The sequence below is a fragment of the Capricornis sumatraensis genome, chromosome 20 (assembly GCF_032405125.1).
Source record: "Capricornis sumatraensis isolate serow.1 chromosome 20, serow.2, whole genome shotgun sequence".
NCBI classification, from domain to species: domain Eukaryota; kingdom Metazoa; phylum Chordata; class Mammalia; order Artiodactyla; family Bovidae; genus Capricornis; species Capricornis sumatraensis.
The window spans coordinates 58,447,563-58,549,894 of NC_091088.1; the positions used below are offsets into that span (position 1 = coordinate 58,447,563).

Below are 102,332 nucleotides of genomic sequence, written 5' to 3' on the forward strand. Positions count from 1 at the left end.
ATGGGGCACCTACTGTGGGCAAAATGCTCTGCTCCTGTCCATCAACCTGGCAGACTCACTGAAGTTCTTCCCCCTGGAACTTCCGGGTGGGGGGCGTAGCGGGGGTGGGGAAACAGCAAACAAGGGAACCCATAACAAGGTCATCTCAGACACTGACAAGGGTCTTAAAAAAAAAAAAAGGAGATGGGGGATGTGATGAAGAAAACGTCTAGGGGAGCTATGTTGTTTTTTACATTGCTATCTATGGGCAATAAGTTCACTTGGCTTGAAATTCACAGGGCACAAAATGGTATACAATGACAAGTCCCCATCCATAGTCACTCCATTTTCCACCGGGGGATGGTTGCTTTAGACAGGGGGCTCCGTGAACACCTCTGAGGAGGGGACAGCTGAGTAGAAACCTAACAGAGAACTAGTCAGCCACGCAAAAACCCCTTGGGGCAGAAGGAACAGCTAGTATGGAAGCCTAGAGGAAAGATTGAACTTGACATTTTCTTTTTTTCTTTCTTTTTTTAAATTTTGCCGTCTTCATTGCTGCCCGTGGGCTTCCTCTAGTTGGCAGCAGTGACCCAGGGGGTTCTGTTGTTTCCAGAGCTTGGGATCTAGGGCAAGTGGGCTTCAGTAGTTGAGGCATATGGACTCAGCAGTTGAGCTCAGAGGCTCTAGAGCACTGGGCTCAGTAGTTGTGGTGCATGGGCTTAGTTGCCCTGAGGGCATGTGGAAATCTTCCCCAACCAAGTTTCCAGCATTGGCAGGTGGATTCTTAACCACTGTACCAGCAGGGAAGTCCCAAACTTGGCATTTTTGAGATGAGGCTTGAGATTATGATCATCAAATTCTCCATGATGCCATTCACTGTCCTATCGGTAATCCCTGCAATGAGTTTGGAGTGGATTTTTTGAGACCTTTTATTGCACAAGTACACACATGTGTGCTGCTGCTGCTGCTAAGCTGCTTCAGTCGTGTCAACTCTGTGCAACCCCATAGACAGCAGCCCACCAGGCTTTCCTGTCCCTGGGGTTCTCCAGGCAAGAAACTGGAGTGGGTTGCCATTTCCTTCTCCAATGTATGAAAGTTTTTGAAAAGTCGCTCAGTCGTGTCCAACTCTTAGCGACCCCATGGACTGCAGCGTACCAGGCTCCTCTGTCCATGGGATTTTCCAGGCAAGAGTCCTGGAGTGGGGTGCCATTGCCTTCTCCAACACACACGTATATGGTACCTTAAAGTGTTTCCTTGATTTTTACTCAGACCCTATGTATCATTTGGTAATTTGTTTCCTTTTACTCAATAATCTGTTAGAGCCTTCTTTCATGCCACTTGCACACACCTCATTCTTTTTAGCTCCCTCTCAGCACTTCCGACAAGAGATATGGAATGGTTTCAACACCCATCATCCTCTTGACGGCTATTTAGTTTGTTTCCAGTTTCTTACCCTTGCATTGCTGCTGCCATAAAGATTCTTGATCAGACTCCTGTGTACACAAGCAAGAGTTTCTCTAGTGCAGGGGTCTTGCCACCTGTTTTGTACTGCACTTGAGCTAAGAATGATTTTTACATTTTTAAAGGGTTGTAAAAAAATACATAAAAGAGGCCCTATGTCTAATATACCTAAAATATTTACTATTTGGACCTTATTTATTTGGCTGCTCTGGGTCTTACTTGCAGCATGTGTGATCTAGTTCCCTGACCAGGGATGGAACCCGGGACCCCTACTTGTGGTCTTAGCCACTGGACCACCAGGGAAGTCCCTATTTGGATCTTTACCAAAAAATGTGCTGATTATAGTGCAAGTGGCACACAGAAACACCACTTTCCCATTTCACCGATGGGAAAGCTGAGACCCAGAGAGGAGAAAGGACTTGCCCATGTTCACAAAGAACTGGGGTTTTCAAGTCTGTCCCCAAACGACTCACAGCCTGAGACACACAGAGAGATAATTATAACCTACAGTGGATCAGGGTTTGAGGCCTTCCACTGTAGGGTAGGGGAGAAGGAAATGGCAACCCACTCCAGTATTCTTGCCTAGAGAATCCTATGGACGGAGGAGCCTTGGTGGGCTGCCATCTATGGGGTCGCACAGAGTCGGACACGACTGAAGCGACTTAGCAGCAGCAGTGTGGGGTAGAGAAGGGGAGAGGATTACTCAGTTCTTCAGAGAAGAATTAATATCAGAGACTGGCCTAGAAGAATGAGATAGAGATCAGGGTATCGCCCAGGCAGCAGGCTCCTTTAGGAAAAAGGTAGGAAGCTTGATTCCCTCACCAAGTCAGCTAGGCCCTGAGAATTGTTTTACGCTCATTAACCACTGGAGTCCTGGTGGCTCAGGCAAGAGGGCTCTAGCCCAGATTTATTCCCTGCCTCTAGGCCTCAGTTTATCCATTTCTAAACTTCCAACTGATTTCCCAGACTCCTGCCCCCCAGGCCAGGTGGCGCTCTACAGGAGGGGCGTGGTCATATTGCTGGCGTCACGTGGGGGTGGAGTCTGCGGGTCCCGGTGCGGAAGCCGGGGAGGGTGTAGGGACTCAGCCTGAACCTGGCGCGTGGGGGAGGGGTCTCGCAGGAGTCGGCAGAGGGAGGGTCCCCCAACTCCGTGCCCTCGGATTGCTGCATGATCCCACCATCCTCCGCACGCGAAACTGAGTCACGGCGGGGCGTGCGTGGGTAGGGGGCCAGGAGCCTTATTCAGACAGGGATCGGGAGTCCCATTCCCCCCCAGGTCCACTGCTGCACCACCCCCCCACCTCGCCCCACACACACACACACCCTGCGGTTGTGAGTCAGCGGCCGGCCGCGCCCACTTCCTCCTCACCTTCCCTGCGCGGGCGGGGGTGGGGGGCAACGAGAGAGGTGGGCCCCCTCCCCACCCATCCCCCTCCTCGGCGAGGGAGGTGGATCACCCCTTAGTGACCCCTCATAAATTGGGGAAGGAGGGAGACCTTGGGGTGGGGGGGCGTCCCGAAGGTAGGATTTAAGGGAGAAAATCGGAGAAAATCTATTCTTGACCCAAGGGCCCTCCTGGCCCCCCAAACTGAGTAGAATGTAAAGACATGAAAAAAAGTCGATGAGGAGGTTGAGAAGAAATTGTACCCCACTGATATTCCCCTAAGAATTTCCATCGTGGGAGAGAACTCAGGATTAAGGAAGGATCCCTTCCTCTCTATCAAGCTTCCCCTCTAATTTGGGGGTGACCCCCAGAGTGCATCGCTGTGCAAAAACGTTGGGGAAGAGGGACATAGCGGAAGTCGAAGGTTCCGCGTTGCCCTTTTAAGCGCCCTCCACCAACTCCTCCCCAACCCCACCGCCTTAAGGTGTCCGCGGCCCCTTTAAGGCGCAGGGCATTGTGGGTGCGGGGAGTGGAATTTTGGAACGAAATGTAGCAAAGAGAAGTACAGTAGTAAGAGTAACATTGTAGCTGCCGCCGGCCGAGGGGGCGCGCCGGGGAGGGGACGCCGCACCCTCTTTCTGCCGCACGGACCCCTCGAGCAGAACCCCAGAGGGAAAAGGCGCCCGAGGACCCGCCCCGGCCCTGTCCACGTTCCCCCCCAGGAAGCCGGACTCTATGGGGCGGGACCCTGGGGGAGACTGAGCAGAACCTAGAGCCAGCGCTGAATCTCTGAACCCCGAGCCAGGGGCGCCCCGGGAGCACCTAGCCCGTGGGCGCTCCGCCCGCCCGCCGAGCAGCCATGAGGTGAGCCTCCAACTGCCTCCAGACCGTTCCCTGGCCGGCGCGGGTTCCTGCCGCCCTGCCTTTGTCCCCTCCTCCCCCCAGCTTGGTCCCGGTTGGAATTTGGGGTCTGGGCACTGGGAGCCTCGGATTTGAGGCCGAGCCCCCTTGGACAAGCTCCAAACACTGACCACTTCCCCTTGACTCTCAAGGCTTGGGTGATGCCGTGAGATTCTCCTGGGACCCCTTAGGTTTGGGGGCGCTCCGAGGACTCCCGAAATTTTTAAGACTTTTCAGAGAACCTCCAAGTTGGCAAATAATCTCCGCAGAGAAGCTAGAGGTTAGGCAGGACTCAGACTGCCCCCAAATCTCAACCTGGCCCTGAGAGGGATTATGGGGGGGGGGCCTGTTTCGGAGTCCCCTGGGACCTGGAAGAGAGATTGAGACGTAGAGCTTGGTTTTCGGGGTCCCTCTATACATGGCGCTGGAAATTCTTCCCACGAGGGACTTTGCTCATTAACTTCGGGGGTACTTAACCCCTAAATTTGGGCGGTTCATCCCCCTGTGAAGGAGGTTGATGTGGACGGATCCAGGGACCCAGACGCAGCCTGGAGGGTCTGGTTGGGACTCCCGTTCCTCGCCGCTCCCCATCCACAATGTGCCTAAAACAGGCTGTGCCTAGGAGGGAGCGAGCGCTCTGTGCCGAGGGCGCCTCCCCGGCCCCGGACCGAAGGGCGGCCCCTCTCCCCCACCTGCGCGGCCCTGGAGAGGGAGGGGGCGCGGCAGCTGGGGGAAGGGGGGCCTTTGTCTAACTGACTCACCTGTCGAGACAGCTGGTGTGTGGGGGGGGTCGGGGGGGGCGCGCTGAGAGCGCCGTGGGCCGGCTGCTTTCCCCACCACGGCACCTCCCCCCCTCTCAACACCGCCCCCCCTTACCCAGCCGTCCGGAGTTGTGCGGTTGGAGGAGGGGGCGTTGGAAAACCTCAAGGTCATAGCCCTCTCCCCCTGGGACTCAGGCTTCCCAGAGAGTTCCAGCTATCTTCCCAGGAATTTAATCCTGGGTGGGGGGCCCAAGGGATCCAGGGATTTTGTTTTTCCCGGAGCCTCCCTCAAAACTCCTGGGCTCACCTGAGGGCGGAGCCGGTGCGGACTGGGGGACCCGACTGGCCCTCCCCCTTATTCTCCCATCCTCCCCGGCCCCCCATAATCTCTCCCTTGAGGCCTGAGCCTGACAATACTATCTCCCTTCCTCTACTCTCTCAGAGACTTCCTGCTCCAAAGCCCCCAGCTTGAGGGGGAGGCCCCTGGGGGGCCGCTGGGGATTAAGCCCCTGGGGCCCACATCCTCTCTCATCCGCCACATTCCCTGCCCTTTGACATCTGGGTGGCATTCCTTTTTGTGGTCGTTAGAGAATCCCCCCCTCCCACATTTGTTCCTTCTGCTGAAAAGGGATTGTTGGAAAATTTGGAGCGATGGGGGCACCCACAGACACCCACAAGACTTCCTGCCTACCCTTTCCCCCATTATAGCAACATCTCTAAAAGGTCTGCCCGGGAGAGAGGGCAGTTTTGGGGAGTCAGCCCTCTTCCTTCACCTTCTTCCCGGGGGATTCTCCTCTCCCACTGCCCCCCAGCCCCGCCCCTTGCGCGCCCCCCCCCCCCCGTTTCCGGTCCCAGGCACGGTGGAAGGCGGATGGCGGATGTCCGAGTTACTGCTGCCTCACTCACCGAGACCGTAAAAGGGCAGGAGCAATGTCTGGGCCAGCCTCCTGCCCCCGCCTCCCCCAGTCCCAGAGGCCCTGGCCCTCCCACAAGGCCCCCTGCTACTTCGAGCCATGACCAAACCTCCTGTATCTCCTGGGGGGTGGGCAGAAGTTAGCTGATGCCTGTCCCACCAGAGGGTTACTCCCATCTCCTGAAGGGTCTTCCCTGCTGATGGCCACACTGGCCTTCTTGGGCTGTGCCCCTTCTCCCAGGACAGCTAGGATTCAGAATGACCCACGGCCCTGTCTAGTGCCTGCTGGGGAAACTGAGGGAGGCTCAAAGAGAGAAAGGCCTGGCCCAAGATACCTCAGAAATTTCTAAGCAGTGTTGAGGGATGGGAGGGCACTGGGATTCTCTGATTTCTGGCTGGTTAGGCTGGAGACAGTCTTGGGGACAGTTGGAAGAGAGGCTGTTAAGATGGAAAATTACAGTTGTTTTTTTTTCTCGGTTTGACAAATATTTGTTGAGTGTCTGCTGTGTCCAGGACTCTGAGCTGGAATTCTGGGAAGTGGGGCAGAGGTCTGAGACTCTTAGTGCAGAGGAGACTCTAGAAGAATTTGGTTCATTTATTATTGTTTTCAGTAATGAGAGACCATTTGATTAAGCAACTCATTTGTGCCAGGCACTGTACCAGGTACCTGATTCAAATTAATCCTCATGGCAATTCTAAGAGATTGATACTATTATGATCGTCCCCCTTTCCCAGATGGGAAAATTGAGGCACTGGGGAATTAAGCAGATTACCTATTAAAGTCAGTTTGGAACTAGGCAAGTCTGAATAGGAACCCAGGCCTATTATACTCTTAAAGAAAAGCAAAATCAAGCCTTTAGTGGCCTTAGAAAAAAAACAAGTAACCTGTTTTTACTGTACAAACACTGAAGATAATGCTGATAAGCAAGAAGGAACCCAGTTACCTTCCTGTTCACTTATGGGGAATTGAGGCCTGTTAGGGAGGAGGGACTAGAGTGAAACCATACAAGCCCCACAGACCCTAAACCTGTTTTTCTATCCAGGATTGCTTCAAAGATTTGTAGTTTGGAAAGGCTGTGTATCCCTGGGTCTTTGTGGGGTGGATTACAGTTTAAGGGGCTATCAGATGAAGGGGTAGAAGGAAGGGCAAACATCTCAACGGGAAAGTTTCGGTAAACCAGAGTGACTGTGCTTGATTGCCTCCCGTGATGAGAAGCTCTCTCCTTCCTGTATTGCTTCTTGGCTCCCTTATATGTTGTGTGTGTGCTTAGTCACTTGAGTCTGACTCTTTGTGACCCTTTGGACTGTAGCCTGCCAGGCTCCTCTGTCCATGGGATTCTCCAGGCAAGAATACTGGAGTGGGTTGCCATTTCCTTCTCCAGGGGATCTTCCCAACCCAGGGATCAAACCCACATCTTCTGTGACTCCTGCATTGCAGGCAGATTCTTTACTCTGAGCCATCGGGGAAGCTCTCCCTTTTGGTCCTGTGCCAAATTCCACGTCCTGCGCTTAAGGCTTTTCTTATCTTTTTCAATCCTTACCAAACCCCAGGGAGTTATGGTTTCCAGGGCTGGAAAGTAAGGCTCAGAGAGGTGAAGCCGTGCAGCAAGGGGGTGACTTCAGTTCTCCTTTACCGGCCACATATTGGAGATTTCCAGAATGGGAGGGTTTGTGGGAGAGTTCTGGGCTGACGGGATTCAGACTGTCTCATGTCAAACTGAGGCTGTGAGACCCCAGTGTCGAGTAGAAAGTGTTAGTTGCTCAGTGGTGTCTGACTCTTTGTGACCCCATGGAGCCCGCCAGGCTCCTCTGTCATGGGATTTCCCAGGCAGGAATACTGGAGTGGGTAGCTATGCCCTTCTCCAAGGGATCTTCCCAACCCAGGGATCAAACCTGTGTCTCCTGCATTGCAGGCAGATTCTTTACCATCTGAGCCACCAGGGAAGCCCCCAGAGACCACTGGAATTAAGCAGACCTTATTTGCATCTCACTCCCAGCTTCCTGGCTGTGAGATTTTTCCGATCTAGCTTTTTGTCTGGTTTATAGGTGTTTTTTGTTGTTGTTGTTGTTTTTCTTAAGTAATGAATTAATTTTTTATAGGTAATACCAGCCCATGGTAAAACAAAGCAAAAAGATAAGACATAATCAAGCAACTCAAGTAGGTAAACAGTGCGAACTGTCCACTTCCTGCCTCCCTCGTCAGACCCCCGGTGTCCCAGTGCCTGAGAGGCAAGCAGGGGAGGCTAGTCCCCTGAGAAGCAACCTCTGCTTTTCACCACTCTGGGTGCAGAGGTATTTATATCCTCCCCAGCTTTTTTTTTTTTTTAAAAAAAAACCTCTCACACCACTTTATACCTTGCCTTAAAAAAAAAAAATCAGCTTAGCTATTTCCTCATCTTTAAATGAGGTTAAGAACATTGGGGGTGGGGAAGATCAGGACTTGGGTTCAAATATGAGCCCCTCTGCTTGTTTGCTCTGTGACCTGGGATGACTGTCTTCACCCCTCTGTGGCCACAGTTCCTTGTCTGGAAAAAGGGTGTTCACTGTAAGGTTCGCTGTGGCAGCTGGAGCTCAGTACCTGGAACGGTGTCTGGGACACAGACTAACCAATAGATGTCAGCGGCTGTTAAAAAAAAAAACTTTTTTTGTAGACGGCTAATTTAACAACTCCTGGATACCTGCTAGGTTCTAGGCACGAGTCTAGGTTCTGAGAACATAGTAGTGAACAGAAAAGACAAAAATCCCTGCCCTTGTGGTCCTGACAGTTTGATGGGGGAGACAGATAAGGCCCTGTCAGGCAGGGATTGGGTGTTATGAAACACCCAACGGTGTTTGCAGTGAGAGCTCTCCCAGGTAGGGTAGTCAGGGAGGGCTTCTCGGAAGAGGTGAAGGCTAAGCAGAGGCCCGAAGGAGGTGAAAATCCAGGTTGAGGGGGAACGAGAGCACAGCCCTGAGGTGGGAATGTGTCTGGCATGTTGAAGTGGTGGCTAGAATGGCCGGTGGGGCCGGTTGAGGGGAGATCAGAGATCATACAGATTATGAAGGCCCCAGAGAGAACTTGGCCAGAATAAAAATTCTGCTGGGAGCTTCCAAGAAGAGGAGAGACACGATCTGACTTGTGTTTTAACAGGACCCTTTTGCTGGAATGGGGATACCGTGGCTTGGAGAGGGACAAGACCAGTCCGGGGTTACTCAGCAAACACCCAGAGCTCAGGCTAGTCCAGAGACTGAGCAGGGCAGGGGCTCTTGGAAAGAGCAAAGTGCAGCTAGGGTGGGGTAGCAACGAAGGCCCTGGGCAGCCAGCCAGAGTCTGCCCTGGGTGTGGGTGGCAGGTGTGGGCGAGGCCTTAACCCTGCCCTGCCGGGGGCAGTGGAAGCCAGAAACAGCCCCTGAGGCTACGCTTGTCTAGAACCAGCACCTGGTGTTTGGGTAGGGCCCACACAGTCCCCGGTGGTGAAGACAGTGGACTTAGGGGCCAGGTGGCCTGGGTTCAGATCCTCACTCTGCTACCTACTAGCTGTGTGACCATGGGTAAGTCACACAACCTCTCTGTGCCACTGTTTGCAGTCCTTGCAGAATGAGGATGAAACAGCCCACCTGGAAGAGCTGCAGTGAGAATAAAATGTGAGACTCCAGAGAAAGGGCAGAGGGAGGCCCCCTAATTATGCAAACCTGGGGGCTTAGCTCCCTGGCCTAAGAACTCGGATCTGGGTCAGCTCAGGGGGCTTTCCCCGCCTTGTCTTTTATAGTGTCACTGTCACGCTCCAGCCCCCAGCCCTGGTAGAGACAGAGCCATTGCGGGGTGTAATTTCTCTCCCCAGAAACCTCTGACCACCAACTTCCTCTTTTCAGGAAAAAGTCCGGTGGGGGTGGGGCCGGGCAGGGACTAGTGCTTCCCCCTGGTTTGTGGGTGACCTTGGCCAAGTCACTTCCCGTCTGGGAGCCTGAGTTTCCCCACTGAGAGAGGAGGGCATTGAACCTTCCCAGAAGGACTGGTGAAGGGTGGAGGAGGGTTCCTTGGTGCCTGTTCAGAGTGCTTGGGGAAGGGATGCTGACAGTTACTCAGCACTCATGCCAGGCACCACGCCAAGCACTCTGCATGCCCAGACTCATTTACTTCTCCCACTGCCCTGGGAGGTGGGGTCTGTCGTTTCCCCAGTTTGCGGGCAAAGAAGATGCCTTCTGTGGGAAGGTTGCTCGCCTGAGTCACATGGAGTAGGTGGCCCAGCGGGGATTTGAACCTACGTCTGTGGATATCAGATCCTGAACCCTGAGCTGTGTTACTCAGCCCCCTCCCCACAGGGCTAAGTCAGATGTCACCTCCTCCAGGAAATCTTCTCTGATCCAAAGGCTGGGGCAGGCCCTCCTTCTGGGCAGCCCCAGGCCTGGTCTTGGATTATCACCATGTGCGGACAGGACAGTCCCTTGCGATGCTCTCCTGCCCTGCAGGGTGGGGCTGGGGCTGTCTGGGTCACTGCCGGACACAGAGCAGGGAGTGTCTGCTGATGGCCTTTGGTGCCAGGGGGCGGGGGAGGGTGGGTGTTGCCGGATGGATGGGGTGGGCAGCAGGAAGGGGAAGAGCCTGGGATCTTGCATCGGTCCCCAACTTGCTGCAAGCCTCACCCTTCACCTCCCTGAGCCTCAGCTTCCTCCCTCCACAGTGGGGAGTCGGGGCAGGAAGGTCCAAGCCTCCTGGCAGAGACAGGGAAACTGAGGCTCCAAGGGTGTCGGGCAGGGGCTTGTTCCCAGTGCTGCCCAGGACACCTGCTCTGTCCCTTGCATCCGCTTCTCCCGGGCCCCCTCCATCAGCTCTCACGCCACATCTCTGTCTCTCGGTCCATCTCAGTCCGCCTCCCCTGTAACAATCTGACCCCCTTTCTTACCTCTCTCTCCCCGTCATCAGTCTGTATGTTTGCCTCTTCCAGCCGGTCTGACTCGTCCTCTTCCTGTCTCTTGCTCCCCGTTTGACTGTCTGTCTCTTTGCTTGTCTGTCTCACATCCCCCGGTTTGTCTATTTGTCTGTCTCTCCCAGTCTGTCTTTTGTCGTCCCACCCGTCTTTTTCTCCTCCAGTCTCCCTGTCTGGGTCTCTCTGAGGGCCTGTCCTCAGCCCTCTCTCTCGGTCTGTCTTCCTCTTCCTCTCCTTGGGTCCCTCTTCCTGGCACACTGACTTTGTGTCTGTGAATCTCCCAGAGGAATGAGAAGGTGACCGGCCCCTGGGGGGAGGATGCCAGGCTCCCCACAGCTAACTGGCCTCTTCCCCTTGCCCCCGCCCGCCTCTTTGCAGTGAGACGGTTGTGTGCACCAGCCGGGCCACGGTGATGCTCTATGATGACAGCAACAAGCGCTGGCTGCCCGCCGGCACAGGCCCACAGGCCTTCAGCCGCGTCCAGATCTATCACAACCCCACCGCCAACTCCTTCCGGGTGGTCGGCCGCAAGATGCAGCCAGACCAGCAGGTGAGGCTCCCCTCCTCCTCGCCCCCTCTGCCTGCAGGGCCTCACCACCCCCATCCACTTCTCCCCTCCCTGCCTCCCACCAGGTGGTCATCAACTGTGCCATCGTCCGAGGTGTCAAGTATAACCAAGCCACCCCCAACTTCCACCAGTGGCGTGATGCCCGGCAAGTCTGGGGCCTCAACTTTGGCAGCAAGGAGGATGCCACGCAGTTTGCCAACGGCATGGCCAGCGCCCTAGAGGCCTTGGAAGGTTAGAGACAGTGGGCGGAGGGGACCATTGAGCCCTGCCGTGGGGCCTGGGGCTGCCCCTTTACCACTCGGCCTCAGTATAGTCATCTGAAAACAGGGTTCATTCACTGCTGCTACGGAGAGTTTCTGGGCTGGCCGGAAAGCTCATTCAAGTTTTTCCAATGTTACGGAGAAATCCAAATGGATTTTTTTCGCCAACCCAATCTTGTGGGCTCCTCTTTGCCCTGAGTGCACCCACGTGTCAAACGCATGGTTCCTAAGAGCCCATTTTGCTCCGTGAATTTTTACACTTGCACACTCCTTTGTGACCACCTCCCAGATCAAGATAGAAATATTTCAGGCCTCCGGGAGGTTTCCTTTGCCCTTTCTCCAGGTAACCATTAGACTGACTGATGTCATTGTCAGTCAGTTTTCAAGCCACAATGTTAAGAAAATACTTCCAGTTGGTATTTCTTAAACTGGAATGTGCCTGCGAGTCATCTAGGAACAAATGCAGATTCTGAATCAGGTAGGTGGGCCAAGACCGGAGCCTCTGTGCTTCCCGACAAGCTCCCTGATGATGCCAAAGCTGACCTGTCCATAAGGAGCACTTTGAGGAGCAACAGTTTTAGGTGACGGCTGTGCGTCTAGGTTCGCCAGTCGTCAAACGGTGGAGGCATTTGCTTCCAAGAGCAACTTCAGTGGCAGTCTGAAGTACAAGAAATAACAGGAGCCGGAGGCCTGAGGCTGGGTGAGGAGGGGGCTGTCAGCCTCTTCTGAGCTCTCAGGTAGGGAGTCTGAGCAGCTGTGACTGTGCGTTAAGAGCCTGGATTCTGGAATCTGCTTGAATTCAAGTCTTGTCCCTGCCAATTCCCATCTGCAGGCCTTGGGGTGGGTGACCCCCTTCTCTGGGCCTTCGCTGTCCTGCCTGTGATCTGGGTATCCTTCCAGTGCCCACCGCCTGTCAGCTCAGTCAGGGGAAGCGGGAGCCAACCCTCCTCACAGGGTACCCAGAGGCCCCATCGGGAGCGTGCCAAGGGGTGGGGCTGGCTTCTGTGTGACTCACTAGCCTTTACTCTCACTTCCAGGAGGTGGGCCCCCGCCCCCACCACCACCTACAGCGCCTCCCACTTGGTCTGCCCAGAATGGCCCCTCGCCAGAGGAGATGGAGCAGCAGAAAAGGTGGGGCTGGTCCCTGGGTGGGAAACCTTCCCCCAGCCAGCGTTCTAGGTGGTTCCAAAACCCTTGACGCCTAGAGTTGAGACCTCTCCAACTTTGAATTTTCAGAATGTTCCAACTCCCAGGGGACTAGAAATCCACATCTTTAAGAACCACCCTCCCCACCTTGGAGTTTGGAAAACTCCTGATGCCCAGAGTTACAGAACCCTTCAAATCCCAGTGCCCTGGACTTGCAGAGTCCAGAACGGGGTTGTTTAAAGGATCTTGGGCGTTTTGTGATTCCTGATGGTCTGATGACTGGATCGCTCCCATTCCGGTCTTGCCCTGTCCCTGCCCTCACCACCCCACCCCCCAGCCCTTTCCTGGGTCCCTCGGGGATAGAGGACGTGAGTGGGGCTTAGGAACCAGCCCTGCCGGACACCTCTGAGGGGCAATCCGGGAGGTTGCTGGCCACCTGGGGGCCCTGGATGATAGCCACTCGCCCTCCCTCCCCAGGCAGCAGCAGTCAGAGCTCATGGAGCGGGAGCGCAGAGCCTCCAACGCAGGTGATTGCTCAAATGGCCTCGGGGGGTCAGGGGACCGCCCCAGAGGAGGGGTGGGCCAGCCAGACAACAAAGAATGAAGCTTCTCTCTCAGCACCCCTCCTGTTTTGTGTTTCTTACAGGAGGCCCGCCTGCTCCCCCAGCTGGGGCACCACCACCGCCCCCGGGACCTCCCCCTCCTCCGGGTCCACCCCCACCCCCTGGTCTCTCCTCCTCAGGGGTCTCGGCCACCACACAGGGAGCAGGGGGAGGCCCACCCCCGGCACCCCCTCTCCCCACAGCACAAGGCCCCAGTGGTGGAGGGACCGGGGCCCCCAGCCTGGCCTCAGCCATTGCCGGTGCCAAACTCAGGAAAGTTAGCAAGGTGAGGGGCAGGTGCAGCGGATGTGGGGTGACAGGTCTGATATAATAATGGAATGAGGCTAGAGTTGCCTGGGAGCCTCACAGGACGGCTGGGAGGCCCTCCCGTAAAGCCCTCTCTTCTTTGTAATTTCTCCAGCAGGAGGAGGCTTCAGCGGGGCCCGTGGCCCCCAAAGCTGAGAGCAGTCGAAGCACGGGCGGAGGCCTCATGGAGGAGATGAACGCCATGCTGGCCCGGAGGTGAGCCTGAGCCCAGAGCTCTCAATGGTCTTGGAAAGCTCTCAAAACAAACCCCTCAACCCAGCAGTTATCACCTGGAGATTCCGGTTCAGTAGGACCAGGTGTGGGGAGGGCTCAGATTCCTGGTTAGTTTGTTTCGTTGGGTGAAAGTTCATCCTTTGATAGCCAGGTTTGAGATATAATGATGGGGACTGCATTCTCCTGAGATGACTGAGGTTTGCAACCCCCTAGGTAGCCTCTGGAATGTTCTGGAACTCAGAATTGTAGGACCTTAGATGACCCCACCTCAGAAGCTGGGGACTCTGCCCTGAGAATTTTGTGATTCCCAAATGTAGGAATCCTAAACGTCACCCCCACTCCCTCATTCAAGAACAGCACTTTCTTTGACTTCTAAAATTAAAATGTGCTTAGCCTTGATGAATTCCAGAAGTCTGCACCCTAGGACCCACTTTTCCAGAACTCTGGGGAAGGGAACTATTGAGTGGCTGAGAGGGGACAGAAGCCATCTGTTTCTGCCTTTCTCTCTCACAGAAGGAAAGCCACGCAAGTTGGAGAGAAACCCGCCAAGGATGAATCTGCCAATGTGAGTTAGGGACCCTTCCTGCCTTATACACCTTAGGATGTACCATTAGAGTAGGAATATTGGGGCGGGGGCTGTGATAGGGATTGCTGTGTTTGAAGGTGGAGGAAGAAAAGGAGCAGAATGGCCATGTCTGGCTCGTGACAGTTTTATTTCCCACCAGCAGGAGGAGTCAGACGCCAGAGTCCCAGCCCACAGTGGTGAGTGAGTGAGAGCCCAGTCTAGTCACAGGAACTACAAGTCCCAGGATGCCCTGTTCTCATGTATAACACACCTTCATGGGAGAGTCTGTACAGATAATCCTGGGGATTGTAGTCTCCTGAGATGGTTCTTTGAATGGGGGTTGATGAGGCTCGGGAAGAAAGGCTGAGGCAGGGCATTCCTTGTTCCTGATCTTTTTGACTTATTGTCTGTCCCCCAGAATCTGTGCGGAGACCCTGGGAGAAGAACAGCACAACCTTGCCAAGGTGGGCCATCAGTACTGGGGCCCCACCCCTAGAAAGAGTCGGACTTGCCAAGTTTGTAGGGAGGAACACAGTGTGACCCCTGGAATGGGAGGCAGGGGAGGCAGACCCTCTCTCTAACCTCGTTTCTGCCCCACACCACGCCACCTCTCCCAGGATGAAGTCGTCTTCTTCAGTGGCCACTTCCGAGGCCCACCCACCTACGCCTAGCTCCAGTGACGAGTCAGACCTGGAGAGGGTGAAACAGGTAGGGGAGGGGACTGGGGGTGAGGCTTGGGGGGTAGAAAGGAGATCTGGGTCTAGACTCTGCCACTGACCTGCTATGTGATTCTAGAAAAGGCCTTGGAACCCTCAGCTTCCCAGTCTGAGTACTGGAGAAATTGGATCGCGCCAGGGATGACAGACCCCATAACCGCCTTGTACAATGCCCATGACAGACCTTACTAATATCACTACACTCATTCCTGATGAATATCCAGAATCCTTTTCCGCACACTGGCCGCAGACATTTATCACCAACCGGAGTTGGCAGGAGACTGGAATGTCTTATTTGCCAGCCCTGGTACTGGATGTTCTCCAGTGCTTTTCTCTCTGGTTCAGAGGATCCAGAATTCTCCTCTAGAAATCTCAGTCACTTTGTGGCCTGGCCAGTGATGTCATGGTGTGTGTGCGATTCGGGTCTTGACCCTCCTTCCTCTGGCCCCTCAGTCATTAAGAAACGGGGGATTCACTTCTGCAAGTCCAGGTACTCTTCCTCATTGGTTGTACCCCCATTATTTTCAGGAGCTTCTGGAAGAGGTGAGGAAGGAATTGCAGAGAGTGAAAGAGGAAATAATTGAAGGTGAGGTGTTTTCCTTTTTAAGCATTTATTTATTTTGGAGGCATGGTGTCGCTTGGAACCTTGTTTTGGAAGGGAGAAGGGGAAGAGGCTCTGCCCCTGACCGCTGCCCACTGTTTCCTTCCAGCCTTTGTCCAGGAGCTGAGGAAGCGGGGTGCCCCCTGACCACAGGGCCCCAGAAAATCCAGTTTCTCCTTTCTGCATACCCCCTCCACCTGTCACCCTGCTTTCCCTGCCTCGACTTGGAATTGGCTGAAGTCTACACAGGAATGCATCTTCCCCACTCCCTATGTCACTTGGAAAATTCCAAGGGGTGTGGCTTCCCCAGCACCACGCCCACACCCATATTGGCTGCTGATTGGCTGGGGAAGCCCCCACCCTTTGTTCCCTTTGGTCCTTCCCCTCTGCCATCCCCTTGGGGCTGGTTCCTCTGCTGGGGATGTACCAAGTAACCCCACAGTAAGGGGGAAGGAAGGAGGGAATTTCACATTCCCTTGTTGTAGATTCACTTTAACGCTTAATGCCTTTGAAGTTTTGTTTTTTTTAAGAAAAAAAAGTATATATATATATATATTTAGGTTTGTTGTGGGGGGAGGAAATTTTTTTTTTCTCTTTGGTTTTGATAAAATGGGGTGTGGGAGTTTTTAAATGCTGTGCCCCTGGCTTGTCCCATTTGGGACAGCTGTGTAAGGAGGGTTGTCCCACCAGGCTGGGGGTGCCTCCCCCTACCCCAGGGACCGACCTCCCTTCCCTCTGGCTCCTTCCCCTTTTCTATGAGGAATTAAGATGCTGTAACTTTTTGGAACCTCAGTTTTTTGGTTTTTTATTTGGATAGGTTTTGGGGTCTAGGCCATTTTTACCCCCTGGGGATAAACAAGATAAGGGGGAAAGGAATAGGGGAGGAAACCTCTCCTCTTACCTTCACCTTTAGCTTCTTGGAAATGGGCCCCTGCGGAATAAATCTGCCAGTTTTTATAAAAGCTAAGATTTCTGGTGTCATTTGAATGGCTGCTCTCATGAGGATGGGCATGTCCCTCCCTCCCTCAGTAATCCACCTTCCCTCACTTTCCTACTTCCCACCGGAACCTGCTCCTCTGCCCTCTCTTGGCTCTCCGGTGCCCCTCAGTGGGCAGCTTCCTTACTCCTTTCCACCCAGCCCTAGAGAAAGCCAAGGGCATCCCTCATTGACCATTTGCCCTTGGGCCAGACCCTTTGGTTCTCCTGGACCTCAGTGTCTTTGTCTGGGAAAGGACTCGAAGGATGACTCAGGCCTTCTCCCACCAGGAACCCTTCGAGCTTCTAATTTTAGTGAGCCTTGTACCCAGTTGGCAGATGTACATCATGGTTCTCAAAAGACACTTTCTTAAGATGACTTTTTTCCCTCCAGAGCTCCTTTAATTATTACAATATTTACAATCTTAAAAAGTAGAATTCAGGAATCAGAGGTCATACACACCCCCCTCTTCGGTGGTTCATTGGGTGGGCAGGGGCTAGGTGAGGTAGCCAGGCGGAATTATTCCATTCTGTTGGAGGTAGGGAACTTCAGGGCTGAGGGGCAGACTTCACTGGCAGAAGACTTGGCATGAAGGTGGGGGGGATGGTAACTGAGTGTCCAGTTCAAAGGCAGGAAGTAAGGGGGAATCCCTGAGTACTCTGAAGAGCAGATTTGGATGGAGGAAAGGGTGGAAGGGGAGACCCACTTAAAGGGGAGGACCCCGGTCAGGACACCAATGGTGGACTAAATACAGGAGACACAGAGTGACTCAGAAGAGCTGATGCATGCCGAGATCCATCCTATTCCTAACCCCCTAAAAGAGTGAGGTAGATGGAAGGTCATGGGGTCAGGAAGTCCATCAGAGGCTTCTGTATTTCCACTACAATGTTCTGTACCAGTGAAGAAGCCGGAAAAGGTAGATGGGGGGTCCCAGGAAGAGAACCACTGCTCAGGTAGGTTAAAGATGTGAGTGATAAAATGAGAGAGGTACTCGGGGGTGGGGGGGTCCAGTGGAAGACACTGCTTCTCCATTCCAAAGTGCTAAACCAGTGGAGTAGGGGGTGGAGGGTTGGGCTGGAACGTTTCACCAGTGGATGGGGGAGTCCCAGTAGAAGGTACCCCCTCACCGGGCAGGTTAGTAAGAAGGTGACCAAAGGCCTGGTTGGATCAAGCCCTGTCCAGGATCCCAGCTGGCCCTAAAGGGGCCTGGTGTTATTAGCTGGGCCGGTTCAGGGAGGGATAGTGCAGACAGACATGGCAGCCGGGACATCAGTCTTGTCCGAGACCTGGGTCTGGCAGTCCCTCATCCTCCGGTGTGGGCTCTGCCTGGGGCGCCGGCGGCAGGTCCTGGACGCAGAGCTGGGCGCGCACCTCTCGCATCTGCGCCTGCAGCTCCTCCAGGGCGCCTGGCGGTGGCGCCGCCTGCACCTGCGCCTGCAGGGCCTCCAGCACCAGTGCCAGGTGGTCCACCTCGTCCCGCATCGCGTCCCAGGTGGCGAGCTGCTCCCCCTCCTTGCGACGCTGTTGCGTCTTTTGTCGCGAGTACTCCAGCACCAGGCAGCCGCAGGCCACCATGAAGATGGTGGCCTCACCCAGCAGCTCGGCACCCAGCTCCGCAGCTGCCTCCTCGTTCAGCGGCTTGATGGTTTCCGCATTGAAGCCCATGAGGCGCATCTTTGCCCGCATCTCGACCCAGTGGTACACTGCAGAGGAAGAGAGGGGTCGGGGATCTTGGCTGGGACCGCAAGCCCTGCCCCTTGATGCTCGGTGTCCCTGTCGGAGCAATGGGGACGCAGCAGCCGGAATCGCGAGCGCTAGTGGGAAATGGGCACCTTTAACCAAGACTGGCGCCGGGCCTCGCAGTTACCTGGCCAGAAGTGGCCTTGAGGGCATTATTTTGAAAACGTCCAGAAGGTTCTGGTGAATTACTGCAGATGAGAATTGCTGCCCTGGAGGGGAGGTCCAGGGTGTGGGGCAGCATCTCTAAGGGGGGGTGAGTGGCCACAAGTCCAGCGTAGGTGTAAACCTTGCTCCTGCCCCACCCCCCAGCCCACCAGCCAGGCTCCTTCCCTCTCCCCAAAGGTGGAGCTGATGGTGATGCACTCCGTCCTGAAGTGAGTTCACTGTGGGGTTTGGGGCTCTGTACAGAGCTCAGGGCTGGGGCTCCTGCTCTAATGCCAACTTCTTCCTTATCTGATCACTTGTGTGAACAAGGGTTATCACCGTTGTTCTTGTTTGTCAATGCAAGAGTAGCCTAGAGTTGATATTTAACCCAGAATCCCTGCAGTAATAATTAATATTTATCCATTGATACAAGAACTGATGGGAAAAATAAGGTTCCTTGGGCTCACTAAGGGATGACTTTCTGAAAACATTTATACTTGACCCTTGCCAACCATCCTCCACAGTGATCAGGCTGACCTAATAGGTTTTTTTGTTGTTGTTGTTTTTTCCTTTAAGTTAGAAGAATAACATGCACATGGTGGGTGGGGGATCATTTCGATTACACAGAAGTGAGTAAATTGCAAGACAAAAGTCCATCTTTCCACCTCCAGTTTTGGTCCTCCTAGTCCTCAAAGGTTAACCACCTTTTTTTTTTTTGGTCACACTCTGTGATTTGCGGGATCTCAGTTTCCTGACCAGGTATTGAACCCAGGCCACATCAACGAAAGCATGGAATCCTAATCATCTGACCACAAGGGAACTCCAAAGGTTGACTGCTTTTGATCTTTTTCTGTTAACATTTGTTAAGGAAAACATGATAAGGACTAGCCATAAGGAAAAAGTTTGACACACTGGAATGCTCTGAAATTACAAACGTTCATCCCTGTTTGATGCCCCAGAGGGCAATTCCCTGGCAATCTAGTAGTTAAGACTCCATGCATCCAGTGCCTCAGGTCCTGGTCTGATCCCTGGTGGGGGAACTAAGTTTCCACATGCTGACCCAGTGTGACAAAAAAGAAAGAAAAAGGTGGCAGGGGGTGGGGAGAGGGGGGAGACACAAGCAAGAGAAAGAAAAGGCAAGTTCCAGACTGGGAGAAGCCATTTGCACCACACCGGACAAATAACTGACAAATAACTCAGGTCCAGGACATGCAAATACCTCCTGGGGATCAATAAGATGATGTCAGACTGGTCAATAGAAAAAGACTTGAATCACCTAAGAGGAGAACTAAATGGCCACTCGTGTGTGTGTGTGTGTGTGTGTGTGTGTGTGTGTGTGTGTGTGAGTCTCTCAGCCATATTTGACTCTGAGACCCCATGGACTGTACTCTGCCAGGCTCCTCTGTCCCTGGGATTTCCCCGGCAGAATACTAGTGTGGGTTGTCATTCCCTTCTCCAGGGAATCTTTCTGACCCAGGGATTGAACCCGGGTCTCTTGCATTGCAGGCAGATTTTTTTACCATGTGAGCCACTACAGAAGCCCACTGGACAACGTTAAAAAAAAAAAAAAATGCTAATCTCTATTACACATCAGGAAAATAGTAATTAAAATCACAAAGAGAAAGCACTATACACCCACCAGAATAGCTGAAATGAAAACACCACACATCCTGAAGTGAAGTGAAAGTTACTCAGTCGTGTCCAACTCTTTGGGACCCCATGGACTATATTGTCCATGAAATTCTCCAGGCCAGAATACTGGAGTGGGTAACCTTTCCCTCCTCCAGGGGATCTTCCCAACCCAGGGATCAAACCCAGGTCTCCTACATTGCAGGCGGATTCTTTACCAGCTGAGACACCAGGGAAGCCCAAAAACAGTGGAGTAGGTAGCCCATCCCTTCTCAAGTGGATCTTCCTGACCCAGGAATCAAACTGGGGTCTCCTGCATTGCAGGCGTATTCTTTACCAGCTGAGCTATGAGGGAAGCCTGTTACTACACATCCTAAGTGCTGCCAAAGACAAACTGCAGTCAGACTCCAAGGAGGTCATTGAGGACATCTACCCACTCCGGCAGCTGGTTGGCAGTGATTACTAAATTTAGCATCCGATCCTGATAAACCAGCAATTCCGCTCCTGGGTGGCCACCCACCAAAACCTGTCACATGTTTTCCGAAAGACATGTCCCTGCATGTTCATCTCAGTGCTATGAATAAAGGACCTGAGACAACTTGAATGCCCACCCATAACAGCAGGATTGTTTTTTTTTTTTTTTAAGGTACACAGTGAAACATTCAACAGCAGTGAGAACAAGTGAACCGTGACAACATACAGCAAACTGAAGTGTCGAGTAGAGGAAGCCACACAAGCGCACACTGCTGTGTGACTTCGTTTATGTAACATCCCCCAAGAGGCAACCTCAACCCACAGAGTCACAGGTCAGGGTAGTGGTTACCCTTGGCGGGCTTAGTGACTGGAAGGGGGACATGGTAGGCTTTCTAGGGGGCTGGTTATGCTCTGTTTCCTGTTCTTTCTGTGAGTTTAATCAAACTGGACACTTGGGATTTGTACGCTTTGCTTTAGGTACATTATAATCCTGTTAAAATTTTTCATAACCCAAATGAAGCGGTGTTGTCCAGCCACCCTCCTGGTCTCACTTGCAGCACCTGGAGAGGCCCAGAGAAATGCCACTGGCCAGTGCCCTGCCCTTCATCACTCTATTCCTCCCTGTCGCCTGTGGGCGATCAGACTTGGCCTTGGCCACCTGTCAGAGGAGCCTGCGACATCGAAGTTCAAGGTTCCCTGACTGCCTATTTAATCCTCTTCCACTTGGGAAATTGTCCGGGCCCCTCCCAAGAGGAATCCCAGTCTTACGATGTCCTCCAGGCTTCTGCTTGCAGGCAGGGAGCAGGGAGAAGGGTTGTGATGGAACCATGATTCTCTACTCTCCCCGAGGTCTGTTAGAAGGCAAAATGGATTCAGAACCCAGGCCTGAGAAATTCCAGTCCCCCACTCAAAATGGGAGGGGAAGGGGCATGAGCATGGCTTGTGTTAAAGGGACCCAAATATACATTCCTTTCTCTCTCCCTCTCTCTTTTTTAACATTTGTCATTGTATTGTTTTTTTTAACTTTAAACTTTTTATTTTGTATTGGGGCATAGCTGATTAACGATGGTGTGACAGTTTCAGGTGAACAGAGAAGGGACTCAGCCATACATGGCTGCACATGTGTCCGTTCTCCTCCACACCCCCCTCTATCCAAGCTGGCACAAAACACTGAGTAGAGTTCCCTGTGCTATACAGTAGGTCCGCGTCGGTTATCCATTCTGAATACAGCAGAAGACATATTCCTTTCTTGTTTAAAAAACAAAATTTGTTGAGCAGTTAAGACAGTTTTGTTTTTTTTTTTTTTGGCCAAGCAGCATGTGGGATCTTAGTTCCTCGACCAGGGATCTAAAATGCGTCCCCTGCATTGGAAACACAGAGTCTTAACCACCAGGTCACCTGGGAAGTCCCCAAGAGAGTCTTTACAATATACTTTTATTATATGATTTGAACCACAAGTTTAAAAAATTTTCAAATTCCACATGTCAATTACCTCCACAAATCTAGACAGTTCCTTAAAGGTAAAGGCTCTAAAGGGAATCTCAGCCTGAACTTGAAGAGGATTTTATGTCACCATCTATAAATGCAGCTATGGTATCAAGCACAGTAGTTAAAACAAAACAAAACAAAATGGTGAAATCACTCACGTTTGCTTCCCTAGCAATGTCTTATATTCCCAAGCATATTTTTGCCAACTTAGCAACACTTCAGAGTTATTTCACTACCAATAAATAAATCTCATGATTTGCAAAGGAGCTTTATGTATTTCAACACGCAAGAATCTCCCAAACATAACACGGAGAGAAGAAACGCAAGTTCCAATAGGTACATTGTGATAAAAACAAGAATGTACACTGACTGTGGACGCACATATGTTTAGGAAAAGGAAAATCTCACATGGAGTAACACTCAGCAACTTCAGGACAGATGAGGGAGGAAGTAGGGAGAAAAGAGACTTTTTAATTTTATTTCCTAAAAAAGGCAGAAAAACCCAAAGCAAGTAGGGCAAAATGTTCATCTCTATTAATTTCAAGTGGTAGGTACATGGGTGTTTGTTACATTATTTTCTCTATGTCTGCAACATGTAATGATTAAAAGTAAAAGATTACAGACTTCCCTGGTGGTCCAGTGGCTAAGACTCCAGTGCAAGGCTAGGGTTCAATCCCTGGTCAAGGAACTAGATCCTGCATGCTGTGGCCAAATAAATAAATAAAAATATATTAAAAGTAAAAGATTATTTCAAAAACCCCAATTTTATATATATATATATATTGCCATTTGGGGGCAGGGGAAGAGATTTTGATGAGTGCACAGTGATAGAAATCATGTCACTGGTTCCCTGAGGGCAGGGGTGGCCAGAGGGATGGACCAGAAAAAAACACAAGGAAATCTGGAGGATGATGGAAATATTTTTAACGGTAGTGATGTCATGGCAAATACCCATGATAAAACCCATCACAGTGAACACTTAGAATAAGCACAGTTTATTGCATGTAAGTTATACCTCAAAAATGTTGTTAAATAAAAAAGGAATTTTACATTTTATACGATTATGAAAGTGAGAAGGCAAGCCGTAGACTGGGAGAAAATATTTGCAAATCATATATTTGATGAAGGACTTGTTCCAGAACACATAATGAGCTCTTAAAACTCAACAACAGGAAGATAAATAATCCAGTTAAAATGGGGGAAGGATTTGAACAGACCCTTCACCAAACATGATATGCAAACTGTTAATAAGCAAGTGAAAAGATGCTCAATACATTAGTCAGCAGAGAAATGCCAATCAAACCCACATGAGATTCCATTTCACACACAATTTGTTGCTGTGGTCCAGTCACTTAGTCATGTCTGACTCTGCAACTCTATGGACTGCAGCACGCCGGGCTTCCCTGTCCTTCACCATCTCCAGGACTTTGCTCAAACTTATGTCTATTGAGTCAGTGATGTCATCCAACCATCTCATTCTCTGTCACCCCTTTCTCTTCCTGCCTTCAATCTTTCCCAGCATCAGGATCTTTTCCAATGAGTTGGGTCTTCCCATCAGGTGGCCAAAGTATTGGAGTTCCAGCTTCAGCATCAGTCCTTCCAATGAATATTCAGGACTGACTTCCTTTAGGATTGGTTGGATGTCCTTGCTGTCCACGGGACTCTCAGGAGTCTTCTCTAGCACCACAGTTTGAAAGCATCAATTCTTCAGCGTTCAGCTTTCTCTATGGTCCAACTCTCACATCTATACATGACTACTGGAAAAATCATAGCTTTGACTACACGGACCTTTGTTGGCAAAGTGACATCTCTGCTTTTTAATATACTGTCTAGGTTCGTCATAGCTTTTCTTCCAAGAAGCAAGCATCTTTTAATTTTGTGGCTGCAGTCACTGTCCGAAGTGATTTTGGAGGGTTAGAAAATAAAGTCTGTCATTGTTTCCATTGTTTTCCCATCTACTTGCCATGAAGTGATGGTACTGGATGCCATGATCTCAGTTTTCTGAATATTGAGTTTTAAGCCAGCTTTTTCACTCTCCTCTTTCACCTTCATCAAGAGGCTCTTTAGTTCCTCTTCACTTTCTGTCATAAGGGTGGTGTCATCTGCATATCTGAGGTTACTGATGTTTCCCCCAGCAATCGTGATTCCAGCTGTGCTTCGTCCAGCCTGGCATTCTGCATGATGCACTCTGCATATAAGTTAAATAAGGAGGGTGATAATATACACAGCCACGATGTACTCCTTTCCCAATTTTCAACCAGTCTGCCATTCTATGTCGGTTCTAACTGTTGCTTCTTGACCGGCCTGTAGGTTTCTCAGGAGGCAGACAGGGTGGTCTGGTATTCCCATCTCTTTCAGAATTTTCCACAGTTTATTGTGATCCACAGTCAAAGGCTTTAGCATAGTCAATGAAACAGAAGGAGATGTTTTTCTGGAATTCCATGGCTTTCTCTATGATGCCAATTTGGATGTGGGTAATTTGATCTCTGGTGCTGAAACTAAAACCTGACTCAGCCAAAAAAAAAAAGACTGTACAATGGTCTCATATGGAACTGGAGGGGAGGGGGATGCTCTGGAGCCAGGGCAGGCCAGCCCCAGCCCTGTTCTGTGACTGTCCTAGCCAGCAGGACACCCGTAGCTACTGCCTCTGCCCCTCCCACTCCCTGAGCTACCCTCACGGCAAGAAGAATCCACCTGCCAAAGCAGGGCACTTCAGTTCAGCACATGGGTTCAAAGAGCCCACACGCTTCGGGACAACTAACTCCGCTCACCACAACTACTGCGCCCACTTGCTGCAACTACTGAAGTCTGGCGCCTAAGCAGGCGCTTTGCAATGAGAGAAGCCATCACACTGAGAAGCTCACGCACCGCCAAGAGTAGCCCCTGCTCTCAGCAACTAGAGAAAGGCCACGGCAATGAAGAACCTGTTCAGCCAAAAATAAATACATCTTTAAAAAACTCATCAAATTTATACACACTATAAGCAGAGATATTTATATATATAGAGAAAAAATACTCAGTCAATTATACTTCAATACAATTTTAAAAATTTAAACCATCAAATTTTATACTTTATATACACGCATTGCATTGTGTGTCACTTATACCTCAATAAAGCTGCTTTGAGAAAAATATCCAAGGGAAGGCAGGATAAGGACTTAGAAACAGAGAAAAAGGACTGAAAGCGTTTGTGGCAGGAGAAGGGGTACAGAGTGGGTGGTGTGTGGCTGAGAATTGCTGCTTTTTATGAGGAGCTTTAGAGAATGCTTATTTTTTTTTTTTTAAGATTTAATTGATTATTTGTTTTGGCTGCCCTGGGTTTTTCGTTCCTGTGCACGGGCTTTCTCCAGCGGCGGCAAGCAGGGACTGCTCTCCAGCTGCGGTGTGCAGGCTTCTCACTGAGGGGGCTGCTCTTGCTGCAGTGCGGGCTCTAGAAGTGCCGGGTTCAGCAGCAGCAGCACCCACTTGGTTGCTCCTGGGCATGTGGGATCTTCCCGGAGCAGGGATCAAACTATGTCCCCTGCATCGGCAGACAGATTCTTAACCAGGGAAGCCCCAGGAATGTTTATTCTTAAAACTGAGAATTAAAAAATAAACGTTTGATGTAATTACACTACTGAGCAACTGAACTGTGTAATTACACACACACGTTGGCACAGACACAATATTCATGGGACCTGAGCACTGCAGCTCCTATCCTCACCCACCTGCTCTGATTGGTCACCAGGTCTGATGTATCGCAGCCTCTGCTCCTTGGCACCCCCCTGCAGCTCCCCACCAAGAAGTGATCATCCCAGAAAATAAAAATATAACGTTAAGCCACAGCCCTCTTCTGCAGAAAACCCTACTACAGTGGTCTCTACTTGCTCACAGAAAATGTCCTGACTCCTTAAAATGGCCACAAGGCCCAATGGGATTTTTTTAATTTATTTTTTATTTTTAATTATTTTAAAAATTCTGGCAGCACCAAGAAGCTTGTGAGATCTTAGTTCTCCAACTAGGGATCAAACCCTGCTCTGGGAGCACAGAGTCTTAACCACGGGATTGTCGGGGAAGTTCTTTCTCTTTTTTTCACCCAGGTGTTATTCTTAAGAAGAATCTTCTTCGTGTTTAATCACTACGTCCTGTCGGACTCTGCAACACCATGGACTGTAGACTGCCAGGCTCCTCTGTTTGTGGGATTTCCCGGGCAAGAATACTGGAGTGGGTTGCCATTTCCTTCTCCAGGGGATCCTCTCTACTCAGGGATCGAACCCTCATCTTCTGTATTAGCAGGTGGGTTCATTGGCATGCACAAAGATTGAGTCCAAGGTCCCTGTGGACACCTTTCTGCCCAGCGTGGCTTTTTGGGAAGTTCTTTTCCTTCTAGTCACCAAGGTGTCCTGATGCTGCCTTTCAGATCAAGCAGAAGCAGAGCCGCTCTTTGGTGTGTGACATGTCCATCTTCCAAGCTTAAAACTCAAAGCTCATGGGAAACTTAAAAGAACAGAATGGCAAACTCTGGGGTACCTTATACACTGTCTCTTGGAGGGGTCCCTGCAAGGCTGAGCCCCAGGTACCTGAGTAACCTGCTCACTAACATATCCTATAAAGACTTCCTTCCTTTTCGGTCTCACCTCCCTCTCCAGGCACCCCTTGTACCTACCCTTCTAAGAGTCAAAGAATAGTAGTCATTTATTATTCCCATAGTTACTTTCTGAAGAGGTAAAGATGCATTTCTCTTGCATCTCCTGCATTGACAGGTGGATTCGTTATTGCTGAGCCACCAAGGGAAAATCGTGTATATCTTGCCACAATTTAAAAAGAAAAGGTAACCTGGTAATGAGAAATTGGTTTAGGTGCTACTCTATTTCACACCCAACTGGTCAGCACCAACTGGGTGTATTGCAATATGACCTGGATTATGATCACCCAGAGTTAGTGCAGACCCCACACTGTATGGGCTCAGTCCCAGGAGACTGCCCCGATTCCAGACCTCACAAGTGGGGTTCCCAAGCCATGTGCACTTCTGACTGGTTACAAATTCGGGGTGCCCACAATTCTCTCAGGTTCAAAACTATCTAGAATAACTCATAGATGCCCTAAAACCATTATAAACATACTTGCAATTACAGTTTCATTATACAAGATGCACAGAGGGTGAGACTTAGGAGAGCTTCCTGGCTCTCTCCCTGAGAATCAGAACAGGAATCACGTTGCCACCCAGGAAGCCCTGTTCCATCAGGAGTGATGAAATCTTCTGCCAAGTGCTTGAACTTGGCGGTCTCAATATGGCTAGTTTAAAGTCACAACCCTCTGGGGGTCTGAGGTGGGGAGAGATAAATTAGGAGTTTGGGATTCACACAAACACACTGCTATATATAAAATAGGTAAATAAGAAGGGCCTACTTTACAGCACAGAGAACTCTACTCGGTATTTATAATGGAAAAGAACCTGAAAAAAATACATATGTATAGTTGAATACATATGTATAATGTAACACAAAATGGTAAATTAACTACATCAGTTCAGTCGCTCAGTCATGTCCGACTCTTTGGGACCCCATGAATTGCAGCACACCAGGCCTCACTGTCCATCACCAACTCCCGGAGTTCACTCAGACTCACGTCCATCGAATCAGTGATGCCATCCAGCCATCTCATCCTCGGTCGTCCCCTTCTCCTCCTGCCCCCAATCCCTCCCAGCATTAGAGTCTTTTCCAATGAGTCAACTCTTCACATGAGGTGGCCAAAGTACTGGAGTTTCAGCTTTACCATCAGTCCTTCCAATGATTACTCAGGACTGATTTCCTTTATGATTGATTGGTTGGATCTCCTTGAAGTCCAAGGGACTCTCAAGAGTCTTCTCCAATACCACAGTTCAAAAGCATCAATTCTTCAGCGCTCAGCCTTCTTCACAGTCCAAATCTCACATCCATACACGACTACTGGAAAAACCATAGCCTTGACTAGACAGATCTTAGTCGGCAAAGTAATGTCTCTGCTTTTGAATATGCTATCTAGGTTGGTCATAACTTTTCTTCCAAGGAGTAAGCATCTTTTAATTTCATAGCTGCAGTCACCATCTGCAGTGATTTTGGAGCCCCAAAAAATAAAGTCTGACACTGTTTCCACTGTTTCCCCATCTATTTCCCATGAAGTGATGGGACCAGATGCCATGATCTTCGTTTTCTGAATGTTGAGCTTTAAGCCAACTTTGTCACTTTCCACTTTCACTTTCATCAAGAGGCTTTTTATTTCCTCTTCACTTTCTGCCATTAGGGTGGTGTCATCTGCATATCTGAGATTATTGATATTTCTCCCGGCAATCTTGATTCCAGCTTGTGTTTCTTCCAGTCCAGCGTTTCTCATGATGTACTCTGCATAGAAGTTAAATAAGCAGGGTGACAATATACAGTCTTGATGTACTCCTTTTCCTATTTGGAACCAGTCTGTTGTTCCATGTCCAGTTCTAACTGTTGCTTCCTGACCTGCATACAGATTTCTCAAGAGGCAGGTCAGGTAGTCTGGTATTCCCATCTCTCTCAGAATTTTCCACAGTTTATTGTGATCCACACAGTCAAAGGCTTTGGCATAGTCAATAAAGCAGAAATAGATGTTTTTCTGGAACTCTCTTGCTTTTTCCATGATCCAGCAGATGTTGGCAATTTGATCTCTGGTTCCTCTGCCTTTTCTAAAACCAGCTTGAACATCAGAAAGTTCACGGTTCACGTATTGCTGAAGCCTGGCTTGGAGAATTTTGAGCTTAACTTTACTAGCATGTGAGATGACTGCAATTGTGTGGTAGTTTGAGCATTCTTTGGCATTGCCTTTCTTTGGGATTGGAATGAAAACTGACCTTTTCCAGTCCTGTGGCCACTGCTGAGTTTTCCAAATTTGATGGCATATTGAGTGCAGCACTTTCACAGCATCATCTTTCAGGATTTGAAATAGCTCAGCTGGAATGCCATCACCCCCACTAGCTTTGTTCGTAGTGATGCTTTCTAAGGCCCACTTGACTTCGCATTCCAGGATGTCTGGCTCTAGATGAGTGATCACACCATCATGATTATCTGGGTCATGAAGATCTTTTTTTGTACAGTTCTTCTGTGTATTCTTGCCACCTCTTCTTAATATCTTCTGCTTCTATTAGGTCCATACAATTTCTGTCCTTTATCAAGCCCATCTTTGCATGAAATGTTCCCTTGGTATCTCTAATTCTCTTGAAGAGATAGATCTCTAGTCTTTCCCATTCTGTTGTTTTCCTCTATTTCTTTGCATTGATCGCTGAAGAAGGCTTTCTTATCTCTTCTTGCTATTCTTTGGAACTCTGCATTCAGATGCTTATATCTTTCCTTTTCTCCTTTGCTTTTCGCTTCTCTTCTTTTCACAGCTATTTGTAAGGCCTCCCCAGACAGCCATTTTGCTTTTTTGCATTTCTTTTCCTTGGGGATGGTCTTGATCCCTGTCTCCTGTACAATGTCACGAATCTCATTCCATAGTTCATCAGGTACTCTATCAGATCTAGGCCCTTAAATCTATTTCTCACTTCCACTGTATAATCATAAGGGATTTGATTTAGGTCATACCTGAATGGTCTAGCGGTTTTCCCTACTTTCTTCAATTCGAGTCTGAATTTGGTAATAAGGAGTTCATGATCTGAGCCATAGTCAGCTCCTGGTCTCATTTTTGTTGACTGTATAGAGCTTCTCCATCTTTGGCTGCAAAGAATATAATCAATCTAATTTCAGTGTTGAGCATCTGGTGATGTCCATGTGTAGAGTCTTCTCTTGTGTTGTTGGAAGAGGGTGTTTGCTATGACCAGTGCATTTTCTTGGCAAAACTCTACTAGTCTTTGCCCTGCTTCATTCCGCATTCCAAGGCCAAATTTGCCTGTTACTCCAGGTGTTTCTTGACTTTCTACTTTTGCATTCCAATTCCCTATAATGAAAAGGACATCTTTTTTAGGTGTTAGTTCTAAAAGGTCTTGTAGGTCTTCATAGAACCGTTCAACTTGAGCTTCTTCAGTGTTACTGGTTGGGGCATAGACTTGGATTACCATGATATTGAATGGTTTGCCTTTGAAATGAACAGAGATCATTCTGTCGTTTTTCAGATTGCAACCAAGTACTGCATTTTGGACTCTTTTGTTGACCATGATGGCTACTCCATTTCTTCTGAGGGATTCTTGCCTTGCCTGCAGTAGTAGATATAATGGTCATCTGAGTTAAATTCACCCATTCCAGTCCGTTTTAGTTTGCTGATTCCTAGAATGTCGACGTTCACTCTTGCCATCTCTTGTTTGACCATTTCCAATTTGCCTTGATTCATGGACCTGACATTCCAGGTTCCTATGCAATATTGCTCTTTACAGCATTGGATCTTGCTTCTATCACCAGTCACATCCACAGCTGGGTATTGTTTTTGCTTTGGTTCTATCCCTTTATTCTTTCTGGAGTTATTTCTCCACTGATCTCCAGTAGCATATTGGGCACCTACTGACCTGGGGAGGTCCTCTTTCAGTATCCTATCATTTTACCTTTTCATACTGTTCACGGGGTTCTCAAGGCAAGAATACAGAAGTGGTTTGCCATTCCCTTCTCCAGTGGACCACATTGTGTCAGACCTCTCCACCATGCTGCGGGCATGGCTTAGTTTCATTGAGTTAGACAAGGCTGTGGTCCTAGTGTGATTAGATTGACTAGTTTTCTGTGAGCATAGTTTCAGTGTGTCTGCCCGCTGATGTCCTCTTGCAACACCTACCATCTTACTTGGGTAAATCTTCTATCTATAGCTTATTCATAGGTCTTTCTGGTGACCAGCCTAGCCTGGTTTGAGTCATCTCATGAGCATAACAAACACACACCCACCCTTTAGGAATTTATGGATGATTCTGAAATGCTGTCAGGAGTTTCGAAAACTGCAGATATATGCATATATCTGCATATATTCTTTATTATTAACACTAAAGGAATTTACTTGATACATTGTCATCACTGGTGACTGACTCTTCCCCGGGTCCTGCTGGCCTCCGTGACATGCGGCAGCCACCAGGAGTCAGAGGCAGGCCGGGGCCCAGGGCCAGAGTTGGCAGAGGGTCCCGACTGCTCATCTTCTCAGGTACAGGCCTCTCCCCACCCTCCTCCTCCGGCCCAGCTCCCCGGCTGACCCCGGCCCTCACATCTCTCTCTCCTGCAGCTCTCTTCCTCCTGCTGTTCCCATGCCTGCAAGGCTGGCCCCACGCCTCCAAAGGTGAGCAGGGGTGCTGTGGGGGCAGGGAAGCCCAGCTCCTCTGGGGTGGCCGGGCAGTGGGGAGGGGCCCAGCTTCCACCTCGGTGCTCCTGCTCAGCTGAAATGCCAGCCTGAGCGCGAAATTATGACCCACTTTCCACCCTCGGGTTCTGGGGTTGCCTCTGGGAGGATCCCCTCTGCCAGCCCCCTGTGCTTGGGGGCAGGGGGTCTTCCCAGGAGGGAGGAGAAATGGGGCTTGGAGGGAGATAGGGAGGGGTCAGCTGAGTCAAGTAATTATAACCGTGCTGTGCTCAGTCGTGTCCTACTCTTTGCAACCCCCTGGACTGTAGCCCGCCAGGCTCCTCTGTCCATGGGATTCTCCAGGCAAGAATACTGGAGCGGGTTGCCATGCCCTCCTCCAGGGCATCTTCCCAACCCAGGGATGGAACTCTTCTCTCTTTCATCTCCTACACTGGCGGGCAGGTTCTTTACCAATGTCCTACCTGGGAAGCCCAGATGAGTCATGGTCAAAAGTCCCTTTCTACAAGGAACTCAGCTGAGGAAGCTTCTCTATCATCACTGCCCGACAGCCACTTTCACTCTGGTGACACCCCCACGAAGCAGACAATCCCATTTTAGGGATGGGGAAAGTGTGGCTCAGAGGGGTGAAGTTAATTGCTTGAGGTGAGAGGAAAAATCAGGGCTTAAACCTTGACCCGGCAAGTCCTCTTTCCTCTACTTATAAAAAAAAAAACCTTGGTTTTTCATTTGCGCTGGGTCTTAGTCACTGCACATGGGATCTAGCTCCCTGACCAGGGATCAAACCCACCCAGGCCCCCTGCACTGTGAGCATGGAGTCTTAAGTCACTGGACTGCCAGGGAAGTCCTCCTCACTGTCCCATTCTCTTTCTGGAAACTGAGAGAGGCTGATCAGTACTTTTTTTTTAATGACCACTGGCTGTATGCACTTCTTTTGCTGTGACGGGGCACCCAAGGTGAGTGGCTGTAACTCTGCCCGCTGAAGGCCAGAGAACTCAGCACGGAAGCCACACCCCTGGGCCAGGAGGAAGGCAGATGAGGAGTTAGCGAGTGGAAAGGGGGCACGTGTGCTCTGGGGACAGAGGTGACCTGGACATTGGACCTCAGTGCTGGGTAAGGGATAAATGGATGCAGGGAAACACATATCAAAACCACAAGGAGATACCACTTCCCACCCACAAAGGAATGGCTATAATCAGAGACTCAGACATCATGGACCGGCAAGGATGTGGGGAAAGCAGCACTCATATACTGCTGGTGGAAATGAAAAATGGGGCAGTGTCCAGAATAGACAGCAAGTAGACTGGTGGTGGTTGCCCGAGGCTGGGGCGTGTGGGGAAGTGGGCGGAAGAGAGGAGCGGCTGCTGATGGACACGGGGTTTCCTTTAGGGTGACTGAACATCTTCTAAAATCAATTGTGGTAGTGACTGCACAACTCTGAAAATATTCTAAAAACCATGTATGCTTGAAATGGATGAATTGTACAATATGTGAATTCTACCTTTAAAAAATTTTTTATTTATTTATCTATTTGGCTCTGCTGGTTCTTAGTTGCTGTAAGTGGGATATTCATTGTCAAACGTTGTGCATGGGGAATCTTTTAGTTCGAGTATGTGGGATCTTTTTTAGTTACAGCCACTTAAACTCAGTTGCAGCCTGTGGGATTTAGTTCCCTGATCAGGGATCGAACCCCGGCTCCCTGCACTTGGAGCTTGGAGTCTCAGCCACTGAACCACCAGAGAAGTCCCTGAATTCTATCTCTTTGTTGTTGCTGTTGTCAGTGTCTCTCTTTTTTAGTACTTACTAATGTACGATTCATGGGGTCGCAAAGAGTAGGACACGACTGAGCGACTGAACTGAACTGGCTGAACTGAATGTATTTGGCTGTGCCGGGTCCTGGCTGTGGCACATGGGATCTGCTGCTGCAGCGTGCAGAATGGGTTAGCTGTGCCATGTGGGATCTAGCTCCCTGTTGTTGTTTAGTCGCTCAGTTGTGTCTGACTCTTTGTGACCCCATGGACTGTAGTCTGCCAGGCTCCTCTGTCCATGGGATTTTCCGGGCCAGGTTGTTGCAGAGGGTTGCCATTTCCTTCTCCAGGGGATCCTCCAGATCCAGGGATCAAACCTGCATCTCCACGTCTCCTGCATTGCAGGCAGGTTCTTTTACTGCTGAGCCACCGGAGAAGCCCCAATAGTCCCCTGACCAGAGATCAAACCTGGGTCCCCTACACCGGGACCTCGGAGTCCTAGCAACTGGACCACCAGTGAAGTCCGCTGGATTCTATCTTAATAAAGGTATTCAAGAAAAAAATGCAACACAGGAAGAGGGAACTCCTTGGTGGTCCAGTAGTTAGGACTCCGTGCTTTCACTGGCAACATCTCGAGAGCAAGCCAAAAAACCACACAAAAGACAAAAACCATCCCCCACCTCCAGAAATGAATGGATGTGAGGGCAGGGCCCCTGCGCCCAGGCCCTCCCACTGAGCCGAGTCTGGCCCGCAGGCGAGGTGCTGGTCCTGAGAAAGGAGCGCTGGCGGCTCTGCGGCAGCCTGGCGCTGGACCCCAAGGACCAGAAGTGGAGCTGCTGCAGAGGCTTCTACCCTTTCCACCACCCCACGCAGAGGTGCTGCCAAACCTGGGGGAAGTTCCTGGTCATCCCCATGGACCAGGAAAAGTCAGAGGCGGAAGACTGCAGGATGTACACCCAGAAAGCTCTAGGTAGGTCCTGACCCCGCTGGTAGCCTCTCTGTCTGCTCTGGGAGTCAGAGACCCTTTTCTCTCTCCTTCCTTCCTGGGAGCTCTGCCCTCCTCCAAGGGGTTGTCTGCTACCAGACAAGGGGTCTGTGCCAAGAAGTTAGTTGTGTTCCAGCTCCCTGCTGTGTGACCTCAGACAAGTGTTCTGCCCTCTCTGGGCCCAGTCTATTTGTCATCAGGGTAAGGGCATGAACTTCTCTTCCAAACAGAGTCGGGGGCGGCGCCTTTCAAAGTCGTTGGAAGTGACATCAGGGGCAGTCCCTCGTGTTCTGCCCTCCTCTGAGCCCCTCTCCGTCCCAGGTCCCAGATCCCCTTGTGTGTGTGTGTGTGTGTGTGTGTGTGTGTGTGTGTGTGCATGTGTGATGGGAAGTCCCCTGGGTGTCTCACAAGCATGGCCAACTCCAAACATAGGCAGGGGTGCGGGCTCCTGGTTTTTGGAGGTCGCCACCAGGTGGAAATCACCCAAGGGCCACTACACTGCAGTGGGGCCTGCTGCCTCAAGGGTCCCACAGACACTTCCAAGGTCACAGGCGGCCCTGTCTCTGAACTGGGCTGGTGGTGACCTGGGTGTTTACACAGTAAAACAAAGACTGATGATTAGATCTGTGTGCATTCTCAAGCAAACATGTCCTTGACAGAACAAGCCTGATACTGATGGGCACACATTCTGATCTGGCTTTAATGAAAAGCAAATTGCTGTGCTAACTGGCTAGAAATGCAGGACGTTCTTCTCCTCCTTCTGGCTGATTACATTTCATGAACAGGTGTTACAGAACAGGCACAACAAGAGCGATCTCCCTTCTTGGGATTGGAACCGCTATGGATCCAAGTGAACTTCTCCCAGGGACATGAGCCCCACCGGCCCTGTGAGAGGAGGTCCCCCGGGAATTGGGCACTAACCCGCAGTCACGGGTAGTATTCTGTGTTGCAGGGCAGCCTGTCCACCTGCCTTCTGAGTCACACTTGGGGAGGAAGGCAAGAACCTTGGAACCAACTCCATGCTTTGAGTGTGACTCACCACACCCAGGACCTTAAGTCTCACTGTGCAAGATCACACCAGGTAACTGATGGCACAGAGGCTGGGCTTAAATATACAGCAAAAACGTGATGGGTGAGGGTCCGCCCCTGAGTGTGGACAGCTCAGATGAGCTGTTGGTATCAGTGGTCTTGGTCTCTGCTCACCTGGAAAGTTGGGGAATGATGGGGCCACCATACTTCCCTTCGCCCCCAGACACCCTCTCCCCACTTTTGGCTTCCCTTCTCTGCTCCTGCAAGCTCAGTGCCTCTCCTCTGCTTCTGGTGGACACTGACTTTGGGCAGAGCCCTCAAGAGAGGAGGGGATAGGGACCTCCCTGGTGGGCCAGTGGCTGACTTTGCCTTCCAGTGCGGGGGGGCGGGTGGGTTGAATCCCTGGCCAGGGAACTAAGATGGACTCACGTGCCTTGGGCCGAAAAATCAAAACATAAAATAGAAGCAATATTGTAACAAAACTTAAAAATGGTCCACATCAAAAAAGCTTTAAAATAAAAAATTTTAAAAAGGCAGGGACAGGAGAAGGTGGAGGTGGGGCCTGTCTCCCCAGTCCCCTCTGTGGCTGGGCTGCAAGCTCTTAAGTCTGCCCATCTGGGTCCTGCTTCTGTTGCTCCCCCCCATCTTTTTTTTTTAAAGACATTTACAAATATTTCTTTATTTATTTTGGAGAAGGAAATGGCAACCTAGTCCAGTATTCTTGCCTGGAGAATCCCATGGGCAGCCTGGAGGGCTACAGCCCATGGGACTGCAGAGTCGGACATGATTGAAGAGACTTAGCATGCGTGCACTGGTTTCTTTCTTAGGGCTGGGTCTTCACTGCTGCAGCAGTCTTTCTCCAGCTGCCGTGCGCAAGCCTCTCACTGCGGTGGCTTCTCTTGTTTCAGGACGTGGGCTCTAGGCACGTGGGCTCAGTAGTTGTGGTGCAAGTACATAGTTGCTCCGAAGCATGTGAGATCTTAGTGCCCGGACTAGGCATCAAACCCGTGTCCCCTGCACTGGCAAGTGGGTTCTTAACCACTGGAGCGCCGGGGAAGTCTTCCTGGTGCCCGTCTGACATCTCCGGACAGTGTCCGGTCCCCGGGGATCTCAGCCCCCTGCCGGATCCCTCACCATACCAGCCCACACTTCGGTCCTGCACGGGCTTGAATAAACAAAACCAACGAACAAACGTGCAGGAAACACTCGCAGTTCCCAGGAGCTCTCCGGGGCCCCTGAGGTCCTGCACAAATCTGCCAGCCCAAGCTCATCTTGCCCCCACCCTGCTCCAGCCACTCCCACCACTCCCTGCAGCCACCAGATACTTGCGCAAGCTGTGCTCTTTACTAGATCATCCTTCCCTCCCACACTGCTGCTAGTGCCTAACAGAGGCTCACAGATCCATCCACCCTCACCTGGCCAAGGGGACCTGACGCCTTCTCCTCCAAGACTCCTTGGTCACTTAACATACAGATACAGAGCATTTTATAGAATGATTCCCACTTTATATTAATACATATGTGCATATCTACCAATATACATGGGGCTTCCCAGGTGGCGCGAGTGGTAAAGAACCTGCCTGCCAATGCAGCAGACCTGAGAGACAGGGGTTCGATCCCTGGGTGGGGAAGATCCCCTGGAGGAAGGCATGGCAACCCACTCCAGGATTCTTGCCTGGAGAATCCAGGGACAGAGGAGCCTGGTGGGCTACAGTCCATAGGGTCACACAGAGTCGGACACGACTGAAGAGACTTAGCACGCACCAATATATACACAATGCATAACTTTTTTCTGTACACACACATGCACGTGTGTGCATTTAGGATCATGAAATACAGCTAGAAGTTAACAATGATCATCTCTGGGTAGTGGGATTTTACAGATAATTTTTTTCATTTCATTGTTTTTCAGTTTTCACTGCTGTTTCTATAATGAACTCTGTTGTCTCCTAAATATGATTGGGAAATAACGTGATTGGAGTGAAATTCCTTTCTGTACTGACACCTTCAACTCCAGACTACCCAGTGCCCTCAGCTCGCAAGTCACGAAAAGCCATACCCTCCTTTCCGTGGCCCCAAGCCTTGTGTGATCTGGTTTCCCGCCTCTCGCCCTGCCCGCTAAGCTCCATGACTAAGCCATGGAGTCATCCCTTCTCACTCTCATCTTTGGGCCTTTGCACAAGCTGTTCTCTTTGCACCTGGACTTCACCCCATTTATGTTTTCCCTTTGTTGATAAGAATCTGTATCCTTTCACTGTAAGGCTGGGTCGGCTGTTCGGAGTCCTTAGCAGATAAATCATCAGGTCTGAGGGTGGTTTGGAGGACCCATGACACGGAGATTCAGGGATTCAACATGACTCTTGTAAAATCCTTCTCGCGGTGCCTGGAACCTAAGAAATGTGAACTGGAAGAGATTATGCTCTTCTGTGTCTTAGTCTCCTTCTCTGTAAAATGAAGGTTATTACCATTCTACACCCTTGGGGTGGGGATGCTTTCTAACCTGGGGCAAAGACGCTCTTCCCAGACAAGGAAGGAAAAGTAAGAGCCATAAAGGAAAAGATGGGAAAACCTGTTTATTAAAGTTGAAAAACTTTTGTAAAAGGACAGAAGACCTCACAAACAAGCACCAAGGATGAGCAAAGCAAACATTCTTTTGGGGGTGGGGAGCGGGGAGCTGTGCCCATGTGGCTTATGGGATCTTGACCAGGGATTGAACTGAGGCCCTCGGCAGTGAGAGTACGGGGTTCTAAGTACTGGACCGCCAGGCAATTTTCCAATGCAGGCATTTCTCACAGAATTGAAAGGTCCGATAAACAGCTGAAAATAAATATGCTGAGCCCCCTAGTGATCATCTGGGAAGCACAGACCACAGCCTCATGTCAGCCTTCTCACTCCAAGGCTCTAACAAGAGGTTTGCCAAAAAGTACCCCCATCTTGGGCTTCCCTGGTGGCTCAGTGGTAAAGAATCCGCCTGCCAGTGCAGGAGACATGGGTTCGATCCCTGGTTCAGAAGATCCCACACATCTGGGAGTAACTAACCCTGTGCACAACCACTGCGCCTGTGCTCTAGAACCCCGAAGCCCACACACCTAAAGCCTGAGCTCCGCAACAAGAGAAGCCACCGCAGTGAGAAGCCACACGTTGCAGTTAGGGAGCCCGGCTCCACGCAACTAGAGAAAAGGTCCTGGTGGCAACGAAGGCCCAGCACAGCCGTAAACACACACATGAATTATTTTGTTTAATGTCCCCATCTCAAATGAAGGGGCAGTATGCAAATTCTGTGTAGAGCACTTAGAGATCATAACAGAACAGCCTAAAAAGGGGGGATGTGGTATATTAAATAGTGGGTCCCGATCCCCGGATCTCGTGAATCTTATTTTATGTGGCAAAAAGGACTTTGCAGATGTGATGGAGTTAAGGATTTGAGATGGGGAATGAACCAAGATTATCCAAGTGGGCCCTAAATGCAACCCAAAGGGTCCCTGTGTGAGGGAGGCAGGGGGAGATTTGGTCACTGGAGTAGGAGGAAGGGATGAACACACCCAAGTCCCTAGAACATGTGACTGTTGCCTTATTTGGCAAAAGGATCTTTGCAGATGTGATTAAGGTTAAGAATTTTGAGGTGGTGTCATCTTAGCTTACCCAGGTGAGCCCTAAATCCAGTGACAAGTGTCCTTATATGAGAGGGAAGAGGAAAAGAAAACACAGACATACAGGGGAGGGGGCTATGTGAAGAAGGAGGGAGACAGTGGATTGATGCTGCTATGAGGCAAGGAAAGCCTAGAGCCACCAGAAGCTGGAAGAGGCGAGGAATGGGAACCTGCTCTCCCCTCAAGCCTTTGGAGGGAGCATAGTCCTGCCAACATTCCAGCCCAGTGATATTGATCTGTTTTCTGGCCTCGGGAATTGTTAAGAGAATAAATGTGTACTTCTGTTTTGAACTTTTTGTATTAGGGTATAGCCGATGAACAATGTTGTGGTAGTTTCAGGTGGACAGAAAACGGAGTCAGCCATACACATACATGTATCCATTCTCCCCCAAGCCCCTTGCCCATCCAGGCTGGCACACAACTTTGAGCAGAATTCCGTGTGCCATACAACAGGTCCTTGTTGGTTATCCATTTTGAATATAGCTGTGTGTAGATGACCACCCCAAAGTCCCTAACTGTCCCTGAACAACCATAAGTGTGTTTTTTAAGTCTGAGTCTCTTTCTGTTTTGTTAGGTCTAAACGTGTATTCTTTCAAGCCACCAAGTTTGCGGTAATTTGTTACAACCACCACAGGAAACTAATATGACTGGCTGATGACTTGAACAGATCTAATTATTATTGAATAATGGTATTAACAGATGCAATTATTATCTTTGCCAAAGAAGATGATGAGCATGGCCAATAAACACATATAAACATGCTCAACATCATATACCGTCAGAGAAAGACAAATTAAAACCACAATAATAACACAAGGAGCTCAGCCTGGTACCCTGTGATGACCTAGAGGGATGGGATGGTGGGTGGGATGGGAGGGAGGCTCAAGAGGGAGCGGATATATGTATACTTACAGCTGATTCATCATGCTGTATAGCAGAAACTAACACAACATTGTAAAGCAATTATCCTCCAATTAAAAAACATTAACTTTAAAAAGAAAAAAAAAACACAATCAGAGGAACTTCCCTGGTGGTCTAGTGGTTGAGAATCTGCCTTGCAATGCAGGGGACACGGGATCGATCCCTGGTTGCGGAAGATTCCACAGGCTGTGGAGTCACTAAGCCCTTGGGGTACGACTAGAGAAAGCTCACATTTCACAGTGAAAACTTAGCGTAGCCAGAAAAAAAAAAGAAAGAAAAGGGAAACATGTAATGGGAAAAAAATGGCCCAAGGTTAGAAACAGAGTTTTGAAAATCTGGAAAAAATTAACTGCTCAATAAAATGTGACATGACTACTCTTTCACCATAGACTACTAAACATGCTATGAAAATACCCGTGTCCAGTTGAGGAATTACCTTCTCTCCAGCAACACAGAGGAAAGCCACGAGAAGTCTCTGGAAAATCCAGGCCCTCCACACCCCCAGCAAAATGAAGTAGGCTTGTCCTGTCTTTAACTGAGAGGCCAGGGTTACTTGGGATGAGCCATCAGACAGACTGTGGGAGTGGATTAACTTCCTGCGGCTCCCGTAACACATTAGTATGAACAGGATGGCTTAGAACAACAGAAGAAAACGAAGCAAGGCAACCACCACCCAGAGACTTACTCTCTCACAGTTCTGAGGGACAGAAGTGCAGAGTCGGCATCACCGGCCCCAAAACCAAGCTGTGAGTGGGCTCCACTCACTCTCAGAGCCTGAGGGGAGAATCCGTCCTCTTTTTGTTTGTGTTCATCATGCCCTGAGGCCCGCTTGTTCAACGTCCTGGTCATCTATCACCTGTTCTTCAAGTCTGCATCTCCATTAAAATAAATGAGGAAACTGGGGTTCTGAGAATAACCTTCTCTGGGCCACACAGGGAAAGGGCTAGGGTCAGAATGTGTCTCTCTTGCCTCACAGCACAATGTTCACACCACTACCGCCACACCATGCTCTGAGATCAGCTCTCCAGATGTTAACTATAAAATAGCCCAGTGTTAATAAACAGTAAAATCCCGACTGTCTTCTTTTAAAGTTCATGTTAAATATATCAACTTAAATATTTTCAGCTCAAAGACCATGACAATTGTTCATGGAAGACCCAATCAGAAACCTTCTTTGGTATGACCCTTGATAAATACGGAAGGGCTTTTATGTGCCTTGTCAACCCTAATGAAAATTATAGTAATCATTTTTTAATTGGTTCAATAAGAACCTTTTTATTTATTTATTTATTTATTTATTGGCCCTGCCAGACAGCTTCCGAAATCTTAGTTCCCTGACCGGAGATTGAACCCATGCACCCTGCAGTGGAAATGTAGAGTCCTAACCACTGGACAGCCAGGGAATTCCCCGCAGTCGAATTTTTATTCTGTGTTAGAGAGATGCTGAATTTAAGGAGAAAGAGCTTATATGATAAATATTTTGTGACATGTACATGAGAAGATTCAGCTAGGTGAAGGAGCGTTTTCAGATGTCTTTCAGATTTAATGTTGTTCAGTCATTTAGTCGCTAGGTCATGTCCGACTCTTTTGAGACCCCATGGACTGTAGCCTGCCAGGCTCCTCCATCCATGGGATTTCCCAGGCAAGAATAGTGAGGTGGGTTGCCACTTTCTTCTCCAGGGGATCTTCTCAACCCAGGGATCAAACCCGCACTGGCAAGCAGGTTCTTTACCAGAGTCACCTGGAAAGCCCAGAACACTGCTGTGCGGCTAGCCAAAGGGGAGAATCTACTCCCTGCCTCTTCCGGCTTCTGCTGACCGCTTCATTCCTTGGCTGGTGCCTGTATCCCTCAGTCTCTGCCTCCATCTTCACATCACCTTCTTCTCTGGGTGTGCAACCTCCCTCTGACTGTCTCTTATGAGCACACTGTAAAATCTCTTTCTCACAGTACCTTTAATTTGATCATGTCTGCAAACATTTTTATGGGATGAGATCACATTCGTGGAATGCAGGGACTGGGTCCGAGGCTCTTTGGGGGCCACCACTTGTCCACTGTAGGGTGGGAGGGCCTGGAGGCTACAGGTTGGCTGGGGTTAGCCCAGGTACGTTGTGAAACTCATGGATTCACTGACTCAGCAAATGCAGGAGTGTTGGTGGGTGACAGAGGTCTCATATCACACAAGACTGTGGAGACAGTAAAAAGATCAGTGCTGCAGGGGGTCAGGGTAGGAGAGGGACCAATGGATAAGTGGAGCACAGGGGGGAATTTTAGGGCAGTGAAACCATTCTGCATTTTATAACAGTGGATGTCATTATAAACTTGTCCAAACTCATAGAATATACAATACCAAGAGTGAACCCTAATGTAAACCATGGACTTTGGTAATATATCAATATTGATCTCTCAATTGTAACAAATATACTAAAACAAGATGTTAATGGGGCAATTATACGTGTGTATGGGGGAGAGGATACGTGGGAATTCTCCATATTTTTAAAAATACCTTGTATTTATGCATTTGGCTGTGAAGGGTCTCAGTTGCATCATGTGGGCTCTTCACTATGGCGGGCAGGCTTCTCTCTAGTTGTGGTGTGGGGCTTATCACCACCAGGCAAGTCAGATCCTTGACCCCCGCATCCTGAGTTACAACCCAGATTCTTAACCACTGCGCCACCAGCGAAGCCCTTTCTGTACTTTCTGCTCAATTTTCCTATAAGCCTTCTTGTTGTTTAGTCACCAGGTCATGTCTGACTCTTCTCTGACCTCCATGAGCTATAGCCCATCAGGCTCCTCTGTCCATGGGATTCTCCAGGCAAGAATACTAGAGTGGGTTGCCATGCCTTCCTCCAGGGGATCTTCCCAACCCAAGGATCGAACCCTTGTTTCCTGAATTGGCAAGCGGATTCTTTACCACTGAGCCACCTTGGGAAGCCCTTCTGTAAGCCTAAAGTCTCTCAAAAAATAAAGTCTATTAATTCTGTAAAATGTATATCAAGGGACAGAGGTACTCAGATAAGTCTGCAAACAAGGACGAGGCTATCAGTTTGCCTTGAAGAGACCAAAAAATATTTTCAAGCTCTTGGCATTCAGAAGACCTGGTGTTGGTGCAGGACGGACAAACGGTCGACAGAACAGGACCAAGAAGGAGGTACTTGTGTCTGGGTAGCGGACGCTGCTGTCCAGGATCAGATGAGGAGGGAAAGGTGTGCTATTCCACGCACTCCGAGACGCCAGCCCTCATACATCTGGAAGCTGAGGCTCACAGACCGCACCCAACCTTACACTCATCAGAAACCAAAACGCAACGCAACACAAGTTCAGTGAACGAAAAGCGCAAAGGCAACATTAACACAAATATGAGAAGAACGGAGACGTTGAAGATATAAATTCTTAGGGTAGGGAAGCCCTTCTCAAATAAACACAGAAACAAACAAACAAAACTAGTGCCTGAAAGGAAAAAGACTCATAGATTTGGTTACTTTAAAATGAAAAAAGTTCAGCAGGACAAAACACACCAGAAATGAACATTAATTCACAGACAATGAAAACAGGCATCTTTCAAAAGCAGTATAAATGTCCAATAAGCAGCGGAAAAGATGTTCATCTTATGGGTTAAAACAAGACAGTACAAATTAAAAGAATAATGAAATTCCCCCGTGCACTTGTGTGGGTTGGAAATTTTTTTAGTTTGATCCCTGCAAGTGTCGACAGTTCCTCCGACACTTCACTGAGACTTTAGGGGGCATTCTTTTCTCGGCCATGCCATGCAGCAGGCAGGATCTTAAGTTTCCCTAACAGGGATCGAACCCACGTTCCCTGCAGTGGAAGCGCAGAGTGCTAACTACTGGGCAACCAGGGAAGTCCCTACGAGGCATTTTTATATTAACTATAAATGTCTTTGGCTTCCCTGGTGGCTCTGTTGGTAAAGAATCCACCAGCAACGCGGGAGACCTGGGTTCGATCCCTGGGTTGGGAAAATCCCCTGGAGGAGGGCATGACAACCCACTCCAGTATTCTTGCCTGGACAATTCCATGCAGAAGGGAGCCTGGCAGGCTACATTCCATGGGGTTGCAAAGAGTCAGACATGCCTGAGTGACTGAGCACACAGCTCAGCATAAATGTCTTTAAGGGTATTTGCTTCTTTCAGCTCTGGGCATCTTCCTGAGGAAATGCTCATGCTGGCCACAGAGGCGTGGGCAGATCCCTGACTGTCACAAGAGGGAAGAGGGGGACAGCGCCCGTGCCCACGAAGGGAGATCTTTAGTAGACGTGTCACGGCCAGACCACTCCCAAAAGGGTTCTTGCCAACGTGTTCCCCCCACCACCACTGGAAACAAGAATCCTTTTAGGGAGGGAACTTTGGTCTCTCTGAAGTGGCTGCACTTTAGGACGACACTGTACAATTTCCAAATATAAACATCGAGGTACAGGGATCTGACCCCTGAGAGAGACAGAGCCCACTGAGCTCATGTACCCCCAAAACCAGGTCCATATGAGCCCTGACTTGGTGGAGGCGCTTCTGGGGGGCCTGGCCTGAGCACTGCTGTTCCAGGGGTGAGGAGAGCCCTAAGACTAGGGTCCCAAGTCCAAGCCCACCACCTCCAGATGCCTCCTTCCTCCAGGGTGTCCCAGATGGACCCCAGGAGGGTCCCCTGATGGAGGCATGCTGGAGATAAACAATGTCAGTTACACAGTGTGAGGAGAGAACCCAGGACCAGCCCCCACCCGCTACAATTCAAAATAACCGAAGCCTGCCAGAGGGCACCCAGATCTGAGACAACCGTGGGGAAGGGTAAGGGGAAGGCTATCCATATCTACTCACACTGGTTCTCCTGCAGCCTCAGACCCTTGGCAACAACGTGTCCCTTCTCGGTACACAGAGCAAAAACCTTGAAGCCATCAGTGACTCACCATCTCTCATCCCTGAGCACATTCTGTCTGCTCTACCTTTGAATTATTCATCTGCCCAGAATCCCACTTCTCCCTACCCCCACTGTCTCCACTCCCTGGACATTCACAGTAGCCTCTTCACTGGGCTGGCAGCTTCCAGTTTTGCCCTGCGCTCATAGTGTGTAACAGGGCTCCTGTTAAAACTAAGCCAGCTCACATCCTCCTCCACTTAGAGCCCTCCCTTGGCTCCTGCTCACCACACAGTAAAAGGCAAAGTCTTCACCATGGCCCAAGGCAGCCTGCTTTACGGAGGTTAGTGTAATTCATACCTATGTGTATGCTTTCCTTAAAAAAAACAACAGTGAATAGAAAGTAACACGGTTCATCACACACCAGTAAGGGCAATTATTGTTTAGCGAAATTTTGTTCTAACAAGATATGTATGACATTAACATTGTTGTCATTCCATCACCCAGTCACGTCCAACTCTTTGCGACCCCATGGACTGCAGCATGCCAGTCCATCACCATCTCCCAAAGTTTGCTCAAGCTTCACGTCCATTGCTTCGGAGATGCCATCCAGCCATCTCATCCTCTGACGCCCTCTTCTCTTTCTGCCCTCTATCTTTCCCAGCATCAGGGACTTTTCCAGTGAGTCAGCTGTTCCCATCAGATGACCAAAATACTGGAGTTTCAGCTTAAGCGTCAGTCCTTTCAATGAATATTCAAGGTTAATTTCCCTTAAGATTGACTGGTTTGATCTCCTTGCTGTCCAGGGGACTCTCAGGAGTCTTCTCCAGCACCACAGTTCAAAAGCGTTAATTCTTCAGCACTCCACCTTATATAACACATGATAGTAACATACATATGTTTTATGATACAATGGATTTTATGTTTATGATACATATTAGGTATATGATACATATTTATCAGTAGTTTTTCTAAATGCAACACAATGAAACAGGAGATATCAGACTACACGGCACATATTAAGGGTAAATTACTGAAATGTTCATTGCAGTGATAAATTTACACACACACAACACACACAACATGTCTGTTATATGACATATCACATAAAATGTTTTTATATTCCATTATATACTATGTCACAAAATACAGGAATTACACAATGTATATCCAGCATGGAGGGTGAGTTGTGAATTATTATACATATATATGGTGGATTATACAAAATATAGGTCTTATTTCACCTTGTAGATTGAGATGGAGACTCTGCAATCTGAGAACGGCAGGGTTATTGCAGCGTCTCTAGGAAGTAGCTCCCGTAGATGGGGACTGGAGGAGTGACGGAAGCACGACCAGGCAGGGGGGCATAAGAGCTGACCTAATGGGCGTGTGGGAGCTGGTTGGCCCCTCCAGAGTTGTGCCAACTGAGGCAAGGGGGCCAGCCTTTGTCCTCTTGAGCCCTTTGCCCATCCTTCTTCCCTTGCTTACTCTGTTCCAGGGGTCAGTAAACTCTTTTTATGTAAAGGGCCAAATAGTAAATATTTGCATCTTTGAAAGCAAAATGGTATTTTTCACAAATGACTCAACTCTGTCATTGCCATGCAAAAGCAGCCATAAAAAGACATAAACAAATGAGTGTGGCTGGATTCCAATAAATCTTTATTCCCAAAGACAGGCAGCACCAGGCCCTTAGTCTGCTGACCCCAGCCCTGTTCTCATAGCAGAGCCTCTTGCAGGTCCAGGAAGAGGCAGACCCCACACCGTTGCAGGGCCTGCTAACCCTTTCTCACTCTGGAGACTGCCAACAGGGCTCCTCGCATCGCCTCCCTTCATCTCCATTACTCCTGGACACTTTCTTCTCAGCCCTCATTACCCAGGCCCGGATTAGTTTTTGTTCTTTCCTCCTTCCTGTTTTTGGCTGTGCTGGGCCTTCGTTGCGGTGCACGGCTCTCTAGCTGTGGCACATGGGCTCAGGAGTCGTGGCTCGAGGGCTTAACTGCCCCAAGACATGTGGGATCTCAGTGCCCACCCGACCCCCAGGAATCGAACTCACATCCCCTGCGTTGGAAGGTGGACTCTACCACTGAGCCACCAGGGAAGATCCTAGTTTTTTTCCTTTACTGTCCCTGCACTAGCTGGTGGCTCTGTGGCAACAGCAACCTCGTCTAGTTCCAGGTTGACTCCCAGCTGCTAGACAGAATGGGGCCAGGAGCGCAGTAAACATGTGTCCAGTAAGCGGGTAGATGGTGCCCTCTCCACCCTCCTCTGGACATGCTTCTCCTCCCCTTCTGCCTACGGGGGCTGGGGGACCCCAGCCTGGCCCCACAGCATCACAGCGGTCAGCTCAGCAATGGGCAGTGGGTCAGGTGGGGGCTTTAGGAAGTCCATTTTCTCCTGGGGTGGCTCTCCCCAGGCAAGGGCCTGCCCAACGGGGAAAACAACATGGGGGCCAACAGGGCCCGCCAGATGACAGAGGCAGAGTCCTCAGGACACCAGATGAGGCTTTTGTGAGCCACTGTTGAATTTGCTTCTGATGGCTTACAGGAGTCCCTCCTTCCCAAATAACCACAGGGCAGATAACACTGGACTGTAAGCCCCCTGCGGGTAGGGTTGGGGCTGTCTCCTTCACAGCTGGGTCACCAGCTCTGCACAGAGCACGGTGAGGAACATGGTGGGCACCTTGGTGACAGTTTGTTGGTCAGGCGCGGCAACACCCAGGGATCAAGCTCCTGCCGCATGCAGTGGATGCGCACAGTCTGAACCCTGGACCACCAGGCAACTCCCTTGGTGACAGTTCTTCGAACGAAAGAGTAAACGAAGGACAGGTTTTCTAATGTTAACAGGGATTTTTAAATGTGGGGGAAAAAATACACCAACTTGAAGACAGCCAATTTGAATTACAAATTTATTCTAACCCCTTTTCCCAAGTCACAAATAGATACAAAATTTTAGCTAGCAGGAAACCAGAGCGATGAGCCATCCTCTGGTCTTGTGCGTTTTGGGGGGGATTCTTCCCCCTCACATGCGCTGACCCCGCCCGCACGCAGCGGGTGAAGCGGCTACATCCCACGACGTCTCGCTGCGCGTGAGAATGCGTCAGGGCTGAGTTCTGAGTCCGAGATGCGAGAGCAGCACTATGTCAGGGTCAGGGCGGCACAGGGGGTAGGAGCTCCAACCCAGACTGCCCGTCTTCTCGTCCCACGTCTGCTTCTTCCCCTCCTGTGTGACCCTGGGTAGGTGACTTTCCCTCTCTGTGCCTCAGTTTCCTCATCAAGGAAACAAAGAAAATAATGTTATGCCAACTATATGAAGCACTTAGAACAGTGTCCCGTGCCTAACTGGAATTCAATAATTAACTCCACCAGAGGCTTCCCTTGTAGCTCAGTTGGTAAAGAATCTGCCTGCAATGCACGAGACCCGGATTCGATTCCTGGGTCAGGAAGATCTCCTGGAGAAGGACATGCCAACCCACTCCAGTATTCTTGCCTAGAGAATCCCATGAAGAGAAGGGCCTAGCAGGCTACAGCCCATGGGGTTGCAAGAGTCGGACATGACTTAGCAACTAAACCACCACCACCACCACTCTGATAATGACCGCATCTAACTGACGAGAGGTCACTGACATTGATGTCACTGACACTGACGTGATGTGGGGGGCAGTTAAAGTCCCTGGCCTCCAGAAACCCTGATCCAGAGATGTATCAGTGCCAGAGTGGACCCACCCCCACCAGAGGTAACCATGAAAACAGGTACTGAGCTGGCTCACCTGGCTCCATCAACCACTCCATCATCCTGTGGCAGCTTTGTCTCTTGCCTTCACCATTTAACCTACTCAAGTCACTTCCAATTTTAAAAGTATCCCTACCTGGGCCCACCTCCTCAGCTCCCTCTATATCAGTGGAGGCTCTTCTAGAAGGAATTAAGATGCTGCCTCAGAACCCCAGTTTCTTGGTTTTCTATCTGGGTAGATCTTGTGTCCATATGGTTTTCACTCCCCTGGGGAAGGGAGGTGAGGGAGGAAGGGAGAGAAAGCTGGCCCCTCCCACTCCACCTACAGCTGCTGGGAAATAGATATGGAATGGGTCTCACCTCATTTGGCAAATGCTAAGATCCTGAGTGGAATGGGGGGCTGTTCTGATAGAGAATTGCACCCCCTCCTTTCGCTACTGTGTAGAGATCTCTGCCCCCTCCCCAAGTAGTCCACCTCCCTCTCATCTTTCTTCTTGCTTCTCTCCTAATTTTAATAAGCCTTGTACCCGTTTTGGAGATCAGCTCATGATTCTCAAACACATCCTTCAGCTGACTTTCTCACTCCAGGGCTCCTTTAAGTAAGCAACATCTACAGCCTGAAAGGGGCTTCCCAGGTGGCTCAGTAGTAAAGAATCCGCCTGCCAATGCAGGAGACACAGGTTTGATCCCTGGGTCAGGAGGATTCCCTGGAGAAGGAAATGGCAACCCATTCCGGTATTCTTGCCTGGAAAAGCCCATGGACAGAGGAGCCTGGTGGGCTACAGTCCATGGGGTCGCAAGAGTTGGATACGACTTAGCGACTAAATAACAGCAACAGCCTGAAAGACAGAATGCTGACTGGTGGGGCCCAGACCCCTCCCGCTTCAGAGGTGAGTCTTGGAAGAGAAGCCACGTTGTGAAGGATGGTTCCTGGACTGTTCCTCTCACCCTTGTGCTTCCCCAAATGTCCCATGGGGTTGGCAGGAGTCCCAAAGGACTCCTGGGCTGCCTCACCCAGGAAGTTATGGGAGCTTATTTGCAAAGAGTCTTTGATGTAATTAAGTCAAGGATCTTGACGTGAAATCATCCTTGATTTAGGGTTAGCCCTAAATCCAATGACAGGAATCTTCACAAGAGACAGGGAGGAAGAGAAGGCCATGGGAAGATGGAGGCAGAGGCTGGGGACATGTGGCCAACAAGCCAAGGGATGCCTGAGGCCACAGAAGCTGAAGAGGCAAGAAAGCGTCCTCCCCTAGAGCCTGTGGAGGGAGGGAGATCTGTGAACACCCTCATTTCAGATCTCTGACCTCCACAACTCGTGTAGTTGTGGGTTTTTGTGGGGTTTTTTTGGTTTGTTTTGGCCGCCCTGCAGCATGTGGGATCTTAGTTCCCCAACCAGGGACTGAACCTGCGTCCCCTGCACTAGAAGCACAGAGCCTTCATCCCTGGACCACTAGGGAAGTCCCTAAACTCCTGTTGCTTTAAGCTACCGAGTTTGTGGTAATTTGTTATGGCAGTCCTGAAAACTGATAACAAAGGTAAGACCCAACTGGTAGCTAAGCTAAGCCCAGTGGGATGGAGGTGGGACTTGGGGATTGGAGGCAGGAGGGTAACGCTGCGTGAACGGGGGCTGCTGGACCAGAGCCCCATGAGAGGAGGGCAAGAGCACAGAGATCTACAGATCTGACGGACACGGGGATGTGGTCATCTAATCCAGGGCAGTCCCCTGAGTGACGCCACTGAAGAAGACGGTGGGAAGGCAGCAAAGGCCTGGGACTCTGAGGACAGGTAACCAGAGGGCTGAGGCTGCAAAGACAGGCCAGACTAGCCACTGGCAGGACCCAATTTTCCACCAGAAGAGGGAGTGGTAGGGCACTACTGGAAGACCCTGCACAGCCATTCCAGTGGGTTGTGCCCTAGACCAAAGGAAGGGGGTGGCGGTTGGTTCTGTTGGTAAATCCCATTTGAGTGTCTTGGGGGAAGAGACCATGGATCAGGTTAAGGGGAAAGATATAATATTTGACCGATCAACTGTAAGCCAAGATCCCCTGTGTTTTCCCCTCAAAGAGAGGAGTGGTGCCCAGAGAGCCCGCCTTAGAAGGTGAGGGAGGCAGAAGTGCATTGAACGACCCTGCATTCCCTCACAATGGCTGGTGCCACCTGACAACGGGAAGGAGGCATTCTGATGTCAAGAATGAGCGTCCCAGGGAAATATAATACTGATCACCATAAACGGGGGGCTGGCAGGTTGATCTGGCTCAAGTCCGGTTCCAGGTCTTCTGCCAGAGGAGTGAGCCTGCTGTCCTGCTGGCTGGGCCCGGGGCTGGCGCGGTTTGGAGTGGGTGGGAGGGGTGAGCACTGGACTGCACCACCTGAGTCAGAGGCCGGAGAGGCCGCGTTGTAACGCTGCACCTGCCGGCCACTGGTCACAGTAGGAAAGTATCACGGGTCAGCAGCAGGGTGACCTAAGCCAAGTTCCATCCATCCACACCCTGGTGGTTTCCCCTGGGCCAGCACAGGCAAGGGTAACGCAGGGAGAAGGCCACATCAGGGCACACAAGGCCGCGCCCAAGTTCAGGCTTCAGCAAGCTCCTACTTCTTGGGTGAGGACGCTGCCTGGGACGTGGACGCGGCCCTGGGGGTGGACGGCGGGTCCCCGGCGCGCAGCTGGGTGCGCACCTCTCGCATCTCCGCCTGCAGCTCCTCCAGGGCGCCCGGCGACGGCGCCGCCTGCACCTGCGCCTGCAGGGCCTCGAGGGCCAGCGCCAGGTGGCCCACCTCGGCCCGCATCGCGTCCCAGGCGGCGCGCTGCTCCTCCTCCTTGCGCCGCTGCTGCGCCTGGTGGCGCCAGTACTCCAGCACCAGGCAGCTGCCGCCCACGATGAAGATGGTGGCCTCGCCCAGCAGCTCAGCGCCCAGCTCGGCGGCCGCCTCCTCGTTCAGCGGCTTAATGACCGCGCCCCGGAAGCCCATGATGCGCATCTTGGTCCGCATCTCCACCCAGTGGTACACTGCGGGGGAAGAGAGGGGTCAGGTTGTGCACTCAGGGCCCCCTGCCACCCCCGTCCCTCCACGCCTCGGTGTCCAGGTCAGAGAACTGGGGACACAGCAGCCAAAATCACCAGGGAGGTGCTTTAAAGAAGGCCCTGCCCCTGGCCTGGTCTGAGGAACGCCAAGTTACCCCTATTGGGGTGACCCTGAGGGCATCCTTTAAATTTCCCAGAAGATTCTGGCAAGGGGCCAGGAATGAGAAACTGTGCTCCAGAGGGGAGGTTCTGAGACTGGGGACCAAGCTCCTGGAAGGTCACTAGGAGCTTCCAGGGCTCAAAGTCCCAGGAGGTGTAAAGAAAAAGTCAACTGCTGAGAGCTTAACTCCTGCTTGTCCCTCAAGCCACCTCCCTGGGTACCATCACCCCGCCCACTTGAGAGAGGCAGAACCCTTTCTTTCCAGATCTTCCCCAAATGCAGCTGCGGCGCTGGAGTTGTGGGGGGGCACCTCCAGGATCCAAAGAAAGGGCAGCTGAAATGTGGGAATGGACGCTAAGCGACTGTGAGCAGAGGGTACCCAAGCCTCTGCAAGTCTGGCTCCCAGCCTAGATCTTCATCGACTCTGAAGATGGAGCTCCCCACAATAAGGTTCTGGGCACATATCCTGGAAGAAGCTCAGAGCTGACTGATGCTGCCGGAACAAAAAACTTCCTGGCCTAGCTGTTTCTTTGTGAAGGAAGATTCTCAGTGTTTGAGTCTTAGAAACCAAGGCAGAGTCGATGCTGAACCCCGACTCACTCATATGACAGTTACCATTCATCCAAGGACACTTGGGATTATTGGGTGTGATGCCGTTTTCTGGCTCATCTGGAGATTCATTTTCCTTCCTCTCATTTTACTTTTAATGTTTAATAACTACCCAGAAAATGTAGAACACATAAAATGTTTTAATTAATTGTGAACTAATAATTTTAGTTTTTGGACCAATAATTTTAAATGCAATTCAAACCAGAAGAAAATATTTTAACATTTAGAACCTTACACAGGAAATTAAACAGATTCAAATTTGAATTTCTGTACATATTTTGGTTGCTGATACATCATTCATTAGACAGAATTCTTCGGGGAATGAAACTGTAAGTATAATTTCAAGGACAGAAAGGGACAACATAAAATTTGACTGTAAAAGAGGAACTTGCTCTTTTTTTTTTTCCTTATAAACTGGGCAACGGCAGGCACCAAATCACAAGAGGATGTGGATTTCGGTAATCCACAAAGAATCCTTCAAAGAAAGGATGCTCCAGGTGTTTGAAAATGTTGTATTCCTAACGCAACAGAAATGATATCTTTTGTATTTCCTATTGGTCCCCAGCCACACCACAAGAGACGAGCACCTCGCCTTTCCCTGACCCCTCTGCTCCCCATTCCTACAAGGGGTTTGTAATATTTATTTTATTCTTATATTTACACTCTTCTCACCATCCCCCTCGGCTCCCAACCTGGCCGAGGAGGAAGCCAGCAACCCCTCTTCCCCTCTCCACTTCGCACCCCGCAATCTCCTTAGGCCAGACCATTCTTTCTCAAGATCAAGGTTTAACACACTGGCTGTTCAGGGGCTATCGTACAGTCCCTTGCACTCTGTACATCAGACAAGTCAGAAAAATGAAAATAAATGGCATACACAAGGCAACAATCATGGAGACACTGTTCGGTGTGACGTGACTATGCTAGAAAGGAGCCCCTGTGATGGGCTGTGTGAGGGCGGGGACCGCCTGGCAGAGGGGTCTGGATGCCTTGATGCGTCCTCAGGATCAAGGTCAGCCAGCTTCTCTACTCTTACTCCATGGAGCACATGTCAGTTTGCTCTCAACTGGACGATGATTTTCTAGGATGACTTGACTTTCTCTTGCATGACAGTTCTCAAACTGCATATCTCATCCCATAAGTGGGTCATGAGGTCAGTGTGGCTGCACAAACTATTATTAAAAATATAAGCAAGAACGTAATCTTTAGGGAACTGGTGACTGACCCTGGTCAGGTATGATGATAACCACTTGCATGACCTGTGTCGCAATAGGAGGTCCTGATAAGGAATGAGGTACTGCCTCCAAATACTAACCTGGAGAATTCAGAAGGGACCAAAGGAGAGAGGATACGCCCGCCCGCAGCGTGTCCTGTAAAATTAGCCCAGAATTCAGGAGGAGCCCAAGGAGGAGGGTGAGTGCTAAGTCACTTCAGTCATGTGTGACCCTTTGCAGCCCCATGGACTGTAGCCTGCTAGACTCCTCTGTACATGGGATTCTCCAGGCAAGAATGCTACAGGGAGTTGCCGTGCCCTCCTCCAGGGATTCCCAACCCAGGGACTGAATCCGAGTTGCTTACGCCTCCTGCATTAGCAGGCAGGTTCTTTACCACTAGCGCCACCTGGGAAGCCAGTGGAGGAGGGAGGAGATGATATACCCTGCCAACCTCTCAGAAGCTCTCACGCTGGAATTCACCTTGGCTAAGTGATGCACGAACCACCAGGGAGGAGCCTGAGTCAGAATGATTGGTCAGAGGCCACCGGGAAACTAACCCCATCACCATAAAACCTGAGACCTCGAGCCACGTGGCAGAGCAGTCCTCCTGGGTTCCCTTACCCTTCTGATCTCCACCCAGGTGCCCCTACCCAATGTTTTGCTTTGTCAGCACGTGTGTCTCCTCCGACAACGCATTTCCAGGTGTTAGAAAAGAGCACACTCTTGGGCTCTGGAAGGGGTACCCCTTCCTGCAACATAACAGAAAATATTAGATGGACTTGGAGGCATTACCCAAGTTGGTCAAAGACAGATACCCGATGATCTCATTTACATGTGGAACTAAAACAACAGCAGCAAAAAACCAAGCTCATCGATATAACAACAACAAAAAAGAAGACAAAACATCCAAGCCAATCTCATGTACTCATGGCAAGGACTGTTTCACAAAACTGTTATTCTTGTTTTGTGTGGGACTATATGACTGTGTGTGCGACTGGAACATGGGCAAAAGGCTGAAAGCCACTGTCCTAGACTTTGGTTGGAATCCCCAAATCTACAGATCATGTTTAGGACAGTGACATCTTCCCAACACTGAGCCTTTCAATCCACGTGTATGGTCTCTCTCTCCACTTAGCTTCACATTCTTTCTGCCAGCCTTGTACTTCTCTAATTTTATTTATTCCTAGGTACTAATAGTTTTGCCATTATTATTCATGGTATTTTAAACTCCATTTTCCATTTGGCTGGGCTGGTACACAGTGATGATACAGTTGAGTTATGTAAATAACTTTCTCTCCAGTGAGCCCCCCCCATCCATTCTTTTTTTCCCTTTTTAGTGAAATATTACTTACACAAAGTATACAAATGTTAACTGTAGAGCTAGATAAGTTTTTTTTAATCTTTATTTTGTACTGGGGTATAGCTGATTAACAATGTTGTGATGATTTCAGGTGAACAGTGAAGGGACTCAGCCATACATATACATGTACCTGTTCTCCCCCAAGAGCTGGATAATTCTGTAATATGTAAGCACCACCTAGATCAAGATCTAGGACATTCCCACACTCCAAACGGCTCCCACCCTCAAGCTTTCTTCCAGCCGGTTCTCCTAAAATCACTATTCTGACCTCTTAGGATAGATGACAGTTCCCTTAAATCCTATTCTGTCTTCCTCGTGATAGATCACTCTTTCTGTTCTGACTTCTTTCGTTCAACAATATGTGAGATCCATGGTGTTGCCATGCGTTCAGCTCATCCACTGTGTTGACGGAACAGTTCATTCACCCACACCCCACGGATGGACACTCAGAGAGCCTACAGTAGGAAGCTTTCCCAGGAATGAAACTGCTGAATCACAGGGCATTGCACAACCCAGACAATCCCAACACACATCTTAATGAAGTATTTTGTTGTTAGGGGCAAGCTGACCCTAAAATTCACAGGAAATGCAGATGTTCTAAGAATAGAAAATTTTAAAGAAGATCAAAGTTTGAAGATTTACACAATCAGATTTCAAGACTAACTACAAAGCTAAAGTAATTAAGACAAGACAGTACTGGTACAAGGACAGACAAATCGAGAACTGGGAAAGAACACACTGTCCAAAACTAGGCCCCCACATATTTGACTGCTTTTCACATGCTAGACCAACCTTGTAGTCTTGGAATAAATCCCACTAGGTTTTAACGTATTATCTTTCTTATACAGTGCTGGATTCTACTTGCTAACATTTTTGTTCAGGATATCTGAATCCATGTTTAGAAGGATCTTGGCCTAAAATTTTTCTTTCTTATAATGACCTTGTTAGGTTGTGGTTATCAGTATCTCATTCAACTCATAAAATGAATAAGGAAGTGTTCCACATTCTCTATTATTTAGAAGAGTTTGGGTAATGACCTTGTTTCTTTCTTAAATGTTTGGAAGAAGTTATCACTGAAGCCATCTGGGCTTGTGATTTTCTTTAAGGGGAAGGTTTTAAATTGTAGATTCAATGTCTCTAACAGATATAGGGCTATTCAGAGTTTCTATTTTTTCTTGTGTCAACATTGTTAATTGTGTTTTTCAAGGAAACTGTCCATTTCCTCTACATTGCCAAATTTTGAGGCTATAGTTGATCATGATATACTCTTGTCATCCTAGAGTTAGGATCTGAATTTATCTTTCATCCCTTTTAATGGAAATTTGTGTCTTTCCCCTTGAGTAGTATTAACCTTTTCAAAGGAACAAGTTTTGACTTTGTTGATTTTTCTCTATCAAATGTCTGCTAACTCCTAGTTGTTCTTCAAGGTGCGTCTCAGGTGTTTCTTTTCAGGACTAAGACCCCTCTGGGCATCCTCAGCTCCTGGGGCTCCTACATCCCAGCCCTGATCAATCCTGGGTATCACTGGTGACAGACCTGTCTCCCTCACTGGGTCACAAGTTCCGCAAGGGCTGGGCGCAGGCCCATTCTGCTAGCCCTTCCATCTCACACCTGAGTTCACCTCTGCCCGGGGTACCAGCCCCGCACTCCTCTTTTCCCACTGTGCCCAATTCACTTTTTAGGTCTCAGCTGGAGTAACTCTTCTTCCTAGAGGGAGACACCTCTCTGATAGCTTGGCTGCATCAAACACATCCTCTAGGCTCCCAAAGCTCCCCAGGCTTCCCTTATCAGTTCAGTTCAGTCGCTCAGTCGTGCCCGACTCTTTGCAGCCCCATGAATTGCAGCACGCCAGGCCTCCATCACCAACTCCCGGAGCTCACCAGACCCATGTCCATTGAGTCAGTGATGCCATCCAACCATCTCATACTCTGTCGTCCCCTTCTCCTCCTGCCCCCAATCCCTCCCAGCATCAGAGTCTTTTCCAATGAGTCAACTCTTCGCATAAGGTGGCCAAAGTACTGGAGTTTCAGCTTTAGCATCATTCGTTCCAAAGAAATCCCAGGGCTGATCTCCCTTGTCATGACATCGTTTACTCTTTTTTTTTTTTCTTTAAATAGGGATGCAGAACTCCTTGCTTCTAAAATGGATACAGAAATCAGTTTCACCCAGGCTTGTTTGACCTTTCACCAAAAATGTTGGTTTCACTGTTTCAAGTTTCTTGAGACCTTTGGCAAATTCTCCCTGCTTCATGGGGAACTCCTTTGTCACTGCCTGGAGGCTAGACCGAAGGGCAGGTTCCCAGAAATGCCCAGCTCAGCACCTGGCATCAAGAAGGCACTCAGGCCATGTTTAATGAGGATGAACGGCTCATCTTTCCTTCGGGTGTCCTAAAATTTACTGTATTTAATGTCACTATAAGCATCCAAATATTTTGTCCAAACATTCTTGTCTGTTTTGAAGTTTATATCTTAAATAAAGCTTGATGTTTATCCTATCTCTCAGGAGTCAAGAATGCTGCCCTTCCCAAGCAGGAGAGAATTTCACAGGTCGCTTTAGCCGAGAAACACAGGATTGGCCTAACCTGCTCATCTGCCCTCAGTCACTCTGCTGGAACTTTTAACATCGTATCATGGTGGCACACTGCCACCTTCAATTCTTCTCCTTTTGAATTGGGGTGTGTTGATTTACAATACTGTAAATATATTATGTATTGTGAACAAGAGTTTCAGGTGTACAGCACAGTGATAGTCTTTTCACAGATTATACTCTATTACAGATTATTACGAGATAATGTATATAATTCCCTGTGCTACAACAGTGAATCCTTGTTGCTTATCTGCTTTATGTATAGTTTGTATCTGTTAATCCCATGCCCCTAATTGGTCCCTTCCCACTTCCCTTTCCTCTTTGGTAACCACAAATTTGTTTTCTGTATCTGTCTGTTTAAGTTCTTAAATAATACATTCATTTGTATTATTTTTTAGATTCCACATATAGGTGATATCAAACAGTATTTTCCTTTCTTTCTGTCTGACTTATTTCACTAAGCGTAACACTTTCTAGGTTCATCTATGGTGCTGCAAATGTCACCATTTACTTGTTATGCCCAAGTAATATTCCATTACACACCCACACACCTCTCTCTATATATGTATGTATACACACACACACACACACGCATACATATTATATATACCACATCCTTTTAACCCAGCTGAGGCAGGAGGTAGATGGGGCCCCAGGTTCAACAGCTCCAATCGGTCTCCTGGCTGATACTTGGAGATATAAGGTATCATCAGGACTACTGGGCCTTGATTGGGTAAAAGGCAAAGCAACCACATTCTTCTAATTCTTGTGGTTAAGGGGATTTCCCTGCCTGACACACTGGCAGAGAAGGTCCTCAGTTGAGGGGAGAGAAAAAGGGAGGGAGGAGACATCAGCCCATAATTTGTCCTGCCAACCTCCCAGAAACCTTCATGTTGGAACTGATCTTGGCTGAGAGATGCACACACACACTGGGGAGGACCCCGAGTCAGACCAAAGATGGACACGGACAAGATGGTGTCAGAGGCAACCCAAAGACTGCCCGGATACAAGCGACTTAAATCTCTCCTATTGACACACAACTCACTCTGAGTTTCCCTGTGTTTTCTTCCGCACATACTCTGCTTCTAATAAATGCTTTATTTTTGTTTCAAGTCTTAATATCTTTGCTAAATTCTTCCTTCAAAGAAGACAAGGACTGAGGCCCCCCTTCTTCCCAGCAAAATCACAATCATCTATTGATGGGCACTTGGGTTGTTCCTATGTCTCGGCTACTGTAAAGTGCTGCTATGTACACTGGGGTGCGTGTATCTTTTCAAATTAGTGCTTCTGTTTTGTCCAGATATATGCCTAGGAGTGGAATTGCTGGATCGTATGTAGTTCTATCTTTAAATTTTAAAGGAAATTAAGCAAAATATATTGCACAACAAATGGATCAATGAAGAAATTCAAAGAGAAATTAAAAAAATACTTTGAGATGAATGAAAATGAAATACAACATATCAAAACTCATGGGAACCAGCAAAAGCAGTTCTAAGAGGGAAAACAATTTTTGAAAATACAGTGGTAAATACAATAAAACAGATAAAATAGTTAAACTGGGGAACAGGATAGTGGTAGAAAAGAAGACAGTTGAGTTTTCTTCTTTTTATCATAAATCATGGATATATTTGACTCTTTAGGTACTCATGTTCCTTTGACAACATTAGTAATTAATGTAATTTTGAAAACAGAAATACATTTAAAAGACTTGTCTAAGCCAAATATTCAATCAAAAGTCACAGAAAACACATTCTTCTCCAGTCTCAAGTGTACATGGAATGTTCTCCCATTATAGATCATGTGTTAGGCAGCAAAACAAGCCGTAACAAGAAGACTGAAATCACATCAAGTATCTTTTCTGACCACATTGGTATGAAACTAAAAAATCAGTTACAAGAAAACTGGAAAATTCACAAATATGTGGAGATTTAACAACATGCATTGCTCAACCAACGGGTCAATGGAGAAATAAAAAATACTTTGAAATGAATGAAAATGAAATACACCATACCGAAACTCATGGGATTCAGCAAAAGCACTTCTAAGAGAGAAGTTCATTGTGATAAACACCTACCTCAAGAAAGAAGAAAAATCTCAAATACACAACCTTATTTTATACTTCAATGAACAAGAAGAAGGACAAATGAAGCCTAAAGTTAATAGAAGGAAGGAGATAACAAAGACCAGAGCAGAAATAAATGAAATAGAAACTAAAAAGACAATATAAAAGGTCAATGAAACCAAGAGCCGGCTCTTTGAAAATATAAACAAAATTGATAAATCTTTAGCTAGAGGAATCAAATAAAATCAGAAATGAAGAAGTTACTACTGATTCTACAAAGGATTGAGAGAGTACTATAGACAATTATATGCCAACAAATTGGACAACCTAAAAGAAATGAATAAATGCCTAGAAACATACAATCTTCCAAGATTGAATCATGAAAAAATATTATCTTCAAAAATATATTTATCTTCAATAAAAGACACTGAGAAAACTAGACAACCACACATAAAAGAATGAAATTGTACCACGATCCCAGGTGGCACTACTGGTAAGAGCCTGCCCACCAACGCAGTAGATGTAAGAGACTCAGGCTCGACCCCTGGGTTGGGACGATCCTTTAGAAAAAGAAACGGCAAACCACTCCAGTATTCTTGCCTGGAGAATTCCATGGATAGAGGAGCCTGGTAGGCTATGGTCCATAGGGTCGCAAATAGCTGGACACAACTGAAGTGACTTAGCATGCATACATCTTACACCACATACAAAAATTAACTCAAAATGGATTAAATATCTGACTGTAAGACCTGAAACCATCAAACTCCTAGAAGAAACAGGTGGTAAGCTCTTTAACGTAAGTCTTGGCAACGATTTTTTGGATTTGACACCAAAAGCAAAAATAAACAAGTCAAACTAAAAAAAGCTTCTGCACAGTAAAGAAAAACCATAAACAAAAAGAAAAGGTAATGTATGGGATGGGAGAAAATATCTGCAACTCATATATCTGATAAAGGGTTTTAATATCCAAAATATATAAAGAACTCATTTAATTCAACAACAGAAAAACCAAACAACTCAACTGGCAGAGGATGTCTGAACAGACATTTTTTTCAAAGGGGATATACAGATGGCTTGCAGGTACACAAGAAGATGTTCAACGTCACCAATCATCAGAGAATTGCAAATAAAAACCACAATGAGCTATCACACCTATGAGAATGGCTATAATCAAAAAGACAGGAAATAACAAGCAATGGTGAGGACTTGGAGAAAAGGGAACTTGGGGACATCATTGGTGGGATCATAAGTTGGTGCAGCCACTATGGAGAAAAGTATAAAGGTTCCTCAAAAGATTAAAAACAGAACTACCATATGATCCAGCAAACCCACTCCTGGGTATTTATCTGAAGAAAACAAAAACACTGACTCACAGTTCTGATTCTAGGAACTTATCACTTTCTTCTCCAAGAAAAAAAGTATGTATGGGTTTATAGAAAGATTTGGAGTCCAGAGGAATGCATGCTAACCCCCACATGCTGGGACCATTTAGCAGGGAGCTTCTTTCACCTGCTAGGCCAGGGGCCTGCTCTGCATTCAGTTATCCAGGGGTGCACCCTGAGCATCAGCCACTCCTGAGGGGCTGATCTGCAGGACCACCGGGACTCTCCAGGAGGGGACTTTATCGGTGACTATTAGGGCCAGAGGCACGTGAGTGGTGCATGACACCATTTAATGACCTGAAGTTTTATGGCCATGTGATAAGATGACCTGAATAACCCTCATGGGGAAGACAGGTTCTTGGGAAGTTAATCACAAAGTATCTGAGGAGACTTTGGATCTTTCTCAGGAAGCTCTGTTGCTGCAGAGTCAGTGTGCACCAGCCAGGAGAACCCCGGAGGGTGGCGTAATGGGGCCCAGGGTCCACTTGCATGGGAGGACATGACACATCACCTTCTCTGGCAACCACCTCGCTGGAGACCCCCTGGGCCCAGTCAGTCCTCACTCTTCTCTCCTCTGCCTCCTGCTGTGGCCATTCTCTTAACAGCTTGCCCTCCCTGAGCCAAGAACCTGGGGTGAGTATAGGAGGAGGAGGTGTGAAGCCCAGGGTCTTCTGAAGGGCGGTAAATGTGAGGTGGGTTGTGGGGATGACAGTCTTCCAAGCAGGAGCTGTAAACTACAGATCTATGATCATAAGCTGCAAAATCAATGTGGTATCTGGTAACCAGCGTCTCTTTAAAGTAAAAACATTTTAATTCACATTGTGTAATTTCAATCATGTAAAATTCTAGAAAATGCGAGCTGCTCTCCAACAGATCAGTGGTTGCCTAGGGATCGGGGAGTCACAGACAGGGGCTGGGAGCGGTACAGGGATACCCTGGGGTGATGGCTACGTTCACTCTCTAGGCTGTGGTGACGGTTTCACGGGTGTACACGTTTGTCAGAACTTATCAAGTTGTATACTTTAAATACGTGCAGTTTATGATGTGTCAATTATATCTCAATAAAGTCATTAAAAATTAAAAGAGGAAACCTCCCTGGCAGTCCAGTGGTTAAGAGTCCACCTGTCAATGCAGGGTATGTGGGTTCAATCCCTGGTTGGGGAACTAAGATCCCACACGCCACATGGTGTGGCCAAAAAAAAAAAAAAAAAAGCACTAAAAGAAACAGAAGAGAATAAAATAGAACAGAACAGACTGAGCCAGCCAGGAAGGAAGAGGAGCGGATGTCAGCTGGGTGAAGTCGACAGATACCACAGGAGATGAGGGCAGTCCCCAGAAAGGGGGATAAAAGCTGGACTAGAGTGAAGAGGGCAGGGGCCCAAGACACCCCCAGGCAGGGAGCCCTGCCTCCCAGCTCTGCCCAGGCCCAGGCTGAGCTGTTTCTGGCCCCCAGGTGATGTGCAGGTGACTCAGTGGAGGCAGTGTGGCCCTGGATCCCAGGGAGTGCACGGAGAGGCTGTGGGCTCCGCTGCTCCTTCCATCAGAGCTGCTCAGTTGAGATGGAGTTCCTGGTCATCTCTGAAGACAATACCGAGTCAGAATAGGACAACTGCAGGAAATACTACAGGAAGAACGTCCAGGCCCTGAGAAGGCATCGTCCCCTCCCCTTCCTCCTCCCCTTCCTTCCTGAACCTTCACTTTGAGGACACAGCCCGGAGTCACCAGTGGTCTCTTCTTTCCAAGATTCTAAGTTATGGACCACAGATTCCTGGTCTGGGGCTCCTTGTCTGCAAAACAGACCAAATTAGAGAGGTTTCCAGCTCTAGCCGGCGGGTGAAGGATGATGGCTAGGGAAGATGAAGCATGTGGTGGCAAGGCAGATTTCTCTCTGTAAGCAAATGAACATGCTGAGCTGAAGGCCCCAGTTTGCTGAGTTCACAAACCACAAGATGGTACAGAAACTTCTCTATGGACCTTCTCCTTCCTCACAACTCTCCTGAGCTGCAGACCAGTCTGCTGGTCTTCCTCCTAGCAGCAGAGAGACAAGAGATCCAGGAGGGGGAAAGACAGGCATTCAAGGATTTTTTTTTTTTTTTTTTTTCTGGCTGCACTGGCTCTTCATTGCTTTGCAAGGGTTTTCTCTAGTTGTGGCTCAAGGATGTTCCTGGCAGTGAGGTTTAGAGGGGTTAAAAAGTGGGAAATCACTCAGCTGCCAGAAGTAGATGATTTTGTTTGTGCTGCAACAGTCCTGGGTGACTGGGCCTTCCTGTACCAACAGGCTGCAAGGTACTTCCCCAACTGCCTGACCGCGCGAGACCAGGATATGAGTTAAGAGTCCACCACCGAGATGCATCACCCAGGATTTGCAAGGAGACATCACTGATATAGGGTCCCCCAACTGCAGCTTTGCATGGGTTCTGCTGGTGAAGGTAGGTTAGGGACCTCAAGGTTTTCCAAGGTAAATGTCCAGTGTCCTATTACCAACTTCAGGGGTGTGATGGCTTCTTGGCCCCGGATGGCATTAAATCGGTGTGTTCTTCAATACGAAAGTCAAGCAGGCAGCGTCAGAGGCAGCATCTCCCCTGGTGGGTCAGTTCTGTGGTGGCATTCCAGGAAGCCCAGCCGAGGCACTTCTTCTAGCCCTTTCAATGACTCTGCAAACCTCATCCTTTGTATTAAATTGCTTTCTGCCTAATTTATTTGGAAATGCATCAAAAATAAGACAGATTAATCAATGGATAGAGGGATGGGCTAATGGGTCAAAACGTGGTAAAGGAAGTACAGTAAGATGCTACTGGGAGGCTCTTTGCAGTGGGTATATGGGTATTCAAAGTAAACCTCTTTCAATGTTGCTGTATGTTTGGAAATGTTTATGTCAATAATAAAATGTTGAGACCCATCCTTTTTCCTAAAAGAGCTGGAGTATTTTTTCTTTCCTGCAGGTGAACCCCAAAGATGCTGTGGTCTTAGAAATGATGAAAGCTGTCTATGGCCAATGTGGAAAGGGGCTCTGAATATAACAGGCGAACTGAGCAGCTGTCTAGTTCTTGGCCGGTGCCCAGCACGGAGGAAAAACCTCCTCTCCAGGAACAGGGACCTCAGGGGACACTGGGTCTCCGTCTCCCTCTGCTGGCCTGAGATGAAGGTGGGATGCTGTCCCTCTGCTCCCTCCTGCAGGGGAACCTACTATTTTAAGAGCCAGCCTTGGATTCAGCAGTTCCAAGGCTGGAGGCCCAGCGATGCTCCCTGTCCAAGCCTCAGTCTCCTGCTTTATAAAAAGGGTTTAATAATAATCCTTACCCGTAGGGTGTGTGAGATCCATCAAGACTGTGGCGCCAGCTGAAGGTTTCCACACTGGGCAGCTACTATCATTGTTATAATCAGGCCTGGGCTGAGGCTCCTGAATCTCAAAATTGATAAGTTTTCACTGGGTGTGGTGCAGGGAGATGACAGAAAATACACAGGGGTGTGCTCCTCCAGGCTTGGGAGACAAGGTCGCTGTTAGCAATACCCAGCGGGTCCTCTTTGCTCCTACAAAAGCCAAGACCAAAGGCTGGAGGCAGGCTGGGCCTGGATCCAGTCTCCATGTCCTCGGTGAACCCCCTTTCCCTCACCGCAGTGACTGGTAAAACAGCCCCCAAGAGGGAGGAACAGTTCTTCCTACTTTAGACTTCCAAATAATAAATGGAGAAGAAAAGAAGGAAACACAAAATCAACACTGGATAAATACCACAATAATAATGGCCGCAGATAAGATCCACAGACGACGCTACAATTAGTGGGCAGAAGTCTCAGGAGAAACAGGATATCTGTATAGTCTCAGAGTGTCTTCCCCAAGAGATTTATTTCATTTTAAAAATTTTGTTTATTTATTTATTTATTTGGCTGTGCTGGGTCTCAGTTGCAGCATGTGGCACCCAGTTCCCTGACCAAAGATTGAGCCTGGGCCCCCAGCATTGGGAGCTCAGAGTTTTAGCCACTGGACCACCTGCAAATCTCTCATTTTATTTACTGAGGTATAACTGACATAGAGTATTACATTAACTTCAATGACTTAATGACTTGGTACTTGTATATACTGCAAAATTAGATTAACTACAGATGGAAAAATGCTAACTTCATGCTGGACAAACCTAGCAGACACCCCCTCAACCATGTGACCAAGGTCAGTATGACCGGAAATCCGGCTGATATCCCGAACTCCCTGAAACAGTGCACTGAGAAGCACACGCTGGTTCTGGGTTATGCTTGCCAAAAACATGGAATTTCTTTCCAGTCATGGGAAAGCATCAGACAAACTCAGATCAAAGGACAGTCTACAGAGTTAACTAACCAGTACTCTTCGAAAGGGTCAAGGAAGACAAAGACAAATTGGGAAACTGTCACAGGTTAAAGGGAGTTAGAGCGACATGGCAACTGGTTCGGGATACCGGATGAGACCTGGAGACAGAGTAAGGCCTTCGGTGAAAACACTGGTGAAATGGGAATGCCATGGGTGGTTGCGTTACCAGCACTGCACTTGTGTTCCTTCCCTGGGTTTGCTTCCTGTACCGTGTTTAGACAAGATGCCATCATGGGGGGAAGTTGAGGGAAAGGTCTGCAAGAACTCTGCACCATTTCACAACTTTTCTTTAAATCTACCCTGAGCTCAAAGGAACAAGATTAAAAAAAAGAAGAAGAAGAAGAAGGGACTTCCCTGGTGGTCCAGAGGCTAAGTCTCCATGCTCCCAACACAGGGGACCTGGGTTCGATCCCTGATCGGGAAACTAGATCCCACATGCCAAGACCTGGTGCAGCCAAATAAATAAATTTTTTAAAAAAGAAATAGCCTCCAAGTGGCGAGACTGGGAGGAAATGAACCTTTGGGAACATTCGCGGCTGCCAGGGTAAATCTGTTGCACACCTCTGAGTCAGTAATTCCGCTTCTGGCCAGATTCACCCTGCAGGTGTGAAAGGCTTGCCTGGCACATGAGTTCTGCAGCATTGTTTATGATATAACAATAAAATAAAATAAAATAAAACAGGGAAAACCCTACAAGACTATCTACAGTCTCAGAAATTACAAGAATCTGTCAGTAGCTGAGAGTAAGGAAGTTTTTTATGTTGCAGATAGATAATTCTCTCCAGGATGACATGGAACACAGTGAAAAGCAGTGAGGACCCGCACAGTGTCTACTGTTTGCTGAATTCATGGAAAAGAAAGTGGGGTGGCGGGGGTGCATATCAGCATCTGCTTGGAAATGCACAGTCGCTTTTTTTTTTTTTTCTGGAAAATACTCAAGATAACCGCGGTTGCGTCTGTGGAGGAGAACAGCGTGCCCGGGGAACAGAAGTGGCGGGAGACTTTCCCCTACTTAACTTTTTTGAACCTTAAACTATGTGAACTTGAAACCAAAAACTGAAGACAAAACAGATAACTAAAATTTTTTCCCCAAAAAATCAACAAACAAGCCACCCTGGACCCAGAATTTGGGGTCAAGCCTGTTTAGATGAAATCCTCTGCTCTTCCCTCAAGTTCCACTAAGATGGTGATTGGGTAGAAAGAAGCCAGAACCCACAAGAACAGAGGGGAGAGGGCGGAGTGGCCTGGAGGGAGTGAGTGGGGGCACCCGTGGGTAGGGTGGGGCAGGAGACCAGGATGGCAGGCCCTGGTGCCCCTGAGGTAGGGATAAGCTGAGGACCCTCAGAACCCCTTCCCCACCTGACAGGAAGCTGCAGAGGGTGAACCAGGAGGACTCCAGGAACCACTGAGGGAGCAGGCGCCATGCTGAAAATTTATAGGCCTGCCCCTCTGGCCTGGGACTGGTGGTCAACGCCCAGAGCTCAAGAGTGAAGGCCAGCGGCCCAGGCGGGAGTTGCTGGGAGTGAGGCCACATTGTTCACTGAGGCACTTTTTTTTAGAAAGGGGCTTTGCTGAGCTGGGACCTTGGCCATCAGGGGCACAGGAAAGATCTAGGCCACTGACATACCAGTAGCTCCCAGGCCCCTCTCTTCAGGAATCCAGAGCCCCCTCCCAGCTCTCCCTCTAAAGCCCCGGTGAAGTGGGTATCTGTTGGGTTTGCCAGCCCAGCATCCACTCCTCTTTTTCTGGAAACTTTCCCCCACCCTCCTGTAGGGAAGCCGCTCCCTCACTGTTCCCGCATGCTGTTCAGGTAAACCTGACCCTACCCTCATCTTCAGATGCTGGCATTCAGCCCTGGTACTTTTCCTGGAATTTCAGGAAAGAGGCCTCCTTCCTCTGGGGTTGCCTGGTGAGTGGGATGTGAAACTGGAGTTACTGAGGCCATCTTGTCCCCAAAGAGAGAGACTGCCTGAGAAAGAAGACAGCACAGAGAAACACAGGGCCTACGGATGGGACTGCGCCTTCCAGGAATTGTCTGGGTTCCTGGATGCAGCTGAGCTTGAAGCTGTATACTTCCGGAGCTTTTATGCCCCTGCCCATTAGCTTAGGATTCCGTCACTTGTAAACAGGAGTTGAGAGAGGAGTTCAAAGTGAGGTCATCACCCCTTCTTGACAAATATTGAGAGACAGGAGTCTCAGGGAGCACTGAGGGGCCATGCCTAGAAGTGTGTGCCAGCGTACAACAGGATGCTGACATCACAGGTAACAGGCTAGACAGGTCTTCTGCACTGAGCAAGTGTTACTTTTATTAGCAGAAATCAACTTTCTTTGAAAAATAATAAAGCAAATTAACTGATTCCTTGCTGTCCTTCACTTCTTTAGTCACCATGACCTCCCGGACCAGGTCCAAACGTATTAACATGGCCCTGTGTGATCTGTCTTTGGATGGCCATCCAGTCCCACTTGTCTACGTTTCAGCCACCCCAGCCTCTTATTCCTCTCATTCACACCTTGACCCTTGCACCTGTGCCTTCATCTTCGCACTGTGGCTCACTCCTCCTCGAGTTCTGAGTCATCCCCTTCTCTCCAAAGCCCTCCCCCAAACCCACAGACAGGCTAAGGTCCCCTCCAGGCTTGCCCAGCCCAGCACTGACCCACTAACTACCCCTCATCATCGAGGGCTGGGCCTGTGCCCCGCTCTGCACTAGAGACGCATCAGGGCAGGGCTGTGCCCCACCACTGCTCAGCGCAGGCCCCAGCACAGAGAAGCTGCTGGGCAGTGTTAACAGATGGATGAGATAAGGATGACTGTGTCCCCAGCACTCAGCACAGGCCACGGTATGGAGAAGATGCGCAACGAGAGATATGTTGAAAGAATGAGACCAAAAGTGGAAAGTATGAGGTGTGAAGACATATCAAAGTCAAAGTCAAAGTCACTCAGTTGTGTCCGACTCTTTGCCACCCACGGACTCTTACAGTCCATGGGATTCTCCAGGCCAGAGTACTGGAGTGGGTAGCCTTTCCCTTCTCCAGGGGATCTTCCCAACACAGGGATCAAACCCAGGTCTCCCGCATTGCAGGCGGATTCTTTACCAGCTGAGCCACCAGGGAAGCCCAAGAATACTGGAGTGAGTAGACATATCAGTGTGGTGAGAAAAAGATGCTTCATTCAATCATTGCTGTTGGGACAACTGAAGAGCCAACTAGGAAAGAAAATAAGATGGATCCCAAGTGGGTTGAGGTACCGCTGGGAGGAGCTGGGTGGTGAGAGAAGCTGATATGGGAACCAGAGCCGGGGATGAAGCCTGATCAAGAGGACAACCTCCCCGAAGCACTGAGACTTCAGGACAGAACCCATGGGGGAAAAGTCAGTGGGAAGCCTAGCCCGGGCTGGCAAAGACCTGGGCAACAAGCTGGAGGAAACGGGTTTTGACAAGGCCTATGTGGTCCTTGGCCAGTTTCTGCTGCTGAAGAAAGATGAAGATCTCTTCCAGGAATGGCTAAAGGACACACGTCCTGCCAGTGCCAAGAGGGAGGGGACCCTGATGCTAGAGGGAGGAGGCTGAAAGCTGCTGGACGGTGTCCCCAAACCACAGCCCACATTCCCACAGACGCAGACCCAGACCCACAGACAGGCACTCAGGAATAATTACAGGGAGACACCCTTGTGTGGGAGCCAAATAAGCATCGCAATGTTCCTGCGTTTTCTCAACCAATTTTGGAAGAACTGTGCACCCTCTTTATATACTTTGAAGTGGTCAGATCCATTTTTTTCCATCCTAAGTTTAAATTAGTGCAAAGAACATAATGAATTTCAAAAGAAATCCACTGCATCACTCTTTTAAGCATACGCAAAGGGCTAAAGAGCCATAGAAATGTAACACCTTCCAGGTTCATTTTAAAGAGCTGCCAGGAAGCTCTTCTTTACCAGCACTCTGCACTGTTCCTTACTCTTCTCTTTTAAAATTCATCTTATTTGTTGTGTTTCTGGCTGTGCTGGGTCTTTGTTGCTGCACGGGCTTTAGTTGTGGTGCACGGGCTTCTCACTGCGGTGGCTTCTCTTGTTCTAGAGTTTTCAGTCTTCAGCACTTGCAGCTCTCAGACTCTAGAGCACAGACTCAGGAGTTGTGGCATGTGGGCTAAGCTGTCCCGAGGCATGTGGGATATTCCTGGACTAGGGATCGAACCCGTGTCTCCTGCACTGGCAGGCAGATTCTTTACCACTGAGCCTCCAGGGAAGCTCTAGCATGATTCATTTTAAAGATAAACACAAAGCAGCTTCTCCTTAACAGTGTTTGCACTGTTCCTTACTCTCTTGATGTTCAATCTATATTCTACTTTCTCTACAAAATCTTATCCTAATGTGACATATTTTTATGTGCAAATGTCCTATTATATTTCTCTGAAACAAAAAAAGTGTGCCTATGAATTAAGATCAAAATTTTCATTTCCTGTGATCTTAGTTAAATTTTTCTCTAAGAGTGAGTCACCCTTACAATTATTATTAGTATGTGTGTGCGCTAACTTACTTCAGTCATGTCTGACTCTTTGTGACCCTGCAAACTATAGCCCCCCAGGCTCCTCTGTCCATGGAATTCTCCAGGCAAGAATACTGGAGTAGGCTGCCATTTCCCTCTCCATATTGCTAGTATATCAGCTGATCAAGATATCATACATGACACAATTTGATACATATTAATAACTACTGAGCATAAAAAGTAAATTTTGACTACAGATGCATGTCTTAATAAGGTGGACTGGAGAAAGCATTCCTTCCATCAATATCCTAAACTGTTCCTCTGTTATGCTGATTGGCTTTCGATATGGGGTAATGCATCAGTAGGAAGGGAGAGGAGATTCCCCTCTCTTTTCATACTTCTCCCAGAATTTCTTTTCCTGGGAGCAGAGCCATTGAAATGGGAGGGAAGGAAGGAAAAGAGGGAGGGAGGAAGGGAGGGAACCCAGCAGACTCGTCAGGCAAGTCGGGTGAACATGGAGCTCTGGAAAGGACCCCCTTATGCTCCGCTGCAGGAGTGCAGGGCGCGGGGCGGATCCACATCTGCAGCCTGCAGGCCGCCTCCACGCGCCACACAGACTGCAGTGCTGACGGCAGCATCTCCGGGAGAGACTAACCCAGAGATCACCCAATGTTCACCACAGGGGCCCAGAACAACCACACCACGCACCAAGAGCTGGGAAGAAGAGCATGGCATAAATGTCCAAGGTACGCAGTTAAGAGGGAAAAAGACAGGTCACTGAACAACGTGAATAGTACACAATCTGTTATGTGAGTTAAGTTTATACATACAATACACCTGATCACGCCCAGAACACCTCTGGAAGGTGCCTGGGGAGTGACGTCTGGAGGTTCTGACCTCTGACTGCCTACTCTTCTGATCAACCTCCGTCCCAGCCACACAAGCCACTGTTCCTAGAACTTGATAGGCATGCGTGAGCCTCAGGGCCTTTGCACTTACTGTACCTTATGCCTGAAAACACTCCTCTCCAAACAGCAATACTTCCTCACTTTACTCAAGTCTCTCATCAATCAATGGAAACCCAAATGACTGAGAGAGTGGATAAAGAAAACATAGGCTATTCATTTAAGTATTAGAATAAAAGAATATACACTCAAAGCAATTTTAAAAAATGAACTGATACATACAGCAACAGGAAACATCTCAAAAGCATCTTGTGAAGGAAAGCTAGACATGAGCTTCATCCTGTGTGATTCCATTTACATGACATCTAACAATACACAAAATTAATCTATGGGCTTCCCTGGTGGCTCACAGGTAAAGAATCCACCTGCCAATGCAGGAGACGTGGGTTCAAGCCCTGGGTCAGGAAAATCCCCTGGAGAAGGAAATGGGAACCCTCTCCAGGATTCTTGCCTGGAAAATCCCACAGACAGAGGAGCCTGACGGGCTACAGTCCAAAGAGCTGGACACAATTTAGCGACTAAAACTACAACAAAGTTAATTTACAGTGAGAGGAGTCATACAGGGCAACAGAGCCGGAAAGAAAGGAATTTCCCCCAGAGTGATGGAAATGTTTTATATCTTGAATGTTGATTACATGGGCATATGCATTCGTTAGCGCTCATTAAACTATACATCTTCACTAAGCTTTAGATCTGTACTGCACTGTATACTGTGTTGTACCTCAATAAGGAATATGCAGACAATCAAATATTAGTAACTAAATGTGAGAGGAGGAGTTTGGGAGCCCATGAGGCTTGATTTCTTATTCAGTGTTGCCTTGGGGAACTTAACGGTCTCTGGGCTATTTCATCACTCATACAACCAGGACAATCACATAAACTCCCTAATCAGGTGGTTAATATCATTTGTTGAGATCACAGAAAGCATAATAAATGAGAACTATTATCATCAGTTAAGAAATTACTATTTAGAGTAAACACAGCTTTGAGCCAGTCCCTGGGCCAGCTGCCCTTTTGCTGGCTGCCTTCCAGCCAGTTGAAAGCGCGCCCCGACAGCGCTCCAGGTCTTCACAGACTTGTGCTGCCTCAAGCGGGAACCTTGTCTGGCAAACCTGGTCCCGTCCCTCTTCACTGCCCCTGGAGACAGCAGTGACGCACCAGACACCACAGGAAACACAACTGGTTCTGTCTTTCCAGCACCTTGGCAAATCTCATGTCCCACACTCTGGGTCTAAAACATTTCTTAGGGGTTAACCCCGCCCTCAGGCTGGCCAATCGGAGCACGGCATTCCCAGGCCATAGGCACTGGCTCAGGGCTAGGGACGTGACCCAAGCTGCACCACTGAGGCTCACCCTGGGAGGAACGACCTCCCTGAGCCCGGGAGTCGCTAGGAAGGTAACCAGTACTTCAAATGTGAGCTCCTGAGAGGAGCGTCTTTTGCCTGTTCTGTTGTTTGTCACACCTCCTAGAATAGCTCCTAGCACACAGTTGGCACCAGATAAAGACGGAATGAGTCAAGTATACAGATGCCTAATGGACCGAAGCGAGTCCTGGTCCCAGAATATAATTCCACTTCTACTCCCTGCCCAGATCTGGAGAGTCTGTACAACTTAACTTAGTACAGAAGGCATCTGGGGATGTGAGAGACATAAGCGATGCAGCTAACAGAGGCTAAGAGTTTAGTGGGCTCTAAGTTCCCTGATTCAAGTTCTGGATCTGCTACTTGCATGCTGTGTGAGCTTGCAGACATTTCTCAACCTCTCTACACCTCCATTTCCTCTTTTTTTTTTTTTTGTCGTTAAGGAAAGCAGTGTTTATTATAGGGCACCAAGCAAGCAGTCCAGGCACAGACTCCCTGATGGCTTTCAAGGAAAGGTTTTTAAAGACAGAATGAGGCAGGGGGAAGGTGGGGTGCAGGATCAGCTGGTGGACATTCTTCGGGTTGGTTGGTGGTGAGGTAATCCGGGGCCAACATCATCAGTCTTCTGATTCCAACCAGTCTGGGGTCTATATGCTTGTGGGCAGCATACAGTTAATGTCTCCCACCTGGTGGGGGTTTCAGTACCTGCAAAACAGTTCACAGGACATCGCAAAGAATACTATCTACAGCGCTTGAGGAGGAACTAATGCTCCTTGACTTTGTCCAGTTCCTCTTTTTCAAAATGGGGATCATAAACCCTGGCTTGTGGGGATGTTGGCACAGTCAAGGCTTGTGCATGAATAAACTGTCCAGTGGGAGATTCAGCAAGGCTGCCTGCAGAGACTAGGAATGAGGCTGAACACACTGGGTGCAAACTGGAACCAGACAATCGGGTCCCAGCTCTGCCACTCGGCACCCGCGTGCCCTTGGGCAGGTTGCGCAGCTGCTCTGCTCAGTTTCTCCATCTGTTGAGCTGTGTCAGTGATGGAGATCTACTTCATGGGGCATGGTGCAATAAATTCAACATACAGAAGGACGAGAACTTTAGTGTTCACTTTGTACCATTCTTTACTGTCTTAGTAACCCCATTCTCTCCTGCCAACGGGCTTCCCTGGTAGCTCAGCTGGTAAGGAATCTGCCTGGAATGCAGAAGAGCTGTGCTCAATCCCTGGGTGGGGAAGATCCCCTGGAGGAGGGCATGGAAACCCACTCCAGTATTCTTGCCTGGAGAATCTCCAGGACAGATGAGCCTGGCAAGTTCCAGAAGATGGTGAAGGACAGGGAAGCCTGGCGTGCTGCAGTCCACGGAGTCACAAGGAGTCAGACACGATGGAGCGACCAAGCACACTCCTGGCATTAGAGTCCAGAAGGTATATCAATTGACCACCATGACCTTCCCAGATAGCTAGAGACTATGACTCAATTCTGGTCAATCAGCAGTAAGGGGAGTCCCCTGGGGGCTTCTGGGAAAATATTTTTCTCCTTGCAGGGCCTTCTCTCATTTCTCTAGAACCCCCATCCCACATATAAACACACACATGAACACACACACACTTCCTCCCTTTGGACACAGCAGTATAAAGGCGTGATGCCTGACACTCCAGCAGTTCCTTTGAGGCCTCGAGCGATTTATTGCCTGAACACCAAGATAGTAAAGATAGAAAGAGTCCTCAGATCCCTAATGATATCACCAAGCCACCGAACCAACCACAAGCCACCTTGCTCCACCAGCAATAAACATCCCTTAGACTTAAGGTTTGGTTAAGATTTATTGGCTGGGTTTCCAATTCATGCCAGATGGGCACAAACTACTTTGTGTCTTGTTCTTTCTTTCACAATAAGCATGTATTACTTTCGCAGATTTAGTAAGTTCTCCCAAAACACTTCGGAGGGGAAAAAAACCCTAAAATTCCAAAATAAAATAAAATCTGATTTAAAATAAAATCTGATTCAATTTTTAAAAGAAAAGAGATAAAACACAGCACATAATTCAGCACACACTAGGCCTTCAGCAGAAGGAAGCTACTGCGGCTGTGTGCTCATCAAAGGCAGGACAGTGGGTCTGGAAGCTGGAAGATCACTGAGGAAAGAGAGGGAGTGGGGAGATCTGAAGAAATCTGAAGAAATACAGTGGCTTAGGGGTCTGATGTGGGGTCAGCTGGAGCCAGGGCAGCAGAAACAGAGAAGGAACCAATTAGCTAGAAATGAGGGTTAAGACCCCAGTTAGAGACAGGAGCACACCCTGGGAGGCCGAGCCATCGGGATAGGTTTCTAAGGAACTAACCAGGGAGTCTCAAGGACAGGTGAACAAGGAGGGGTGGACAAGGAGTTTCTCTGGTGCAGAGGGAGAAAATGTCAGAACTCACAGTTAAGTTTGTTTGAAAAGGAGGAAGAAAGGTAAGAAAAGGGGGAAGAAGAAGAGAAGGAGAAGAAATTAAGCTTTACTAGGCATATAATCGGAGAAGGCAATGGCAACCCACTCCAGTACTCTTGCCTGGAGAATCCCAGGGATGGCGGAGCCTGGTGGGCTGCCATCTATGGGGTCGCACAGAGTCAGACACGACTGAAGCGACTTAGCAGCAGCAGCAGCAGCAGGCATATAATAAATCAACCCTGAATATTCACTGCAAGGACTGAAGCTGAAACTCCAATACTTTGGCCACTTGATGCAAAAAGCCAACTCACTGGGAAAAGACCCTGATGCTGGGAAAGACTAAAGGCAAAAGGAGAAGGGGGTGGCAGAGAATGAGATGGTTGGATGGCATCACTGACTCAATGGACATGAATTTAAGCAAACACCAGCAGATAGTGAGGGACAGGGAAGCCTGGTGTGCTGCAGTCCATGGGGTTGTAAAGGGTCAGACACGGCTAAGCGACTCAACAACCACCACCACAGGCATATAGAGATACACCCAGAAAAGGCCTCTAGGGCCCCTCCACTGGCAGGGGCCAGCATCCCCAGGTGCCAGACCTAACGGCAAAAGGACTGACACGGGCGCCCTCTCCTGTCCACTAAGCGCATTGCAGCTGGGCATATCGATTCCCAGGGACATTCTCAGGTTACAAATCAAGTTCTCACACACGAGCTTCTTAAAGACTCCTGCTCAGAAACCAAGGACTGAACGTCTAACAAGACCAGCAAGAGGAAATTCCAACAAATGCCTCTGCATATGAAGGGTGGGGATGCAAACTGAGCAGGGGGATTAAAAGCAGCTGATAGCACACTCTTCTTTGGATCTCTGTATCTTAGTGAGGTCTTTCCCAGCTGTGACAGCTGTGCACAAAGAATGTCACAACTCTCACAGAGGGTCTCATGGAGAGTTTCCAAATGCATTGACAATGTCTGTAGAGGAAAATATTTTTAGTGAGAGCAAAAATATTTGGGGGGCTAGGAATACATAAAACAAAAAATTTTTATTTAAATATTAGCTTCATCCCTCCTAATTTTTAAATGTTTTTAAATGCACATAATATATTCATACTAATATGTCAGCACTATACATGACTCCTAACTATATATATATATCTTCATATTGTAATATATATACACACACGGGCTTCCCTTGTGGCTCAGCTGGTAAAGAATCCACCTGAAATGTGAGAGACCTGGGTTCAATCCCTGGGTGGGGACAATCCCCTGGAGAAGGGCAAGGCTACCCACTCCATTATTCTGGCCTGGAGAATTCCATGGACTGTGTAGTCCATGGGGTCGAAAAGAGTCGGACATGACTAAGCGACTTTCACTTTTTCATTTCACACACACACACACACACATCTATACATATACACACATACATATGTTCATACTAGGGGAGAACGCTCAAAATGTTTCCTTAATAGGAGAGCATGATGCAACTGGAAGTCACCAACATCAGCCTGCTGCTGTGTAACATAACTGATACGGTGCTCTGGAGATTATAAATAGACTTCAGGGAAGTGGTTTTCAAACACTCATGCACACGAGGATCCTTTCTGAAGAATATTAAAAATGAAAATGCCCAACTCTTCCTTCCCCAGATGGACCCAATCAGGATCCTGGGTGGCTAAGGGGAGCACCCCACAAACCTCACTTTTTTTCCCCTTCAGGGCATCTACTTTCAGCTCATCAGTCTTCACAGCAGCTGTATTGAGTCTGGGGTTTGTGTAATCCTATTGGGCTCTGAATGTCAATTCTATCTGTCACTTCTTGGAGCTCTATTTGGCTTTTTTCCCAACTCCCTGGTGATTTTTTATTGTACTCATTTGTATTTTTGTATCCCTCCTATTTTATCCTTTCCATACATAAGCAAGCTCTTTTATATCCACATCTGACCATTCCTGTATGTATTGAGCTGCCATATTTTGTATCTGCTGACTCTTGATCATGGTGCCTGCTTCTCTGTACCCCACACAATTTTTTCTCATGAGCTCATATTTGCTGGAATTCTACCTGAAGGAATTTTCCAAGGCCCGGGCAGAGGAGGGAGACCTCCTCCAGGGAGGGTTTATGTTTGTCCTGACCAGGTACTTAGGGGCACACAGACCCACGTTCATTTTCAGCCTGCTGTTTCCAGGACCTTTCAAAGAGTATAAATTAAGCCTCAAACCCACACAGGGACAGTCAGTGGCTGCCAATTCACTGAGGAAGACGTTTTCAATCTCTACCTAGATCTAAGGGTGTGTGTCTTCGCAGGATGGGTTATTTTCAGTCTACTCTTCCCCCGAGGGCTACCTTCGCTGGGAGCTGGTTGTGCACAAGGTGGTCCCCTGTCCAGCTTTCCCACAACAGAGCCTCTGTCCCTGAGGCCACGTGAACCTGTCGATGTCCCCAGACTGTCAGGTAGCCTCTGTGCTTGCTCCCCTCCTTGGCTCTTGGCTCTTGATTTCTCCTTGCTCTGCGAGGAGTCCCTCTTCTTCCTTGCAGATACAAACCATTCATTCCAAAGGATGCTTCAGGTATTTCAGGAAGCATTGGGTCACAGGAGGTTCTCTACTCAACCACACTGTCCTCTCTTTCTTTGACCTTGTCGCTTTTCTTTGCTCAGAGATATACCTCCAGTGCCATCAGCTCAACATAATTGCCCTGCGCTAGTTAGAAATGTTCACACGGAGGGCCCAACTCTTCTGCCTGTGGCAAGGCTGTGAGGAATGACTGGGAAAGAGACACCAACACCACCTAGAGGCCTGAAGTACTGACAGCTCAGCTACACGAGGCCACCAGGAGTGCACCCTGAGAAGGAATGCACTTGAAAGTTTAGTATTAAGATAATGATGGGACTTCCCTGGTGGTAGAGTGGTTAAGAATCTGCCTGCCAGTACAGGGGACACAGATTAGATCCCTGGTCTGGGAAGATCCCACATGCCTTGGGGCAGCCAAGCCCCTGTGCCACAACTACTGAGAATGCCCAGAGCCTGTGCTCCGCAACAAGAGAAGCCACCACAATGAGAAGCCCGTGCACCGCAACTAGAGAAAGCCTGAGCACGGCAATGAAGACCCAATGCAGCCAAAAACAATGACTAAATACACAAATAATTTTTTAAAAATTAAAAAAATACTCTAGGATGATAAATGGATGGCTGCAAGCCCCCCCAAAGGCGATGATAATGATAAAAACAGTATGGTACCTGACATCTCCATATATTCAACAAAGAATTATGCAGTGCTTAAAAGCCAGGCATTGTTTAATGCTTTATGGATATATGAATTCATGGAATATGAATTATAATGATACAATTTATAGACAACAAAAGTACGACCCAGAGAAGCTAAATAACTTGCCTTGGGGCCACACAGAAAATGGCAGAACTGGGATTCACATGCAGCCAGACAGCTCAGCTCCAGAGGCTAGTTTTCGCCCACTGTACCCAACCAAGTTACTGATTTCACTCTAAGTCAGTGGACTTAGAACGTGCCAGGCCTGTGCTAAGGGTATTCGCGTGCTTGACAGATCCTCCCATCAGACCTACGAGGTAGGTGCTACACTGTGCGGAACAGGCAACCGAGGTACAGAAAGGCAGCGGGGCTCGCCCAGGACACACACTGGATGGCAGAGCAGAAAGCTGAGTGCGGGACGCCTTTATCTGGAGGCAGAGTTCAGCCTCTGGACAGTAATGCCCATGCAGGATAAGAACAGATCATCACAGCCAGCACTAACGACCAGATCCACACGTTCTGGGCTAGGCCTTGATATCCACTAGCTCTTGGATCCTCACGAGAATCCTGGGAGGTGAGTTCTATCGTCACCCTCATCAGACAAACATGGATTTGGGAGTCTCGGAGAGGTCAAGCTCCTTGCCCAAAGTCACACAGCTCGTTAGTGGAGCCAAGATGCCAAGCCAGGAGTGTCTCCCCTGTGGTAAACTGCCTTTGGTGACTGTATCGCCCCGTGTAGTCCCCTCCCACACTCCCTCTGGTCTGTGCCAGAGCTGCTGGGATCAACAGAGTGTGCTGGAAGTGATGCTGTGTGGTTCCAGGTCCTGCCCTGTAATGGCGTGCAGCTTCTGCTCCTTCTCCCATGGAAATCCGGCTCCAGCAAGCCCTGAGAGACCATGAGGGGAAAGACATGTGGAAAAGAGAGGTCTGTAGACAACACTAAGATGGAGAGAGGGAACAGGATGTTCCAGTACCCCAGTTGGGCCTCCTGATGACTCCAGGCCCGGCCGCCCTCTGACTGAACCCCCCTGAGAGACCACCAGGCCAGACGGGCAGAAGAACCAGCCATCTGAGCCCAATCAAGGCACAACACTGTGAGAGAAAAATAAAACGGTCGCTGTGTAAAGCCCTTAAACAGTAGGTCACATTGCTTTGTAAGCAAAAGAAAACAGAAACCAACTCCAAAGCCAAATGGCCACAGAGCTGAGCTCTTCTGAAAAGATTCTTCCAGTCGCCTGAGAGAATTACATGGCGTATTAGTTTCCTATTCCTTCTGTAAGAAATGACCACAAAAGCAGTGGCTTAAAACAACTCGCATTTGTTATCCACAGTTTCAAAGGTCAGGAGTCTGAAATGGTTCTCACTAGGCTACACTCTGTGTCAGTAGGTGAGAGCTCCTTTCCGGAGGTTGTAGGGAAGAATTCGTTTTCCTGCCTTCTCCAGCTTCCAGAGGCCACCAGCATCCTGGGCTCACGCTCCCTCCTCTGTCTTCAAATGGATGGCTTTCCTGTCTCCTTTCACCTCTAAGGACCTGGGTGATTACACTGGGCCCACCTGTACAATTCAGGCTGCTCTCTCGTTCCCCAAACACCTGATTCAATCATACACGTAATAATGTTCCTCTGTCGTGTAAGGTAACACATTCAACAGGTTCCTGGAATTAAGATGTGGGCATCTCGGGGCAGGGGAGGGCTCATTATTCTGCCCACTAGGGTAGTAAACTGGAAAAATAACCAGTGTTCTCCAAAGGCCTAAGTGGAAACACACGGGAATTTTCCCATTGCCCAGAGACCTCCCACAGCTCTTCCCACGGTGCACTTTGCAGGCACGGCCCCAACCTGCCTGGCATCACTGCCCTCTTTTATTTTCTTTTCCCAAGAAATCTTGGTTGAAAAAGATCGTTGCCTCCCCAACACAGTGCGTCACTGATGATTTATGCTTCGTGCATTTACTGTTCTTTCTCAGGCAGACACACCTACTCCTCCAGCTTCTACTGTGAGGAGACGCATGGCCCGGCCCACCCTCTGTGTCTAAAGAATCTTAGCCAAAGATACAGTCGCTGTATGTGTGGGTCAGCTCGGAAGGCCTGAGCAGGGAGAACACACAGTAGCCATAGCTCTGGGAAACTCCAGTTGCCTGGGACGGGGGCCATGGTGAACAGCAGTTAGCAGTATGAAGACAGTATAACAACATAATTCAAAAAGCGTCAATCTGATAAGTCAGTGCATTCCAACATCAAACAGCGTCTCCAACCAAACCTGTCCCCCTGCTGAGCTCCTGGTGCTTTCTGTTCAGCCCACCCCTCCACCAGACTGCCTGTCACACCCCATCCACAGGAAATCCTGCGGGAGCTACCTTTCAAATAAATCTACTGCTTATTCATTACCAAGGGGGAAAAGAAAGGTTCTTTTAGTGGTCGCCACCTTAACCAAGGGATCCAAGTTACCACCACAAATGACGGAACAAACACATCAGGAGCCCGCTGAGGTGATGTCCTTAGGTGTTCTGTAGTGTTCCTGCCAAATATGCTCAACGTGAATCAAATCAGAGGCAACGATCAGAAAACTTCAGAGTGCAGGACACTATAGAACAACTACCCCAAAGTCAACGTCACGAGGACAGGGATACTCTTATAGAGGGCCAGCAAACTCATTCCGTGAAGAGCCACAGAGTAACCATTTCACATATGTGAGCCATAGAAATCCATCTCTGTGTCCACAGACAAGGTATAACAAATGGACATGGTTGTGTTCCAATAAAACTTTATTTACAAAGACAGGCATTGGGCCAGACTGCCAAACCTGCTATAGATTAATGGATACTAAAGAGGCAAAATCATCAAATGCCATGCAAGATTATTGAGCTGACTCTAAATTAAAAATAAAAATAATAAACAGCTTAAAAAGGACATTTTGGGGACCAGAACATGAGCAATATATTATATAGAAGCTGTATATTAAACAATATTGTCACCAATATTATTGTCATCAATGCTAAATTTCTTGGGGCAGGGGAGGTGTGATACTGGTTCTGTGTTATATAGAAGGTCTTTGTTCTTAGAAAATACAGGCTGAAATATTCACGAGTTTAGAACCATGTCCAAGACTTATTTACAAATTTTTCAGGAAGAAAAAAAAAAAGATTGTGTGTATACATTCACACACACATTCATGTATGATGGCAAAAACCGAACAAATCTGCTGAAAGCTAATAAGAGCGAACTAGGGGTTGTAGGGCATGTAACCGATGACCATACCATTCTTTCTTTCAATTTTTTGGGGAGTGTGAAATTTTAGGAAGAAGTTGCTGGGGAAAGAGTGTGAGGCAGTGGGCAAGTGACTTCTCCACTCACCTGGACTCCTGCAGTCATCTCCTCCCTGCAACCACTCTCACCCTATGATTGCCAAAAGGATCACATGAAAACTGGACTCAGATCCCGTCCCTCCTCTGCTCAGACCCTCCAGTGAGTCCCAGCCATTCAGAGGGGCCCACAGGCCCTGCACGATCTGCCCCCTTCCTGCCACCTGCTTGGCCCTCAGCCTCCACTCTGTCCCTCTGTTCAGCCACACTGCCTTCCTTGATGTTCACCAAACATGCCAGGTGCGCGCTCACCTCAGGGCCTTGGCAGGTGCGGAGACTTCGGGTGAGAAAGCTCTTCCCCCAGACACCCGCACTGCTTGCTCCCTCCTCCCCTCATACTGTCGATGAGGTCACCCTGATAATCCTATCTAAACTTCACAACCGTCCCCCAAATACTCCTCCTTCTGCATCCCTGATGTTTTCTCCAGAGCAGTTTGTACTATCGAATATACTTCACACTTTACTGTTTTCTTTATTGTCTGGCTTTCCCCTATAGCTGAGAATGTAAGGTCTCCTGAAGACAAAATGTCTTGCTTTTTCTCTTCTGCTGTATCCATAACATCTACACGACAGCCGCAACTCAGAGCCATGCACTGACCTACCATTATACGTTCACTTACTCCTCACAACAACAGGAGGAGATAAGTATTATTTATAGCATAAATGCATATGCAGCATATACACAAAATAGGAATAATAACAGTGTCTAACTCAGAGTAATTGGTGAGGATTTACTGCTGTGAAGTGCTTAGCACACTGCCTGGCACAAAGTGAGTGGCCATTAAATGTCACTGTTATATAATACCCACTCTACAGAGGAGGAAACTGAACCTCAGAGGGGTTAGTGACCTGCCCAAAACCACCTGGCTGAGAAGGGGGGACCCAGTTTGGAACCCATGTCAGTTTGACTCAAGTTGCTGCTTTTTAAACCACAATACTAGACATCCCACAGTGTCTGGGAGAAAGGCAGTGGCAGGAAACAGAAACCAGCTCTGGGAATCCAGAATGCAGGGTTTAAGTCCCGCCTTAAAGGGCCAGGGTTTAAGTCTGGCCCAGACTCCACGTGTGACCTCAGCAACTCTCCTCTGCTCTCAAGACTCGAGTTTTCTCTTTGATAAACTGCAGGGAGTCATTTCCCCTCCCTGAAATGTGGACAAAACAGTGTGAGAATCAAATGAGAAAGCTTATAGGAAAGCATTTCGGTAACTGAAATCCAACACTTTTCCATTCTACGATCTGCAACTCTGGCAGACAACCGACCAAACACCAAAATATTAAGAATTCCAGGCCCTACAAAGCAAATTTTAGGCATCCAAACTTGTAAAGAAAAGAAGTGTGCTTCCCTTAACCATCTGGCCTTTGCAAAAGCTCCTCCCTGTCCCTCAACATTATCCCTGTCCTCGTGCTGTCTGGTGACATTTTCCTCACCCTTCGGTTCCCAGCCGAGGTCTCCTCTGCCAGGAAGCTCTCCCTGAATGGTACATCAGGTCAAGTGTCCAGTGGGCTCCCTTATCCAAGTTCTGCCCACTCTGGGTCATCACCCTGAAGGATGGGCCTGTCTTCACCCAACTGTGAGTTCCATCAGGGCACAGGCTAGGGCTGGCTTAATTCCTGCTGTTTCACCAGCACTGCCCAGCACAAGGCCAATCACAGGGCAGACACTCAGAAAACACCAACTAAATGAAGTACCAGTTGGATTAATGGTGGTTCCCCGACCCAGCAAATTAGGTTAAATTTCCTTATTCTTTGCTCCCACAGGTCCATAGCACATAGATCATCTTCTGACAGTAGCCCGTATTTTGTATGTTTACTATCCCCTTCGGATCTCAGCTCAGGCAGCCTTCCTCCAGAGTCGAGACAGCTTTCCCAACCCCACGTCCCTGGGTCAGGAGGTTTCTCAGCCCTGGAGTTGGCACCATCCTGTCCGCTCTGGAGTGACAGTGATGGATCATAAATGTGTCTCCCAGCCCAGCAAAAAGCCAGCACGGCCTGTCTACTGAATGAATGGAAGAGAAAATATGGTGTATGTGTGGATTAATAAATAGACGGATGAATGTCCACTTTAGTTAAAATGACTCCTTTAGCCAGATTCTCACGTCACGCCTCCAGACTCCAGACTCTGCCCCGAGCCACGCCCCTAACCTAGGCCTATTCCCCGGAGTACAACTGGGACAAACCAATGACCTAAACAGATGAAAAAACCACCCATGACTTCCCAGGCCGGGAGGGAATCTGAGGCAAGAGGTGGAGTTTGAGGAATGAAGCCACCCAAGGATGGTCTGGCAAGTGACCCCGTCAAGTTTTTCCTCAGCTCTCCCCAGTTCCTCGCAGTCCTGGCATACCCCGCCCAAATCACTCCCGTTGCCCACACTATTGGCTCGTCTAGACGTCAATCTTCTCGCGCTCTTTTCCTCTATTGGCTAACATTCCCAAATCAAGCGCGGGCACTTTGTCCCGCCCTTCACCCCATGCCCATTCTTACTATTGGGCTACTCGTATGCCCCTCTTCAAGGAACCCTCCCTATTGGCGTCAAGACTTTGCCGGTTCGGGCTGTGATTGGTTGTGAACAGAAGCCCATCTCCTGAGCAACCACCTGAGAAGGGTTAGAGAATGGAAAGGTTGGAGGGACGTGGGGTCAGACTCACGCTGAGCCGGCGGGAGGCAGATATAGGTCTTGAAGAACTCGCTTCGGCGGGCGGCCTCCTTAATGCGGTTGGCAAGCGGCTTGCTGACCTGCCGGATGCCCAAGTATAGCAGCTTCGCCATAGGGAACGCGCCCACCACCATCTTGGCGGTCGCAAGGGGCACACGCAACCTTGCTGACTGGGAGGGGCGCCTGAGATCGCTCCCTCCTCCCCCGCCCTCTCGTCGCCGTGCGTGCGTACGTACGTGCGTACGCCCCGGGGTAACCGCTGTGGCGGTCCACGACGTCACGGCGTCGACGCTGACGCTCCGACGTCCGTTCTGATGAATATGCAAATATACGGCGGAAGTGAGGCTGTCAGAGAGTGGTACGGTTAAACGGCTCGCAGAAGGCTATATGGGTTCCCACGCCCGCTTCGGCTGACGTCATCGCCTTCCTCCGTGACGTCGCGTACCTGCGCGGCTTCTCCAAAAGAGCAGTCTTAATTAGTCCTAGTTAGGGCTCAGGCGTCCCAAATGCACCTTCTCCCTCAGTTTAGAGCTGTCACCGGTCGTGAGAAACTAGCCAGGTAACCTGTAGTGAGATCCCAGCTCCGCAGTTTACTTGCTGTGTATGGCCAGCATTCCCATCTACAGAATGGGAATCATAAGAAGGCACATTCCTTATTAGATTGTTACGAGGTTTGCATGAGAATCTTGACTATAAATACATAACGAGTTATCTATGTTAACTGTTTAGAATGATGCGAATCACCCAACAGCCCTCACAACTGCACAGGTATTAGCATTGTTATTGCTAACTTGAGCATGAGGGTTCATTTCATCTTCAGAAACAGCTGTTTCAACCCTTTCCCAAGTAACTGACAAACAGGCCTAAAAAGAGGCCAGGGAAGTGGCACGAGGTCCCTCGGCCAGGAGAGTTTGATAACCCAGCCTCTTGGCTAATAAACTTACCCGTTCTCAAGCAGGTCCACTTCCTCCGTTGGGGAGGAGGGCCCCTAGGGAGCTGGCTCAGGAAGGAGTTTAAAGAACATGTCCCAGACTCATCCCTTACCCAGCGGGGAGCAAAATCATGTAAACAAGGTTGTCTGAGAGAAATGCCTGGGTGGTGGAGGGCTAATGGGTAATTGAGAGATTCTGGAAGAGGCAGAGGGCGAGGGAAAGAAAGTCCAAGGAGCCGAGTTGTGTGCAGGAGGAAACAAACGTTCAGGTCACCGAGTCGGGGGACCCAGGGCTTTCCTCGGCAACTGCTCGGACTCCCTGTGTGTCTTTTGTCACTTCCCTGGCCCTGATGGACTCCCATTTCTCCATCTGAGATAATGGTGATACTGACATGTATGAACCCTGATATTCTAAATTACTAAGAATGCCAAGACTCCATAAAAACAACTCCTCTCCAGGATCCCTGTTGGACTGAAGGTGTGAAGGAGCTTGGGACCTATTCCAGGTCCATCACCCACTCACTGGAACCAACCACTCCCTCATTTTACAGACTGACCAACTGAGGCCAGAGAATTCACAAGGATTTATCCAGAGTTCCATGGGTAATTAGGAGAGAAACCCCTTGGGTTTCTTGAGTCCCAGCCTAGAGTCTTCTCCTGATCCCTAGGGATGTTAGCCTGGGGTCCAAGAACCAACTTGGGAGTGGGGCTGAGGTTCCACTTAATGCATTTAGGAAACTTTTAAACTTGTACATGACTTTTTTGTGTATAATTCACTACTATTTCCTCAGCTCCTAGAACAATTTCTAGTATACAGTAGGTGCTCAGTACTTATTGAATGAATGGGAATGAGCATTTGGTGGAGGGGTAGTGTTCAGGCTTTCATCCAATTCCCCGAGGGGCCCATGTTCAGAAAGTTTCTGGCTCCCTACATGTCCATCCTGGTAGCTGTACTGCAATGAGACAGGGTGGGAAAATTATAACACCACCACCGCACCACCCCCACCCCGCCCCGCCACCGCCAGATCCCAGGCCTCCCTCTTTTCTTTCTCCCACAACACCATAGCCCCAACTTCCTGCATCTCAGTGACCCAACCCTCCTCCTGCAAAAAAGTTGTCCTCATTAAGTTCTTTTTTTTCCCCCTCATTCCCTCATTCCCCTCCTCCCTCCTCTTTCTTTCTCCCAGGAACCTCTTCTGGGAACTTTCGGGGCAAGGGTGTATTTATGCCCGTGTGTGTGTGTGTGTGTGTGTGTGTGTGTGACCCAGAGGGGTCAAGGCCTGTCCAGAACTGGGTGTTTCCTCCTCCTGCTCTCCACTCTGGTTCTGGAAGGACAGCCATTCCTGGTTGACCCCTGAGAGCCAGGAGAGGGAGGGGAAAGCCGTTAGCCAGGGCAGCAGCCTTGGCCACTCTGGGGCGTGGGAACAGAGGCAGAGGCGGGGAGGGGAAAGGGAACCCAGGATGGTCTCAGCACTGACTCACCGGCTGTGTGACCTTGGGCTAATCACTTGGCCTCTCTGGTGAATAGTGCCTGGGATCATTCCCAGAGTTCCTTCTAGTTCAGGTCCTCTAGTCACCCTTTTCCCAGGATGGGCAAGGGACTAGGGTTATACAATCCCATAGGGCCTTGTATTTCTTCCATCATTGGATTCCTTCAAGAGAAATCCCAAAGCTGACACCGATCCTTGCTTGCTCCACCCTGACCCGGGTCCAGCTGTCAGCATCTCCTGCCTGGGCTTCTGGCTTCCGCCTTTACTTCCCATATTCTATTCCCCACTCAGCAGCCTGAGACTCTTGTTAGCATTTAAGCCAATCCCAAATGTTCTTTGCTAAGAGCCCCTCTGTGGTTCCCATCTATCTTGGAATAAAAGGCAAGGTCCTCACATGGATTCACAATGCTCTGGCACATCGGCCCCTGTCCCTGTCTCATCTCCATTCTTAATGTCCTCCCACACCTCTGCTCCCACCACGCTTCTGTGTGTACTTGCTGGCCCTCGAAATGCAGGCACTCTCTTACTCCAGGGCTTTCCACCTGCTGTTCCCTCTGCCTGCAGCCCTCTCCCATCTGACCCCTCGCCTCCTTCAGGTCTTTTCTCAAATGCCCCCTTCTCAGTGAGCCCTCCCCACTCTCCTGATCTAGATCAGACCCCATATCATTCTCTGTCCTCTCAATTGGCTTTATCTTGCTCCATTACCCTTACCAATTTCTTTTTTTTTTTTTGGCTGCACCACACAGCATATGGGATCTTAGCTCACCAACCAGGGATTGAACCTGTGCTCCTTGCAGTGGAAGTGCAGAGTCTTGACCACTGGACTGCCAAGGAAGTCCTTTGCTTCCAAATTTAATATTTATCTTTATTTACTCATTTACTGTGAGCTCCATGATGGTGGGGCCTGGACTGTCTTGGTCACTGTTTGTTTATACCGGCCAGCACAGGTATAAATAAATCTCTCTTGAATGAATGAATATCCTTCTCTTGTCCTGAGCCCCGTTCCCAAGCCTATCCTGCTCCCTGCTCCTCCAGACAGTTGACCAATGGCCCTTTATTTGGGTTCTGACACGCTCCCTCCTCCTCCTCCTCAGGCCTCACTTGGAGAAATCTCTTTATCTCCAAACTCTGAAATGTTCTGTCCTGCTCTCTCTCTACTCTATATGACCAGGGGCTTCCCAAAGACACAGTGATTGTTCAATACTCAATGAATTTCTCCTTCCACTTTCCCCTTGAATCATAAGACTTTTACTCCCCTGTTGGAAATAATCCTATCTTCTTTGTCTTTACCTTCTGGAAACTTAATCTATCGGTCCCCTCCTCTAGGAAGCCCTTTCTATCCCCCAGACTGAGACAGAGGCCTTCTTGGGTTCCCCCAGCCCCTGGGCTCCCGTCTGAGCCCTGCCCACTCTGGAGCATCACCCTCCCAGGATAGATCTGTCTCTTCCATTGGAATGGGAGCCGTGAGGACAGAGCCAGGGCCGCCACTTGTCACTGCTGGGTCACTAGCACCACCCAGCACAGGGCTTGGCACAGTTCTACTGAATTATCAGGGGGTCATGGCAGAGGATGATGGCTGATCAGTGAAACATCAGCCTCACTGTTTTCCTATTTTCTTACATTTTATGAATAATAACAGGGCCTTATTTACATACAATTTGCGTACACTGGGCCAGAAGGGAAGGGAGTGGAGGTTAGACGGGAGGAGTAGGGGCTCTGCAGGATTCGAGGTTCACTGTGCCGGCGGCAGCATCTTCAGCTGCACCTGGTCCCCCTGGGCGAGCGGAGCTGCCACCCAGCCGGCTGCCATGGCCTTGGCCACGCTGTTCCTCTTGGAAGTGAGCGGGGTCTCCAGGGTGAGCGAGGCGTTGGCCATCTCCTGGGGCTTGTTGCTGGCCAGGAAGCGGAGCAGGTGGTGTAGGGCCTTGGCCACATCACTGCGGGCGCCCTCGTTGACGAGGCAGTAGAGGATGGGATCAGCCACGCAGTTGAGGCTGGTGAAGGCCAGCGAGCTGTGATAGGCTGAGAAGACACGCTCCTCAAAGCCACAGTCCCGGGGGCGGCGCAGGTAGACGGCGCTCCGCGACAGCAGGAGCACATGGTAGGGCGCGAAGCAGACCAGCACGATGGCGATGAGGCTGAGGGCCAGCCTCTTGATCTTGACCTTCTCCTGGCGCTCGGTGGACACGCTGCCCCGCACAGCCCGCAGGATGCCGCGGTACGACAGCAGCATGAGGGCCCAGGGGAAGAGGAAGCCCACGAAGACTCGGTAGAGGTTCATCCAGGCCACCCAGCCCTCCATGGGGAACTTCTCGAAGCAGAAGGTGTGGTTATAACGGTCGCGGAAGAGCTCGTCATGGAACAGGGGTGCTGAGTTGGCGCCCAGCTCCGTGGCCCAGACCACGGAGCTCACGGCCACGGCCGTCTTGACACGACGCAGGCGGGTGAACCGCAGCGGGTGGGCCACGGCTAGGTACCGGTCCACTGAGATGCAGCACAGGAAGGCGATGCTGATGTAGATGTTGGTGTAAAAGATGAACCCGAAGAGCTTGCAAGACCCAGGGCCGTGGATCCAGTTGTCGTGATGCAGGAAGTAGTCCACCCACAGCGGCAGCGTGCAGATGTACAGCAGGTCAGCGATGCTGAGGTTCATCAGGTACACGCCCAACTCGTTGCGTTGCCTCACCTGGCGGTAGGCAGCCCACAGGGCCAGGCAGTTGGTGGGCAGCCCCACGCCGATGACGAAGATGTAGAGGGAGGGCGGGAAGAGGTGGTCCACGCGGGAGTCCACGTGGCAGCCCTCCAATGTGCGGTTGCCCATCCTTGGCACTGGGTCTTTCGGGGTGCTTCCCCTGGCCCACGGGGGCTATGGGGCCACGGGGGGCGGGAGGCCATCAGGCCTCCCTGAGCCCCCTCCTTGGAGGCTCAGGGGAACATGGTGGGAGGCAGTTCACGGGTTAGAGAATGAGGTGGACTGCGAATTGCGGGCCAGACTGGGCAGAGAAGGACAGAGGCTTTCAGAGAGAAAAGTTGGAGAAAGGATAGAATTACCACAGGAGGGAGGTTTGGGGGTGGCAGGATTAACACAGACCTTTGTCAAGGAGGTCTTATAGACCCAACCAGAGCATAAATGGGAGAGTACTGGGGTAACACACGATTGACCAAGGGGAGTGTTTATACGGGAGATGAAGGCATCAGTGGGCAGTGGTGAGAGAGAGAGATTTGTGGAGGATGTAGAAAGTAAGCGTGGCTATGCTGAAGTAACAGTGAGGTGAAATGTACTAGAAGGTGCAGGAAATGCATGGGGTAGTGTTGAGATAGGGTAGTTCACAGTTTGGGAGTGGAGGAGACCAGGCCAGATGGATGGGGCTGCTGACACCTCCTAGGACCCCAGTAAGAAATAAGGAAATAAGGGAGGTAACCAAAGAGGCAAAGACCACAAAAAAGGGGGTGTCCTATGAGGGATGAAAGAGAGGGAAGACTCAGTCTGGGGAATGTGGGAAGGGTTTTAAAGAAACAGGAAGGTGGTGAGTAAGGGCTCTATCAGCACAGGGTAACCAATACAGGAAATTTAAAGGGACATGGGAGGGGCTCCAGCTTGGTCCTGGTGGGGGCTGAGCAGTTGCGATGAGGTGGCCCTGCTTCACAGTTCAAAGCTGACTCTGCGGTACCTGTGGGGAAAGAGAACTGCCGTGAGAGGTGTCAGGGACTTCCCTCTGCTCCCCACACCCTTTTGTCATTGACTCTAGTGAGCTCCAGAGGGTAGGCACCTTAATGATGCTTAATCTAAGCAACAGATCACTGAAAACACAGATTTGAGATGTTAGTTATATTTTTTCCCTAATTGTTTCTTTAAAACTTTCTTCCAGAAACCATATAAAACTGGCACAAGTCTCATATCATGCCTTGGGAAATGCTAAACTAGTCTCACCTACCATATTATAGACATAGAGACAAGGCCCAGAGAGGCTGGGTCACTTCCTTCAAGGATGTACAGCAAGGCAGTGATGGAACCAGGCTAGAACCAGCTTCCTACTCTTAACCCAGGGCACTGAATTCTTGACGATGATGATGATGGTGGTGATAATAACAACTAAAATTTTTTTGAGTCCTATTACATAGCAGACCTTGTCTTTAGCACTTTATGGCTGTGAATTTTAAAATTTCAAGAACCTTATGAGGAAAGTACTGTTATTCCCCCTATTTGACAAACTGAGGCACAGAGCGGTTCAGAGACCTGTCCAAGGTCCTGATAACGGGAGCGGGGGCGAAAATCTTGGCTCTCACCTCCTTTCTCCAGCCTGAACGTCAGTTTTCACCCAAGAATAATTGGACAGAAAGGGGTCGTGGGCTGACAGCCCATGGAAGCACAGCTGCAGGGGACTGGGGCAGGGAGGTTATGAGAACGCAATCCACCAAGGGGGAGCCCTGGGGGCAGTGCCAGGAGTCCCCTCCCTCAGAGACCACGCCCTTCATTGTCTCTTTCCGCTTCCCTCCGACTTTCCCGAGTAAGAGTCTTGGGCCTGTCACCCCCTGGTCCTGGGGAGATCTTTAGGCGCAGGGCAAAAGACAGTGTTGGACCAAGCTCTGGACCATTGTCAGCCCCCGAGAGGACGGGAGTGAAGTCCTGAAGTAGAGGCATCTTTAGAGGCCATTCTACCCAGCGGTTTGCATAAGTTTGTCGGCTGTGGAACCACTTTTAAAAAAACATATCTCAGCAGGGAACCTCATCTAAGACAGTGAAAAGGGGAAGCTACTCTGTGCTCTACATAAAAGGAGGTGGCGGGAGGAAGTCCACCTCTGAAGAGTCCCAGGACACATTTTGAAAACCACTGGTTGAGTCAGTAGGACAGATGAGAAAACTGAGGGGCCAAAGAGGGGAAGAGGGATGAGACCCAAGGCATCCAGCAGGCCCACGGGAACCTCCCAGGTGCCTGAGCAGCATCTTCCCATGGGAGAATGCTCGGGCTCTCCCTAACCTCCACACTAAATTCTGCGCCCATGCATGTCTCTGAAACCCCGGCCGCTGCCCACTCTGCTCCACTATGACCGCTGGCTTAGACCTTGCGATTGAGCCTCCCCAAGGCTTTCCTGCCTGCCACTCTGGCTTCCCTCCACTCACTCCCCACGTGGCGGCCAGACAGGTCTCTCTAACATGTCAGTCAGCTCTTGTTATTAATCCTTCTCTGCTTGAAATCCTCCAATAACTTCCCCATGGACTTGGGACAAAACCCCAAGTCTTCCCCCCAGGTGACAAGGCACTGCCTGCCCAGCCTTTGCAGCCTAGCTGACTTTCGTGCCCACCTCTCCCTCCCCCACCTCAGCAGGCTCAAGGCTGGGCCTTCTTTCCAGCCTTACCACCTCTGTCTTTCCTTCAGATCTACTTAGGACTAGCTCCCATACCTCCATCACTTCCTCAGGGAGGCCCTCTGTACCCACAGTCCTGCCCACCCACACCCACACACTCTGTGTGGAAGAATTACAGGAATCACAGAATCTCAAGATAGGGTTCTTCTTTTCCAGGAGGTTGCATCCTATTTGAGGAGAACTTTAGTTCATCCAACATCTGAGTGCCTCCTCTGTGCCTTGCATAGGACTGGACACTGGAGATAAATATAAATAAGACATGATTTCTGCCATTGTAGATGGCTGGTGGGAGAGAGGTACACATGTCTGTGAGGTGCTTTTTGTTATTCACAGTTGGAAAAAGTTGTTGTAAAAGTCAGGGCAAAAAAGAAGACTGAGTCAGGACAGAGGCAATGGCTATGAAGTTGACGTTAAAGGGATAGACTGAATAGATTGGGTACTTGGAAGTTCAAGAAGTGAGGGAAATCTGTCATTATTGAAGGAAATTTAGAAAAGGCACAAACGCAAAATGAAAATATGCTTATCCATAGTCCCAGGGCTTCCTTGGTGGCTCAATGGTTAAAAAAAAAATCTGCCTGCCAACGTAGGAGACACGGGTTCCATCCCTGGGTTAGGAAGATCCCCTGGGAGAGGAAATAGCAACCCACTCCAGTATTCTTGCCTGGGGGAAAACCCATGGACAGAGGAGCCTGGCGGGCTACAGTCCGTGGGGTTGCAAAAGAGTCAGACACGACTGAGCGACTAAGCAACTCTCTTCACATCACCTTGCATCCTGTTTGTGTCTGCCTGTCTGTCTTGAATGGACATTTCATTTCGGGAGGGCAGTGACCGATTATTGACTGCTGTAGCTATCGCCAGCACCCAGGACAGGCCCAGCATACAGTAGGCACTCAATAAATGCCTTTGGACTGAGGGAACAGGCATTTGGTCAGCCCATGCTGCCACACAGGCACCCCCTCCCCTCGAGGCAGCAGCACCCCCACTTCAAACTCCAGTGAGTCCCTGCAGGGTCCCAGAGATAAAGAGATAAGGAAGGAAAAAGTGAAAAGGGCAGGCTCTCTCTGTTGCATAATTGACTTTGAAAGGTCAGGGCTGAGTCCCGCTTAGTAAGTCCTACCCCCTGTGGGGTCCTCTGCAACGGAAGGGCTGCCCCCACCTCAGACTCACAGACACTCCTGGATCCTGTGGAGGTGGGAAGGAGGGGGCCTGCTCTGGAGTGGAACAGTGCAATCCGGTCCCTCCCTTTGAACTGAACCACCCCTCCTCCAGCCCAGAACAAATCACTCAAAACACCTCTCTCTCTCTGCCCTTGGTCTCTCCTTCAGCCATTAAGACCAAGGGAATTACTTCTCATTCAGGAGACTCAGTTTCCCCTTCTGCATGAAGGGGAGGTGGGGCACAACTTTTATATCAGTCACATCACAGATACAAAAATCTTTTGTACTTCCTGGTGGTCCTGGCGTCCACTGCCGGGGGTGTGGGTTTGATCCCTGGTCTGGGGAACTAGGATCCTGCATGCTGCATGGATCCCCCCAAAAAAAAACACAGAAGAAAATGTCAATTCGATACAAGCTCTTACAGAAAATTGAAGAGGATGAAACATCTCCCAACTTATTCACAGGGAACTATATTCAATATCCTGTAAGAAATGAAATATTTCCTGCCGTATCAGTAAACAAGGATGTCACAGTCACCAGCAACTGTGGCCACAATGGATGGTGAGCTGGTGAGCCTTGAGGGAACTCAGGAAGGAAAGAATACCGGCCATCCAGCAGCCATCAGACTGCAGCCACTCCCTGTGGTGAGTCCCCCCCCAACCCCCAGAAAGCTCAGGATGTGAAAACACAGGATACTGGCCCCAGATAGCTGAAGTGCCTGTCAAAGGAATGATTTCACTGAGCCCAGACTCTTGCATCTTCCCATAACACATAGAAAAGCGCTAAGTTCCTCAATCTGGGATATCTGGTTTTCTTTAATTGACAATAATCTGATGTTCAGACTACCTGCCCTTTGTTGTAAAACATGTGTATAACCTGGCTCCTTGGAGCATGTTTTCTCAGGGTGATTTGAGATGCTATCTCCCAGGCTTAAAGTCCTAACAATTCCCACCCAGTAAAATGTAACTCTGAACTTTTAGGTTATGAATAATTTTTTGGTGTGTGAATATTTTCTTAACGCCACATCTCTGACAAACCCTAATGGAAAGAATATTTAAAAAACAAGAATATGTATAACTGAGTCACTTTGCCATACAGCAGAGACTGGCACAACACTGTCAATCAACTGCTGTTGTTGTTGTTCAGTTGCTAAGTCGTGTCCGGCCCTTTGTGACCCCATGGACTGCAGCACACCAGGCTCCTCTGTCCTCTTCCATCTCCTGGAGTTTGCTCACATTCATGTCCATTGAGTCAGTGATGCTATCTAACAGCGCCAAAATCAACTATACTCCAATCTAAAAAATAAAATTAATTTTAAAGAAAGAAACAAAATCCCTGGTAGAGGTGATATCATCTATAAATTGTGCAGTGTTTGAACAATTATTACTATTCCACAGGCACTGGGGCGCTGACATGAGAAATGAACCAGTTCATAAGGGAAGGAGGCATTGAGAGCGGAGAAATTCCCTTTGTCCCACCCTCTCAAGAACCCCCCAGTTCTGCTGAGGCTGGGGTGGGTACACAGGCCGGAGACTGATTTCCTGCAGACAAAGGAAATGCACTTCCCATTGCTAATTTCCTCCAGGGGGAGCCCCTCCCTCCTCCGGTCCCTCTTCTTCAACCCACCTGCTTCTTGGGGGATGCTAGGCGTGGGGGAGGGGCATTCAGTCCTCTCTCCTCCCCCACCTGAGATATGCCCAACATCAACCCCTCCACATACAAAGATAGCGTGGGATGGCAGACTCTTAGAACTCCACAATGCAATAAGCCTATATGCCACAACTGGGGGCACAAGGTTATTTGATTCCTACGTGATACAGATGGGGAAACTGAGGCCCAGGGCCACAAGGCAGTTAGCTGTCTAAGTCACATGACGTGTCAAGGCTGCCCAGATCCCAGATCGGTGGTTCTTAACGAAAAAGAATGTTTTTCTCTCTTCCCTCCCTGTACTCTTGTTTTCTCTCAAGTCTTTCTGGAGTTCTCAGCCCTCTTTTAGATTCTGCTGAAAAACCCACAGACTCTCACCACCAGAAGGCAAGTGACCTTGGGGGTCTTGTGTGCCCCTCCATCACCTGACTCCCTTGCCCAGCACTCTCTCCCCCAACCCCATACCCCCGCTCCCTCCTGGTCCCTGCTGGTCCCTCCCAGAGGGCCAAGGAAGAGAGATAAGTTGGGAATGTGGAGTGATAGTGGGGTGACAGAAAGGACTGTCAGACCCCTGACCCCACTTTGTGCAGTCTCAGCTACTCAAGCCAGGCCCCAGGAGCAACTTCTCAGTCCAGCAAGGCTGAAGGCTTGGGGGTGGGGGGGTTGAAAGAGCAAGAGGGAGAGGTAATACAGCCCCCGCACCCCTGTCACTCACCAGCCTTGTCCTAGAAGCCTCCAGGTCACCTCTCTCACTCCCCACTTCCCTCCTCTGAAGGCTCCAGCTCCCCTGTCAGCCCCCTGGGGACCAGTCAGCTCCGGTCGGTCTGCTCATTAGGGGAACGAAATGTGATCACAGAGCCTCGCTCCCCACCTGGCGCCTTGGCGGCTGGCTGGCGAGAACCGAGGACAGTCAGGCCACCGTGACCACTCCACTGGCCTCAGTTTCCCCATTTCTACCGAAGGTATCCCCATCCCCCCACATATGTCCCCCACACCACCCAGAAGGGACACCAGGGAGGGTCCTTGACTCTACTCCTCTGATGTTCTAGATTCCCAATGCTCTCAGATCCTCAGATTCTATTGTTAGTCCAGGCCATGGTTTACTGTTCTATTATTATAACCTTTTAGACCTTTACCTTCCTTCCATTCTATTATTATTATTATGGCGGCTTTCCACACCCCTACCCTTCTAGGTTTCCAATATCCCAGGAAATTCACATTCCAGGATTCTCAAGTTCTATTGTTAGAACGCTCTATGATTAAAAAAAAAAATTGTACAACTTTCATAATCTATTATTAAACTCTCAGTGATCATTATCTTTGCCCAGCAAACACGAATCTGTATTTCCCCTTTCTGTTTTACAGATATGGTGAACCCCACTTCCTTTTTACCTCTTCTGGTTTTGTGTTTTTTTTTTTTTTCTTTTTAACATTCCAGCAGCCTTAAGTTCTAAAATTGTGCAGAATTGTAAAATACTAAGAATTCAATTTTGGCGGGGGGTGGGTAGTCACCACATTTACCTGGCCCCTAAATTCTCTCCTCCTGGTGGGGACACTAAGAGCCCAGGCTGCCTCTCTATACCTGGCCCAGAAACTTTGTCTCATCCCATCCCACTGGATCACATACTGGCTGAGGCTGAGTTATTATTTGTCTAGACACAAACCAAATTATAGGCCCTGTCCTGCAGGAGCAGTGGGCTTCATGGGGAGGGTCAGGAGACAGAGTCAGGCGGGAGTTAATCTCTGCCCCTTCTCACTTCCGTTCTTCTCTTCCCTCCTTTTCTGAAATTCCACCCCTTCCACTCCAACCACCTCTTATCCCCTCTCCCTCTCCACCACCGTGGCTTTAGAAATATTTTCTCTCCTCTGCTTCTAAAAATGCTCCCTCCTGGGTTCCAGCCATTCACACTCACCCTGGCATTCTTCCCTCTTCCCTGTGAAGACCTCCTTCCCCACTTTAATCTGAGGTCGTGGCAGCAAAAGAAGCCAGTACTTTGGATTTGGGCTTCAGTGGAACCGGAGTCCCAAACCAGCCTGAAGCTGACTCACCTTGGGGACTTCTATACTAGGGCCTCAGTTTCCCCATCTCTGAAATGGGGGGTTTGGTCTAGCTGGCTCTGACAGCACTTTTGAGCTCTCGACTGCGACCACTGAAAACTGCCAATATTCCAAAGCCCATCTTTTTGGACTGAAGGATTCAAATACCCCAAGACCTTGAACTTGAAGGTTTGAGCTCTCCCAATCCTCCTTTTGGATCATTCTCACATACTTGGGTCCTTTCATGCAAAGACTTCACATTCAAAACTGATGATACTCTAATTAAAAAATTAATTAAAAAAAAGAGTTCACATTCAAAACTGATGATACTCTAATTAAAAAATCAATTAAAACAAAAGAGTTCACATTCAAAACTTCTTGATGCTATGATTCCCAGAGTTTTGGAGCTCCCCCACCCCTGCCAAAAAAAAAACAAAACACCGCATCAATCTCTCTCATTTTCTTCTACTGAAACCCGGCCCAGAGAGGACAACCACCCCATCCTCACCTCAAACCTGAAGTCAAGCTCATCCACAGAGACAGAGTTGGGGGGCCCTTGGTGAATTCTTCCCCAGTGGTTTATCGGTAAAGAATCTGCCTGCAGTGCAGGAGAAGCAGATGTGGGTTTGATCCCTGGAGGGGAGGATCTCCTGGAGAAGAAAATGGCAACCCACTCCAGTATTCTTGCCTGGAAAATCCCATGAACAGTGGAGCCTGGCGGGCGGGGACAGTCCACGGGGTCGCAGAGTTGAAGACAACTGAGCGCGCAGGGACACACTGGTGAGTTCAGGAGAAGTGTGGCTGGTGGACGGCCCTGGTGGGGGGTGATGAGGGGTGTGGCCCCCATCATATTCATCTCTGCCCTCCCGAAAATCCCCCAGCTCTCATCCCATCTGAGTATATATGACATTCATCCCACAGTCGATGCCTCACAGAAATTCCAGAGCTGTTCTTCAGGGTGGTTGAAGGGGGGCGGGGGGACGGGCGGGGGGCGGGGATGAAGCCGAGACAGGAAGGAGTTAATGGGTGACCCAGCCAAATCCTGGACTGGAGGAAGTTGGGGAGGAAGTTTACCCCCTCCCCCAGCCAGGAATTCCTGAAATTGGAGGGTGGGGTGGGTGCGACCTCCAGAGCAGCGGGGTGACTGTTAAGGGGGAGCCCAGGTCACAGCGGTGCTAAGTCCACCTGCCCCAGGTGGTAATCCTATTGCCCCCTACCCGACTCCCAGGAAGACCCTCAGCCCAGGGGAAAGTTGGAGAAGGATGGCGACGGAGTGAAGTTGCCAGAACCGAGTCTAAGATACGTGGAGACAGAGACAGAGGCATACAGAGAGATAGCGAGACAGGAAGGAAAAAGGCAAAGAGATGCCCAGAAACGGGGAGACGGAGGCAGAGAGATCCGTATAGACAGAGTTCATCAAGACCCAGGGATACAGGCAAACGGAGTGGAAGAGACGGAGAGGCAGAGATAAAAGATATCGACACAGAGACATCGAGATGGCTAAGGAGAGACACGGGCAGAGGGAGCGGGACCGCAGATCCAGAGAGACATCAGAGACCGACGGAGAGACGGAGACAGACCCAGAAACAAAGTCAGTCGCGGAGACGCAAGGAGAGCCAGCCCCAGAGAGGGGCGGGGACCGAGGCCACGCGGGAGACTGAGGCAGCGGACGGACGCGGGGACGCAGAGCCCGCGACGCGCGCGGGGAGGAGCGGTCGCCGGCGGCCGCGGGACCTGCACGGACCCGGGAGGAACCGGCGCCTACCTGCGCGTGGCGGCTAGACGGGGCGGGCGGCGCCTCTCCCTGCGGCTGGGGGATCCGGGCTCCGCGGCGGCGCAGGGACCCGGCGGTGACTCCTCCCGGCCCCGGGCCAGAGCCACCAGCCGAGGCCCCGCCCCGCCCCGACCGGGCCCGCCCCCGTTAACCCCTCCATTGTCGCTCCCCCTTAACCCCTTCACCCCACTAAAGCCTTCCAGCTCTGGAGAAACCTCACCTGCTGGTGAAACACCCCCGAGTCCTTCAACGTCCCCAGCCTGGAAGCCTCCATCTCATAAATTCCTTTGCTTACCCTCCCTCCAACCCCGCACTCCAACTAGATCAAGCCTTAAGCTATGGGGAGGTGGGGGACGGGGGTTTAGGGAGACCCCAGACCCAAGTCATTAACTTTTTGGTCATTGCACTCCCACTTCCCCAAGGGAGACAATGAGGGGTCTGTTAGGTCCCCATGCCCATGGTCAGGGCCACCCCTGGAAGGAATCTCTCTTGGGTTTTCCAGCTCCAGCCGTGCCTCTTGGCCAGACTTAGGCTGGTGACCTCTGTGTGCCTCCGTTTCCTCTTCTGATCATGTGGTCTTTCATAGTCCTTTTATCAAGAGGACGTCATACTATAAAGTCTGTAAAACATGACACCCCCCTCCCACGACCTCCTTTCTCCCTGCTTTATTTGCTTTTCCCCATAGAAAGGGTCCTAACAGTCTGTGTATTCCACTTTTTTTGTTGTTTTTCTAAATATCTGCCTTCCCACTAGGAGGAGTGTCATTTTTCTGTTGGGTTACTTTACTACAGATACATGTGCAATACACGTTGTTTTCAAGGAGTAAATACATGAATGTTAAGTGCTGCAAAAATATTTGCTGATTTTTATGTTATCATCATGTCCTTCATAAACTGATCCATTCTTAGGCAAAGCACTTTGGACAGACCTGGGATGTAACACTCAAAAGTGACAACTAATAAAAAATAATTTTAAAATTTTCTAAATTTTTTTTTTAGAAAAAGTGACAGCTAGAACTTCCTTGGTGGTCCAGTGGCTAAGACTCTGAGCTCCCAATGCAGGGAGGCTGGGTTCGATCTCTGGTCAGGGAACTAGATCCCATAATTCGCAACTAAGACCTGGCACAGTGTGGGTTGGCGGGGGGGGAAGTGACAGCTATCGGGCTTGAAAATTCTTTTTTATTTATTATTCTTTTATTATAATTATAATATTTATTGGGGCTTCCTCAGTGGCTCAGCTGGTAAAGAACCCATCTGCCAATGCCAGAGATGCAAGAGACAAGGGTTCGATCCCTGGGTGGGGAAGATCCCCTGGAGAAGGAAATGGTAACTCACTCCAGTATTCTTGCCTGGAAAAATCTATGGACAGGGGAGGCTGGCAGGCTACAGCCCATGGGGTCGCAGACTCAGACATAACTGAGCGCGCATGTGTGAGCACACACACGCACACTCTCTCTCTCTCTCTCTCTCTCTCTCTCTCACACACACACACACACACAGTGATAATTATTATTTTGGCTGCTCTGGGTCTCCACTGTGGCATGAGGGCTTCTCTAGTTGAGGTGCGCTGACTTGGTTGCCTCATGGCACGTGGGATCCTAGTTCCCTGACCAGGCATGGAATCTGCTTCCCCTGCATTGGAAGGATGATTTTTAACAACTGGACCACCGGGGAAATCCCTGTTTATTTTGAGAATAAAAATGCCGGGATCTTAAGGGAGAAGCCCAATAAGTTGTGACAAACAGCACCCATGTGGCTGAGCACCCAAATTAAAACATAAACATTTCCATCACCAGCGACCACTGTTTTGTTTGGGTTTTTTGCTCCCTTCCAGGGCATTCACTTTCTACTTTACCCCCAGAGACACTCCATGCCTTTTTTTTTTTTTTACTGGAAATGAGTGTTGCCTGTTCTAGAACTTCATAGAAATGAAATGAAACAGTTCTAAAAAAAAATACTCCTTTCCTCTCGGGGCTCTGGAGGCAAATAGAAAGTAAGACTTAACCAAGTACCCAAGTGACCTGCAATGCACACAGAAATGAAAGCTTTTTCCTTCCACCCTCCCTCAAGGGGACAGGCAGAGAGACATACCAATGGAAGTGTCATGAAGAATTTAGCCCCGCCCCACAAATAACCCCATGTAAAGTTTACCAGCTTTCAGACAAGTCCTCCCATCAGCTCCTTGGCCATCCCAAGGTCCTTCTAAAGAGAAACTCTGAGGTGCCTTGATGGGTGAGGGTCCCTTTCTCTCATGGACTCAACCTAAGTTTATAATGTGATTCAGTTAGGACCCTGGCAGGAAACAGGTAGCCATTCAGAGAGCTTGTGTGCTGAATAGCTTCAGTAGCATCAACTCTTTGCCACCCTGTGGGCTGTAACCTGGCAGACTCCTCTGTCCATGGGATTGCCATTCTCTTCTCTGGGGGATCTTCCTGACTCAGGGACTGAATCCAGGTCTCCCACACTGCAGGCAGGTTCTTTACCATCTGAGCCACAAGAGGAGCTATAGCTCTAGACAGAGAACACAGCCACTGGCAAAACTGCAGGGATGCAGAGAGAGGCCTGGAAAATAAATACTCCAACCTCCTCCCCCACTTCTGACCTTCAGATTTCCTGTCCGCGCTTGTAACGGGAAGAACCCAACCAATGGACTCTCATGCATGGAGTCCACACAGGGCACTCTCACAGTACCCAGAGCTGGAGGAGAAAGGCTGAGAGTGACCCCTTGGGTGCACTGTGGAGAATCACCTGCACTCAGTTCAGTTCAGTTCAGTCGCTCAGTCGTGTCCGACTCTTTGCGACACCATGAACTACAGCACGCCAGGCCTCCCTGTCCATCACCAACTCCCGGAGCTTACCCTCATGTCCATTGAGTCGGTGATGCCATCCAAACATCTCATCCTTTGTCCGTCCCCTTCTCCTCCGGCCTTCAATCTTTCCCAGCACCTGCACTATCCTCCCAGAACTTTCTAGGCATATTTTTCCACGCAGGTCTCAGGCTGGGCACAAGAGGGCGCCAGAGCACCAAGACCCAGGGAAAGGGATGCTTTGATGGAGCTGGACCACTTTCTTCCCTAGAACTTGAACAGTAGGAAAGGGTCAAAAAGCTGGAGGACAGGAAAGGAGACTTTGACCCCAGGAAAGGAGAGTTTGATCGAAAACCTAGGGGTCTGGAGTCGGGATATGATTGCTGGACTCTGCCTATCGAATGGGAGTTTTCTGGGCGGACAAGTTCAGAAGGGTGTACTAGCAGGGAAGGAACAGCAGGTGCTGAAGCTCAGAGGCATGAAATGTCACAGGGAAGGGCAAGGACTGGCGACGCAAGTGGCTGGAGATAAGAGATGGGGACAGGAAAAGATGTTGGCTTAAAGAGGAAGATCAAAAACGAGGGGAAAATAAGGGCACCTAACATTTAATGACCACTTACTACAAAGTACCATTCTAAGCACTTCATGAGAATAACTCAGACTGGAAACTGCATCTCTGCCTCTCCTAGTTCTCCAGTTTGCTGATCGACCCAACAGATCTTGGGACTTGTCAGTTTCCACAACTGAGTGAACCAATAGCTTATAATATATAAACCCCACTGGCTCTGTTTCTCTGGGCTTTTCTTTGACTAATATACCACTTCAAAACTGAAACTAGATGTTATCAAGCAGGATATCCTATCACTAATTTAAGGACTTCTTTAGAATATCGTCCCATACCTGAAGCACGTTCAGCCCAGATGACAAAACTCATTGTACTTATTAGGGCTTGTTAACTAGCCAAAGACCAGAGAGCAAACATACTTACATATAAACAGCAAGTATAATTTGGAAATACTGCAGAAACAAAAGGGAATTTATAACCCTTTCTGGAATCCTCCTGAAAAAAATCCATACATGTGATAAAACTGCACACACACCTACACACAAGAAGACGTATAAAACAGGTTAAATCTGAATAAGGTCTGCAGATTCACCAGGGCCAGTTTCCAAGTTTGACAGTGTAGTATAGTTGCATAAGATGTTACCACTGGGGGAGACTGGATGAAGGGTATAGAGGACCTCTCTGTACTATGTTGGCAACTTCCTCTGAGTCTATAGTTATTTCAGAATTGTTTAAGTAAAACTGCATACACACAGACGTTCCTCAAAAAGTTAAACATAGAATTGACATATGGCCCAGTAATTCTACACCTAGGTATATACCCAAGAGAAATGAAAACATATGTCCAAATAACATCTTGTATATGAATGTCTGGGGTTCCCAGGTGGTAGTAGTAGTAAAGAGCACGCCTGCCAACACAGGAGATGTAAGAGACATGGGTTCAATCCCTGGGTCAAGAAGATCCCCTGGAGGAGGGCATAACAACTCCAGTATTCTTGCCTGGAGAATCCCATGGACAGAGGAGCCGTATGGGCTACAGTCCATAGGGTCGTAAAAAGTCAAACATAACTGAAGCAACTTAGCACGCATGCATGCATGTAAATATTTATCACAGCATTATTCACAATAGCAGAAAATGGACACAACCCAAACTTTCATCATGTGTGAATGGCTAACACCAAACCATAAGTCATAGCAAAATGGTTGTGTTTTAAGCAATTAAGTTTTTTTAACTCTCCTTTGAACTCTTTTTTTAAGAAAGTATTTTATTTTTAATTATTTGGCCACACTGGATCTTAGTTGCAGCATGTAGTGTCTAATTCCCTGACCAGGTATCAAACCCAGGCCCCCACCATTGGAAACATGTCCTAGCTACTAGACCACCA

The 102,332-nt window shown here is 49.2% G+C and overlaps 4 protein-coding genes across 9 annotated transcripts; 1 reads left to right on the forward strand and 3 right to left on the reverse strand.

Moving 5' to 3' along the window:
- Positions 1-3,390: 3,390 nt before the first annotated feature.
- On the forward strand, positions 3,391-16,236 carry VASP (vasodilator stimulated phosphoprotein). 4 transcript variants are annotated; one of them, XM_068992173.1, is made up of 13 exons: positions 3,391-3,688; positions 10,684-10,855; positions 10,939-11,104; positions 12,171-12,264; positions 12,757-12,806; positions 12,926-13,167; positions 13,303-13,403; positions 13,935-13,986; positions 14,147-14,183; positions 14,405-14,450; positions 14,604-14,694; positions 15,231-15,288; positions 15,413-16,236. In XM_068992173.1, the coding sequence occupies exons 1-13, from the start codon at positions 3,684-3,686 to the stop codon at positions 15,448-15,450; spliced, it is 1,152 nt and encodes a 383-aa protein (XP_068848274.1). In that variant the 5' UTR covers positions 3,391-3,683; the 3' UTR covers positions 15,451-16,236. The 4 variants fall into 4 exon arrangements, 3 of the variants coding, with proteins under 3 accessions (XP_068848274.1, XP_068848276.1, XP_068848275.1); XM_068992175.1 differs by having other exon boundaries at positions 14,150-14,183; XM_068992174.1 differs by having other exon boundaries at positions 13,306-13,403.
- Positions 16,237-17,548: 1,312 nt separating this feature from the next.
- OPA3 (outer mitochondrial membrane lipid metabolism regulator OPA3) lies at positions 17,549-31,489 on the reverse strand. The gene is made up of 3 exons (XM_068993094.1): positions 31,468-31,489; positions 30,915-31,082; positions 17,549-17,982 (listed from the first exon to the last, which is right to left on the reverse strand). The coding sequence occupies exons 1-3, from the start codon at positions 31,487-31,489 to the stop codon at positions 17,549-17,551; spliced, it is 624 nt and encodes a 207-aa protein (XP_068849195.1).
- A 19,028-nt stretch (positions 31,490-50,517) lies between these two features.
- On the reverse strand, positions 50,518-83,307 carry LOC138097078 (optic atrophy 3 protein-like). The gene is made up of 2 exons (XM_068993307.1): positions 83,166-83,307; positions 50,518-50,936 (listed from the first exon to the last, which is right to left on the reverse strand). The coding sequence occupies exons 1-2, from the start codon at positions 83,305-83,307 to the stop codon at positions 50,518-50,520; spliced, it is 561 nt and encodes a 186-aa protein (XP_068849408.1).
- Positions 83,308-86,781: 3,474 nt separating this feature from the next.
- GPR4 (G protein-coupled receptor 4) lies at positions 86,782-97,645 on the reverse strand. Of its 3 annotated transcripts, XM_068992329.1 has the most exons (3): positions 97,568-97,608; positions 96,311-96,452; positions 86,782-89,265 (listed from the first exon to the last, which is right to left on the reverse strand). In XM_068992329.1, exon 3 carries the CDS (start codon positions 88,413-88,415, stop codon positions 87,327-87,329), a length of 1,089 nt encoding a protein of 362 aa, XP_068848430.1. In that variant the 5' UTR covers positions 88,416-89,265; positions 96,311-96,452; positions 97,568-97,608; the 3' UTR covers positions 86,782-87,326. The 3 variants fall into 3 exon arrangements, with proteins under 3 accessions (XP_068848430.1, XP_068848429.1, XP_068848431.1); XM_068992328.1 differs by lacking the exon at positions 96,311-96,452 and having other exon boundaries at positions 97,568-97,645; XM_068992330.1 differs by lacking the exons at positions 96,311-96,452; positions 97,568-97,608 and adding an exon at positions 94,481-94,583.
- Between the last annotated feature and the right edge of the window lie 4,687 nt (positions 97,646-102,332).

What these genes read in the sequence shown, in the direction of transcription:
- VASP (XM_068992173.1), top strand. An exon ending in GAGATGGAGCAGCAGAAAAG is followed by an intron (nt 12,265 to 12,756) that starts GTGGGGCTGGTC and finishes CTCCCTCCCCAG; the next exon opens with GCAGCAGCAGTCAGAGCTCA. An exon ending in CAGAGTCCCAGCCCACAGTG is followed by an intron (nt 14,184 to 14,404) that starts GTGAGTGAGTGA and finishes TCTGTCCCCCAG; the next exon opens with AATCTGTGCGGAGACCCTGG.
- GPR4 (XM_068992328.1), bottom strand. Translation starts at nt 88,415, where the DNA reads ATGGGCAACCGCACATTGGAGGGCTGCCACGTGGACTCCCGCGTGGAC.
- LOC138097078 (XM_068993307.1), bottom strand. Translation starts at nt 83,307, where the DNA reads ATGGTGGTGGGCGCGTTCCCTATGGCGAAGCTGCTATACTTGGGCATC. An exon ending in CTGCCTCCCGCCGGCTCAGC is followed by an intron (nt 50,937 to 83,165) that starts GTGAGTCTGACC and finishes CTTCCCCCGCAG; the next exon opens with TGTACCACTGGGTGGAGATG.
- OPA3 (XM_068993094.1), bottom strand. Translation starts at nt 31,489, where the DNA reads ATGACTCATCTGGGCTTCCCAG. An exon ending in GACTCATCTGGGCTTCCCAG is followed by an intron (nt 31,083 to 31,467) that starts GTAGGACATTGG and finishes CTGGCATTTCAG; the next exon opens with CTGAGCAGGAGCACCGAGGT. An exon ending in GAGCTGCAGGAGAGAGAGAT is followed by an intron (nt 17,983 to 30,914) that starts GTGAGGGCCGGG and finishes CTTCCTCTGCAG; the next exon opens with TGTACCACTGGGTCGAGATG.